Source organism: Ranitomeya imitator, chromosome 3 (genome assembly GCF_032444005.1).
Source record: "Ranitomeya imitator isolate aRanImi1 chromosome 3, aRanImi1.pri, whole genome shotgun sequence".
NCBI classification, from domain to species: Eukaryota; Metazoa; Chordata; class Amphibia; order Anura; family Dendrobatidae; genus Ranitomeya; species Ranitomeya imitator.
In genome coordinates, this window is record NC_091284.1 from 51,219,785 (window position 1) to 51,363,963 (window position 144,179).

General features: G+C 47.2%; 3 protein-coding genes across 4 annotated transcripts; 1 reads left to right on the top strand and 2 right to left on the bottom strand.

Annotated features, from left to right (window-relative positions):
- Nucleotides 1-23,951: 23,951 nt before the first annotated feature.
- Nucleotides 23,952-71,714, bottom strand: GABPA (GA binding protein transcription factor subunit alpha). Its single transcript, XM_069760872.1, has 10 exons — nt 71,577-71,714; nt 68,533-68,639; nt 67,396-67,540; nt 44,356-44,440; nt 42,938-43,180; nt 39,146-39,340; nt 32,074-32,130; nt 30,478-30,621; nt 29,671-29,863; nt 23,952-27,031 (listed from the first exon to the last, which is right to left on the bottom strand). The coding sequence occupies exons 2-10, from the start codon at nt 68,610-68,612 to the stop codon at nt 26,803-26,805; spliced, it is 1,371 nt and encodes a 456-aa protein (XP_069616973.1). The 5' UTR covers nt 68,613-68,639; nt 71,577-71,714; the 3' UTR covers nt 23,952-26,802.
- A 12,621-nt stretch (nt 71,715-84,335) lies between these two features.
- On the bottom strand, nt 84,336-93,655 carry RDH14 (retinol dehydrogenase 14). The gene is made up of 2 exons (XM_069760873.1): nt 93,213-93,655; nt 84,336-86,275 (listed from the first exon to the last, which is right to left on the bottom strand). The coding sequence occupies exons 1-2, from the start codon at nt 93,567-93,569 to the stop codon at nt 85,658-85,660; spliced, it is 975 nt and encodes a 324-aa protein (XP_069616974.1). The 5' UTR covers nt 93,570-93,655; the 3' UTR covers nt 84,336-85,657.
- A 28,704-nt stretch (nt 93,656-122,359) lies between these two features.
- On the top strand, nt 122,360-140,735 carry ATP5PF (ATP synthase peripheral stalk subunit F6). Of its 2 annotated transcripts, none has more exons than XM_069760875.1 (4): nt 122,360-122,481; nt 123,391-123,573; nt 139,950-140,074; nt 140,628-140,735. In XM_069760875.1, exons 2-4 carry the CDS (start codon nt 123,404-123,406, stop codon nt 140,654-140,656), a joined length of 324 nt encoding a protein of 107 aa, XP_069616976.1. In that variant the 5' UTR covers nt 122,360-122,481; nt 123,391-123,403; the 3' UTR covers nt 140,657-140,735. The 2 variants fall into 2 exon arrangements, with proteins under 2 accessions (XP_069616976.1, XP_069616977.1); XM_069760876.1 differs by having other exon boundaries at nt 122,444-122,644.
- Nucleotides 140,736-144,179: the final 3,444 nt, after the last annotated feature.

Below are 144,179 nucleotides of genomic sequence, written 5' to 3' on the forward strand. Positions count from 1 at the left end.
CTGACAGCTCCACAGTGTCCCTCCTTCTTACTGCTGAATCTCTGCCCACTTAGTCTGACTGACAGCTCCTCAGTGTCCCTCCTCCCTGCTGCTGAATCTCTGCCCACTTAGCCTGACTAATAAATATAAAGAAGTCTAGCACCCAACTTAAGCATCAATTAGTTTGATTTATTTGTAGCACTCTCTGCCCATTTAGCCTGACTGACCTAACAGGTCCACAGTGTCCCTTCCCTGCTTCTGCTGTATCCCTGCCCACTTACCCTGACTGACAGCTTCTCAGTGTCCCTCCTCCCTGCTGATCTCTCCCACTGCTTAATATAAGCTGCAGCTGTCAGTCAGGCTGGGTGGATGTAGACTGTTTACACTTGGACTCCTGAGCAGTTTCATTCTATAGCTGAACTCATAAACTGCTTATCTTAAAGGAAACCTGTCATGTAAAAAAAACCTATTTAACTGCAGATATGTGGTTAATCTACAGGTTAATAGTGTTCTGACACCGTGCGATGTCCTCACAGCCCCACTGCCGGGAGAAAATTAACTTTATTCCTCCCGGGAGCATTCAGTGTTCATCCATAGGGGTTGTGTTCTGAATTCTGCTCTTGGGCCCCCTCCGGTGGTTATGAGTGGTAGTGCTGCGGTAGTTGGATCACAGCATTTATCAGGTGTATCTATTTTTTGCAATTTGGGCTGGGCTATATAGCCTTGCTTGATCCTTTAGTCAGTGCCAGTTGTCCATTGTTTATGGAGGATTCACATCCCTTCTGGTCTCTCCTGTTCGCTGTGCTTTTCTTCAAAGATAAGTCCTGGCTTTGTTTTTGCTGTCCACCTGCTGTGGACCTTATAGTTCTGTGCATTTTTCATGTTTTGTCTTGTCCAGCTTTGTTGTAAAGGATTTTTTGCAGCCTAGCTGTGTCTCTGGAGATGCAGATATACCCTCCATGTCTTTAGTTAGATGTGGTGTTTTGTATTTTTCTGTGGTGGCTATTTTCCAGTGTTTTTATACTGACCGCATAGTACTCTGTCCTATCCTTTCTTTTTAGCTAGGATGGCCTCCTATGCTAAATCCTGATTTCATGTCTGCGTATGTTTTTTCCCTCTCCTCTCACAGTCAATATTTGTGGGGGGCTCTCTATCTTTTGGGGATTTTCTCTGAGGCAAGATAGGTTTCCTGTTTCTGTCTTTAGGGGTAGTTAATTCTTAGGCTGTGTCGAGGGGTAGGTACCCCCCACGGCTGCTTCTAGTTGCGCTGCTAGTTCAGGGTTTGCGGTCAGTACAGGTGCCACCTTCTCCAGAGTAAGTCTCATGCTGCTCCTAGGCCACCAGATCATAACAGGGTTGGCACCGTCATGGTTTCAGTCACTGCTCTGTGCATATAGAGCGGCAGCTGTAACCGCTCCCCCGAAACACATGTTGGCTTAATATTGACTTTTAGGATTGTTACATCCAATAGGAGGCACTAGTGTTCAATTCCATTTTCCCTTCAAAGTTGCTATTTGCATATTTAAAGGGGATGTGTCCAAAAAAAACCTGACCTATTATTTAAATCAAGTGTTTGGCGATTATTTTCATTATTATAAAACCAACATAGTATTCTTGTAATTTTCACACTGGCAACAGAGGTAGAGATGGGTGAACCAGAACAGTAAAGTTGGGGGTCCGTACCGAACACCTACTGTTCGGGCACGGACCCCAAACACGGACTTCTTCAGGAAGTCTGTGTTACTGTTCAGATTCGGTACCCGAACACCAGGTTTTTCTCATGCTGTCATCACACTGGCGGCTCTGATTGACGGTAAGATTATTATCACCGGTTAGAGATGACAGTGTGAGCCCGCAGCTGTGATTGGAGGTGAAAAGCTTACCGCCAGTCACAGAGGAGTCGGCTGATGTGAGCACTACTCCAGCCTACGCCTGCTGCCCCTAATAACAGTGAGGAGTTGTGGCTGACGGAATATTCATCAGTCGCTGCCTGCGCTCTAAATAAATGTAAAAAATGGCGTGGGTTCCCCTGTATTTTTTATAACCAGCCAGGCAAAACTCTCATCTGGGGGCTACACCCCTAAGCTGTCAGCTTTAGCAAGGCTGGTTATCAAGAATAGAGTTCTCCACTTTTTTTTTAATTATTTAAATAAATAATGAAAAAAATGCCACGGGGTCCCCATTATTTTTGACAGCCAGCCTTGCTAAAGCAGACAGCTGGGGGCTGGTATTCTCAGGCTGGTAAGGGGCCGTGGATATTGGCCCTCCCAGCCTAAAAATAGTAGCCCACATCCACCCCAGAAAAGTCGCATCTATTAACCAAACTTTTTTTAACTGTTCTTCTGAACCCACCGGACCCGAACATCCAGGGGTTTGCCCAACACTACACAGGGGCTATTTAGACTCACACTCCCTGTCCTTTCAGGTAGAGTTTTCAGCAAGCTCATTATCATCAGAAGCAGGATTACAATGTAACATCTATATACTGATAACACAGGACCCACGGATCACAATAGGTGATGTCACATCTCACCCCTTCCTTCACAATAACACTTGCACCTACTCATTACATGATTTAGTGGAAAAGATAGGTGCAAGGTCTGACCATTGTGGCTAATGTACATGTGCTATTTCCAGAAACAAGAAGTTAGAGTCTAAAAAAAAAAAGCGCCAGTGGCCAAATGCAAAACTTCTATTTTTTCTTTATACTAAAGATTGTAAAAAAGGAATAAAAGAAAAAAAAATGTCAAAATGAAAAAAAATAAATTCAACATAAAAACCTGATCTAAATAAGCAATCTTTTTCTGATGACACATTGCCTTTGCATTCTTGGGATGTTACATCTGACGTCCACACTCCTCAAGGTCCTAACCCCCAATCTCAAAGTATTATATGACATATTTAAAAAAAATTGAGATCCCTCATCTATTCTAGACATAATGTAACTTGGCGAAGCTCTCGGTTATTTTATGCCCGATCTCCACGACTTGCTGACTCACTGTCATTTCAGACCCCTGCCTGGCACAGCAGGGAGCGAGGAAATCGATAACATGCAGCAAAGTCAGAAAATGCAATGACAAGACCTAAAGACCAGATGATAATTGAGCTGCTGTAAAGTTTTATAAGCTCTTAATGTCCATTGATCTCAGTGGCAAGTGTATATTCTGAGCAGGTGCACCGACGAGCAAAAGGGTAACAAAGCTTGAACTCCTTTCAGGCTCCATATAAAATAATGGTAGGCTCACGTTGGAAGCAGTAATGGATGGTGATCCATTACTGCATACAAAGTGCAGGGCTGGTTTTAGACAAAGTGGAGCCTTGGGCAAAAGTTTAAAATGGGGCCCCTAATGCTCACATATTGCACCATGGCACTCAAACATTAAGTGCTGAGTTCAGGCCGTTCAACGAGTGTGATCGGCAATATTGAAGTCGTTAGGCTCTTGTTTCTTGGCCTCTTTACACCGGCTAATGAAGAATGATGGGGACAGGACACTAGTAGATCAATCTGTCCCCATATAGTATCATGATATCAGCAGCAGGGCTGGCCAGTCGGGGTCAGTGTCCATTTTGGTGGAGTCGGTATCAAATGGACAGACTCTGACTCCTTAAATGCAGTATATAATACATTAGGTGCAGGATGTGATGGAATTTTTTCATAGTAATTTGGGAAAGGTATGAAATGTCCTATAAATGTCTGTTCTGTTCCTGATCTCAGGATCTAGTCTATTAGTGGAGATGAATCTGTGCTGCACTTTATGTACATGCTCAGTAGTGACCGGTGCTGTGGGGTCAGGGAAGTTAAGGAGTCGGAGTTGGAGGTTTGGCTTACCGACTCTACCTCTCTGATCAGTAGGATATCTGCAGCTTACACCGGCGATGTGCTGCCGAGAACAACGATTTATGTTCTGCCATAAACAATCCAATCACCCAATGAATGAGAAGCATTTTGCTCGTTCGCTGGACGATTGCCAACATGTTAACGATTGCCAGCCATCTACATATACTAATAACATATATTCAAGTTAGAATAATGCGAAAAATGTGTATATATATATATATATATATATATATCATACACACATATATTGCACACACTTAAACACACACGTACATGGCACACGCTTATACACACACACACTGTGTGTTTATGTATGTATGTATGTATGTATACACACATACATACATGAAGACACAAAAGAGCACAGTGAGGTCAAAAATACTCTGTTGTAATGTTGTAAAAAAATCACAGTAATAAGCAAGTGCTAGTCAAAAGATGGAAAAAAAACAGGGTATTTAGTTGATACGTTTTTTCCAAAAAAATGTATACTAAGCTGCTCCACCAATCGTCAAGGTATACCCATATAGAGCAGTCCTAACTAATGTATACAATCTGATGTATTTAAAAGGAACCTGTCACCCCGTTTTTTCAGTAGGAGATAAAAATACCGTTAAATAGGGCCTGAGCTGTGCTTTACAATAGGGTATTTTTTCTCCCCTGATTCCCTACTTATGCTGCCGAAATACCTTACAAAAGTGGCCTTTTTCGCCTGTCAATCAGGCTGGTCAGGTCGGATGGGCGTGGTCACAGCGCTGTTTCTCCCCCACATCTTGCTTATGTTCCCGTTGGTGGCGTAGTGCTTCTCGCATGCGCAAGTGCCGAATGCACTGCGCAGCTGTAGAAAAAGAGCGCGCTCGCCGCTATTCAGCGGTTTCTCGGTGGGCGCGGCCATCTTCCTGAGGCCGCGCGTGCGCAGATGGAGTCTCCTGCTTCCCGGGGCTTCAGAAAAATGGCCGCCGCGATGTCCATCTGCGCACGCGCGGCATCCCGCGGCCATTTTAATATCCATGTGGACATGCTGGATGGAACAGCTTAAGTGCAAATGACCCACAGAGGAGTGGTGGACTCCCCAGTCTTGTAGAAACAAGAGAACAATTATAGAACCAGAAACACATGGGCTACTTGCACTCTGAACAAGTCTGTAGGAACATGTTCACACACCACCAAGAAACTTGAAGACACAAAAGAGCACAGTGCGGTAAAAAATACTCTGCTGTAAAAAAAAAAATCACAGTAATAAGCAAGTGCTAGTCAAAAGATGGAAAAAAATAAAACAGGGTATTTAGTTGATACTTTTTTTTGCAAAAAAATGTATATTAAGCTATTCCACCAATCGTCAAGGTATACCCATATAGAGCAGTCCTAACTAATGTACAACAGAGTATTTTTGACCTCACTGTGCTCTTTTGTGTCTTCAAGCGCAGGAACTGGGCACCGTGAGCCCGAGGCTGTGTGGAACTGCATGTCTCACAGCAGAACCGGAGGGCAGAAGATTTCAGGTTGTCCACACCCACACCCGAAGATACAGCAACATACAGAGCCGGGAGTCATCTGAGAGACCCCTGTAAAAAGGCTTGCGTTGCCTACCATGCGGGTACTGTCTTAGGACAGGGAAAGAGAGGACCTTGTGTGGAGCCATAGGCAACAAGGGACTCGCCTAAAAGTGCGAGAAGGAAGGCTTACAACCTCACCTGAGAAAGGGATCCATAATCGCATCCAGGTCGACCAGACCTTTCCAACACCTGCTACCGGTACCCTGGACTGTGGCCGTGAATCACCAGTAAACAGGTAAAGAGACTGCAACCCTGTGTCCTCCTGTGGGAAGCCATACCATCCTTGCTGCAGTACCATCACTCCCCAGAGGACCCCTTTAAGCAGCGTCGGTCACCCCTGATGAAATACCACAGGTGGCGTCACGAACATTCTTATTTCTTAATCACCCCTTTAAAGTCCTTTCCCTTTAACTTGGATGCCCAGGGCCATGCACCGGGTCGCTGCCACCGTGACCTCCCCTTTAATGAACACCGGACCCGCTACCGAGTAACCCCTAGTCCCTGGTGGGCGCTCCAACTTGGAGTCACAAACAGGATGGACAGACCTGATAAATCGGGTCCCGTGCACCATGGACTGTATTGAATCGTTTAATGGCCACTATTGCTACACCACGAGGCGGGTGAGGAACGGAGATGTGCTGTCACGGGTGGAGCTCCAGAACGGGAGCGAAAGCTGGACCCGCCCACTGCAGTGACTTTAATGCCAGGAGAAAGTGTCAGTCAGGAGGACGGATCCGTCCCCGGAGATGGCCGGTGGGAAAGTGGAGCAGAGACCACCCATGAAGGAAAGAGAAGGAGGAAGGAGCGGGAAAGCATGCAGCAGACATGGCTGAGCGCTACCCGGAGGCGCAATGGTGGACAGCAGTGGAGAGCTGCCGGAACCTGCTGACAGAGGAATTGGCTTCCCCGGTCGGCCAGAAGAAACCCTCGACCAGATGACAACCTTGGATCCGGAGCTCCTCGGCGCAGAGCTGGAGGAGCTGGCCCGACAACTCCTGTGGACCCAGCTGACAGTGGTGACCGCATGGAAGGAGTCCCTGCTGAAAAAAAGTGATGACCGTAAAGTAGCAGACCTTGCCACCAGTGCTCACAGCCACAGCGGAGCTGTAGAGAGAGGCAATGCTGAAGAGGATCGCGGCGCCTATGAAAGACCTGGATCCCGCGCCCTTGACCCCAGCAGAAGCAGAGATAGAGACGCTGCTGAGGACACCGCAGCAACAGACCCTGCAACCAGCGATCCTGACCCCAGTGGACGCAGAAAGGGACCCCGGCACCAGAGAGACAGGTATGAAAACTGCCCTGGAAGCTGGAGACCCTGGTGGACCCTTAGAACCCCCGCCAACCCTAATGCCTGGCCAGGTAGTTACAACAGTGACCTGGGACCGCATGGCAGACCTGGGGGGCATATTGACAGACCCGCTGGTACCTGAACCTTGTCCCTGGGGGCATGCAGGCAAAAATAAACCATATACTGGAGGCACCCTAAGTCAGACCTGATGGGATTCCCAGAAGAGGTCCAGGCAGGGGCAAATCATGTAGAGATGGTAGAGAAGGAGGATTGCTGCCGGCGACAAATCCTAAAGTTAGAGGCAGAACAGCAAGAGCGCAGGGCTAAGTGGGAGGCCATGGAGGAGTGCAACATGATGGCCAAAGCCTGGACCCGCAAAGTTAGACCTGCTGATCAGGGCTCGTTGAGGCAGGGCATTGTGGTCTCTTTTAATTTGAACAAGAGATGGGGTTTTATCCGTGAACCAGGAGAGCCCTCAGAACTCTTTGTCAACCATAGAGACGTTGAGTCGCCAATGAGCGCTCCTATCACTCTGACGTGGAAGGTTCAGTGGCCGCTGCTCCTTTGCTTCATTGCACGCTCCTTTTTCACTGCCACAAACATCTAGACATTCCGAGAGTATATGGCCTGTGGTGACATCGCGGTCAGATGGCAGGTCACCTGATCGTGATGTCACTACAGGTCCTCAACCAGTCTAGGTATTTTGTGTGTGTAGAGTGTATTTACTGTGTGTATTTATTGGGTGGGGCAGGTATTTACTGTGTGTGGAGGTATTTACTGTGTCTGTGTGGGGGAGGTATTTAGTGTGTGTGTATTTACTGTGTGTGGGGGTGTATTTACTGTGTGTGAGTCGGAGGATATATTTACTGTGTGTGTGGGGGGATGTACTTACTGTGTGTGGGGGATGTATTTATTGTGTGTGTATTTACTGTGTGTGGGGGAGGTGTTTACTGTGTGTGGGGGATGTATTTACTGTGTGTGGGGGGATGTATTTACTGTGTCTGGGGGTGTATTTACTGTGTATGGGGGGATGTATTTACTGTGTGTATTTACTGTGTGCGGGGGGGTGTATTTACTGTGTGGGGGGTGTATTTACTGTGTGTGGGGGATGTTTTTACTGTGTGGGGGGATGTATTTACTGTGTGTGTATTTACTGTGTGTGGAGGGTGTATTTACTGTGTGTGGGGGAGGTGTTTACTGTGTGTGGGGGGGTGTATTTACTGTGTGTGGGGGAGGTGTTTACTGTGTGTTGGGGTGTATTTACTGTGCGTGGGGGATGTATTTACTGTGTGTGGGGGTGTATTTACTGTGTGTGCATTTACTGTGTGTGGGGGTGTATTTACTGTGTGTCTATTTACTGTGTGTGGGGGAGGTGTTTACTGTGTGTGGGGGATGTATTTACTGTGTGTGAGGGATGTATTTACTGTGTGTGGGGGTGTATTTACTGTGTGTGGGGGGATGTATTTACTGTGTGTGTATTTACTGTGTGTGGGGGGTGTATTTACTGTGTGTGTATTTACTGTGTGTGTGGGGGGTGTATTTACTGTGTGTGTATTTACTGTGTGTGGGGGGGGGGTGTTTACTGTGTGTGGAGGGGTGTATTTACTGTGTGTGGGGGAGGTGTTTACTGTGTGGGGGATGTTTTTACTGTGTGGGGGGATGTATTTACTGTGTGTTTATTTACTGTGTGTGGAGGGTGTATTTACTGTGTGTGGGGGAGGTGTTTACTGTGTGTGTGGGGTGTATTTACTGTGTGTGGGGGAGGTGTTTACTGTGTGTGGGGGATGTATTTACTGTGTGTGCGGGGTGTATTTACTGTGTGTGTGGGTGTATTTACTGTGTGTGGGGGAGGTGTTTACTGTGTGTGGGGGATTTATTTACTGTGTGGGGGGATGTATTTACTGTGTGTGTATTTACTGTGTGTGGGGTGAGGTGTTTACTGTGAGGGGGTGTATTTACTGTGTGTGGGGGAGGTGTTTACTTTGTGTTGGGGTGTATTTTCTGTGTGTGGGGGATGTATTTACTGTGTGTGCATTTACTGTGTGTAAGGGTGTATTTACAATGTGTGGGGGAAAGTATTTACTGTGTGTGGGGGTGTATTTACTGTGTGTGGGGGAGGTGTTTACTGTGTGGGGTGTATTTACTGTGTGTGGGATGTATTTACTGTGTGTGTGGGATGTATTTACTGTGTGTGGGGGGATGTATTTACTGTGTGTGGGGGATGTATTTACTGTGTGTGCATTTACTGTGTGTGGGGGTGTATTTACTGTGTGTTGGGGAATGTATTTACTGTGTGTGGGGGATGTATTTACTGTGCGTGGGGGATGTATTTACTATGTGTGTATTTACTGTGTGTGGGGGAGGTGTTTACTGTGTATGGGGGATGTATTTACTGTGTGTGGGGGATGTATTTACTGTGTGTGGGGGTGTATTTACTGTGTGTGGGGGGATGTATTTACTATGTGTGTATTTACTGTGTGTTGGGGGTGTAATTACTGTGTGTGTGGGGTGTATTTACTGTGTGTGGGGGAGGTGTTTACTGTGTGTGGGGGATGTATTTACTGTGTGGGGGGAGGTGTTTACTGTGAGGGGGGTGTATTTACTGTGTGTGTATTTGCTGTGTGTGGGGGGTGTATTTACTGTGTGGGGGGAGGTGTTTACTGTGAGGGGGGTGTATTTACTGTGTGTGGGGGAGGTGTTTACTTTGTGTAAGGGTGTATTTACAGTGTGTGGGGGAATGTATTTACTGTGTGTGGGGGTGTATTTACTGTGTGTGGGGGATGTATTTACTGTGTGTGGGGGAAGTGTTTACTGTGTGTGGGAGGTGTATTTACTGTGTGTGGGGGAGGTGTTTACTGTGTGGGGGTGTATTTACTGTGTGTGGGGGATGTATTTACTGTGTGTGGGGGATGTATTTACTGTGTGTGCATTTACTGTGTGTGTGGGTGTATTTACTGTGTGTGGGGGATGTATTTACTGTGTGTGGGGATGTATTTACTGTATGTGGGGGAGGTATTTAATGTGCGGAGGGGGAGGAGTTTACTGTGTGTGGGTGATGTATTTACTGTGTGTGTGGGGTGTATTTACTGTGTGTGGGGGAAGTATTTACTGTGTGTGCATTTACTGTGTGTGGGGGATGTATTTACTGTGTATGGAGGAGGTGTTTAATGTGTGTGGGGGATGTATTTACTGTGTGTGGGGGATGTATTTACTGTGTGTGGGGGATGTATTTACTGTGTGTGGGGGATGTATTTACTGTGTGTGGGGGAGGTATTTAATGTGTGTGGGGGAGGTGCTTACTGTGTGTGGGGGATGTATTTACTGTGTGTGGGGGATGTATTTACTGTGTGTGGGGGATGTATTTACTGTGTGTGTGGGGATGTATTTACTGTGTGTGGGGGGATGTATTTACTGTGTGTGGGGGAGGTGTTTACTGTGTGTGGGGGATGTGTTTACTGTGTGTGGGGGATGTATTTACTGTGTGTGGGGGGATGTATTTACTGTGTGTGGGGGAGGTGTTTACTGTGTGTGGGGGATGTATTTACTGTGTGTGGGGGGTGTATTTACTGTGTGTGGGGGATGTATTTACTGTGTGTGGGGGAGGTGTTTGGTGTGTGTGTGTGTGCATGCACGTGCATGCGTACATGTGTGAGTATTTACTATGTGGGGAAAGTATTTACTGTGTGTATGTGAGGTATTTAGTGTGTGTGTATTTACTGTGTGTGAGGGGAAGTGTTTACTGTGTGTGTATGGGAGGTATTTAGTGTGTGTGTGCGCGTGTGTGTGTGAGTGTATGTGTGTGTATTTACTATGTGGGGGATGTATTTACTGTGTGTGTATGGGAGGTATTTAGTGTGTGTGTGCGCGTGTGTGTGTGTGAGTGTGTATTTACCATGTGGGGGATGTATTTACTGTGTGTGTAAGGGAGGTATTTAGTGTGTGTGTGCGTGCGTGCGTGTGTGAGTGTATGTTTGAGTGTGTATTTACTATGTGGGGGATGTATTTACTGTGTGTATGGGAGGTATTTAGTGTGTGTGTGCACGTGTGTGTGAGTGTATGTGTGAGTGTGTATTTACTATGTGGGGGATGTATTTACTGTGCAAGGGAGGTATTTAGTGTGTGTGTGCACTTGCGAGTATATGTGTGAGTGTGTATTTACTATGTGGGGGATGTATTTACTGTGTGTATGGGAGGTATTTTGTGTGTGTGTGTGTGTGCGCGTGTGTGTGTGAGTGTATGTGTGAGTGTGTATTTACTATGTGGGGGATGTATTTACTATGTGTGTATGGGAGGTATTTAGTGTGTGCGAGTGTATGTGGGGGATGTATTTACTGTGTGTATGGGAGGTATTTAGTGTGTGTGCGCGTGTGTGTGTGAGTGTATGTGTGAGTATGTATTTACTATGTGGGGGATGTATTTACTGTGTGTGTAAGGGAGGTATTTAGTGTGTGTGTGCACGTATGTGTGTGTATTTACTATGTGGGGGATGTATTTACTGTGTGTGTATGGGAGATATTTAGTGCATGTGTGCACGTATGTGTGTGTATTTACTATGTGGGGGATGTATTTACTGTGTGTGTATGGGAGGTATTTAGTGTGTGTGCGCGTGCGTGTGTGAGTGTATGTGTGTGTATTTACTATGTGGGGGATGTATTTACTGTGTGTATGGGAGATATTTAGTGTGTGTGTGTGTGTGTGAGCGTATGTGTGAGTGTGTTTTTACTATGTGGGGGATGTATTCACTGTGTGTGTAAGAGAGGTATTTAGTGTGTGCGTGTGTGAGTGTATGTGTGAGTGTGTATTTACTATGCGGGGGATGTATTTACTGTGTGTGTATGGGAGGTATTTAGTGTGTGTGTGCGCCTGTATGTGTGAGTGTGTATTTACTATGTGGGGGATGTATTTACTGTGTGTATGGGAGGTATTTAGTGTGTGTGAGCGTGCGCGTGTATGTGTGAGTGTGTATTTACTATGTGGGGGATGTATTTAGTGTGTGTATGGGAGTTATTTAGTGTGTGTGAGCGTGTGTGTGTGTGAGTGTATGTGTGTGTGTGTATTTACTATGTGGGGGATGTATTTACTGTGTGTGTATGGGAGGTATTTAGTGTGTGTGAGTGTATGTGTGTGTATTTACTATGTGGGGGATGTATTTACTGTGTGTGTATGGGAGGTATTTAGTGTGTGTGCGCGTGTGTGTGTGTGAGTGCATGTGTGAGTGTGTATTTACTATGTGGGGGATGTATTTACTGTGTGTGTATGGGAGGTATTTAGTGTGTGTGCGCGTGTGTGTGTGTGAGTGCATGTGTGAGTGTGTATTTACTATGTGGGGGATGTATTTACTGTGTGTGTATGGGAGGTATTTAGTGTGTGTGCGCGTGTGTGTGTGAGTGTATGTGTGAGTGTGTATTTACTATGTGGGGGATGTATTTACTGTGTGTGTATGGGAGGTATTTAGTGTGTGTGAGCGTGTGTGTGTGAGTGTATGTGTGTGTATTTACTATGTGGGGGATGTATTTACTGTGTGTGTATGGGAGGTATTTAGTGTGTGTGTGTGTGCGTGTGTGAGTGTGTATTTACTGTGGGGGATGTATTTACTGTGTGTGTATGGGAGGTATTTAGTGTGTGTGCGCGTGTGTGTGTGTGAGTGTATGTGTGAGTGTGTATTTACTATGTGGGGGATGTATTTACTGTGTGTGTATGGGAGGTATTTAGTGTGTGTGAGCGTGTGTGTGTGTGTGAGTGTATGTGTGTGTATTTACTATGTGGGGGATGTATTTACTGTGTGTGTATGGGAGGTATTTAGTGTGTGTGTGTGTGTATTTACTATGTGGGGGATGTATTTACTGTGTGTGTATGGGAGGTATGTAGTGTGTGTGTGTGTGTGCGCGTGTGCGCGTGTGTGCGTGTATGCTCATCTGACAATGATGACCCATCCCAAGGATGAGCTTGGAAACCCCTTTAATAAAATACTGCAGGTGTACTCAGCCCTCCATTATGCTTTGACCTCCATATATTCACTTAGCTGCGATTCTAGCGATCCTCATTATGTGATATTATACCTAATTAAAGCAAAATAATCAGTGTCAGGCCTCGTGTAGATGTTTTAAATGGCAGTATGTATGATTTACGATTAGCCTCTGATAAGTGGAGAGCCATTTAAGTCTATGGGTCCATGAAAAAATTGGACTGCATTCGGATGACATCTGAGTGCAGTCCGATTTTCGTGGACTGACAGAATGGAGAAACCTCTTTTTATTATTATTATTCTCGATATCCGAGAAAAAACACATCCCATGACTAAGCACAACCGAGAGCACTGATTGGCTGTAGCGCCGTCGACATGACATCACCACTGTAGACAATAACAGAAACCAGTAGCAGCGGTGGACACCCGCGGAGGGTAAGTAAAGCAGTTTCTTTAATACACACTGCGCCAGGAGAAAGGGGGTTTTCTGAAAACCTCTTTTAAGGGTATTCTGACCTGGCGTGCCCCCAAATTGAGTTGGAATACCCCCTTTTGGATGGGGTTGAAAATTGGCCTCGGGATATCCCCGATATAGCGGAGATCACATCTGCAAATGGAGATTATTGGGAGCAATGGCTCTCCTGAGTTCTGAATGGCAGATCTGCCGTATGGGGAGCGTAAATGTGAGACCACCAGCTCGAGCCCCATAGGTGACTGCACGGGGGGCCATCATTAGACCAACCCTTCATATGTACGGACTCTCAGAGCTCTGCGCTGCCATAGATCTGTGGTGACCACATGGACGCCACCAGCAGAGGATATCATTCTGTACCGTCTCGCTGCCCCCCAGCCATACAGTGCGTCCCCCACCTCACTGAATCCTGGCTGCCTGCGAATGCAGATTTTCACTTACTCACTGCATTTCTCATTTACCTATTTTCAGAGATTTTTTCCGTTTTCTCTGCGGACTACAAGATGGCCCCCGTGTGGACAGAACGATAACAGTCACCACTGGGAAGAGCATTAGTGATGAGCGACCATTCTCTGATGAGGTGTTATCTGAGCATGCTCGGGTGATAACCATCTTCGGCGTGCTTGGATAATATGTCCGAGTCCCCGCGGCTGCATGTCTCACTGCTGTTAGACGGCCACAACACATGGAGGGATTGCCTGTTTGTTAGGCGACACATGCAGCACGCTGATATCACACTGATATGCCTAACTCCTTCCTGCAATCACCATTTTTTCCGCTCTTGTAGCAAGAGCAATAAGCGTTTTATTTTTTTGCAATACGATGACTTGTTTTTTTCCATAGGAAAAATTTTATTTTTTTAATGGCACCATTACGTGAAGGATTGGATTTTTTCGCATGACGCAAGTGTTTTAGTTGCATTCATTTTATTTGACTTTTTGATCTTTTATTTGCCATTTTTCGGAAGGCAACCTGACATTTTTCAGTGTATGCTGTGCGAGATGAATAATGCAATATTTCATCCGTTCAGGTTATTACAGACAGGTCGATACTAAATCTGCTTCTTTCTCATTGTTCAGATATTTTTTATGTAAGAAAAGAGAAGTAGGTGAGTAAAATTTTCACTTTTTATGTTATTTCATTATTTTTTAAACATTTTTTTTTTTAATGTTTAGTTTTAGTCCCGCTCTCTAGATTATATACAACCCACGATGCCATTTGGTATGGGAAGGGGCTGCATTATATTCTATGGGGGGGCTGCATTATGCCCTATGAGAGGACTACGTTATATTCTATGGGGGGTCTACATTATACCCTATGAGGGGGCTGCATTATACCCTATGAGGGGCTACATTATATTCAATGAGGGGCTGCATTGTACCCTATGTGGAGGCTACATTATACTATATGAGGGGGCTTCATTATACTTTATGAGTAGGCTGCATTATACCCTATGCAGGGCTACATTATATTCAAAGGGGGGCTGCATTGTACCCTATGTGGGGGCTACATTATACTATATGAGGGAACTGCATTATATCCTATGAGGGGGCTTCATTATACTATATGAGGTGGGCTGCATTATACCCTATGAGGGGGCTACATTATATTCTATGGGGGGTTGCACTATACTCTATGAGGGGAATACATTATATTCTATGGTGGGATGCATTATACCCTATGTGGGGGCTACATTATATTCAATGGGGGGGCTTCATTATACTATATAAGGGGGCTGCATTATACCCTAGGAGGGGACTACATTATATTCTATGGGGGGCTGCATTATACCATATGAGGGGCTACATTATATTCTATAGTGGGCTGCATTATACCCTATGAGGGGGCTACATTATATTCTATGGTGGGCTACATTAGACCCTATGTGGGGGCTACATTATATTCAATGGGGGGCTTTATTATACTATATAAGGGGCCTGTATTATACCTTATGAGAGGGCTACATTATATTCTATGGGGGCTACATTATATTCTATAGGGGGCTGCATTATACCCTATGAGGGGGCTACATTATATTCTATGTGGGGTTACATTATATTCTACAGGGTGCTAAATTATATTCTATGGGAGGCTGCATACCACGTGAGGGGCTACATTATATTTAATGGGAGGTGCATTATACCATATGAGGGGGCTGCATTATATTGTGAGGGAGCTACATTATATTCTATGGATGGCATCATTATACCCCATGAGGGGGCTACATTATATTCTGTGGGGGCTGCATTATACCCTATTAGGGGGCTGCATCATGCCCTATGAAGGGGTTACATTATATTCTATGGAGAGGGACTGCATACTATATGAGGGGGCTGCATTATACTCTGAGGGGGGCTGCACTATACCCTATGAGGGGGCTACATTATATTCTATGGGGGGCTGCATTACACCTTATCAGCAAGCCGGCACTGACAACCATAGAGGTCTCCAGGAGACCTCAGGTTGTCATACCAACACACCGGTGACCAGCGATCACGTGACAGGGGTCACCGATGTGCGTATTTTCGGCCCGATGGCTGGAAGCACGATTTAAATGCCGCTGTCAGTTTGACAGCAGCATTTAACTGGTTAATAGCCGCGGGTGGATCACGATTCCACCCACGGCTATTGCGGGCACATGTCAGCTGTTCAAAACAGCTGACATGTCCCCGGAAAGATGTGGGCTCACCACCGGAGGCCACATCAAAGGGAGGAATACCAACATCGGCGTACTATTACTCCTGATGTCAGAAAGTGGTTAAAATGCAAAAAGCTGCGCCCAATTCAACCAAGACGTGATGTTAATCCACAGCTTCACGCATCCGCGCGGCAGATATTTCCTTAGAATCGCCCGCTGGTTTTTGGAATAGTAGATACGGTCAGGCGGCAAAGTGCTCACCCCGATGACTTGATAACATTCTGCTAATTATGTGAAGACGCTAGGAGCGACACTACCTGCTGCACGTTCCTAATTATTCAGCAATTTAATAGAGCGTCAGACGAGCGATCGGGACATTTATCTGTAATTAGGGACGCTGAGCCATCATAAATGTGACTAATGACTGAACACTTTCATATGACTGAAATATACGACTTTAGCAATTTCAATAATTATCTGTCCATTTCCCCCGGGAAGGGGAACGTAGCGGTAACGTACGGGATAAATTCCTGCCAGCAAGGTGAATTGTGGAGTGGTAACTAGTCAGCGCCGATCTTTATTACCACGTCAGATGATTTATAGCATTAGCCATAGAGTTGAGACTTACTTTCATCATATTAATATAAAAGTATGGCCACTTCTCAAAGTCTAAGGATACATACTGGGGTGGGCAGGAAACTGCAGTGATGTTTCAATGGACGCTGAGCAACTAGCTAATATTGGTGGTGAGAAAATTAGGAAAGCAACAACAGCCGCAAACGCAGGAGAAGAATTCATTTCTTATCGGATGGAGCTCTTCTTTTTGTTTTTAGGCCAAAATTAATTTTTGCACTGGAGTTTCATTAAAAATGTTGTATTGGTTGGCTTCCACAGCCTCTATGTATCAGCGTACATACGTGGAACAAAAGATACAAAGTCCTCCAACACCAATAAACTTAAGTAAAAAAGAATTTTTATTCAAATACAAAAATTTGAGGAAGATATAACATCGAAACGCGCGTCGAGGGGTACGCTGGACCTGCACTCATATAGGGTAATTATAATAACATTGGACACTTTATGGCTGATACTTTCATTCCTATATTTGGGTACCTTAAAGTTATGGTGTGCACATTAGTATTTTTTGGTTACTTAGCCTGATATTGAAGTCATAATGGTATTTACTTAATGTGCATTGATTCAGGCCTTTGGATATATTATAGCCACATGAATTAATTTAACTATCTTTGCACTATGCACTTTATGTTTTGTATTTAGTTTTGTTTATATTGTGATTGATATTGGTCTGTGGTTTCCTATATACGGCATACCATATACATATATATACGTATATATATATATATATATATATATATACACATATCCTTATTTAAGGCATAGTTTTATTACTTAAAGGGACACTGTCACCTGAATTTGGAGGGAACAATCTTCAGCCATGGAGGCGGGGTTTTTGGGTGTTTGATTCACCCTTTCCTTACCCGCTGGCTGCAATATTGGATTGAAGTTCATTCTCTGTCCTCCGTAGTATATGCCTGCACAAGGTGCAATCTTGCCTTGCGCAGGCGTGTACTATGGAGGACAGAGAATGAACTTCAATCCAATATTGCAGCCAGCATGCAGCCAGCGGGTAAGGAAAGGGTGAATCAAACACCCCAAAACCCCACCTCCATGGCTGAAAATTGTTCCCTCCAAATTCAGGTGACAGAGTCCCTTTAATGTCCAGCGTTTGCGTTTTCACCATCACATGTATTGGGTTACTGGCATTTCCTACTTTTATTGTTTTTAAAACATTTTTGTATTTGAATAAATTTTCTTTATACTTAAGTTTATTGGTGTTGTAGGACTTTGATTCTTTCGTTCCACTGATCTACATGCGGTCCTCCGTGTGTACTTTGGGGCTACTCATTCCTGTATCAGCGTACATAGACTGCAGAATGAGAGAACAATGAATCCATCAGCCGGCTAGTGCGGACGGCAGGATCTGTTACCCGTACTTCTCTTCTCCTGAATGCTGTTGCTCAGAGGATCCTCTGGGGCGTGTCTTTAGGCTCCTCTGTTTTACTACCTTGTAAAAAACATAAAAATGTTTGTAAATAAAGCGTGCATGGACTTCCATTAGCCCCCTATATGAGGCGCTGATGGGCCACCTTGGTCTCTGCAATCTTATTACTCCTCTGAACCTCAGCTATAGGCCGGGGTCAGACTTGCAAGTGTGATGCGCGAGTCTATCCCATCCATACCCGGCACTCGGGACCTGAGCGTGCGGCTCCATGTATTTCTATGCAGCTGAACGCTCTGGAGTGCCGGGTATTGATGCAAGGGACTTGTGCGAGTTTCCTCGCATCACACTCGCAAGTGTGACACCGGCCATAATCTGAATTCCGAAGGAGACCGTGATTTATAGCACATACTGCAATACTATACTATAGCATGGCTGTGTATGACACAAGTGATCAGGTGACCGGTTCAAGTCCCCTTCTGAACTAAAAGTTAGACATATTGAAAAAAATAAATAAAAATTATATGTGTGTATATATATATATATATATATATATATATATATATATATATATATATACACATACACACACACAGTCGTGGCCAAAAGTATTGACACCCCTGCAATTCTGTCAGATAATACTCATTTTCTTCCTGAAAATGATTGCAAACACAAACTCTTTGTTATTATCTTCATTTAATTTGTCTTAAATGAAAAAACACAAAAAGAATTGTCCTAAAGCCAAATTGGATATAATTCCACACCAAACACAAAAAAGCGGGTGGACAAAATCATGTTCGAAAATCATGTGATGCTTCTCTAATTTGTGTAATTAACAGCACCTGTAACTTAAGCCCCCGCCTCACAAAGCGAGATCGCTGCTGAGTCACAAGTTTTGTGACGCAACAGCGATCTCAGTAGCGATCTCGCTATGTGTGACACGTAGCAGCGATCAGGCCCCTGCTGTGAGATCGCTGGTCGTGTCGGAATGGCCTGGACCTTTTTTTGATCGTTGAGATCCCGCTGGGTAGCATACATCGCTGTGTTTGACACCTTACCAACGACCTCTTGACAAGACGTCCCTCATTGAGGTCTGTTAATTGTCATGAAATAGCTGCCATGTGACATCGTTGTACAGGTCGCTACAGGTCGCCGCATCGCTGCTGCGTCGTTGGGGAGATCTCACTGTTTGACATCTCACCAGCGACCACATAGCGACGCAGCAACGATCCCTGACAGGTCGTATCATTGTCGGGATCGCTTTAGCATCGCTATGTGTGACGGGGCCTTTACCTGTGGCACCTAACAGGTGTTGGCAATAACTAAATCCCACTTGCAGCCAGTTGACATGGATTAAAGTTGACTCAACCTCTGTCCTGTGTCCTTGTGTGTACCACATTGAGCATGGAGAAAAGAAAGAAGACCAAAGAACTGTCTGAGGACTTGAGAAACCAAATTGTGAGGAAGCATGAGCAATCTCAAGGCTACAAGTCCATCTCCAAAGACCTGAATGTTCCTGTGTCTACCGTGCGCAGTGTCCTCAAGAAGTTTAAAGCCCTTGGCACTGTGGCTAACCTCCCTAAATGTGAAAAGAAAAATTGACAAGAGATTTCAATGCAAGATTGTGCGGATGTTGGATAAAGAACCTCGACTAACATCCAAACAAGTTCAAGCTGCCCTGCAGTCCGAGGGTACAACAGTGTCAACCCGTACTATCCGCCGGCATCTGAATGAAAAGGGACTGTATGGTAGGAGACACAGGAAGACCCCACTTCTTACCCCGAGACATAAAAAAGCCAGGCTGGAGTTTGCCAAAACTTACCTGAAAAAGCCTAGACCGTTTTGGAAGAATGTTCTCTCGTCACATGAGACAAAAGTAGAGCTTTTTAGGCAAAGGCATCAACATAGAGTTTACAGGAGAAAAAGAGGCATTCAAAGAAAAGAACACAGTCCCTACAGTCAAACATGGCGGAGGTTCCCTGATGTTTTGGGGTTGCTTTGCTGCCTCTGGCACTGAACTGCTTGACCGTGTGCATGGCATTATGAAGTCTGAAGACTACCAACAAATTTTGCAGCATAATGTAGGGCCCAGTGTGAGAAAGCTGGGTCTCCCTCAGAGGTCATGGGTCTTCCAGCAGGACAATGACCCAAAACACACTTCAAAAATCACTAGAAAATGGTTTGAGAGAAAGCACTGGAGACTTCTAAGGTGGCCAGCAATGAGTCCAGACCTGAATCCCATAGAACACCTGTGGAGAGATCTAAAAATGGCAGTGTGGAGAAGGCACCCTTCAAATATCAGGGACCTGGAGCAGTTTACCAAAGAAGAATGGTCTAAAATTCCAGCAGAGCATTGGAAGAAACTCATTGATGGTTACCGGAAGCGGTTGGTCGCAGTTATTTTGGCTACAGGTTGTGCAACCAAGTATTAGGCTGAGGGTGCCAATACTTTTGTCTCGCCCATTTTTGGAGTTTTGTGTGAAATGATCAATGTTTTGCTTTTTGCTTCATTCTCTTTTGTATTTTTTCATTTAAGACAAATTAAATGAAGATAATACCAAATAATTTGTGTTAGCAATCATTTTCAGGAAGAAGCTGAGTATTATCTGACAGAATTGCAAGGGTGTCAATACTTTTGGCCACAACTGTATATCCTAAAATAATGCAAAAAAAAAAAGTTCAAAATCATTTAGAAACAGCAATACTAATGTTTTAACTCAGGGAGAGTTCAGAAATCAATATTTTGTGGAATAACCATTTTTAACCCCAGCTTTCATGCGTCTTGCCATGCTTTCACACTGATTTTGGGTGACCTTATGCCACTCCTGGTACAAAAATGTAAGCAGTTCTTCTTTGATGGCTTGTGACTATCCACCATCCTCTTGATTACATTCCAGAGGTTTTCAATGGGGTTCTGGTCTGGAGATTGAGCTGGCCATGACAGGGATTTGATATGGTGGTCCTTGATCCACATCTTGATTGACCTAGCTGTGTGGCATGATGCATTGTCCTGTTGGAAAAACCAGTCCTCGGAGTTGGGGAACATTGCCTGAGCAGAAGGAATCAACTGTTTTTCCAGAATAACCTTATATGCGGCTTGATTCATATGTCCTTCGCAAAGAACAACCTGCCCAATTGCAGCCTTTGCTGAAGCATCCCCAGATCATCACCGATCCTCCACCAACTTTCACAGTGGATGCAAGACACTGTGGCTTGTATGCCTCTCCAAGTCTCTGTCTAACCATCAGACGACCAGGTATTGGGCAAAGCTGAAAATTAGTCTCATCAGAGAAGATTACATTACTCCAGTCCTCTATGGTCCAATCCTTATGGTCTTTGGCAAACTTCAGCCTGGCTCTGCTTTGCTTCTCATTGATGAAAGGCTTTTTTTTCTAGCTTTACACGACTTGAGTTCTGCCTCTAGGAGCCGGTTACAAACTGTTCTTGCCGTGCACTTCACCCCAGCTGCCATTTGCCATTCCTTTTGTAGGTCACTTGATGTCATCCTGCGCTTGCTGAGTGACATTTGGATGACAGTCATACTGGTCAGTGGAGAGTCGTTTTCGCCCTCTGCCGGTCTGTAGCTTTGTTGTCCCCAATGTCTGCTGATTGACTTTGTTGTAATGGATTGCCATCTGAGAAATTTTAAGGATGAGGCAACATGACGCTCACTGTGTCCCTCTGCTAGTAAAGCCAGAATTGAGCCTTTCTTTTCCTCACTCAAGACTTTTCTTTTCAACTCCTTTGGCATGGTTAAGTTATTTTTCCATTCCTATTACTTTTGAGATATTAAAACAAAAACCAACACTAAGGACGTGGTGAATAGTAAATAAATCCCTTCTACAGGACATGCCCATTGCATTCCACCGGGGATACAAAGGGGCAAAGACTCCCCAATAATATAAACCTATAAATTCAAAAGAGCATCATGCCCCAAAACAAATACATATAATGCACGAGATCACCATAAAAAGTCAATAAATTTTATTAAACACAAATCAATAGAACATACATACAAAATATGATAAGGTGTACGATAAAAAAACAGAACACATACAAAGGGATATGCACATACATAGAGGCACAAGGTAAAGTGCCTTCCAAAACAGTATGTGCATATCCCTTTGTATGTGTTCTGTTTTTTTATCGTACACCTTATCCTCATATTTTGTATGTATGTTCTATTGATTTGTGTTTAATAAAATTTATTGACTTTTTATGGTGATCTCGTGCATTATATGTATTTGTTTTGGGGCATGATGCTCTTTTGAATTTATAGGTTTATACTTTTGAGATATTACTAGCACTTGTTTTTCCATCCAGCTTGTCCTATTGCAGGAGGATTGTGAACACCACAGCAGTGTTTTTTTATACTTTCCTTTGTTAAATAAGATTTGGTTCAGGTGATAACCTAATCAGAAGCACACTAAGTAGAATGAGGTGTACTCTGGTTGGAATTCAGCTGACACTGGAATGGAATGGCTGTCAGTCATGTAGAGAAGCTGAGTTTTATAAAACTGTGCAGTGGTCTCTTAATTGGATGGATAAACTTTTTTTTTTGCTATGGAGCTAAGCTGTTACGTGCTAAAAACGCAAATTCCCAGCAGTTAGGTAGCGGAGAGTGGCGGTCAATCAACATAACACTGGCAGTGACGCATCCTTAATAGAGCATAGTGGGGAAAAGAAGGAAAATCGCCAAGAGAGACTTTAACATGTTAAACTGGCCACATCATGGAATGGCAGCTGCAGAGCTGGAAAAACAAACAAAAAAAATGAAAATATTATTAAACTTCTCACTTCCATTTTGGAGATATTAGCTGGTAAAGTTTATGGAATCTAATATACTAATTTCAACTATAGCCAATGGGGCGATAGCAGAAATGAGTCTCTGTTGGTGTTTACTTTGTCTCCTGTACAACGTTGGCCAATCATAAGCAAGAAGAAACATACAGGAACAGAAGAAGCCGTTCCCTGAAGATCAGAGCCAACTTTCTCTGTGTCACCTGATCAATGCTGCACAAACCACAGGCAACATGAATCAGGCAGCACGAAATGGAACCCCTTCTTCCCAGAGTCATTATTTTTCAATTTTTCCAACCACATAGCCATACGGGGCTTGTTGTTTGCGGGACGAGTCGTACTTTTGACTGTCATCATTGATTTTACCACATAGTGTATTGGAAAGTGGGAAAAATTCCAAGTATGGTGAAATTGCAACAACAACAAAAAAAAGTGCAATTCCACAATTGTTTTTTTTTTTATTTACCATGTTCACTTGATGGTAAAACTGACCTGGTAACATGATTTTCCAAGGCCGTAGCAGTGCACGGATAGAAAACGGATATAGGGATTTTTTTAAATTATGTTTGTGAAAAAAAAAAAATTCAGAAATTTGTGTGGAAAAATTTTTCCGCTTAGGCCACCAGTTTCAGAGCCCTGTAGCGTTTCCATTTTTCGGGATCTGGGGCTGGTTGAGGGCTTATTTTTTGCGCCCTGAGCCATCGTTTTTACTGATACCATATTGGGGGTAAGTAGGATGCGTTTATCGCCTCTTATTGCAATGTTGCAACGGCAAAAAAAAAAGTAGTTCTGGCACTTCGATTCTGTTTCCACGTTACACGGTTTCATGATTGGATTAATATATTTTGATAGATCGAACATTGCTGAATGCCACGATACCAAATGTGCATTTTTTTTATTGGGCATAAAATTGATGATTCAGTTCCACCTGCAGCTGTTAAAGGCAAATGACGACTGATTAAATCAGCTGTCACCTGCCAGAAAAACTGCAAAGTCCACCTGTGAACCCACATCAAAATCAGGGTCATGACCTTTGACAGTGTGGCTCCCGGCTGGTTCTTCCCAGCACCGTTGCAGGATACTGACAGGCGAGTCGCTGCGGGAGAGACCTGTCAATCATCTACAGCAGCACTGGAGCTAGCCTAATCCCTGGGCATGAGCCCCAAACTGTGGAGCGGACCGAGCTCTGATTTATGTTGTCTGCAGCCGACTCGTATCAGAGATCAGCTCAACTTTGATGTGCTCATAAATCCGCTAAGACGAGCTCTGAACATGGCATAACTCCCGCTCAGAACAAACTCACTGATGGATCCTCCGTTAACTCATTTCGGAGCCAGCACTATAAAGTAACACGGCCCATAGAAAACAAACAGTTCAGAAATATTCAATGAAACTCAATTGCATTAACTATTTTTTTAGCCCAAAATACAGTAAAAAAAATAAATATATACTCATTTTCCCACAAGCTGTCCGTATCTATTGAGTTCTATACATTTACATTTCAGACATATCCGACAAGGACAGCTCCATTACACGCTGGTTTTCACTTCACATTATTTGGTCTTCGCACCTATGTGGCACAGGCTGTATACTGGGGGAAGTTGACAGCGACTGTTCCAATGTTCTCTGCAGCACCTCCGCAGGTGAGATAAAGTATTACACAGTTTTCATTAAAATTAACAGGCCCTCTGTGTAGTGTACAGCCATGTCCTGCACGGTGAGGAATGGGCAGTAGAGCTGCTCTCCTCTGACTAAACGTGGGGGGGTCTAGTACAGGACACCCAACTCTAATAAAACAGATAACACTTTAATTGGATCCTACTAGAAAATAATCTAAACTGTTTAAAGCAAGTTTTTGTATGAAATCATTGTTTGTTATCCCATATCACAATCTTTATTAAAAGTTAAAAAAAAAAAAAAAAAATCTTGCAGTTTTCAAACTGGCTACTGGAGATTTATTTTTTAGATCAACTCCCTGTATCAGGAAACAACATATGTACATAGCAGTAAGATACAGAGGTCATTGTAAAAGGAGGCGGTGAACTGGGTCTTTGCCTATAGCGAATCCTGTGTCATCAGCCGTTTATAGAGGCGTTACATGTCATTGCAATCCTGCCTCTGATAATATGGAGCCTGCTGAAATCTCTTCCATAAAGGACATGAATTTGGAGTCCAAAAAAAGCTCCATTGGCCAATGTGAAAACTGCAACATTACTAATTTTTTTTTTTAGATCGTGATCCGAGAAGAAAACCACTGCGCTATCCCCGTCATATTCCAAAAGCCCTAAAAGGGAACCTGTCAGGTTGCAAATTGTATCTGATCTGCAGGTAAGATGTTATGGTATACAGCATGAGCTAGTCAGGTGGATTTCAGACATTTTTTGGGGGAAAATTTCAGTAAGGGTCGTTTCACCTGTCTGTGCAATTCAGTCTGCTGTTGGACCGCAATGCACGGACTGGCTGCCGGTCTCCTAACCTGAGCGTAACAGCTTCATAGAAATCTATGCAGCCGTCATGCTCCAATCTGGAGAGCCGCGGCCAGTCCGTGCATAGCGGTCTGACATCAGAGCGAACTGCATGGACAGGTCAGACAGCCCTCAAAGCTTTACCGATTGAAATCTCCCTGGTGTTTGTATGTATACGAGGCCAGTGGGTGGTCCCACTCAGCAAGTACCAGTTTCCCCTGCATGCAGAGATAGTTGTCAATCACTAGGGGGATCACCCACAGTAAAAAGTAATAAAGCTTCTAAATATTTGTGTTTTGCATTTTTACATCACCCCTTTACTAATACAAAAATAAAGACATTAAAAAAAAAGAATGAGATGAACATATTTGGTGTCACCATGTCTGCAAAAGTGTGTCCTACCCATCTCCCTGGTGTATGTCCCAGGGATCAGTTGCCCTTGGGCGGCCAGAACTGGTCAATTGCAGATCTTCTCCGTCTTCTGAAAGTGCCCAGCCATGGCCTTTATCAGAAGACCGAGCAGCTCCGCAAATGAAGACTCCCAGCTGTCAATGAGAAAGTGGTGGACAACCTCTCTAATATTTCACCAATCTTATGGGTTTCTTCACAAATGGTGAAACTGCCGATTGAAAATCCAGACATTGTCTACAGGAGAAGCAAAGATCTGAACAAACTAAATCCTCATAGAAGTCAAGCTGTGCGTCAAAGCCTCTCCCAGGTGGTGCAGGGTTTTCCTTGTAGTCAATCTGCACTAATTTTGCATTATTTTAGCAGTGGATCCAAGGGGAAAAAGCTGCAAATCTCAAAAGGCAATTCTTATAAAAAAATAAATAAAAAAAGCACCACACTTGTCTCCTTTTAGCCAGTTTCCTACTCCCATAGTGATCTTTTTACATCCGGTCTACTGCTGCGATGACTTCCGGTCACAAGTGACCGTTGCAGTCAATCACAGATTGTAGTGGTCACATGTGACAAGACATCGCTAGGGGCCCAAATACAGAGACTGGCATGGGATGAGCCAGAAGGTGATTGCTTTATTGCAATGATGGATCCTTGGCCTCTTCGGAGTTGCAGCCCCCCTGCAATGTCATGTGGGCATTGTGCTGCCATATAATGATGCCCCCCAGGGATAGCAGCAGGTAGGAGGAGGTTCTCAGGGTTCTGGTCCAGCAGCCAGATACATGGCCATTGGCATGGGGCGCTGCGCACCTTTTTAGCTGTACTCTGACATATACATTTTAGATTCTGTGTGTTGCCTCCTCTAGAAAACATTCTGATTTCCCCCCAGAATATCAGTGAATTCATATATTTTGAGCATAAAAGCTTTGAACACATTGAGAAATCTATACTGTATAGTGTTATTAAAGCAGAAAACAAAATGCATCTTGGGATCCTCGACATAAAGAAGATCAACAGATTAATTTATATAAAAAAAATAGAAACAAAAGAATAAAAATAATAAAGATTTGGAAAAGTTTAGGGCATTTCTAACTGAAATGATGGATGAATAATATATCCTCCATGAGGAAACCTTACTAAAAATTGTAAATTATCGCTTCATATTCAAAATATATAAAATATTTCATGCTCCCTTTGTGTAAAGGGCTCTGGCAAAGAAACTTGTAATATGAAAAAGATAACAAGTTCCAGATTCATTAAAGTCCTCTGTAGAAAATCATGCCGAACACTGTACAGTCTGAAAATACAAGCGCCTTGGGCTCCGAGATGAGAACCTTGTACGGTGGTAGAAGGCGGCCGTGGATGCAGCCGGGTTTCTCAAGTGCTTAGTGGTCTTTGTCCGAATGCAATGATGCCGTGGCCAGTGCCACGGCTGTGACCGGCTGTCCTAAACCATGTAACTGCAGCTTGGCCATCTTCTTCTGCTCGCACTCGGACACCAGGCGGCTCAGCTCGGCTGCACTGTACCCGATTAAAGTCTTCAGGTCACAAACAAACTTGTAGACAAACCTTTTGCCTTGAACTTTACAGATCATGTCCCCATCATAGTAATATCTAGAGGACCAGAGAAAAAAAACTTGTCAATATACAGCATGAGGCTTTATGGTTAAAATGTACAGAAAAGATCACAAAGCAAGAAAAAGTGATTAAAATAAACTCTTCACAAGAGCGCGCCACCACCGGCGCTACTGAGGATGGACAGTTCAGTCCACCGCCGCCACCGGCGCTACTGAGGATGGACAGTTCAGTCCACCGCCGCCACCGGCGCTACTGAGGATGGACAGTTCAGTCCAGCGGCACGGTTGCACTACTGAAGATGGGACAGTTCAGTCCACCGCCGCCACCGGCGCTACTGAGGATGGACAGTTCAGTCCAGCGCCACCACTGGCGCTACTGAGGATGGACAGTTCAGTCCACCGCCGCCACTGAGGATGGACAGTTCAGTCCAGCGCCACCACTGGCGCTACTGAGGATGGACAGTTCAGTCCAGCGGCACGGTTGCACTACTGAAGATGGGACAGTTCAGTCCAGTGGCACGGTTGCACAACTGAAGATGGGACAGTTCAGTCCAGTGGCACGGTTGCACTACTGAAGATGGGACAGTTCAGTCCAGTGGCACGGTTGCACTACTGAAGATGGGACAGTTCAGTCCAGTGGCACGGTTGCACTACTGAAGATGGGACAGTTCAGTCCAGTGGCACGGTTGCACAACTGAAGATGGGACAGTTCAGTCCAGTGGCACGGTTGCACTACTGAAGATGGGACAGTTCAGTCCAGTGGCACGGTTGCACTACTGAAGATGGGACAGTTCAGTCCAGCGGCACGGCTGCGCTACTGAGGATGGGACAGTTCAGTCCAGCGGCACGGTTGAGCTCCTGGTATAAACAGTGCGCCCTCAGCAGGGGTGCTGAAGCTGGACAGATCCTGGCAGCTTCAGAGCAGCCTGTGCAAGCTGTGTATCAAACTGCTTGTTTCTCACGCTCTTGCGTAAGAAACCAGCCACCTCTGCAGTATATCAGAAATGGCCGGTTTCCTACGCAAGAGCGTGCGCTTACAACCTAAGCAATGGCCAGTGAAATATAAAACTAAAAATCCCTCTATTGCTGAGGTTTTTTTTTTTTGTTTACAAAGGGGGTAAATGCTGAAGTTTCTCTTTTTACAAGCACTTGGGAATTTCACTTAATAAATCAGATGAGAAAACTCATTTACAGAATACCTGACAGTTTAAGGGACACTTCAGATTAAGCAGTCCAATATGTACATGCAGGGTAACACTGTTTCTGGAAATTATATGACCTGTATCCCGCATTTTTCACCTTTGCAGACTAATTTTCAGTTGTCTCTCAGCTAGTGGGGTGGAGACCAGCTGCTATGATATCCCCCATACACGGACATGAGGGATTCCTGCTCTGCTCTCTATATGTAGCTGTGAATCTTGTTAAGTGATATAGAGCAGGGGTCCCCAACTCCAGTCCTCAAGGCCCACCAACATGTCATGTTTTCAGGATTTCCTTAGTCTTGCCCAGGTAATAATTGCATCACCTGTGCAATGCAAAGGAAATCCTGAAAACATGACCTGTTGGTGGGCCTTGAGGACTGGAGTTGGGGACCCCTGATATAGAGCACTATAAGAAAGCAGCGCTGCCTGCGTCTCCTCCTCTCCCTCGCCTCCATCCCACCATACTCCCCTTTCCATAGGCAGCTGATGTCTCACTGAGCTGGCTGACTTGTTTTGACTACATTGGATCTTATCAGGTTTTTTCCCCACAGTGAATGAAACGTTCAGGAGACCGGAAAAGAAACGGCTCATAAGGGGAGAAAGAAGCAGATTTCGCTAATATGATTCGTTACAAAGTTTCCCATTTTTGATTGTACTATTGATTGCTGTAACATTTGTTGTAAAGACAAGGACCATATAGGATCTGTTCACGTTTGGGAGCTCAGTTTGTGTGAACAGTACTCTGAAAATAAATCTGTTTGCCATCTCATACAAACAGAAGCAGAGGGACCCCATTGATAATTATGGGGTCTAAGTTTCTTCATGTCAGGATTTTTTTTTGTTTTAGAATAAAAAAAAAAAGTTCCACTTGTTGCGCTTTTTCTTCTTTTCTTAAAACAGTTAATGTCTATAAACCAAAACATTTTAGGGAACAATAACTAACATAGAACCCTAAAGACAACTTTTAATAGATATACATTAAAAGAAGGGACACAAAAAAATGCCTCTGCTGGTAAGCAGGTATAAGATTGGGAAAGGTCAGGAGTGAGTAAAGGTCATAATTTAATAGTTTTCCATGTGTCTCTTTACCCTATCCCCGATTTATCTGGATTGCTTGTACAATCTGTTTTGTAGGTAGTCCCTACCTGCCATTATTGGGATTGTCCTTATTAGTAGGAGTATTACTATGGTTTTTTTTTCAGCTATGGTATTTTTTGTGTCCCTTCTTTTACTGTATATCTATTCTAAAAACAGACCCCCAACGTAAAGCAGATAATCCGCCTAATAGCAGGGTCGCGTCTGGCATCTGTTTTTATCAGCTAACAGATCCATTTTGGTCATGAATCAGAACCAACAGGACGTGAATGCGGCTTAATAAGGTGCAAAACGTACATTTACAGCCTCTCGCATTGCACCTTTGCAAAAGCAGAATTCTGATGAACATCTAAGGACTCGGACTGTGCGCCCCTCTTACCGAAGTGCACGACTGAGCTTCTCGTAGTTCATGGTGGGCTTATTTTTACGTTGTCCCCATTTTTGAGCAACGAGCTCCGGCTGGTTTAACTTAAATTCTCCTTCATCTCCCACCCAGGATATACAGTCTCTGGCATCTTTGTCTGTGAGCAGCTCTAAGAGGAACTGCCAGAGCTGAATCTGTCCATTATTGCCTGCAGGAAAAACAGGCACAATTAGTAATATTAATAAAGGGTGCGCGTATGTTCATCCATCAGGTGGGAACGGATTTATAGATCATTCCCAGGTGTTGTGCCATGGAGCCAAGACAAGTACATCCATTCCTTATGTAAAAACCATTATATTACCAATTGGAATTTTAATGTAAAGATTCAGATATACCAATTATTACTGCGACCTGGCACATGCACATATAACTACAGATAGTGACACAATGGCAGAGGAACATGCACAATGTGTTCTGGCAGCACGGGAAGAAATAGATATGCAAGGCACTGTCTCATTATCGGGACTCCCAATGATATAAAGGCCGCCACCTGTCTTTAAGGCTGGCCATACGCTACAGAGAAAGGTTAGCTAACCTGTCCATATCGACAGTATTGCCTGAAGATGTCGTGTATGGCCAGACGACTCTGGTGAGATTACACACCACATACAAGCATATACTGAAGTCCAATTTGGATTTTACTAATAAGAATTAAAATGTGTGTCTTATCAAAGTGTTGGGCGATTTCTAGTTGTAACCGGTGGAATGGTGAGTACAGCTCTGGATGTAGAGGATCCAGGCCGCTGGAGTGGCGACATTTACCCGTTCTATTTCCAGGAGAACTTCGGTCTTCTCCAGATATACGAGGCGCCCGCTGGACTTTTGCTACTTTGGTTTGAGTGTTTATAACCTTTATGGTTGTTGTTGGAGTCGTATTTGCCAATGTCCCGGGGATGATCTGAACAGCTGCAAGGAAACAAGAACATTTTATTTAGGTTTGTAGATTTCTCCTGAGATTTTTCCTGAAGACCAGGCATAAAGACTGTAAGGCCAAGGTCAGAAATCAGCCTGAAGACTTTACGTCTGCCCTGCCGGGCATCAGTGACATCTGGTACAGGCTGCAGATCAAAAAAAATACATAAAGCATAACCGAAATATTGGAAACAATTCTGGTGCAGAATCTGCCTATGTGGCTTAACACACCAACAATATGTGACCTAGATCTGCTTGTGCATAAAATTACAAAAGAAAAAAAATATACAAAAAAATAAAAAATAAAATAGCAACCCATCATTAATCGGATATTACCATCTTAGAAATTCATGATATAACTATAGGATATACCAGGGTTTAATTATCCAATATACTATGTCTACTGTGTTAAACAAGTACAGAACACAACAAAATGAATGAATGCAGAGAGAGGAACGGCAGCGAACGGCACAGGCGGCACCGCAGACAGCGAACGGCACAGGCGGCACCGCAGACAGCGAACGGCACAGGCGGCACCGCAGACAGCGAACGGCACAGGCGGCACCGCAGACAGCGAACGGCACAGGCGGCACCGCAGACAGCGAACGGCACAGGCGGCACCGCAGACAGCGAACGGCACAGGCGGCACCGCAGACAGCGAACGGCACAGGCGGCACCGCAGACAGCGAACGGCACAGGCGGCACCGCAGACAGCGAACGGCACAGGCGGCACCGCAGACAGCGAACGGCACAGGCGGCACCGCAGACAGCGAACGGCACAGGCGGCACCGCAGACAGCGAACGGCACAGGCGGCACCGCAGACAGCGAACGGCACAGGCGGCACCGCAGACAGCGAACGGCACAGGCGGCACCGCAGACAGCGAACGGCACAGGCGGCACCGCAGACAGCGAACGGCACAGGCGGCACCGCAGACAGCGAACGGCACAGGCGGCACCGCAGACAGCGAACGGCACAGGCGGCACCGCAGACGCGGCACCACATGCATGTGGGCTCTCTACATTCATTTCTATTGTTGTCATGAAATCAGCGGAAGCAAACAGCAGCAAGCGAATGGAGAAAGTGACCACATCCCCGATACACTGGCTCTCCACATAAGGTCCCATATGCAGACATTTATGGCATGGTCGGCATAGCTGCCATACACGTCTGGGATAGCATGTCACACATCCTGCGCTGTATGATGCTGCACACCAGCAGAGCCGGGGTCTGTATCTGACATCTTTCTCACGGTGGCTGTTATAGAAAAACTGACAACAGAAGTGCTGCCACGCTGATTGTCACCCACGATTTAGTTTTTCAGAAAGATGTGAATAAACTTTTGCCATCAGAATGTAAATATCCCAACTTCAGGCTTACTGATGTAAAGCTACTTTAAGCTTTAGGTGGGTGCATTTCTATTACACAGGACTTCAGTAGAACTTACGCTGATCGATGGTGACCGTAGCAATCTCTCCTCCATGTTCTTGGCTTGCCAGTACATCTGGTGGGAAAAACCACACGATAAATTAAGTGATGTCATAATAACAGTCTTAAAGGGAATCAGTCAGCAGGTTTTTGCTGTGAAATCTGATGTAAGAGCTGAGACCCTGATTCCAGCAATGTGTCACTTAGGTTACTGGGTGCAGCAGTGGTGATACAATCAGTTCTCTCTGCTGCAGATCTAACAGAGCTCTGAATGCTGAGCCCTTTATAACCCCGCCCACAGCACTGATTGGCAGAAAGCTGCTCCAGCGGAGTTGGACCAGGAGGCACGAGACACCTAGTCTTCTAGTGATAATGTTCTGCTGATAAAACACTGATTTTATTAACAAAAACAGGATTTTTGGTTGCTTACCGTAAAATCTGTTTCTTGAAGCCTCCATTGGGGGACACAGGAACCATGAACCATGGGTGTATGCTGCTGCCACTAGGAGGCTGACACTATGCAAATAAAAAAAGTTAGCTCCTCCTCTGCAGTGTACACCCCACCGACTGGCATTAAACTCTTCAGTTAGTGAGAAAGCAGTAGGAGAAAGAACAAGGTTGAAAAACCAAAACCACAAACTTGAGAACTGTAAACGTGAGAACAGTCACAGAACATATAACAAAAACATTGGGAGGGAGCTGTGTCCCCCAATGGAGGCTTCAAGAAACAGATTTTACGGTAAGCAACCAAAAATCCTGTTTTCTTTATCGCCTCTCATTGGGGGACACAGGAACCATGGGACGTCCCAAAGCAGTCCCAAGGGCGGGAAAAACAGACTTCCATCAGGTCAGAGGACTCACCACTGCCGCCTGCAGGATCCTTCTGCCTAGGCTGGCGTCCGCCGATGCGTAGGTATGGACCTTGTAAAATTTGGCGAACGTGTGGATGGAAGACCAAGTTGCCGCTTTGCACAGCTGTAGGGCGGAAGCCCTGTGGTGCACCGCCCAGGAGGCGCCGACTGCCCGGGTAGAGTGAGCCTTAATCCCAGGAGGGGGCACTCTGTTCTTGACCCGGTAAGCCTCCAAGATTGCCATTCTGATCCATCGAGCAATAGTCGCTTTAGAAGCCGGCTGGCCTCTGCGCGTGCCATCAGGAATGACGAAAAAGGAATCAGTCTTCCGGAAAGTGGACGTTCTGTCCAGATAGATCCTCACAGCCCTGACAAGGTCCAGCTTGTTCAATGATCGCTCCAGAGGATGAGTCGGAGCTGGACAAAAGGAAGGTAGAACGATGTCCTCGTTGAGGTGGAAGGTGGAAACCACCTTAGGAAGAAAAGAAGGTGGGGGCCGGAAGACCACCTTGTCCTGGTGAATGACCAAAAACGGAGGACGGCAAGACAGGGCGCCAGCTCGGAAACGCGGTGAATGGACGTGATGGCCACAAGAAAGGCTACCTTCCATGATAAAACTGATAGAGGAATCTCCCTAAGAGGTTCAAAGGGAGAAACCTTCAGAACGTCCAGTACCAGGTTTAGGTCCCATGCCTCCACAGGGGCCCTGTACGGCGGGACGGCGTGGGCTACCCCCTGAAAGAAGGTCTTAACCTGTGGCCGAGAGGCCAAGGTCTTCTGAAAGAGGATGGAAAGCGCAGAGACCTGACCCTTCAGAGAACTAAGAGCCAGGCCCGAATCCAGTCCTGCCTGAAGGAAGGCCAAAAGAGAAGGCAGGGAAAAAACCATAGGCGGAACGCGGTTGGACTCGCACCACCGGAAGTAGGCCTTCCAGGTGCGGTAGTAGATCCTGGAAGACGAAGGCTTCCGAGCCTGAATCATGGTGTGAATCACCCGGTCCGAAAGGCCAGACGCTCTCAGAACCGCGGTCTCAACAGCCACGCCGTTAAACTGAGCGACCGAGAATTCGGGTGGCAGATCGGACCCTGGGACAGCAGATCGGGCCTGTCTGGAAGGCGCCAGGGAGCGTCCGCGAGAAGGTTGACGAGCTCCGCGAACCAAGCTCTCCTGGGCCAATCCAGGGCGATCAGGATGACCGGCACCCCTTCCGCTTTGATCTTCTTCAACAGTTTGGGAAGTAATGGAAGGGGTGGGAACAGGTAGGGCAGCTCGAACTGTGACCAAGGAATGGCCAGAGCATCGATGCCCACTGCGAGGGGATCGCGGGACCTGGAGACAAACTGCGGAACCTTCCTGTTGACTCGGGACGCCGTGAGATCCACATCCGGAGTTCCCCATCGAAGACAAATCTGATGGAAGACCTCCGGATGCAAGGACCATTCCCCTGCCGCGAGGCCCTCGCGGCTGAGGAAGTCGGCGGCCCAGTTTTCCACGCCGGGGATATGCACCGCGGATATCACCGGAACCGTTGCCTCTGCCCAAAGGAGGATCTTGGATACCTCGGCAAGGGCCAAGGAGCTCCGAGTCCCCCCGATGGTTGACATATGCCACAGCCGTGGCGTTGTCCGTCTGGATCCGGACTGGAAGGCCCCTGAGGATCCTTTCCCAGTGGCGGAGGGACAGGAAGATGGCCCGAATTTCGAGGACGTTGATCGGCAGAGATGACTCCTGCAGCGACCCTGGACCGTCAGGTGGCGAAAAACCGCACTCCAGCCGAGCAGGCTGGCGTCCGTTGTCACCACCTGCCAGTGAACTGGAAGGAAGGACCTGCCCTGGGAGATGAGAGGTGACGTCAGCCACCAGTTGAGAGACCGCCTGACCCGAAAGGAGAGTTTGATCGGTCGATCCAGGGAGAAGACCGACCTGTCCCACTGAGACAGAATGGCTTGCTGAAGGGGTCGCGAATGGAATTGGGCGAAGCGAATCGCTTCCAATGTAGCTACCATCCTCCCCAGAACCTTCATGGCCGAACGGAGGGAGGGAGGTCGAGGACCTTGGAGCAAGCGTATGTCCCGACAGAGTGGATCTCTTGTCTGTGGGAAGGAAGACTCTGCTCTGACGAGTATCGAAAAGCATGCCCAGAAAGATGATGCGCTGAGAAGGAATAAGGCAGGACTTCTTCCGGTTTACCAGCCACCCGAAACGGGCTAAGGTGTCGAGAACAATGGACAGGCTTTCGTGGGCCTGAGCGAAGGACGGAGCCTTGATGAGGATGTCGTCGAGATCTGGAAATAGGACCAAGCCTCTGACTCTCAAGATGGCCATCAGCGCCGCCATGATCTTTGTGAACACTCTTGGCGCGGTTGCGAGACCGAACGGCAGAGCGACGAACTGAAAATGATCTCGTTGCACTGCGAAGCGCAGGAAACGGTGATGTCCGGGAAATATCGGGACATGGAGGTAGGCGTCCTGGATATCTATTGAGCATAGAAACTCCTGAGCCTCCATGGAAGCAATTACTGAACGAAGGGATTCCATCCTGAAGTGTCTCAGGCGAACTCTCCTGTTCAGCAATTTGAGGTCCAGAATGGGGCGAACTTTGCCGTCTTTTTTCGGTACCACAAAAAGATTCGAGTAGAAACCCGTGAAGCGTTCTTTTTCTGGGACGGGAACGATTACCCCGGATTTGAGCAGAGAAGCGATGGCTGAGAAGAAGCCCGGAACTAGAGCGGGGTCTCTTGGAGGACGGGATTGGAAGAAACGATCCCGAGGCCGGGAAGCGAATTCTATTTTGTATCCCGAGGATACAACTTCCCTGACCCATGCATCCTCTACTGCGGAAAACCAGACGTCCCTGAAAAGGAGAAGACGGCCGCCCAATCTGGGAGTTGGGCTGGAGTCTTGCCGAGAGTCATGCCGAGGTGGATCTTCCAGTCCTGCGCCTGGAGGATCTACCCTGGGAGAAACGAGGACGCCAGGACGGAGTGGGCCTAAAGGACACCGCCTTCTTCTCTTGACGTGCCTGTGGCCTCTGTTGCTGCTGGGAAAAGGAGTTTGACGCAGCGAAGCGACGAAAAGGCCGAAAAGAACGAAACTGTCGTCTAGGAGGAGAGCGACGAGGCTTAGCCTGGGGGAGAAGAGAACTTGTACCCCCGGTGGCGTCCTTAATTATTTGGTCCAGCTGGGAACCAAAGAGGCGAGAGCCCTGGAAGGGCAGACTAGTGAGGGACTTTTTGGACGACAAGTCCGCCTGCCAGGCCTTGAGCCAAACGGTCCGGCGGATGGCAACGGCATTGCTGGAAGCTTGAGCCGCACAAGACGCGACATCCAGGGAGGCGGAAACCAGGTATTCACCAGCGTGGGAAATCTGGTTGGCAAGTTCCGCTAATTGCGCGGGAGGCGCCCCATCCAGGATACCTCGCCGAAGATCCTTGGCCCATTTTGAGATGGATTTTGAAGCCCAAGTGGACGCAAAAGCTGAACATAGAGCCGCTGAAGCCGCTTCAAAAGCAGATTTCGCGAAGGATTCTATAACTCTATCGTTAGAATCCTTCAGAGATGCTCCGCCGGACAGAGGAAGCACCGTGTTGGTGGACAGCCTGGAAACAGGGGGGTCCACCGAGGGAGAGGCCGTCCAATTTGCGGTAAGTTCTGGAGGAAAAGGATATAACACACCCAGGCGTTTTCCCCTCTGAAAACGCCTAGTGGGGTTCTCTCTCTCTCTCTGGACACGATTTCCTCGAATTCAGGATGAGGAGCGAAAAATTTTGAAGGTGGTTTGGCCCGTCTAAACGAAACCGCCTGATCTGCGGGTTCCGTAGAGGGATCCTTGATGCCACATGTTTGGTTTATTGCCCCAATGAGGTTCTGGACTGTCTCACTCATGATGGCGATTTGGTTAGGATCCAGCTCCGAAGTATCCTCCGAAGGCGCATCAGATAATGCCTCGCCTGACTCAGGGGAGGAGGATCGGTGGGACACCAACCGCGGGGGAGGGCCGAGCGGCGAGATGGAGCGCGAAGAGGACTCAGACCGACGTTCCTGTCTGGACCTTTTGTGGCTTATCAAGGAGAGCTCTGGCGGCGGTTCCTGTGACCCGCTGGCTACGGCCGGGGTCTGCAGGGGTAACCGATCCAGCGCGGACACCAGGGTTTGAGATACCCGTGTTAAATCGGCCACCGATTGTGACAGAGAGGCGGCCCATCCTGGGATGGGGGGGGGGATCACTCTCGGGCGGAACAGCCGGGGGATCCTGGGCGGTGGGAACAATCGGGTTGCTGCAGGACTGACACAGCGGGGAGGACTGACCTGAGGGAAGTTTGCTGTTACAGGACGAACAAGCAAAGTACGTGACTAAGGCAGAAGAAGTAGGGGGGCGAGAGCGGCCCCCTTTAGAGGTAGACATTTTGAGAGGTCCTCTGAAGATGCCAGTGGGTTAGGGGACAGTGGGGCAGAGGGGGGTGTCAGTCTGCAGTGCAGCTACTCACGGACCCGTCCTGGAAGATGTCCCACTTGCCGGAGGAGAACTCCTGCCCTGAGGTGCTGGATTCTGTGCAGATTTTGTGCCCACGGAGGATGCAGTGGCGAAGGTGTGGGGCGCGCTGCGTGAGCTCCTGCAGCTAGGAAGCGGTGAGCACACACAGACGCTGTCCCTGGAGGAAGGGGGCGGAGCCAGACAGGGGGGCGCCGATGAGCAGGCACAGTATGTCGGGCGGGAAAAAAGCCCGCCCGATGAAGAAGGAAGTGGGCGGAGCGCGGAACCGGAAGTAGGCCCCGGGAAAAGCCCGGGCCTAAATTAGAAGCCGGTGCCCGCTGAGAAGAACCCCCGCGGCGCAGACACTGCCCGGCAGAGCGGCGCTGAAGCCGCCACATGAAAGAGAGAGAGCGCTGCCGCCGGAAAAGAGTCGCCGGAGTAGGCCCCGGAAAAGCCGGGGCCTAAATTAGGAGCCGGTGACCGGAGAGAAGATCCCCGCGGCGCAGACGCTGCCCGGCAGAGCGATGCCGCCGGTAAAGAATCGCGGGAGGGAGTAGGCCCCAGCTGGCTGTGGAGGTGAGCGCCGCCGGAGAGGCCGCCGCATAGAACGCTGAGGGGGGAACGCTGAGGGCAGCTGGTATGCCGCAAGTAGGCCCCGGAAAAGGCCGGGGCCTAAATTAGGAGCCAGCGACCGCTGAAGGAAAAACTGCAGGCAGGAGTGTGCCGCAAGCAGGCCCCGGGAGGCCGGGGCCTGAAGGAAGAACGGCGACCGCTGGAGGAACGCGGTGGGGCATGGAAAGGTAGCCACCGCGCAGGGAACGGGGAAAGTGCTGCAAATGCAGCGATGACCCGCGCTGAGTCCTGGGAACCCCTTTAGAAATACTCACCTAGTAAAATCCCCCGTCGTCTGCTACTAACCTTGAGAAGGTATCAGACGTCCATAGGAGCTGCTGATGGACGTCCTCGTCTCCTCCGACCGACAGGCTCTGGTGGGCGAGTGGGTGGGGGACGGGCCAGGACCGGACTTCTGAGCACGCTTGTGTGCCAGGCTCTTGGTCCTGCTGAGGGATCTATGAGGATACGGGGTGGCAGTACACGCCGTACTCATAGTCCGCTTGAGGGACTACAGGTGTGACAGCTCACCCTGTATCCCATCCGGAAAAAACCTGAAAAGAAACGACGCACATTGAGGTAGATAAGGGTCTAAAGAAAGACCCGTGTCCACCTCCTACTGACACTAAGCTAAACTGAAGAGTTTAATGCCAGTCGGTGGGGTGTACACTGCAGAGGAGGAGCTAACTTTTTTATTTGCATAGTGTCAGCCTCCTAGTGGCAGCAGCATACACCATGGTTCCTGTGTCCCCCAATGAGAGGCGATAAAGAAAAACAAAACATAACCCTGTAAATAACGCTGGGATTGGGTTCTCTGACTCCAACTAAATAGTAAAACGGCAGCAATCAGAGCTGGAACAGGCAGATGCTGGCTGTTAAACACAGCCGACATCTGCTGTGTGTGGAGAGGGCTCAGCTCCTACACCCCCTACACACATGTGGACTTACAGGCACGTCCATTTCCTCTAAGGGGTTTAACATTTTTAAAATAAAAGGTGTTTTGTTAGCAGGAAACCCATTTATATACTGGGGTCCATATGTGCTAAGAGGATATGTGCCGGTCACAGATGCAAATCCAACACTGAAAAAAAAAAAGAAAAGAAAAAAAAAAAAAAAAGTGATTTCCTCTACACATGTGCTGAACGTTTTCATACATTTCCTTAGCAGCTCCAGATGACTCCATAATATCTCGCCTCTGGGAACTCTCTGAAAGAAATCTTCTTGCCCGATCTGGCAGAGGTCTCTTCCGGGAATACTGAGGGCGTTCACATTGATATCAGTCATCCCGAACTCCTTCATCACCCATAGCACCCAGTGTAGCACTTGGTCTGTGGACCACTGGAGTGGATCTGGAAACAAACAGAAGCAGATTTCATCAGATATAGATGGCACAAGACATTTACTATAAAGCCAGGATCACACGGCGGCAGTCTGACATTGCTCTCAGAAATACAGACACTGCGGATGTTAGTTCAGTCAAGCCACGTTGTCTTTATCCAATCTGGTGAAGGGGCCAAAACCCTGATTCCAGCGATATATCACTTACTGGGATGCCTGCTGCAGTTTTGATCAAATAAGTCACGTGCTGCAGATCTAGCAGTTCTCTAAATGCCAATCCCTGTCTCACCCCGGAACCCGATCTATGCTGCCTGCAGATTAGGCAGAAAGATTCAACGATTCAGGCGACCGGTTCCCTTTATGTAAAACCATACAACTCAGAGAGGGCGTACTTAGCTTCCCTCATGGCCGTCAGCAATATTAGAAATTGTTTAGAGTAAATCCTATTATAGGCCTCCTTCACACATGGTTCTTCATATGCAACTTATCAATGTTACACCATGTGAAAGAACAAGGCGAGGTTGGCAATTTCACTATGTACTGCAATCACTGAGGCATTGCAAACATTTTACCCCTCACTAGGTTGGAAAAGTGAAAGCTGGTTCTGCCATTTTCATTCTAAATTTCAGTCACAACGTTCACAGTATGGGAGAAAATATTTCATTAGTGCAAATATGCACACAGTGACACGTAATAATTTATTATTTCACTAATTACAATCTGGGAAAAGAGGGTGATTTATATTTTATGTGAAAAAAATATATATAGTGTGTGCGTGTATACATACACACAGTACAGACCAAAAGTTTGGACACACCTTCTCATTTAAAGATTGTTCTGTATTTTCATGACTATGAAAATTGTACATTCTCACTGAAGGCATCAAAACTATGAATTAACACATGTGGAATTATATACCGTATATACTCAAGTATAAGCCGAGATTTTCAGCCCAAATTTTTGGGCTGAAAGTGCCCCTCTCGGCTTATACTCGAGTCAAGGTGGGTGGCAGGGTCGGTGGGTGAGGGGGTGAGGGCGCTGAGGTATACTTACCTAGTCCCAGCGATCCTGGCGCTGTCCCTGCCGTCCCACGGTCTTCGGTGCTGCAGTTCTTCCCCTCTTCAGCGGTCACGTGGGACCGCTCATTAGAAAAATGAATAAGCGGCTCCACCTCCCATAGGGGTGGAGCCGCGTATTCATTTCTCTAATCAGCGGTGCCGGTGACCGCTGATAGAGAAAGAGGCTGCGGCACCGAAGACCAGCTGTGACAGGCAGAGTGAGCGTCAGGATCGCTGGGACCAGGTAAGTATGTAATATTCACCTGTCCGCGTTCCAGCCGCCGCTCCATCTTCCCGGCGTCTGCGCTCTGACTGTTTAGGTCAGAGGGCGCGATGACGCATATAGTGTGCGCGGCGCCCTCTGCCTGATAAGTCAGAGCAGAGAGAGAGACGCCGGGAAGATTGAGGCGCCGGGACCGGACGCTGGGAGCTGCAAGCAAGAGAGGTGAGTATGTGGAGCATCTATGGGACAAAACGAACGGTGCAGAGCAGAGCACTGTATGGGGCACAGATATGGGACAATATGAACGGTGCAGAGCATATATGGGGCACAGATATGGGGCACAGATATGGGGCACAGATATGGGGCAATAATGAACGGTGCAGAGCATATATGGGGCACAGATATGGGGCACAGATATGGGGCACAGATATGGGGCAATAATGAACGGTGCAGAGCATATATGGGGCAATAATGAACAGTGCAGAGCACAGTATGGGGCACAGCTATGGGGAAATATGAACGGTGCAGAGCACTATATGGCACAGCTATGGGGAAATAATGATCTATTTTTATTTTTGAAATTCACCGGTAAATGCTGCATTTCCACCCTAGGCTTATACTCGAGTCAATAAGTTTTCCCAGTTTTTTGTGGCAAAATTAGGGGGGTCGGCTTATACGCGAGTATATACGGTACTTAACAAAAAAGTGTGAGATAACTGAAATTATGTATTATATTCTAGGTTCTTCAAAGTAGCCACCTTTTGCTTTGATGACTACTTTGCACACTCTTGGCATTCTCTTGATGAGTTTCAAGGGGAAGACACGGGAATGGTTTTCACTTCACAGGTGTGCCCTGTCAGGATTAATAAGTGGGATTTCTTGCCTTATAAATGGGGTTTGGACAATCATTTGTGTTGTGCAGAAGTCTGGTGGATGCACAGCTGATAGTCCTACTGAATAGACTGTTAGAATTTGTATTATGGCAAGAAAAAGCAGCTAAGTAAAGAAAAATGAGTGGCCATCATTACTTTAAGAAATGAAGGTCAGTCAGTCCAAAAAAATTGGGAAAACTTTGAAAGTGTCCCCAAGTGCAGTGGCAAAAACCATCAAGTGCTACAAAGAAACTGGCTCACATGAGGACCGCCCCAGGAAAGGAAGACCAAGAGTCACCTCTGCTTCTGAGGATAAGTTTATCCGAGTCACCAGCCTCAGAAATCGCAGGTTAACAGCAGCTCAGATTAGAGACCAGGTCAATGCCACACAGAGTTCTACCAGCAGACACATGTCTACAACAACTGTTAAGAGGAGACTTTGTGCAGCAGGCCTTCATGGTAAAATAGCTGCTAGGAAACCACTGCTAAGGACAGGCAACAAGCAGAAGAGACTTGTTTGGGCTAAAGAACACAAGGAATGGACATTAGACCAGTGGAAATCTGTGCTTTGGTCTGATGAGTCCAAATTTGAGATCTTTGGTTCCAACCACCGTGTCTTTGTACGACGCAGAAAAGGTGAACGGATGGACTCTACATGCCTGGTTCCCACCGTGAAGAATAAAGGAGGAGGTGTGATGGTGTGGGGGGTGCTTTGCTGGTGACACTGTTGGGGATTTATTGAAAATTGAAGGCATACTGAACCAGCATGGCTACCACAGCATCTTGCAGCAGCATGCTATTCCATCCGGTTTGTGTTTAGTTGGACCATCATTTATTTTTCAACAGGACAATGACCCCAAACACACCGCCAGGCTGTGTAAGGGCTATTTGACCAAGAAGGAGAGTGATGGGGTGCTACGCCAGATGACCTGGCCTCCACAGTCACCAGACCTGAACTCACTCGAGATGGTTTAGGGTGAGCTGGACCGCAGAGTGAAGGCAAAAGGGCCAACAAGTGCTAAGCGTCTCTGGGAACTCCTTCAAGATTGTTGGAAGACCATTCCCGGTGACTACCTCTTGAAGCTCATCAAGAGAATGCCAAGAGTGTGCAAAGCAGTCATCAAAGCAAAAGGTGGCTACTTTGAAGAACCTAGAATATAAGACAATTTCAATTTCACACTTTTTTGTTAAGTATATAATTCCACATGTGTTAATTCATAGTTTTGATGCATTCAGTGAGAATGTACAATTTTCATAGTCATGAAAATACTGAAAAATCTTTAAATGAGAAGGTGTGTCCAAACTTTTGGTCTGTACTGTATGTATGCATGCATGCGTATGTATATATATATATATATATTAATTTTTTTTAATGTGAATATATGACACTTAATAATCCCCCAATGTAACAGACTTCCCATATTCTCCACCAAGCAGACATGTGCCGTCACTCACCGTACGGTATGCCCAAGCGCTCTTGCTCCTTCCTGTAACCCTCCAATGCCGCTGCCCACCGGGTCACTTGTTCTGAGGTTTCGTCTGAGATGGTGACGTGCTTTGTGTCGTCCAGAGTGATCACCTGGGCCTCTTCTACAAGCTGAGCTTCCACCGTTCCATGATGGGCATCCGGATCGATCACCACTTCTACAGTCTCTACAGGTTTGACTATCTCAAGAATGTTCAGCTTTGGCTCAAGGCCTATGCACAAATGACAAAACATTGCACAACATGAAGCACGCGCGAGCCTTGCACCAAACGCAGAAGTTAAATTATTTTCATGATGTAGAAATGGATTCAAATTATTGTGATCATGTGTTCATATCATTGGAATTCTAACAATATATAACATAATAAACCGTAATGAAAAGGCCACAAGCAAGCACAGTCTCCATCAGCCATTAGTGGCCGGAGCTGCAGCACCCGTCCCCCACAGCGAGGCAGCGCTGCCACCTCACCGTCACCTCTGATGAGAGCGTGAGCCTGTGTGACAGCGAATGTGTCCCATTGTATTATACACTGACATTTAGGTTAAGGTCTTAAATCTGCATTGCAATGTGTGAGTTCAGTGACAAATCCCCAACAAATGTATGATGCTGCGGATATAACAATATGTTGTGCACTTCTGCCTTTGAAAGGATTTTTTTCAGATAAAAAGTGGATGGCAGATGTGAAATGGAATTTCTGAACTTTCATTTTACTTCACTTCTTCCACGAGTCATAACATATCTTTCTCTGTCAACCCATCCATATGAGGCCTCCTCTATTGCAGGGAGAGTTTACATTTACCAAAAAATGTACCGAAAAACAGGGAAAAAAAATTCTGCATGATGAAATGGCAGGAAAAAACCTATTCCAACACTGGTTTCACAATGTTAAGATTGGCAGAGCAAAACGGTGCTGGAAGTCACTATGATACCAACTTAGGCTATGTGTACACGTTGCGGATTAGGCTTAGGATTTTCTGGTGCGGATTCTGCCTCTCCTGGCAGGAAACGCACCTGCGGATTTGTCGCGTTTTTTGTGCGGTTTCGTTTTTACCCATGCGATTTTCTATAATGGAATGGGTACAAAAACGCTGCAGATTCACAAAAAAGTAGTGACATGCTACTTCTGTGTTTCCGCAGCGGATTTTCCGCAAAGTGTGCACAGCATTTTTTTTCTCATTGATTTACATTGTACTGTAAATCAATTGCGGATCTGCAGCGTTTCTGCACTGCAAAAAACGCTGTGGATCCGCAGAGAATCCGCTACCTGTGCACATACCCTAAAGGTTTTGTTTGTTTTTTTTAAAGAAGGAGAAAAAGTGATGTGATCGATTTGTATGTAGATAGCCCAGGTCAGACTGCTATGGTACGTATGGTCAAACTACTAACCTTGTTGAGAAATAACTTGCACACTCAGTTGTACGGATCCATCGGTTTTAACTCCCTGGTCAAATAAACTTCTGTCTGGATCGAGCTGTTGTAGAAATAGACAAATTAAAAAATAAATAAAAATATTTTACTCACTTATGTAGTGCCATTAATTCCACAGAGCTTTACAGACATCATCATCACTGACCCCATTGGGGATCACAAAAAAATTCCCTATCATTATGTCTCGAGTGTGTGAGGAAATTGGAGAACCCGGAGGAAACCCAAGCAAACATCGAGAGAACATACAAACTCCATACAGACATTGCTCTTAGCTGAAGAACCCAACTGCGTGGCTGAAGTACTAACCACTGAGCCACCGTACTGCCCTCATATCATCATGCAAATGGCTATTAAGGAATATGCACATGATATTTACATGAGGCCGACCAGCCGTTCAAGCTTTTTCCCCCCTAAGGCCACACTCACACGTTCAGTATGTGTAAGCTAAAACCTATCAGTAGAAAAGTATAATAGAAACCCGTCACCATTTCTGCATGTTGTTTCACCCACTCCTAGTTTTGGCTTACAAATACTGAAAGTCCCCTAAGTGTCTTTTTTGCGGGGTGGGTTGTGGTCTTCGTTTTTCGCAAACTTTTTTTTTTTTTTTTTAGCCACCCCGTTTTCTTGTGTTGAAAAAGTACAATGTGTCTGTAAACCAAAAACACCTGAAGAAGGGAGTTATTTTACTACAGAAATGCATATATTCAGACTTTTGAACATTTTCTGGGTCTTTTTCAGGCAGGATTTGGAGCAGTCACGCCTGAAGGAGTTACTATATGTATGTACCCTTATGTTGTATTCACACATCCATGTTTCTTGGTCCAAGTTCAGATGTGTGAACACAACCTTATGCTGCTTAACCACCTATCAAAATAAGTGGGCGATGGGGATCCCGACAGGGATTTCCAGCACTTACACCTGTGTATACACCCAGTCAGTAAATCAAGAGAATGTAGATGATCTTTTTAGCAAGTAAACTGCTGCCATATACTAATAAATTATATATACCGTATATACTCGAGTATAAGCCAAGATTTTCAGCCCATTTTTTGGCTGAAAGTCCCCCTCTCGGCTTATACTCGAGTCATACCCAGGGGTCGGCAGGAGAGGGGGAGCTGTGTAATAATACTCACCTTCTCCTGTCGTGGTCCCTGCAGGTCCCTGGCTCCCCGACGCACCAGCTTCTTCCTGTACTGAGCGGTCACATGGTACCGCTCATTACAGTAATGAATATGCTGCTCCACCTCTCATAGGGGTGGAGCCGCATATTCATTACTGTAATGAGCGGTAACGGTGACCGCTCAGTACAGCAAGAAGCTGCAGTGCTGAGAAGCCAGGGAGCAGGTAAGTATAACGGGGAGGGGAGCACTGCGCGATATTCACCTGCTCCTCATTCCGGGAACCGCTCCGTCTTCTGCAGTGACGCTCAGGTTAGAGGGCGCGGTGACGTGGTTAGTGCACACCCTCTGCCTGAACATCAGTGCTGAAGATGGAGCGGCGCCGGAACGAGGAGCACGTGAATATTGGAAGTGCCGGGGGCCTGAGCGACGGAGAGGTGAGTATGTGATTTTTTTTTTTTTTTATCGCAGCAACAGCAAATGGGGGAGACAGAATCAGCTGTGGAGGATATCCACTAATAAAACATAACTTTTAATATTTAATGCTAAAAACTGCACATCCAACAGGACACAAACGAAAAAAACATACAAAGTGCTCAGGTGAACCAGTGCTCAATAAAAAAGAATGGTTGGATCTCACCCAAGCTGCCGGACACTGTATACTTCCGTACGACACAGTAGAGATCCAATTAGATGAGGAGGGGCAGGGCTGAAGTAGTATGTCTACCCTGTAACTCCTGTCCTGACAAGGACAGGCCCCAAATGGACCTTGCTCTAAGGGACCAGCCCACCCAATATGTGTAAAGGCAGAGTCCCAAAACCTCTTGAAACGTAGAATCTTCCTCCCTACGCGTTTCAACTCCGGTCATGGAGAATCATCAGGGGAGTCATATGGAAAAAAGTGCCAACGGGCACAGAGATGTAAGTCCGTCTAAATTGTGGGGCCTGCAGTGGCTAGGTAACCCACGCTGGAGATGACCGTCTGTGTCCACAGTCTCTGGTAGAGTACAACCCACCTCTGAAGCCTCTCTATATACCCAAAGCCCCTCCCCCTAGTACCTGATATACTGGGATATGGGAAAACCCGGAACGGATCAAACTGCCTAATAAACCATGTGCACTGTATGCCCCAAAAAGCTATAGATCCAGTTGGGGCATTCCAAGGGGGCATAAATAATGCCCGTGAGCCCCCATACTCATGAATGAAAAATTATCATAGCCGCACAAAACCAGCACTAGTCATATGCGGCTGCATGGTTACCAGTTTATAAATAATGATATACGAAGAAAAAAAAAAAAAAAAAGCCATATGCGGCTGCATGGTTACCAGTTTATAAATAATGATATACGAAAAAAAAAAAAAGCCATATGCGGCTGCATGGTTACCAGTTTATAAATAATGATATACGGAAAAAAAAAAAAAAAAAAAGCCATATGCGGCTGCATGGTTACCAGTTTATAAATAATGATATACGGAAAAAAAAAAAAAAAAAAGCCATATGCGGCTGCATGGTTACCAGTTTATAAATAATGATATACGGAAAAAAAAAAAAAAAAAAAAGCCATATGCGGCTGCATGGTTACCAGTTTATAAATAATGATATACGGAAAAAAAAAAAAAAAGGGGGCACCGGAGTTACGGCGCCATCTCATGTGCGCTGATGTGTTTAGCCAGGCGTACATAGTCGGGGGCATAATTGATGTCAGTAAACCTCCACTATCATAAGCGGCCATATGGCACAAGCACTCACCATGTCCACATGGTTACTGGATTATACATAATATCACATAGTGAGCGCATGCACCGGAAGTTGTGGCGCCATCCTGTGCGCATCACATCCTATCAAGCGCCCAACAGCATGTAACGCTGGGTGCGCTCCAACAGTGGAACGCAAGCCGACTCACTCGGCGTGGTAAGTGCAGGAACCGGAAGTTGCGGCGCCATCTTGTACGCGTCACATCCTGTACGGCGCCCACAACATGTAACGCTGGGTGCGCTCCAGCAGTGGAACGCAAGCCGACTCACTCGGCGTGGTAAGTGCAGGTACCAGAAGTTGCGGCGCCATCTTGTACGCGTCCCATCCTGTACGGCGCCCACATGTTGCCATGGTGAATGCGTTTCAAGGGTGAAACGCAAGCCGTCTCCGTCCACGACCACAGTGAAGCACCGGCCCTTGTAAGTTGCACAGAAGGGAGGGGGGGAAGCGTCACAATAACCGAATCAACTCATGATATCAACAAATAAGATTCTATGCGGTACCCACATCCATGCATAATCACAAGCAAACTGGCAGAAATGGATTATAAACCCAAACAAGGGGGAGGGGGTTAGAGGCTAACATAAATGGGCGAAGATCAATTAACCCTTATCCGGCTGAATAGGTACAATTGTAACTAATCCGTTTTAAAATTGCAATAACTTTTTTTTGAAAAGACGTAGAGGGCTGAAATTTCGTGACATCTCTACATTTTTGGTCCAGAATATATTGGCCAAATTTCAATAAAATATCTCCACCCGCTTCTGAGATAAGGGGTCGAGATCTTTTTGCATCCATAACAAGCTGCATAGGTACAAATGTACCTCATATATTTTGAATGAAGATAATGCAAGGGAAAAAGCATAAATTTTTTTTTAATGATAATGCTATTTAACTATTATAAACAAGTAAAAAACAGTTCATTTACATTATAAAAGAAAATGTAAGAAACTTTTTTTTATTGATTTTCTTTGCAAGTAATGCATGTTGGCTTTGCTACAGAGTGTTCATCGCAAATGGGTTTCACACAAACCACACAAGACTTTCTAGTCTCAGGTCTCTGCAGACATAGCAACTACCAACAACAGGGGAGGGTCCACGACTACCATGAGGTATTTTGGGGCCAGCTGCTGGCTGCGATGCTACCACAATGCATCGTCCAAGCACCATTTCTACTGCACCTCGAAGAAAATGGTTTCTCATTATCATTTTGTTTGTACTACGATCTTCAATTGCAATCATACACAGCTGATTTGCGAGATCTTTCAGGAACTTTCTTCGTTGATCCTTTGCCCTGAAGCTTGGATTGTGTTCTCTGTAGATGATGTAGGATGCTAACCCACTGACATCAATCATATTGTAGAAAAATGCCAAAGTCCAACGTGATGTTCGTCGTTTCACAGTGTACTCTCCCAACATTTTATCCATAACATCAACGCCACCTTTTGTTATGTTGTAGTATTTTATTATCTCTGGCTTGGCTGCTAGTGTCTCTTCAACTTCTCCCGTCATGTGCATAGATGATAGAAGCACGACTGATTTGTTCTTCTTTGGTACATATGAACAGACTGTTGCATCATGATTGTAGGCAAAATTTGTCGAGTATACAGGCCTTTCTTTGGCAGGCTGCATGTTGTTAGGTAGGAACCTTTTGTTTTTTCTCACTGTACCAACTAGTGTCATGTTCCAGGAGTTCAATACCTTAGCTAGTTCCATGGTTGTAAAGAAGTTATCGGTGGTGACATTTCTTCCAGAGCCTTTATACGAGCTCACTAGGTCCAATACTGTTCGTTCTCCAATGTTTACTTGTCGAGGACCATCAGTTGGTTTCCCAGTGTAGAGCTGACCTTGTAAAGGGTAGGCATTTGATGAGTCACAAGCCCAGAAAATCTTTATGCCATATTTAGCTGGTTTTGAAGGTATATACTGGGTAAATTTAGTATGACCTCTAAATGGAAATAATTGCTCGTCGACGGTGATACAATGATATGGCTTGTAGGCTCTCTCCAGATTACTGTTCAGCATTGTCCAGATGTCCCGTATTGGTGCAGCTTTATCTGTTTGCACACGTTCTGCACGTGTATTTTCGTTGTCAAACCTGATAAATCTGAGTATCATCTTGAAGCGGTCACGAGACATGGCTGCACGTATAAGAGGCAGAGCAGCAACATTCCACATTTCCTCCAGATTCTCTTTGTTGGCTCTGTGCACACCAGCAGCAATCAGTATGCCCAAAAATGCATGAAGTTCAGTTTCAGTAAATTGCTTGAATGTTTTTTGTGGTGGCCGTTTGGAAGAATCAGGAAAACGTTGTACCAGTTCGTTGTTGTAAGCATCACAAACTCTCTTGGCCTTTCGATTCGTTTCCCGTAATATGATGTCACACATCTCGGGAGTCATGATGGACTTGAATAGCTCTTTTGCTGTATATAGGTTGCTGATTGCTGCAGGGCCACCTCTTTGTCGTAGGACATTACGAGATTTTGTTTGTGCATTTGGCAGTGGATTACTGCACCATTGAGTTTCATCCTTAGCAGTCCAAATGTCGCCTGCACTTTGACGCACAGAATCATCCTCAACACTTTCGTCTGATTCGTATTCATTTTCATGCTCTATGACCATTTCTTGTTCAATGTCTGAATCTTCTTCAGTAACATCCACTTGTGGTACATAGTTTTCATCATCAGATGGAACATATGGTTCATCCTCATGCTCAGAATCAGATTCTTCTAGCATTCGCATTATTTCGTCAGACGTAAATCTGTAAATATGAAAAAATGTAAAATAAATAATTTTCCGAAATACTACATTATTGGCTTTTCACAAAATTATACTAACCTGCAAACACGTTTTCTTGGATTATGGCGGAAACTAGATCCAGCATTACTATCACTCATGATGACTTGCTAGATGAATTTTGGCTTCGTATTTTGTGCTGAATATAAATAAAACATCGTAAAACAATATGTAGATACTAATTATTATCCATTTTTCGTATAAAAATTATACCTATAGTGATAAGTTTCATACAAAATATATGTAAGCCAAGTCCAGGCTGAAAGACAATTTGACTGTTCTGTCCCCACATAATGAGAATAAAGGTATAACTGGCTGTTAGATGCTGTGAGACTTTCCTACCTTCGTTTCCAAGAAATTGAAGACTTCACAAGCCTAGAAATGTGTGCTCACAGCAATGAGATGAACAGCAAAATGGCTAATGAGAGGAGGGAGGCAGGAAGACAAGTAGAAGCCACTCCCAGTTTGAATTAACTTAATTGACAGCAACATAAGTGACCAGTAACAACACTGAACAATAGATATCAGCATAACATTTGTAGCTGAATGAACTTTAGTTTCTGAAACCAAGTAAAGTCTTCCCACAGTGGAGGTATATGTGAAGGTACAATTGTACCTATGCAGCCTGTTAAGGTTGTAAAATTATGCAGCCTGACAAGGGTTAAACAAAATTCCATAAAACAATTAGCGTGAAACGTGGATAAAAATGGATGCACAGAAGCAAAAAACAGAAGCTCATACTAGACATAGAGGTGTCAGTAATTGAAGTCATAGTGACACCCATTATAACCTAGATGGCTATATAGAAAATAGCAGTGGCTAGTTTCCAAACAGATCCCGATGGATCATAATATATCTTGCTTTCTTTGGCATGGTAACTGGAGAAGACCCGTCAAACAGACAAATAACAAATTACATAAAATAATAAGATGGGAAAGGGGAAGGGGAGAGAGGGAGGGAACGGACAGAGAGTAATGGAGAGAAAGACTAGGCAAGGAGAACACCACTAATAAGGTAAATAAAGCCTAAAGGAAACAGCTATAATTAAGTTGTTCGTTCAAACCATGGGGTTGGCATGTATCCAGAAGAAAGATCCATCTCGCTTCTCTCTGAAGAAGCATTTTATCCAGGTCACCCCCCCTGGACGGAGGATGCACCTTATCAATCCCCATAAAACGCAAGACCTTGGGGTCACCCCCATGTATATCATGCACATGTTTTGCTATCGGGGTATCCCTTCTGTTTCGTATATCCCCCAAGTGTTCCCCCACTCGTCGTCTGAATTCTCTGATCGTTTTTCCAATGTAGGTGATTCCACAGATACAACTCACCCTGTATACAATCCCTGTTGTTCTACAATTGATAAAGTCCCTGATGGTATAGGACTGCTGTGTATGCTCATTATGGAATACCTTCCCAGTAAGGACAAAATCACACGCCACACAGGCTCCACATTTAAAACATCCTGCTGGTCTTTGAGGAAGCCATGTCTCCTTTCTAGGCGTAGTGAAATGGCTATGCATGAGTCTATCACCTAAACTCCTACCTCTCCGATAGGTGATCCTTGGTTCCTTGCCAATGATATCTTTCACGTCCTCGTCCATCCCCAAAATTCCCCAATGTTTTTTCAAGATGTCCCTCACGGGTCCTGCCCCATTGTCAAAGGTGCAAATCACCCTAGTCTCCTTAGGGGTCTCTTCTTCTCTATTTCGGGGTATAAGCAAGGTCCCCCTCTCACATGCATTCGCATGGCGAAATGCTTCCCTAAGAATCCAATCCGGGTAGCCCCTGGTCCGGAACCTCTGCCGAAGATCATCCGCCTTTATTTTAAAATCCCTTTGATTGGAACAGTTGCGACGCAACCTAAGGTATTGGCCTTTAGGGATACCCTTTTTTAGAGAGAAGGGATGATGGCTGTCCCACCTTAAAAGGGAATTGGTTGCGGTCGGCTTCCTGTACACAGTAGTTTCAAGACACTCCCCATCCCTAGATTTAGAGATGAGGACATCCAGAAATGGTAGTCTCTCTTCCTGTATTTCAAAAGTAAAGCTGAGGCCAATCTCATTATCGTTAAGGGATGCCACAAACTCAGCAAAACCCTCCCTGGTGCCCCTCCACAATATGAAAATATCATCTATATATCTGACCCAAAGGTCCACAAGGGCCAGATAATTCTCATAAGTCTCTGAGAAGGCAATACTGTCCTCCCACCAGCCCAGGAACAAGTTTGCGTAAGTGGGCGCACATGGGCTGCCCATGGCAGTGCCCCTGAGCTGGTGGAGGATCCTGCCATCAAAGCAAAAAAAATTGTTATGCAGTACAAATTCAAGAAGAGATATGATAAGTTCATTGTGGGCCCTGAACTGACACCCCCTTGTGTTCAAAAAGTATTGCACCCCCTGAACTCCACACTGATGTGGGATTGAGGAGTACAGAGACTCAACGTCAATGCTGGCCAGGAGGGTGCCAGGTTCTAGGGAAATACCCTCTAGTCTGCGAAGCAGATCCATGGTGTCCCTAACATAGGATGGAAGTGCGGTAACAAATGGTCTTAGGACATTATCGATGTAAATACCCACATTTTGTCCAACACCTCCTATCCCAGAGACAATGGGTCTACCCTTTAGCGGATCCAGGCCCTTGTGGACCTTTGGGAGGGCATAGAATGTGGGCATAACCGGGTGGAGGGGCAACAGGAAGGAGAACTCATCCTCATCAATCAGTTTCTCAGCCTTGGCTTTAAGTAAAATGGCCCTAAGTTCTGACACACATTTAGTAGTTGGATTCGTTGTTACATGGGCATAAGTGGAACGGTCATTAAGTAACGACAAACACATATTCCTATACCCGTCGATCCCCATAACCACAATATTGCCACCTTTGTCAGATGGCTTGAAAATAAGGGATTTGTCATTTTCTAAACCCCGGAGAGCCTCCATCTGTACTCTACTGAGATTGTGACGAGACTGGCAGTGCGCTAAATTCTTGATGTCTTGGGTACTCAAATTCAAGAAGACATCAATTGCGGAGAGATCTCCACCTACTGGCACTGCCAGTCTCGTCACAATCTCAGTAGAGTACAGATGGAGGCTCTCCGGGGTTTAGAAAATGACAAATCCCTTATTTTCAAGCCATCTGACAAAGGTGGCAATATTGTGGTTATGGGGATCGACGGGTATAGGAATATGTGTTTGTCGTTACTTAATGACCGTTCCACTTATGCCCATGTAACAACGAATCCAACTACTAAATGTGTGTCAGAACTTAGGGCCATTTTACTTAAAGCCAAGGCTGAGAAACTGATTGATGAGGATGAGTTCTCCTTCCTGTTGCCCCTCCACCCGGTTATGCCCACATTCTATGCCCTCCCAAAGGTCCACAAGGGCCTGGATCCGCTAAAGGGTAGACCCATTGTCTCTGGGATAGGAGGTGTTGGACAAAATGTGGGTATTTACATCGATAATGTCCTAAGACCATTTGTTACCGCACTTCCATCCTATGTTAGGGACACCATGGATCTGCTTCGCAGACTAGAGGGTATTTCCCTAGAACCTGGCACCCTCCTGGCCAGCATTGACGTTGAGTCTCTGTACTCCTCAATCCCACATCAGTGTGGAGTTCAGGGGGTGCAATACTTTTTGAACACAAGGGGGTGTCAGTTCAGGGCCCACAATGAACTTATCATATCTCTTCTTGAATTTGTACTGCATAACAATTTTTTTTGCTTTGATGGCAGGATCCTCCACCAGCTCAGGGGCACTGCCATGGGCAGCCCATGTGCGCCCACTTACGCAAACTTGTTCCTGGGCTGGTGGGAGGACAGTATTGCCTTCTCAGAGACTTATGAGAATTATCTGGCCCTTGTGGACCTTTGGGTCAGATATATAGATGATATTTTCATATTGTGGAGGGGCACCAGGGAGGGTTTTGCTGAGTTTGTGGCATCCCTTAACGATAATGAGATTGGCCTCAGCTTTACTTTTGAAATACAGGAAGAGAGACTACCATTTCTGGATGTCCTCATCTCTAAATCTAGGGATGGGGAGTGTCTTGAAACTACTGTGTACAGGAAGCCGACCGCAACCAATTCCCTTTTAAGGTGGGACAGCCATCATCCCTTCTCTCTAAAAAAGGGTATCCCTAAAGGCCAATACCTTAGGTTGCGTCGCAACTGTTCCAATCAAAGGGATTTTAAAATAAAGGCGGATGATCTTCGGCAGAGGTTCCGGACCAGGGGCTACCCGGATTGGATTCTTAGGGAAGCATTTCGCCATGCGAATGCATGTGAGAGGGGGACCTTGCTTATACCCCGAAATAGAGAAGAAGAGACCCCTAAGGAGACTAGGGTGATTTGCACCTTTGACAATGGGGCAGGACCCGTGAGGGACATCTTGAAAAAACATTGGGGAATTTTGGGGATGGACGAGGACGTGAAAGATATCATTGGCAAGGAACCAAGGATCACCTATCGGAGAGGTAGGAGTTTAGGTGATAGACTCATGCATAGCCATTTCACTACGCCTAGAAAGGAGACATGGCTTCCTCAAAGACCAGCAGGATGTTTTAAATGTGGAGCCTGTGTGGCGTGTGATTTTGTCCTTACTGGGAAGGTATTCCATAATGAGCATACACAGCAGTCCTATACCATCAGGGACTTTATCAATTGTAGAACAACAGGGATTGTATACAGGGTGAGTTGTATCTGTGGAATCACCTACATTGGAAAAACGATCAGAGAATTCAGACGACGAGTGGGGGAACACTTGGGGGATATACGAAACAGAAGGGATACCCCGATAGCAAAACATGTGCATGATATACATGGGGGTGACCCCAAGGTCTTGCGTTTTATGGGGATTGATAAGGTGCATCCTCCGTCCAGGGGGGGTGACCTGGATAAAATGCTTCTTCAGAGAGAAGCGAGATGGATCTTTCTTCTGGATACATGCCAACCCCATGGTTTGAACGAACAACTTAATTATAGCTGTTTCCTTTAGGCTTTATTTACCTTATTAGTGGTGTTCTCCTTGCCTAGTCTTTCTCTCCATTACTCTCTGTCCGTTCCCTCCCTCTCTCCCCTTCCCCTTTCCCATCTTATTATTTTATGTAATTTGTTATTTGTCTGTTTGACGGGTCTTCTCCAGTTACCATGCCAAAGAAAGCAAGATATATTATGATCCATCGGGATCTGTTTGGAAACTAGCCACTGCTACTTTCTATATAGCCATCTAGGTTATAATGGGTGTCACTATGACTTCAATTACTGACACCTCTATGTCTAGTATGAGCTTCTGTTTTTTGCTTCTGTGCATCCATTTTTATCCACGTTTCACGCTAATTGTTTTATGGAATTTTGTTTAATTGATCTTCGCCCATTTATGTTAGCCTCTAACCCCCTCCCCCTTGTTTGGGTTTATAATCCATTTCTGCCAGTTTGCTTGTGATTATGCATGGATGTGGGTACCGCATAGAATCTTATTTGTTGATATCATGAGTTGATTCGGTTATTGTGACGCTTCCCCCCCTCCCTTCTGTGCAACTTACAAGGGCCGGTGCTTCACTGTGGTCGTGGACGGAGACGGCTTGCGTTTCACCCTTGAAACGCATTCACCATGGCAACATGTGGGCGCCGTACAGGATGGGACGCGTACAAGATGGCGCCGCAACTTCTGGTACCTGCACTTACCACGCCGAGTGAGTCGGCTTGCGTTCCACTGCTGGAGCGCACCCAGCGTTACATGTTGTGGGCGCCGTACAGGATGTGACGCGTACAAGATGGCGCCGCAACTTCCGGTTCCTGCACTTACCACGCCGAGTGAGTCGGCTTGCGTTCCACTGTTGGAGCGCACCCAGCGTTACATGCTGTTGGGCGCTTGATAGGATGTGATGCGCACAGGATGGCGCCACAACTTCCGGTGCATGCGCTCACTATGTGATATTATGTATAATCCAGTAACCATGTGGACATGGTGAGTGCTTGTGCCATATGGCCGCTTATGATAGTGGAGGTTTACTGACATCAATTATGCCCCCGACTATGTACGCCTGGCTAAACACATCAGCGCACATGAGATGGCGCCGTAACTCCGGTGCCCCCTTTTTTTTTTTTTTTTTCCGTATATCATTATTTATAAACTGGTAACCATGCAGCCGCATATGGCTTTTTTTTTTTTTTTTTCCCGTATATCATTATTTATAAACTGGTAACCATGCAGCCGCATATGGCTTTTTTTTTTTTTCGTATATCATTATTTATAAACTGGTAACCATGCAGCCGCATATGACTAGTGCTGGTTTTGTGCGGCTATGATAATTTTTCATTCATGAGTATGGGGGCTCACGGGCATTATTTATGCCCCCTTGGAATGCCCCAACTGGATCTATAGCTTTTTGGGGCATACAGTGCACATGGTTTATTAGGCAGTTTGATCCGTTCCGGGTTTTCCCATATCCCAGTATATCAGGTACTAGGGGGAGGGGCTTTGGGTATATAGAGAGGCTTCAGAGGTGGGTTGTACTCTACCAGAGACTGTGGACACAGACGGTCATCTCCAGCGTGGGTTACCTAGCCACTGCAGGCCCCACAATTTAGACGGACTTACATCTCTGTGCCCGTTGGCACTTTTTTCCATGACTCCCCTGATGATTCTCCATGACCGGAGTTGAAACGCGTAGGGAGGAAGATTCTACGTTTCAAGAGGTTTTGGGACTCTGCCTTTACACATATTGGGTGGGCTGGTCCCTTAGAGCAAGGTCCATTTGGGGCCTGTCCTTGTCAGGACAGGAGTTACAGAGGGGTTACAGGGTAGACATACTACTTCAGCCCTGCCCCTCCTCATCTAATTGGATCTCTACTGTGTCGTACGGAAGTATACAGTGTCCGGCAGCTTGGGTGAGATCCAACCATTCTTTTTTATTGAGCACTGGTTCACCTGAGCACTTTGTATGTTTTTTTCGTTTGTGTCCTGTTGGATGTGCAGTTTTTAGCATTTAATATTAAAAGTTATGTTTTATTAGTGGATATCCTCCACAGCTGATTCTGTCTTGAGCCAGGGGGTATATATATGGTGTGTTTTTTGCACACTATTGCTTTTTCAACAGCAAATGGGGCAAGTGTCTGTATGGAGCATCTATGTGGCCATAATCAACGTTTGTGCAGCACTATATGGGGCAAATATCTTTATGGAGCATCTTATGGGGCCATTATTAACCTTTATGCAGGATTATATGGGGCACATTTTAATATGGAGCATCTTATGGGGCCATCATAAACTTTATGGAGCATTATATTCACACCTGATTGCCCTTAACTGGGGATATATTCACATGCAGGAGTCTGCTACAGACTCAGTCTGCTGCATTTCCTCTTTTAACTTCCATCTTTTAAATTACATCTTTTTAATTATGATTTTGAATTAGACTGAATTCTAGAATGCATTTGGCTACTTATCACTACTACAATATTATCATCATCTGCACCATCTAATCGAGCTGTTCTCCTCTTCCCACAGGTATGCAGTAACTTTTCCCCAGCTCTCCCTGGCTTCTGAATGTCTCTGTATATTGCACTGGCTTTTCTATGCTTCCCCTGGATCTGAGTGTCTTGGTGCAGCACATATAATCCTTTTAGTATGCTTTCTTACCTATCAGCTTGTTTCCATGACCTGTTTTCATGTCTCTCATTGTGTGATCCTGGCATCTCTTTGAGTGGTCAGTCTTACCCCTCCCTCACTTTATGACCTTTGCTTAACTCTCTACATCTGGTCTCCCATACCCAGCCACCCCCTCATTCACACCTGATTGCCCTTAACTGGGGATATATTCACATGCAGGAGTCTGCTATAGACTCAGTCTGCTGCATTTCATCTTTTAAATTACATCTTTTTAATTATGATTTTGAATTAGACTGAATTGGACTGGAATTGACTGGAAGGTAACACAATACCAACCACTACAATGTTTCGATCTCTTTTCTCTTTCACCCCCATACTACTTTCCTTCTTACAATCTCCTGCAATCCCTCCACCTAGTAAGGAACTAGTCATTTCTCCCTCCATCCTTGCCAGCCATCTCACCTGCTCCTCAGAACTGTTCCTCCACATACAATCCTTTGTATCCAGACACACACGGCCGCATCATGTCCTATCCTGCTCCCACCTTCCAATATTCTGTCTGCTACTCCTCATCGCTGGTGACATATCCCCAAATCCCGGCCCTCCCCAATTCATCCCCACACTCGTTTCTAACCCCCTGCCACGATCCTCCCCACGTTTTCCCAACCACGACAACCTCATACCCATTCATCCAGCCCCCACTCCCCCTACTTGGAGCACTATGGAACACACGCTCCATCTGCAATAAACTGACATTTATCCACGACCTCTTCATCACCAACAAACTCTCCTTCCTCGGCCTCACTGAAACCTGGCTCACCTCCTCTGACTCGGCCTCTCCAGCTGCACTCTCCTATGGCGGATTCCACCTCTCTCACACCCCTCGCCCCAGCAACAAACGTGGTGGAGGAGTTGGCTTGCTCCTGTCTGATACCTGCTCCTTTACTCCAATCCCGCTACCACCCTCCGCTAATCTTCCTTCGTTTGAGGTGCACTCTGTCCGCATCTACTCCCCCTCCAACTTCCAGCTGGCTGTCATCTACTGCCCCCCAGAACTAGCCATCTCCACCTTTCTCGACCACTTCACCACCTGGCTACTTCATTTCCTCTCTGTCGACATCCCCACTATCATCATGGGTGATTTCAATATCCCCATTGACACTTCCACCTCAGCTGCCTCTAAACTTCTATCACTGACTGCCTCCTTTGGCCTCACTCAATGGTCCTCTGAGGCCACACACAAAGATGGCCACACGCTGGACCTCATTTTCACCCGCCTCTGCTCCCTTACTAATCTCATTAACACACCCCTCCCCCTGTCTGACCACAACCTACTGACATTCTCTTCCCTCTCCTCTCCTAATGTGCACTCCCCTCTCCACAAACTCCCTCCCAGAAATCTCAAACATCTCAACTTACAATCACTCTCGGAGTCCCTTCTCCCTCTCACAGACATAGCCTCTCTTCATGACACAGATGCTGCTGCCACTTTTTATAACACCACAATAACAGCAACACTCGATTCGGCCGCCCCGCTCATGCATAGTAAAACTCGTACAATTAACAGGCAGCCCTGGCTGACCAGCCTGACCAAAGAATTAAGACGGGCTTCCAGGATTGCTGAGCGGAGATGGAAGCAATCCCGCTCTGCCGACCACTTCACTACATACAAGCAGTCCCTCGCCAGCTTCAAGTCTGCACTCACTGCCGCAAAACAAACTTACTTCTCATCTCTCATATCCTCCCTGTCTCACAACCCTAAACAGCTTTTCAACACTTTCAATTCTCTACTCCGTCCCCCAGCACCTCCTCCCTCCCCCCTCATTTCTGCTGATGACTTCGCCTCTTTCTTTAAACAGAAGATCGATACGATCAGAGAAAGCTTTGGCCCACAGCGCCCACTGCCCCTCTTAGCTGCTCAACCCTGCTCCTCCAAAACCAGCTTCTCCACCATGACAGAAGATCAGCTCTCCACCCTCCTGTCAAGATCACACCTCGGGGGGCGTGGCCTGAACGTCCATGTGAGCGGACGTGTGACAGAGCGCTCCCGCTGCTAACGCTCAATTTATCCTTATAAGCCGCAGCTGAGCGGCGATTCAAGGCGCTTACCGGCTGCAGGAAAGTCCCGGGAGTGCGGCGGTGAATAGAGGCGGCCTCGAGGTCAACAAATATGACCAGGAGGAGGCAAAGAGATGCAGGAGCCGGCGAGGCTGGGATCAGCCAAGATGGCGCCGACGCCAGAGAGAAGGCGGAGAAGGACAACGCGGCATGTCAGAAGAGAATGGCGGCGGCGGCAAAGCTCCAGCAGTTTGCTAGAGTGGAGGCCGCAGGGAACACAGGAAAAGCAGAGGAGGATGCCGGAGCAGACACAGACACAGAAGGAGAGGAGGAAAGCCCAGCAGAGGAGCAGGAGGTACAACAGGGGAGCAGGGATGGTGACATGGCAGTGGTAGTAGGGGGATCTGAAGATAAGGAGTCAGGAGCAGAGCCCACCCTTAGAGATGTTTTTGCACTGGTATCAGCATGCAAACAATCCCTCACCCAGCAGCTACAGGAGGTCAAGGGGGATACAGCCCAGATAAATGCAGCCCTGCAGAAGATTGACAAACGTGTGGGGGCTGTGGAGGAAAGAGTGAGCACGGCAGAAGACCATATAGTGCAGCTGCAGAAAGCGGAGAGGAAGTTTACTCAGGCAATATCGGAGCTGGCTGCAAAAAATGAGGATCTGGAGAATAGGTCCAGAAGAAATAACATTCGTATAGTGGGTGTCCCTGAAAAAATTGAGGGGAGGAATCCCACGGAGTATATTGAAAGCTGGCTCCTTGAGACCTTTGGTGATGCAGCACTGACAAAAGTATTTGCGGTAGAAAGAGCCCACAGGGTCCCACCGAAACCACCTGTCCCTGGAGCAAATCCCCGTACCATGCTTGCCAAAATCCTAAACTACAGAGACAGAGACATTATCCTGAGGAAAGCTAGAGACATGACGGATCTGACAATTGGAGGTCAAAGAGTTGCTATTTACCCTGACTATTCCGCCCTGGTACAGAAACAATGGATGATGTTCACGGGTATCAAGAGACGGCTGAGAGAACTGGGAGTGCAATACTCCATGATGTTTCCGGCACGACTGAGAGTGGTAGCGCTGGATAAGATTCATTTTTTCCAGACGCCGGAGGACGCTACCCAGTGGATAGATCTTAACGCTAAAAAGCTTAAAGGGAAAGGAGATTGAAAATGTGGGGTGGGTTAGTCGGGAGGTATTTTAATTCTTTCAAAAAGGGGAAAAAGAGATGGACTGACAGTACATTGGTAATTGAAATGTGAAGCTTGGAGGGTGGAGCTGGGTATTATTCAGGGAATGTACTGGGTGTGCTGATGCGGCGGAGAAGTACGAGGGAGGAAGGGTGTGCAGCGTACTAAAAGTTTATTTAGTTTCTTGCAGTTGTAATTTAATACAGGTTGAATTATATTGTTCTTCTAAGAATTGCGCCGAATTCTGTTATAAACGGTAGCGGGAGGCGGAAGGAGAAGGTTACGTTAACAAGAGTGTTCGCAATGGGTGATGGTGCCCCACTCTTGATAAGAGGCAGAATGTATAATATTGGGGGGTGTGGGGGAGGGGGGGTAGGGGTAAGGGTGGGGAGGGAAGTTAGACAGCTCAGAACGGGGAGTAAAGACATAACTAAAGATGATGAGTCACATAATAGGGGACCGCTTTAAGATTTTGAGTTGGAATGTGAGAGGTCTGGCGGATAAATCTAGGAGAGCTGCGAGCTTGCAGTATGCGAAGGATCAGCGGGCTTCTATGATATGCTTGCTAGAGACGCACTTGATACAGGAGAAAGTGGACGTACTGAATAGACGTTGGATACAGAAAGGGTATCATTCTACCTTTTCGACGTACTCAAGAGGTGTGTCAGTGTTGGTGCCGGTGGGAGTGCAGTATGAAGAGGTGAAAGTATGCGTGGATGCTGAGGGTCAGTATGTGGTGATACAATGTATATTGTATGGAGTGAGATTGTGTGTGGCGGCAATGTATATTCCACCTCCATATTCAAGTAAGAAGATCAGGGAGGTGTTGGAGAGGGTGCAACGATGGGAACCACTACCACTCTTAATTATTGGGGATTTGAACAATATCTGTGATGACTTTTGGGATAAAAATAAGAACACCCAGAATAGGTCGGAGGGGCACACTACAACATTTGGTACCTATGTGCGTGAAATAGGCATGATTGATCTATGGAGAGTTAGACATGTTGGGGAGAGAGGGTACTCGTGCTACTCGCCGGCTCATGCTACGCTATCCAGAATTGATATGGCGTTGGGTAACCGCCTGTTGGACACAATGGTGGGTGAGGTGCGTTATCTACCGAGGGCCCTTTCGGATCACAGTCCAATTGAGGTGGAGGTTAGGTTGTTGGGGACACGGATCGCAAGTGGGAGAGAATGGAAGATCCATCCTAACTGGTTACAGAGTATTGATTTGGACGGTATAGGGAAGGAGGTGACGGAATTCTTTGCTTTAAATGATGGGAGTACAGATGCCCTAATTGTTTGGGATGCAATGAAAGCGTACCTGAGAGGGCTACTATTTAGAGACATTAGTAGGTGTAAGAGGAGGACAAGGGAGGCGGAGAGAGTGGCGATGGAGGAGCTGAAAGCCGCAGAGGACGAGATGGTAGTGCTGGGGACTTCTGAGGCAGAGAAAAGGTTGAGAACAGCGCAAAATTGTATGGAAAAGATTCTGCTGGGAAAAGCTGAAAGGAAGCGGGAGTTTCAGAGGGTGGCTTATTTTCAGGAGGGAGAAACAGTGGGACACATGCTATCGGTGGTGGCCGAGGCTCAGCGTGGTACCTCGTATGTACATTCGTTGGTTTCAGATGGGGGGAGCAGGGTATCTGAAACACCTGAAATTATAAAGGTCTTTGCGGACTTTTACGCGGACTTATATTCCTCCAGGGTCAATGAGTCAGCCGGAGATACGGAGACTTTCCTTGAGAGTCTGGGTCTTCCGAAATTGAGTGAGGAGGATAGGGTGAGCCTCGATGCCCCTATCACCGAGGAGGAACTGAGTCGGGCGCTGAAGTCTATGGCTAATGGGAAGGCACCTGGGGTTGATGGGTTACCAGCCGAAATCTATAAAAGTTTGGAGGAAGTGCTGATTCCCAGATTAAAGTTAATACTGGAGGAGGCTGGATGCCAAGGGTATCTCCCAGCATCTATGAGGGAGGCTATTATAGTGGTCATTCCGAAGGAGGATAAGGATCTGGGGAAGCCTGAGTCATATCGACCAATCTCTCTGTTAACCATCGATGTCAAGCTCTTGGCCAAGGTGTTAGCTACCCGTTTGTCCAGCGTCATTGCTAACCTTGTACATCCGGATCAATCTGGTTTTATGCCTGACAGATCTACAGCGGTTAATCTGCGGAGGCTGCATATGAACCTACAGCTGAAGTCTGACAACTGTGGCCGAAGGGTTATTGCATCCTTGGATGCCCATAAGGCGTTTGACAGTGTGGAGTGGGGATATCTCTGGCGGGTGTTGAAGTGTATGGGTATTGGTCCGCAATTTGTGGCATGGACTCAACTGTTATATTCACTACCAACAGCTAGAATTAGAGTGAATGGGGAACTTTCTCAGCCTATAAAGTTGGCCAGAGGTACGAGGCAGGGTTGCCCACTGTCGCCCCTTCTGTTTGCCTTAGCTGTGGAGCCACTGGCCGCTAAGATCCGACAATCGGATGAGGTTCCTGGGTTCAGATATGGGAGTGTTGAGGAGAAGATCGCGTTATATGCAGATGACATCTTACTGTTCCTGGCGGACCCGGATGAAGCCTTGAATGGGGCTATCGAGATCATTGGGAAATTTGGAGCCTTGTCGGGATTGAGGATAAATTGGGATAAATCGGTCCTCTTCGAGGTGGATGGGGTGGAGGAGAGCAGAAGTGAGCCATTGGGAGAGGGGCGGCTTAAGGTGGCATCCCTTTTCAAATACCTGGGAATATGGATCTCGATCCCAGTTACAGAGTTTTTGTATAGGAATTTGACTCCTCTCATGGGCGCCCTTAAAGCAAAAGTGGATGCGTGGAATAAATTACACCTATCGGTGGTGGGTAGGGTTAATCTCATTAAAATGGTTCTGATGCCCAAATTACTTTACGTCCTACATAATGCGCCAGTTTGGATTCCACGTGGGAAATTCCGGCAGATTAATGCTCTTTTTAGAAGCCTGATATGGGGGAGGCGGTACCCACGTATTCGCCTGGAGACGCTTCAGCGACCCAAGGAAGATGGAGGATTGGCTTTACCCAATCCTGAGTTATATTTTCTTGCAGCCCAGAGCCAGCATTTGAAGGGCTGGGCCCGGGGAGCGTCTACCAGTGCGGTACAACACTTGATGGAGAGGGTGACAAACCGAAGACCGGTGGCGCAGTGTCTGGAGGATGGCTCCTTGGGAGTATTGGGGAAATTATACCCAACTATGTTTTTGATACATAAATTATGGACCAGACTGCGACATATTCGGGGGGTTACGGGGCTGACTAAATTTACACCGATATGGCTTAATAATAATTTGGTTGAGTTTGCGGCTCTTGGAGTGCTGGCGGAGTGGCAGGCCAAAGGAATCCACTTGGTGGCTCAGATAATTCAACAACAAGGATTAAAGTCCTTTTCGCAGCTGCAGGGGGAGTTTGGATTGAGACCGACTGGGGAGTACCAATATGCTCAGATGAAACATGCCTTTAAAGCGCAAAACAAGGGCGGTGGTATTGAGATCCAGGAGGACGTAGTTCTGGAATACGTATGTGGGGAAGGGTCCACAAGGGGAGTCATTACCACCCTTTATAAGGACCTTCTACATGCATATTTACTAGACTTCCCTCTAAAAGCGAGAGCGAAATGGGAAAGAGATTTAGGCCCAATGGAGGATGAAACCTGGGAGTCGGTGTTGGAATGGGTTCCACGAGTGTCACTGAGCGAGCCGTATAGACTATCGCAGCTGTACATCTTGCACAGAGTCTATAAATCACCGGAAGTGTTGCACAGAGCGGGGTTGCGTGCTGACTCCGAATGCCCGAGATGTAAGACTGAGAATGCAGGAATATACCACATGATGTGGACATGTCCAAGACTGGTTGCTTTCTGGTTGGTGGTAATGAGCCGTGTGGAAGGGGCGTATAAATGCAGAGTGCCGAGAGATCCGATAGTGTGTATACTGGGACATGTAGAGGAAATTAGAGTGGATAACACCTGGAAGATAGCAATAGCTAGGCTATTATATATGGCAAGGAAGGTAATAGCAAGGAACTGGATCAAGGATGAGCCGCCTACAAGGGGTGAATTCCTGAAATATGTTAAACATGGTCTCAATTTGGAAAAGGGGGTATACAAAAGACGTGGGAAAATAGAAACGTTTGATAAAATGTGGTCTCCGTGGCTCGAGCTGGGATAGTAGGTATGGGAAATGGGAGGATGAGGGCCTCTGAAAGGAAGAGAGTGCTAAAGAACAAGCGGACATAAGTGATTCAAATGGCTCAAAGAGCCATCAATACTGGTAACAAAGTATAAATGGGTATGAGCTGTCAGGGGAGGGGGAGGTTTGGGTTTTGTTGGGATTGTTGGGGGTTTGGAAAATGTAAAAATTTTGTAATATACTGGAAAATGCATAAATTGTATTGTTCATATTCGCTTTCAATAAAAATCTATTTAAAAAAAAAAAAAGATCACACCACCACCTGCACGCTTGACCCGCTCCCATCCCACCTCATCCCTAACCTTTCCATGGTCTTCATCCCAACCCTAACGCACCTCTTCAACCTCTCGCTCACAACAGGTGTCTTCCCCTCATCCTTCAAGCATGCCAAGATCACACCCATCCTCAAAAAGCCCTCCCTCGACCCATCCTCTGTGTCTAGCTATCGCCCGATATCTCTTCTCCCTTATGCCTCCAAATTGCTGAAGCAACACGTCCATCTTGAACTGTCCTCCCACCTCTCCTCCTGCTCCCTCTTTGATCGGTTACAATCAGGCTTCCGTTCCCATCACTCAACTGAAACTGCCCTAACTAAAGTCACCAATGACCTACTAACTGCCAGGAGCAAGCGACACTACTCTGTCCTCCTTCTCCTGGACCTGTCTTCTGCCTTTGACACTGTGGACCACTCCCTTCTGCTACAGATCCTCTCATCTCTTGGCATCACAGACTTGGCCCTTTCCTGGATCTCGTCATATCTGACAGACCGAACATTCAGTGTCTCCCTCCCCCACACCACCTCCTCACTTCGCCCCTTGTCAGTCAGTGTTCCTCAAGGCTCTGTTCTAGGACCCCTACTCTTCTCCATCTACACTTTCGGCTTGGGACAGCTCATAGAATCCCACGGTATGCAGTACCATCTCTACGCTGATGACACGCAGATCTACCTATCCGGACCTGACCTCACGTCCTTACTTACCAAAATCCCGCACTGTCTGTCTGCTATTTCAGCCTTCTTTTCTGCTCGTTTTCTAAAACTGAACATGGACAAAACAGAATTCATCATCTTTCCCCCATCTCACTTTCCCCAGTCCCACACACCCGGTGCCTCGGGGTGATCCTCGACTCTGCCCTCTCTTTCAAGCCACATATCCAAGCCCTCGCCTCCTCCTGCCGTCTCAAACTCAAAAATATTTCCCGGATCCGTGCTTTCCTTGACCGCGACACCGCAAAAACGCTAGTGCATGCCCTTATCTCCCGCCTCGACTACTGCAACCTCCTACTCTCTGAACTCCCCTCTAGCACTCTGGCACCGCTCCAATCCATCCTACACTCTGCTGCCCGACTAATCTACCTGTCTCCCCGCTATTCCCCAGCCTCTCCCCTATGTCAAGCCCTTCACTGGCTTCCTATCGCCCAGAGACTCCAGTTCAAAACCCTCACACTGACATACAAAGCCTTCCACAACCTTTCTCCTCCATACATCTGTGACATGGTCTCCCGGTACCTACCTACACGCAACCTCCGATCCTCTCAAGACCTCCTTCTCTACTCCCCTCTCATCTCTTCTTCCCACAACCGCATCCAAGACTTCTCCCGTGCTTCCCCCATACTCTGGAACTCTCTACCCCAACACATCAGACTCTCGCCTACCATAGAAACCTTCAAAAAGAACCTGAAGACCCACCTCTTCCGACAAGCCTACAGCCTGCAGTGATCCTGAAGTTACTGAACCGCCGCGCAACCTGCCCTACCCTCTCCTAGTGTTTCATCACCCATCCCCTGCAGACTGTGAGCCCTCGCGGGCAGGGTCCTCCCTCCTTATGTACCAGTGTGCCTGTTATCTGCTCATGTTTAATGTATTTGTCTATATTTGCCTCGTATTCACATGTAAAGAGCCATGGAATAAATGGCGCTATATAAATGTATAATAATAATAATAATAATAATTATATGGGGCTCCTGATTCAATATGGATATTCAAAAACACTTAACCTACTGATGTCTCAATTAATTTTACTTTTATTGGTATCTATTTTTACTTTTGATATTTACCAGTAGCTGCTGCATTTCCCACCCTAGGCTTATACTCGAGTCATTAAGTTTTCCCAGTTTTTTGTGGCAAAATTGGGGGGGGGGGGGGGGGTTGGCTTATACTAGAGTATATACGATATAGATATATATATATATATATATATATATATACACACACACACGGAGACAAGTGCACGTACCTGGATGTCTTGCAAACAAATCTCATGGGCGTCCAGCGAGCACTGAAGTCTGGGCTCTAACAGCTTCTTCAGATTTCCAATTGGTTCATTTATGTCTATAGACTGGCTGACAAACTCTGCTGTGGTATAGGTCTGCTCTATGATGCTGAAATATATCAAAGATATGGCAAAACATTAAAAAAAAAGAAAAAAAAAAAAAAAAAAAGAAGAACTTTTACTTGTAAGCTTTCAGAAGGGTTAACACCGGCATCATCAGCAGCGTACATGGTTACCTGCAACAACACTTCAATTGTTTCCTGGAGCGGGAGACGCAAATAACCCAGTAATTACTGCAAAATTCTAATGGGGATTTCTGGGCAAATCACACATTTCTGCAGTCTGGCTGTAGATTGAGGAATCCTGCAATCTGCACACGATTTACAGTCACCAGCAGACTGGCTTCCCTGAATAGAGCATTAAGAGAAGCAGGAAGGATGACTAGTCAGCACATGAATGCCAATACAGATTACATAAGCTGTTACTAACGACCGCTGGAGAAGGTAACAGAGGGAACGCCCTGATCGGGTGCACATTGCTCACTGTCAGGAATCAGCAATCTACAGTCAGACTGGAGAAGTTTGTGTTTAGCCTGAAAAACCCTTAAATTTGCATGAATTACTCCAGCTCATGGGTAACACAGTCTACGTTCACACTTTTTTGCCGCATTTTTTTTTTTTTTGCAAGTAAGAAACTTTCTTCAAAAAAGCAGGTTTTACTTAGCTTTTGTTGCATTTTTGCTGCCTTTTCTATCAGGGTACATATGTCTCTTGTGCATGCTGAGAGTGTTTAGTGCATAAAAAAAAAATCTGATTCTACTCCATCAGGTTTTAGCACACAAATCGCAGCAAAAACTGATACCTGCGTTTTCTCAGCATTTTTGCGACACCCATGAAAGAAGCGATATGCTGCATTTGGCAAAAAGCAAGGTATGGCATAACATTCTGAAGACCAAAAAAAAACAAGCTGTGTGCATGAGATTTCTGAAATCCACTATGACCGGAACTGTAAAAAACAGCTGAAAATTTGCATAAAAAATCTCAACTTGTGAACACAGACATAGGGTACTGTTAATCTGTTACCACTTGGGGGTTTCCATACCTTTCTTCTGTACATTCTTCTGCCTTTTCTGTTCCATCGATTTCTATCTCTATCAGCTCCTCGGCCTCCCTCTTCGTCATGGCTGATTTTTTTTTCCCGATATAAACCTATGTGATTACAGAAAACAGATAAAGATTACTGCCAACATAAAAAGCAATGCATAACATACAGTCATATATACAGCAGCAAAAACACCTGAACGGATCTATAAGGTCGCATGTAGCTGCCATGATGTCACAACACAAGAATTAGACAGTGGATCAGAGGTCGTCCTCCATCCATGATATCACTGCTATAATAACAGGACCATATGCTGCAGGGGGGACAGGAGGAGTACCACCCGGCTGTGCAACAGGTGCCAGCAACAGATCGGAAGATGCCCAATGAGGGGCTGTACACACAGCATCTTTGTGAAGATTATGCAGACTGATGTTGGCTGTGAGGCTATATAAAAATATTAAACACAGCAATCAGTGCATTTATGTGGCTGCTTCTACGCACTTCCTGGTGATTTTTCTTTTTTATCATGTGCCTTCCCATAGACTGTTCTGGAGATGTTAAAAAAACAAAACTCAAAGTGCACAAAATGCAGAAAGAAAAAAAAACAACTCCTAGCAATGCAGTTATTGATGCAGTTTAATTAGCTGAGTCAAAAGGGTGGATTCAAAAGTAATGGGGGAAAAGAAGAATATGAAGGAAGGGTTATACTTCCCTTTCCTGCTGGATCCATGTAGGGCTTTGGCACCAATAACTATGTGGGTGATTGAAGCTTAAAGGAATAGTCTACACTGAGCAATCACTTGTATAGGAGACGTTACCCTGACTGCTGCTAAAAGGTGTCCTTGAAATTAACGGCGCGGGTCATCCAGAACAGGATCAGCCCTCTATCTCCTAAGCCCTTACAAAGCAGATGGATCAGGGGCACGCTATGAATTGGCGTTAATTAAAAAACAGGTTCTGATGAAAGCACAATAAAAAATGTAGCTTGGCATTAGTACACGATTCTGGATGAAGCCAGTACAGGAAGAGCAGACGGGGGTCAGGAAACGGATGAAGAGGAAAGACATTAATAAGAAACTCAGTCTCACACTACAGAACTTGTTAGGAGGTACTGCACATTAGCCAAAAGCTGCAAATTTGGTGCAAAATTAATCCTGTTTTTTATAGAAAGCTGGAATCTTAGATTTTATGAAGATTTTCAATATGCATTAAAAAAAGAAAAAGAAAAAAAAGAGGACAAACCAATATTTTTAAGAGATTATTTCTGGTTTTATTCTGACGGATTCAGTCTGCTTCATCTGTCTCCCCCATTCCAGTCCTTCAGCTCAGCAACATCAGTTTGGCTTCACTGCATCTCCCACGCCGCGGGGTTCTGCCCTGCTGCACTCGTGTCACCGTTCTGTGCTGATTAGAGGGTTTTTCCAAGACCATTTTATTTATTAACTAACATGCAGCTAATTGCTAATAGAGGCAACTACCTGTCTGTTCTACTCCGCACCGGCTCTGACAAGTCAGCTGATCCATGTCAACAGAGCAGCTCCTCTTCTTCCAGGCTGCTGTGATGACGTGACTGCTGAGATATCATGCTGATTGACAGGCGGCTCCCCGCACTCAGGCAGCAGAGAGCCGGATGTCAATCAGCATGACGTCGCCAGTCACTCCTCATCAACAGAGAAGTGTGGAGAAGAAAAAGTTGCAGAATCTATGGCAGCAGCGATCTGTGACTGTTCTGTGCCATCAGAGATCAACACCGGGCACAACAGACAGGTAGTTAGTAAGTAGTGAAAAAATATCAGTCCTGGATAACCGCTTTTCCATCTGCTCACATGGACCTGAGGCTTAAAGAATCCACCTCATCGGGTGAGACAATTCTTAAGGGAAGCAATGCAAAAAAAAAAAATTATATACCCACACCTTTTTCTCTGTCTTCACGATTGCCTGTGGCATTTAAGAAAGCTTATGTCAGCAGCATAGCTGGGTATTACAGACCCACTCCTGAACTCACAGCACCTGCAGGATCACTGTGACAAAAACGCAGATCAATGGGGGCGGCGACAAAACCTGCCAAGGGGGGACGATCACAACACACAATTATTTATTGTTGTACACCTCGCCTATCCACCTACGGTTGCCACAAAATCACTGTAAGGTAAAAGTGCGGCCACTCTTCTCATATACCAAGAATCACTATGTGCGAGGGGTGTCTCATCAGAGAATGCCGCCCCAGAGGCAATCACATGAGCTTTCACAATCCTACTCTTTTTTTCCCCTCTAACAGGTAAAACTGTGACCATCCCTGTAATACAAGGGTGTCAGAAGTAAGGGGCTTCTCATACAGAGACGCTCCCCACACACAGGGATTTACTCTCCATAACGTCCATAGGCTCTAACAGGACAGAAGTCACTAGTGACTTGTGGATCCCCAGCGATCCTGTGACCGGGGCTGGTAGGTCCTATCTTGGACGGATGGAAGATGTGCACCCTGCTCCATTCATTGTCTATGGGACTGCTGGAAACAGCTGGGGATTCCTGGCACCCATAGACGATGAGTGGAGGGTGAGCATGCGCTCCTCTGCTCTGAGAGTCGCCGGGGAAGGGGTCCCGTTCTCACAATACCTGGGGGTTCCCAGTGGTCGGACCCCCAGCAATCAGCAGGTTTCCCTAGAGTTGATCGCTTGCTATTTTGGGAACAACCCTCTGAGAGCGCGGACCCCAGGGTGACACATACGGTAGTAGCCATGCTTGCTGTCACATGATGGAAACCGCACCCGACAGACACATATATTCTGCCTTGGGCCACAATGTAAACCACAGCCAGCTGCCTGGGGCCCCAATATGGAAGGGTCAGTTGCCATAGTGATTCACCATTAATACTGAGCACAGCAGGATGGGGCGAGGCGAGCGACTGCTGAGGCTTGTAGTCCCACACAGCGCCCCCATGTGACTGCAGCCAGGCACTACCCCACAGCACCGTTAGCCCTCTGGCAGTAATAGGGTTAATAGCAGGCCTCCTCCCGGCACGGACACCTCCATTCCGGACTTACCGCCTCTTTCTTTCGCCCGTTCTTCTTTTCCCGGGTTTCCGACCTCCACTCACGGAAATGAACCGTGGCGTCAACACGCAGCGCGGCCAACGGAAACAAAACACAGCTCGGGCGGAAACGGCGAGACTGTGGCTGTACACTACCGGAAGTAGAGTGACGCACTTCCGCTCGACCTCAAGCAGCGGGAAAGACGCCAGTAGGCGGGGCCTGGGATAGTGCGACGCGCTAAAGGGTCCGGGCTGTCACGTGACAGGAGCACTCTGTGTCTGGCCGGCGGACATGGCGGTGGTGCTGGCGCCTCTTTCCCGCCTTCTTGGACCTCTGGTTTTATTTAGGTGGAAATAGGAACATGGGAGACGTCGGTTACTTGCAGCCTTCTGGGGGACAGACACTGTGCTAGGAGAACACTTTTAAAAAAAAAAACATAGTTTTTTTTTTCTTTTTTTGGAAGAAGGGGGCAGTTGATTAATGGGGAAAAAAACTAAAATTGGGCATTTAAAAAAAAAAAAATGTTGCTAGTTATACACAATATAATCACGTCACCACAAGCCAGGCCTTTATTGGAGATTTATTTATGTGTATGTTATTATTTTATTTTAACATTTTTTTTTAAAGTGAATATAAAGATTTTTTTTATCTATAGTTTAGCCTAAACCACGTGATCACTTGTACAATACATGACAAAACCATCATATAGGCGTACTCTCCTATACTACCTGCCCCAGAGACCGAGCTTCGTGGGTGTACGAACGTGGCCGCCAAAAAGGCTTCATGGGTGTACAAACATGGCTGCCAGGAGGCTTCATGGGTGTACAAACATGGCCGCCAAGAAGGCTTCATGGGTGTACAAACATGGCCACCAAGGAGGCTTCATGGGTGTACAAACATGGCCGCCAAGGAGGCCTGCAGCGGACCCCCATACTGCCCTGACAGCGGCACCCCCTTGCAGGTTTATTCTTTCTCCGCGGGTCCATACGATTACGCCAACACCAGATCTATCGTTTTTTGCATCAACAAATTCTGCGTATTTCTGTGGTTACAGCCGAGAGCTTCTGTCTGGCTTGGAAAACTAGTTTTTGGGTATTTTTTTTGTAGGAGGGATGAACATAAACACAACAGATCTGGAACTGTACATTAATGTTTTTGCTCTATTCTCCAGGTCAATACGAGTGGATCCAATTTTTTTTTTACTACTTTTAAAACAAAAACTTTTCACTGGCAGTTTTTTTTTCCCTGACAACACTTTTAAATGTTTTTTTTCCATCAAGATTGCTGTGCGAGGGCTTATTTTTCCATAATGAGCTTTTCAATCACATTTTATATATTTTTAAGGCTGGATGAAAAAAAAAACAACACATTTGATAATCTATTTTATTTTACTTTTTAATAATTTTATTTTTTTTATATACTTCACAAAGCTGATATTGAAAACATTTATCATCCCCATGTTTTATTTTCCTCACGTAGGGCTCCTTCACATCTTCTGCTATTTCCAGTCCCGGAGCGATCAGTGTCCGTGTGCAGCATCAGTATCACACGTACCGGCGCCTTGGAAGCATTGATGAAGATGATGAAGTGCCCACCATTGCCGATGACGAACCAGCGCACCCCATATGGACCTCGCCACCCAAAAATTATGAGCCACTGATTCCTGATTTTGTGGCAGAATCAGGAATCAAGTTTGACACCACCGGCCTCACAGAACTAGACTTTTTCAAAATCTTTTTCTCTGAGGCTGGAGTCACACTCAGCGTAAGACAATACGGTCCGTATATTAAGGCCGTAATACGCTGAAAAGTCCGCAAAATAGTGGTCCGTAGCTCCTCCGTAGGCAGGGTGTTTCAGCGTTTTTTGCGCATGGAATCCTCCGTATGTAATCCGTATGGCATCCGTACTGCGTGTTTTTCTCGCAGGCTTGCAAAACCGACATACGGCTGTACAAGGGATCCATGTGTAAAAAAAAAAATTATATATATATATATATGTCATTAGACACATATATGTATATATATTATTACTTCACACAGCGCGAGATAGCTTTAAAGCCGGTAATTCAATTACCGGCTTTTGCTTTCTCCTTCCTAAACCCGACATGATATGAGACCTGGTTTACATACAGTAAACCATCTCATATCACCTTTTTTTTTTGCATATTCCACACTACTAATGTTAGTAGTGTGTATATGCAAAATTTGGCCGTTCTAGCTATTAAATTAAAGGGTTAAATGGCGGAAAAAATTGGTGTGGGCTCCCGCGCAATTTTCTCCGCCAGAGTAGTAAAGCCAGTGACTGAGGGCAGATATTAATAGCCTGGAGAGGGTCCACGGTTATTGGCCCCCCCTGGCTAAAAACATCTGCCCCCAGCCACCCCAGAAAAGGCACATCTGGAAGATGCGACTATTCTGGCACTTGGCCACTCTCTTCCCATTCCTGTGTAGCGGTGGGATATGGGGTAATGAAGGGTTAATGCCACCTTGCTATTGTAAGGTGACATTAAGCCAAATTAATAATGGAGAGGCGTCAATTATGACACCTATCCATTATTAATTCAATAGTAGTAAAGGGTTAAAAAAAAACACATTATTAAAAATTATTTTAATGAAAAAATCACAAAGGTTGTTGTAATAATTTATTCTACGCTCAATCCACTCACTGAAGACCCTCGATCTGTAACAAAGTCAAAATAATAAACCAACAATATCCTTACCTTCCGAAGATCTGTAATGTCCAACGATGTAAATCCATCTGAAGGGGTTAAAATATTTTGCAGCCACGAGCTTTGCTAATGCAACGTTGTTCGTGGCTGCAAAACCCCGGGGAATGAAGGTAAAGTAGGTCAATTACCTATATTTACCTGCATTTGCGGTTAGGCGCCCTCTGCTGGTTGTCCCTAGATCGTGGGAACTTTCCTAGAAAGCTCCCAGGCTCGAGTTCATATGAGGACAACCAGCAGAGGGCGCCACTACATTAGTAGTGTGGAATCTGCAAAAAAAATGGAGAGAAGACATGGTTTACTGTATGTAAACCATGTCTCAAATCATGTCGGGTTTTAGGAAGGAGAAAGCAAAAGCCGGCAATTGAATTACCGGCTTTAAAGCTATCTAACGCTGTATGAAGTAATAATATATATACATATATGTGTCTCACTGACATATATATATATATATATATATATATATACCTATTCTATGTGTCCACATTTATTCTACCTATTCTACTGTAAGCTGTCAGTGTGATTTTACTGTACACCGCGCTGAATTGCCGGCTTTTCTCTCTAACAGCGCTGCGTATTTCTCGCAAGTCACACTGCTGGTCCGTGTGTAATCCGTATTTTTGGGGCTTCCATAGACTTTCATTGGCGTTTTTTTTGCGCAATACGGTGACAAACGCAGCATGCTGCGATTTTCTACGGCCGTAGAAAGCCGTATAATAAGGATCAGTAAAATACGGCAGATAGGAGCAGGGGCATAGAAAATAATTGTGCCGTTTGGCGAGTTATACGGACGTATTTTCTGCGCTCTTACGTCCGTAAAACTCGCTAGATTGACGCCGGCCTGAGGCTTTCGTTAACCTCATGGTGGAGCAAACTAACTTGTATGCTCGGCAATTTTTGGACCAAAACTCGGGTTCATCATATACTAACTGGTCTCCTGTAGACGCAGTTGAAATGATACACCAATCTTCCATATTAAATCATATTAAATGGAAACATGAAGAGATCCCACGAATAATGCGGATAAAATATAACTTTTATTACACCATATTTAAAACAATAATAAAAAAGCAACAATACCGTTTAGTGGAAGCCCCCGGAAGAAGCAGGTGGCGAAACGTACGTCGGGGTAAGTGGACGCCGAACGGGTGTACATGTGAGATGCGGTAAGCACTATTAACAAAAACTCTTTAGGCTGGCATATATGATTATTAGTATTTGGTGACCATCTTTACTGGTGTGTATTAGGCTTAGGGATCATCCTTGTTGCCCCCTCCACGGCTGAGTTAATTTGTGTTTACATTTGTTACGCATTAAAGATATGGGCGGTATAGAATGATATCCCGATATACCATCATGGTATGATTATTTATACTCTTTCCCAGATTTGATCTCATGATTTATGACTGCTGCTAGTTTATATTACCTGTTCACATTTATTCACGGGTTTTTTCCTGTTCAGCTTCCACTAAACGGTATTGTTGCTTTTTATTATTGTTTTAAATATGGTGTAATAAAAGTTATATTTTATCCTCATCATTCGTGGGATCTCTTTATGTTTCCATTTAATATGATTTAATATGGAAGATTGGTGTATACTGTGATTAGATGTGCCCTAAGTTTATATGGGACGTCTTTTGGTGTAGTAGCAGTCGAAATGATGCAGTTTTGGGGCCTGGTCCTCCACATGGGGATCCTGAAGAAGCCTGAACTTCGGCAATATTGGAGTGTTGACATTTTATATAACACTCCAGTGCTCCGAATGGTCATGACCCGGACGCGTTTTGAGGCCATCCATAAGTTCCTGCATTACAACGATAATGCACGGTGTCCCGCACGAAATGACCCAAACTTTGACCGTCTGTTCAAAGTTCGGCCGGTCATCGAACACTTCAACAAAAAGTTTGCTGAAGTGTATGTGCCTCAAAGGGACATCTGTGTGGATGAGTCCTTAAAGGGACACTGTCACCTGAATTTGGAGGGAACAATCTTCAGCCATGGAGGCGGGGTTTTTGATTCACCCTTTCCTTACCCGCTGGCTGCATGCTGGCTGCAATATTGGATTGGAGTTCATTCTCTGTCCTCCATAGGCCACGCCTGCGCTGTGCAAGATTGCCTTGTGCAGGCATGTACTACGGAGGACAGAGAATGAACTTCAATCCAATATTGCAGCCAGCATGCAGCCAGCGGGTAAGAAAAGGGTGAATCAAACACCCAAAAACCCCGCCTCCATGGCTGAAGATTGTTCCCTCCAAATTCAGGTGACAGTGTCCCTTTAATTCATTTTAAGGGGCGGCTTAGCTTCCGTCAATACCTGCCCAGCAAAAGGGCCAGGTACGGAATCAAACTCTACAAGCTGTGTGAGAGTACCTCAGGGTACACCCACAGCTTTAGAGTCGAGGGGAAGGACAGCAGGTTTGAGTGTCCTTCTATCCTGGGAGTGAGTGGGAAAATTGTGTGGGATTTGGTGCACCCACTGCTGGATAAAGGTTATCACCTCTACACCAATAACTTTTACACCAGCATCCCACTCTACAAATCTCTCTCTGTGCGAGGTACCGCAGCCTGCGGTACTGTCCGCAAAAATCAAAGAGGCCTCCCGAAGACGCTACTTGGGCAGACTCAGAAAAGATGAGAGCAAAGCCCAATGTATCCGAGTGATGTGCGTTATAAGCGGACCCCAGCAATGGGGGAGATGGAGAAATTCATTTCTCCACCTCCTCCGCAGCTGTGCTCCGATCCTCCCTGTGCGAATCGGAGCATAGACACATGACACTCGGCTCCTGCCCTGCTGCGAGCAGGGGCCAAGTGTCATTAGCATATCGCATCCGATGATCTCGCATCGGATGCAATACGCCAGTGTGACACCGGCCTAATAGTTGAAATTGAACCCCAAAAGTTGTCCAATTTGTCCTGAGTATGCTGATACTCCATAAGTGGGGGGGGGGGGGGAACCACTGGGCGCACAGGAGGGCTCGGAAGGGAAGGAGCGCCATTTGGAATGCAGACTTAGATGGAATGGTCTGCAGGCGTCACTTTGCATTTGCAGAGCGCCTCATGTAACTAAGCAGTAGAAACCCCCCACAAGTGACCCCATATTGGAAATTAGACCCCCCCAAGGAACTTATCTAGATGTGTTGTGAGAACTTTGAACCCCCAAGTGTTTCACTACAGTTTATAACGCAGAGCCGTGAAAATAAAAAATCCTTTTTTTTCCCACAAAAATTATTTTTTAGCCCCCAGTTTTGTATTTTCCCAAGAGTAACAGGAGAAATTGGACCCCAAAAGTTGTCCAATTTGTCCTGAGTACGCTGATACCCCATATGTTGGGGTAAACCCCTGTTTGGGCACACGGGAGAGCTCGGAAGGGAAGGAGCACTGTTTTACTTTTTCAACTCAGAATTAGCTGGAATTGAGATCGGACGCCATGTCGCATTTGGAGAGCCCCTGATGTGCCTAAACAGTGGAAACCCCCCAATTATAACTGAAACCCTAATCCAAACACACCCCTAACCCTAATCCCAACAGTAACCCTAACCACACCTCTAACCCTGACACACCCCTAACCCTAATCCCAACCCTATTTCCAACTGTAAATGTAATCCAAACCCTAACCCTAACTTTAGCCCCAACCTTAACCCTAGTCCTAACCCTAACGGGAAAATGGAAATAAATAAATTTTTTTAATTTTTCCCTAACTAAGGGGGTGATGAAGGGGGGTTTGATTTACTTTTATAGCGGGTTTTTTAGCGGATTTTTATGATTGGCAGCCGTCAAACACTAAAAGACGCTTTTTATTGCAAAAAAATGCGTTTCCACATTTTGAGAGCTATAATTTTTCCATATTTTGGTCCACAGAGTCATGTGAGATCTTGTTTTTGTGAGACGAGCTGCCGTTTTTATTGGTAACATTTTCAGACACGTGACATTTTTACATTTTTTGATCGCTTTTTATTCCAATTTTTGTGAGGCAGAATGACCAAAAACCAGCTATTCATGAATTTCTTTTGGGGGGGGGCGTTTATACGGTTCCGCGTTTGGTAAAATGGATAAAGCAGTTTTATTCGTCGGGTCAGTACGATTACAGCGATACCTCATTTATATCATTTTTTTATGTTTTGGTGCTTTTATACGATAAAAACTATTTTATACAAAAAATAATTATTTTTGCATCGCTTTATTCTGAGGACTATAACTTTTTTATTTTTTTGCTGATGATGCTGTATGGTGGCTCGTTTTCAGCGGTACCATGGTTATTTATATCTGTCTTTTTGATCGCGTGTTCCACTTTTTGTTCGGCGGTATGATAATAAAGCGTTTTTTGCCTTGTTTTTTTCTTTCAGTGTTCACTGAAGGGGTTAACTAGTGGGACAGTTTTATAGGTGGGGTCGTTACGGACGCGGCGATACTAAATATGTGTACTTTTATTTATTTTTTTTATTTATTTAGATAAAGGAATGTATTTATTGGAACAATTTTTTTTTTTATTATTATTTATTTAGGATTTTTTTTTTTTACACATGTAATTATTTATTTATTTTTTTACTTTGCCCCAGGGGGGGACATCACAGTAAAGTGACTGATCGCTGATCTGACACTTTGCTGTGCACTGTGTCAGATCAGTGATCACACAGGCACAGCAGGGAGGCTTCCGGCGCCTGCTCTGAGCAGGCGCTGGTAAGCCACCTCCCTGCAGGCCCCGCGGCCATTTTGGATCCCGGCTTGCAGGGAGGAGGCAAGAGAGCCTCGGAGCAACGCGATCACATCACATTGCTCCGAGGGTCTCAGGGAAGCACGCAGGGAGCCCCATCCCTGCGCGATGCTTCCCTATACCGCCGGAACACTGCGATCATGTTTGATCGCAGTGTGCCGGGGGGGTCCGTTACCGCTCCTGGCACATAGTGCCGGATGTCAGCTGCGATAGTCAGCTGACACCCGGCCGTGATCGGCCGCGGTCCCCCCGTGAGCACGTCTGATCACTCTGGACATACTATTCCCTCCTCGGGAAGTAGGGCCCACCCCACATGGACGGAATAGTACGTCCAATGGCAGAAAGGGGTTAAAAGGCAAAAACGAAGCTAATAGAAACATTTCACAACGTATATTTCATCTTGTTCTCTTGTCTGCAGCCTCGCTTCCCTCTCCACAGAAAGTTCATTGGCTCTGGCGGAAGCAGCTGCTGTTCTCATGTGTGTCAGCCTTGTTTCTCGGTCTTCACATTTTTCATGGGCTCGTAATGCAGCTTTTCTTTTCGCATCAGCTGACATTCGTGCCATGGAATTCCTTTTCTTATGGGGCATTATTGTAGTAAAAATAGTCTATAACTGGCAGTTTCTATATCCTCTCACATAGAGGTAATGTGATTGACATCAGGCTTTCCACCAACACACACGAACGACACGCTATTACCTCACACAAGCTTTGTTATACTGAGAATGTCCTTTGTTGCCTATATTAACCAATCAGAGCTCAGATTAATTAACTGTAGCAAAATAGAAGCTAAGCTGTGATTGGTTGCTATTGGCAGCCTGATAAATCCCCAGCCAACAGGAAGCCCTCCCCCTGGCAGTATATATTAGCTCACACATACACATAATAGACAGGTCATGTGACTGACAGCTGCCGTATTTCCTATATGGTACATTTGTTGCTCTTGTAGTTTGTCTGCTTATTAATCAGATTTTTATTTTTGAAGGATAATACCAGACTTGGGTGTGTTTTAGGGCGAGTTTCATGTGTCAAGTTGTGTGTGTTGAGTTGCGTGTGGCGACATGCATGTAGCGACTTTTGTGAGATGAGTTTTGTGTGGCGACATGCGTGTAGCAACTTTTTGTGTGTCGAGTTGCATGTGACAGATTAGTGTAGCAAGTTGTGTGCAGTAAGTTTTGCGCATGGCGAGTTTTGCACGTGGTGAGTTTTATGTGTGGTGCGTTTTGAGTAGGTGCAAGTTTTGTGTGAGGCAACTCTGGCATGTGTTGCAAATTTTGAGCATGTGGCAATTTTTCCACGTGTGCAAGTTTTGCGTGTGGCGAGTTTTCCATGAGGTGAGTTTTGCACGTGTGGCGAGTTTTGCGTGAGCCTAGTTTTGTATGTGGCGAATTTTGAGCGGTGACTTTTGTGTTTCGACTTTTATGTGGCGAGGTTGGTGTATGTGTGGTGAAATGTGCGCTGAGGGTAATATGTGTTCAAGCACGTGGTAGAGTGTGGCGCATTTTGTGTGTGTTCATATCCCCGTGTGTGGTGAGTATCCCATGTCGAGGCCCCACCTTAGCAACTGTACGGTATATACTGTTTGGTGCCGTCGCTCTCATCCTTTGAGTCCCCCTTGTTCACATCTGGCAGCTCTCAATTTGCGTCCAACACTTTTCCTTTTTCCCCATTATGTAGATAGGGGCAAAATTGGTGAATTGGAACGCGCAGGGTTAAAATTTCGCCTCACAACATAGCCTATGACGCTCTCGGGGTCCAGACGTGTGACTGTGCAAAATTTTGTGGCTGTAGCTGCGACGGTGCAGATCCCAATCCTGGACATACACACATACATACACACACCTGTATACTGTATATTAGATAAAAGACTTTATTTTGGCCGTGTCTTTACTTACCATATAACTACAGGATTAGTAATGGATGGGTGTCTTATAAACATTTCTCCATTACTAACTCATGGGCTTGATGTCACCTGACAATACAAAAGTGACATTAACCCCACAAATATTAACCCCACTTGCCACCGCTACAGGGCAACTGGGAAGAGCCGGGCAAAGTACCAGAATTGGAACATCTAGTAGATGCGCCTTTTCTGGGCAGTTGCAGGCTGCTATTTTTAGGCTGGGGGGGGGGAGGGCAATACCCATTACCTCTTACCAGCCTAAGATTACCAGCCCCCAGCTGTCTGCCTTAGCTTGTCAAAAATTATCTAGACAAATAAGTAAAAAAAACTGTTGGGAGTCCCTCTCCTATTCTTGATAATGCTGACAGCTAAGGGTTGCAGCTACCAGCGGTCAGTTTTGCCTGGCTGGTTACCAAAAAATACAGGGGAATCCGCGCTGTTTTTTTATAGCACAGGCTGCGGCTGAGGAATGCTGAGGAGTGTTGATCGCAGTGTGAGCAGGGGAGAATGATGCGAGCCGTCTTCTTCAGCACCCGGCGCTGGGGAACAGCGTTGACAGTACCACTGATTCCCAGGCGCCGATACATGTCACACAGAGGTCATCAGTGTGCAGAACGTTTTGCAGCCTGTACTGCTGTTAAAATGACCTGACAGTGTGTTATGCCTGCGGACTAACGGCCTATAGAAACAAACTGACGTGCACAGACCCATTCACTTGAATGTGTCTCCATGACGTGTGAAAACGGTCACCGCACGTACCAGAGACACGGATGTGTGAAAGAACCCTTATATAGCGCCATACAGACATCATCACTGTCCCCATCGGGGCTCACAATCAGTATGTCTTTAGAAAGTGAGAAGAAACAAGAACCCAGAGTAAACCCACGCAAACATGGGGAGAACATACAAACTCCTTGCAGATGTTGTCCTTGGTGGGATTCCAACCCAGGACCCCAGGGCTGCAAGGGTGCAGTGCTATCTACTGAGCCACTGTGCTGTCTTTATATCCGATTAGTTTTGACATATGTACTGCATGACCCATTATATAGTTCAGAAATAAATTCTTTTGGTTTAACAGGTTATTTACTTTCCTGTTATTGACAATTTTCATCCAGAAAACCAAATCCGATGTGCACGTTAGGAAAATGCAGAGTCGTACCCAAGAGAACTTATCTTCACATCGTTCCTCTGTATGGGGTCATTCACTATAATAGGGTCTAAATGAGATGGGAAAATTGTTGATGTGAATAAGGCTCATCACTGACCGGCAGCGGAGTAGACCCATCTGGCGAGAATAGGCTGCGGTACATAGCAAACACTGAGCTATTGATTGTGGCATCGGAAGGGATAAACTGCTGGGATTGGCAGTGCCAACGTTCACCTCATCCCTGGGACGGGCATGGATGGCCCAGTTATGTTACATCCCATCATCTTACAGCACTCTGGGGGTAGACGGGGGGCTACATACTGAAGAGTTATAAGTAGGCATTTCAGAGAGATAAATGGAGTGGCGTAGCAGGCAGCCCACAACGCCGCTCGTTGAATGTTCCCAGGCCCATAGTCGCAGCTCTTCTAAGGACTTACTCCAGGTTGACGGTGCAGGGGCTATTCATGAGGGGCCATTCACACAGACACATTCACTGCAGGATTTCTGAACAGATCTTACCAAATCTCACCTAGATACTGCATAGAAGAGTATGAGACCCTGCAGTGTGGACATCAAAGCACCACTCCAGAGGGCGGGTTTGTTATTGCAGCACTATAATCCATGGTGCTAATAATCTAAGTTCAATGCCCCCAGTCGTTTACTTAGCAGCTATCTTCATCCTTTCTCAGCGCCGCTCTGAGCTGCGGTGGTCGCTCCAGTGTTTGCTGGGTGGACCCCCAACTCAATGTTAATCCAGTGGAGCCAGAGCGAGGGTCTCATAAACTTCTATGATATGACTTACCTGTGACTTCCGGTCAGTCAGAAGTAGCAGTCACAAGATGGCGCAGGACTGGAGCTTTGCTGGTAGGTATTATACTAACGGCAGAGAACTTATGTCTCGCTGCCCCACTCCAGCGACGAGATAAAAAAAAAAAAAAAAAAAAATGTACTGGAGTGGTGCTTTAAAATTTGCAGCTCGTTAATTTATGCTGCAAATCTGCAATATTTTTTGTCCACTGCAGTTTGTGTCCTGTGGGAACACTCCCTTGAAGGGGTTATCTTGGACTTTTGTCTTCTATGGTGCTAAGCACTTGTCAGCAGGTCCTTGCTAACTCCCTGCCTGTTCTGCCCTGCGGTGATCTCTCCCGACACAGAGGTTCCTTCTCTTCTCTATACAGGGGGTCTGTGCCGCCATGACGGTGACTGGGGACCAGCGCCCTGCTGCCTAACTCGGCGCAGATACAGGGCAAAGCCCCAGGCTTGTATTGGCCATAGTCATTTGTGCTGCCAGAGGAAAAAAAAAAATGGACGCATCTCCCTGTGGTTTGCTGTGTAAAAACACCGACATGTGAATAGCTAATGGGAACGTGTTGTGTCTGAACAAAAAAAAAAAAAAAAAAACGTACTGGAAACACGGATGTGTGAAGAAGGCCTAATTCAGTGGGCACAATAAAAAAAGCCCCTTTAAGGGTGAGTGCACATGATGCCGACAATCCATAACATAACACAGTACTAGTGGAACGTACCCCAATAAATCATCTCATCCAATGCGGATTTCACCCTTTGCAATGAATGGGATTATCTCTCCGGGAAATCTCCATGTAAAGTGCGGTACTAGCCAAGAGTCGGACAGCCGACCATCGTAAAGTAATGGGCTCTTCCAAAAAAAAAGCCAATCTAGGTTCAATTCCTGGAAAGGAAGTCTGTCATCCCCAAGAGTGACATGTAACCATTTAGCCCTTCATGTTAGGGAACTCAGTCCTTATAAAACATCCTGGTACTGTAAATTTACTTTTTTCCTATATGGCGATTTGGAGCGCTGTCTGATGTAACTCTGCCGCCCTGCACTGACACTACAGGGCCTGAGCGTGCCCGCGCAGGCGCGCTGTCCGCGCTACGCACAGGATGCCAGCATTGTACACTGCTATACACAGGGGAGGGATGAGAGGTTCTCCTGCACACCGACACTGTATACAGGCGCTCCAATGTCCGTATGTAAAGGGCTGGGGAGTTGGATCAAACAGCCCGTGGCTGCACCAAGGGTGGACCAAAACCCCATCATTCACTTATGTAATAAGCTTCACTAAAATCTACAGTAACAGGATGATTTTTATAGGATGGATATCCCCAATATGAAGGTCTAAATAATTACATTTTTTTTAGGTGACAGACTCCCACTAAATACATGCCAGTCCGTGGGGAAGGGTCCGTGTGGGCATCAGCGCTTTCCCATTTCACTGGAAATCTCAGCAGTCGGTTGTGAACAGATTGGACTCGTACTAAATGTTTGGTTTTTCAATGACCCGTTTAATAGAAGTTGTACAGCGCTGTCCACACGTGGCGTCCACAGGATGACACTTCATGGCTTCCCTGCAGATCTACATTGCCGGCCTCATGGAAGCCCGAGACATTTATACACATCACAAGTGACATCTCCGTGCACAATCCCCCTATATACTCACCCCGAGAAGGCAATCAGACCCCAAGAGCCGTTCTATGAAATGCCCCATTGGCCAAGTACAGCACTCCAGTGTGTCTGTGCCCATCCCCCGGACATGGAGCCCGTGCGAGACCACCGCTCCACTCTAGTCATTCCCCCAGACTCAGAATCAGTGCAATTCCCACCAGCCGGACCCCCATCAGCAAACTACCTTTCATTAAGATAGGTTATAATCTGGGAATTAACTGCCCTTTCCTGTCCATCGGATGGACTCTGCATTGTAGACGCAATGACTTTTTTCCTTCTGCCATGACAGTATCCGGCACAAATTGTATTTTTTGACACAGTTTTGGGATACACACAAGATACTGTGTAATGTATACAAAAAAAAAATGTTATTTCAAAGCAACTATAGAATGTAATGTTTGAGCGACACCATAGGGCAACATTGCGCAGCACCAATCTCGACAGAGGCGCACGCCATTTAATGAATTTGGGCCTTCTAGTAAGTGGCGTGCGCTCCTGCGTGCTGTGCCAGGAACAAAACTGTAGGCAGAGACCGGAGGAGCTTTTCTGGGGTGGGAAATTCTGGCGGTTTTCATGAATTTGGAGAGTGGTGTCGCCATAGCACGCCCCAGCTCCTATTTCGGGAGAGCTGATCCAAAGTGGCACAGAGGGGAACCCCACTAGGCTGCTCCTTTATGACCCAGAGAAGGGGCACTCTATGCTTAGAGCCCCTGTAGTAAAAAAAACCCTTAGGATGGGGTAAAATAGACTAACAACAAAATACCTCCCCAGCTCCAGTTTCAATGCAGACTGGTTCTATGGCTGCAGAGGTAACATCAATCACTGGCTGCAGGTCGCCACAGCGCCCAGCAGTTGGCAGGGGCAATCATATTTTTTTGTGTCACAGCGTCATCACTGTGGCAGGGATTAGACACCGGTGGGGAACCGGACAGCGTAGGAGGGGCAGGATAGGATCAGTGATGAGTATTGTGGGGGCGACTTTCCATGTAACTGCCCATTTCATTTAACAGATATGACTAACATGGACGACGGAGGGTGACACAAGGACTCACATTTACAAATGACTGATTTAGGAGGAGACGTCTTCTTATTTCCGTCTTTCTCCTCGGTTCATTACATAGAAGTCGACGTCTGATTAGTTTTATTTAATGAGTCCGACCATAACTTCACTAATGTCCCAGAGTTTTCTGGCAACCAAGTCGTCCATAGCTTTTGGTATAAGGTCTTCCTCTTTACAGTCCCCAAAATATTTTCCGGACACCCCCTCTACTGCAGGAGAGGAGGCCAAGAAGATGGATGTCTGAGCTCCTTCAGCCGGGGATTTGAAGAAAGCCCAGGACACCACATTGAAGAGAGGTTTTACCAGGACGGGAATATTGACATGTCTGCCCAGGTTGGTTCGGACTATCCCGGGGTGAAGCACGTTGACCGTTACTCCGGTCCCATCCAGGCGCCGGGCTAGCTCTCTAGTGAATAAGATATTGGCCAGTTTGCTGCGGCTGTAGGCGAAGCTTCGGCTGTAGTCCTTTTCACTGTTTAAGTCGTCGAAATTGATCTCGCCGTATTTATAAAGTTTGGAGGAGACGACCACGATCCTGCTGGGGGCAGAACTTTTCAGGAGGCCGATCAGCAGGTGAGTGAGCAAGAAATGGCCGAGGTGGTTCACCCCAAACTGCAGCTCAAAGCCATCTTCAGTCTTCGTATAGGGGCACTGGAAGACCCCAGCGTTGTTTATGAGGACGTCAAGCTTGGGTTCTTCCTAGAAAGCAAAAAAAAATAAATAAAATCAATTGTTTACTGGTTTCATTAATTGTTAAGAATCTCGCTGGGATACAGACTTGTGCAAATACTTTAGGCAAGTGTAGAAAAAAAAATTAAGAATGCTTTAATAGAAGAGTTAATTGTTAATTGATTAAAAATAGACTAAATGCAAAGTGAATGAACAAAAGAGAAATAAAAAAAAAAATAAATAAAAAAAATCAATATTTGGCGATACGGTCATTTGCCTTAAAGGGAACCTGTCACCCCCAAAATCGAAGATGAGCTAAGCCCACCGGCATCAGGGGCTTATCTATAGCATTCTGTAATGCTGTAGATAAGCCCCCGATGTATCCTGAAAGATGAGAAATAAGGATTTTTGTGTTACCGTAAAATCCTTTCTCCGAGACGCTGATTGGGGGACACAGGACTGTGGGTGTATGCTACAGCCGCCAGGAGGCTGACACTAAGTAAACAAAAAAAGTTTAGCTCCTCCGTCGTATACAACCTGACACTGGCCGAAGGCGAACCCAGTTTGGTGTAAAAAGCAGTAGGAGAACAAAAAAAAGGTCAGCTTTAATACAGAAACAACATGTCTAGAAACAACCCCACCGACTGATAATGTCAAATAAACAAAAATAAATCAAAAAGAAGCCATCTGGCTAGCAGGGAGGGAGCTGTGTCCCCCAATGAGCGTCTCGGAGAAAAGGATTTTACGGTGAGTAAGGCTTCTTTCACACATCCGTCTTCCAAATCTGCACAGGATCCGTCAAGACATTGAAATGACGGATCCTGTGCAGTTTGTCGAAAACATGTGCACTGGGCCTGTCTTTCTGACGGACCCGTCGAGGCTACGTGCACCTGTTGTGTATGCGTCTTCGCAGCAGTTTTCCGCTGCGAAAACGCATACACAACACAAACTAGGTTAAGGGGAAAAAAATATATAAATAATACGGTAATTAAAAAAAAAATAAAAAAAATTGCAGTATTCTCATCTACCGGCGTCCCGCGCAGCGATGCTGCTCCAGGCTGTTAAACACAGGGCCCTAAGTTCTGGTGGTAAATCGGGCCCTGAGAAAGAAGATCCGGGCACTCTGGAAGCCGCCAAGGAGTTTCGGCAAGCAGCTGTACTAGGTCTGCGTACCATGACCGACGAGGCCAATCTGGGGTGACCATCATTGCTGGGACTCCCTCTGTCTTCACCTTCCTGACTACCTTCGGGAGCAGTGCCAGAGGGGGAAACAGATATGGGAGAAGAAACTGGTTCCAGGGTAGAACTAACGCGTCCACGGAGATTGCCTGTGGATCTCGATACCGAGCGACGAACCTGGGTACTTTGGCATTCATCCCGAAGGCAATCAGGTCCACGTCCGGGGTTCCCCAGCGCTGACATATTTGCCGAAAAATGTCGGGGTGGAGAGACCACTCCCCGGACGCAAGGCCCTGACGACTGAGAAAATCCACCGCCCAGTTTTCCTTGCCCGGGATGTGGACTACCGAGATCACTGAGTGGTTTTTCTCAGCTCAGTAGAGGACCTGTTTTACCTCGTGCATGGCCGCCCTGCTGCGGGTACCCCCTTGATGATTTATGTTTGCCACAACTGTGGCATTGTCCGATTGAATCCAGACAGGGCGGCCTGCCAGAAGATGATGAAAATGCTGCAGAGCCAGCCGAACCGCCCGAATCTCCAAAAGATTGTTTGGGAGAGTTGACTCCCGCGAAGGCCAGCATCCCTGGGCTGTGTGGTGGCAAAACACTGCTCCCCAACCAAGGAGACTGGCATCTGTCGTGACTACCAGCCAATGGGCTGGGGGAAAAGGCTTCCCCTGCTGCAGAGAAGGACTCATTGTCCACCATGCGAGAGCCTTTCTGACCTGGGGAGACAGACTGCACTTGAGGTTGAGAGAGAATGGATTCTTGTCCCAAAAGTTCATGTTGAAGAGGACGAAGATGGAGTTGCGCAAATGTCACTGCCTCTATTGCCGCCACCATCCTTCCTAAGACCCTCATGCAAAACCGGACTGTATGAGAGACCGGCTGGCGAAGTACCCTCACTTCTTGCAGGAGGGTCAGGACCTTGTCCCGGGGAAGGACTGTCAAACCTCAGGAGGTGTCTAAGATCATCCCTAGAAAAGAGATTTTCCGGGATGGTACAAGGGACGACTTTTTTTAGATTCACCAGCCACCCTAGGCGAGAAAGAGTATCCAGAGTAATGCTGACATTTTCCTCGCAGGCCCAAAAAGATGGCCCCTTGACAAGGAGGTCGTCTAGATATGGCAAGACGACTATGCCCCGGGAATGCAGGATGGACACGACTGCTGCCATGACCTTTGTGAACACCCTGGGAGCGGTGGCCAGCCCGAAAGGTAAGGCTGTGAACTGGAAATGTAGGTTGCCTACGGCAAAATGTAGAACTCTTTGATGTGCAGGAAATATGGGTGTGTGAAGATAGGCATTTTGAATATCTATTGAAACTAAGAATTCTCCCTTTTCCATAGCCGCAATGACCGAGCGGAGAGATTCCATTAGAAAGTGACGAATGTTGACAAACCTGTTCAAACATTTCAGGTCCATAATGGGCCTTACAGTTCCGTCCTTTTTGGGAAGTATGAACAGGTTGGAATAGAACCCCTGTAATAATTTCCTTTGGAACGGGAGTGATGACCCCGTTGAGCCAAAGGGATTCGACAGTTTTTAACAAGGTTTGTACACGGGATTCTGAACTGGGAAGACGGGAGGGAAAGAAACGGCTCAGGGGATGGCTGATAAACTATCTTGTACCCTGAGGACACCAGTTCTCTTACCCATCTGTCGAGAAAGACAGTGAGCCAGGACTGATGGAATGAGATCAGACGGCCGCCTACTCTGTTGGTAATGACCGGAGACCGCCTCCAGTCATTTGTCCGAAAACCTATGGGACCCAGATCCCCTTGATCTTGGCAGTTGGGACTGCATTCTTCCCAACGGGATGGCTCTGTAGGAGATCTGATGATCTCTGTCCTGATTAGGTCGACCTGGGCAAATGGGGTTTGACGCTGGCGTTACGAATGGGCTTAAACTGAGCCTGAAACTGACGATGAAAAGGCTGTTTAATCTTTTGCTGTGGGAGAAAATTTCTTCTCCCCCCTGTGGTATCAGAAATGAGCTGATCTAGTTTTTCGCCAAATCATCAGCTGCTTTGATAGGGGAGAGTTGTAAGAGATTTTTTTTAAGTAGAATCTGCCCGCCAACCATAGAGCTCTTCTAATGGAAATTGCGTTTGTGCAGCATTGGCGGACGCAGTTTGCAGCATCCAAGGATGCATTAATCAGGTAGCTTCCAGCTAGAGCCATCTGATTTGACATCTCCGCATCTCTGCTGGTAAGTCGCTATCCTGTAGAGCCTTAGTCAAAGATTCTGACCAGGATATCATGGCGTTAGCTACAGAAGTCGCCGCAAAAGAGGGCGAGAAGGCTGAACCTGAGGCCTCAAAAACTGAACAAGCCAAGCTTTCTATGAGCCGATCAGTTGGATCCCTAATAGAGGAGCCGTTGGGAAGGGATATCAATCAAGTCAAGAAAAGGACGTCATCGTAAGAAGATGGGAGGCCCCGGACCAGACCACGACGCCCATCGGACAAGAACCGGATCGGACCGCCCCTGGGTGAGTATAATCTAACCTCTTTTTCTCATCTTTCAGGTTACATCGGGGGCTTATCTACAGTATTCCAGAATGCTGTAGATAAGCCCCTGATGCTGGTGGGCTTAGCTCACCTTCGATTTTGGGGGTGACAGTTTCCCTTTAAGAACAGCATCAAAGCTTTAATTCTTCTAGGTACAACTATTGGAAGAATCGGGGAAGAAGAACAAGGAGTCCTGGAAGTGATGATGCGGCCCCTCAGAGCCCCGATCTCAGCATCCAGTCTGTGGAATTACATGGGGAGACAGAAGGATTTGCACAAGTGACAACCACAGAAGATCTGAGGTCAGTCCTCTAAGGTGTTTGGAACAACCTCCTGCCGAAATCCTTCAAAACTGTGTGCAACTACAAGTACCCAGGAAAATTGATGAGGGCAAAGAGCGGTCACACCATATATTGATGGGATTTAGAATTCTCTTTTGTTCAATCACTTTGCGTTTTGTTTATTGATAAAAATAAACTCAAATATAGAAGTGTTATTAAAGTATTCTAAGGTTTCATTCACACATCAGTATTTGGTCAGTATTTTGCATCAGGGTTTGTCTGTCAAAGCCAGAAGTGAAACTTACAGAAAAATTCTATTGAAAGATGGACTCCTGTTCTGTGTTTTGGAAACACTCCTGGTTTTGGCATACAAATACTCATGAAATACTAATGCAAGAAAACTGACATGTGAATAAGGCCTTATTCTGCTGCAGTTTTTCCAAACATCACTAGCAGGCTCCACTCCCATCCAGTGTGTGTGTGTGGTGATCCAGTGATCCCAACGTGTAGATCAAGTGCTGGATTGTGACTTGTCCCAACAAATGGTCGTTAATGAAATCTGGAAAGTAGCGGACTGTGCAACTGTGCATCAGAGAGCGAGAGGAACAACGAGAAAGACCACCTCTGAAATGGCCGACAGAGAAAGAGGAACGGCCTCCACGACAACCGGCCGACAGAGAAAGAGGAACGGCCTCCACGACAACCGGCCGACTGTGAAAGAGGAACCGCCTCCGCGACTGCCCTGCAGTAATTTGGACGCAGCAATTGCAAAATGTACGGTAAATGCATTTTTTTTAATGGGAATCTGTCAGTAAGATTAGCCCTCCTGAGCCGTCTATATGGGCATGTAGGAAGCTGAATAATGAGATAACCGCAATTATTCCTGGGAAATCCACGTTTTTCTCATATGTAACTGAGCTGTTAACTTGGACTTTTTTGCACATGGAATCTGCTTTTATTGATTTCTTTATCTTTGGATATAGGAGGATTTTAGTCTGGATGTAACAGAATTCATCATCTTTCCCCATCTCACTCTACCCCTCCACCAGACCTATCGATACATCAATGTCAATGGCTGCTCACTTTCCCCAGTCCCGCATGCTCGGTGCCTCGGGGTGACCTTGACTCTGTCCTCTCTTTCAAGCCACATATCCAAGCCCTTGCCTCCTCCTGCCAACTCAAAAACATTTCCTGGATCCGCACATTCCTTGACCAAGAAACCACAAAAACACTAGTGCACGCCATTATCTCCCGCCTTGACTACTGCAACCTCCTACTCTCTGGCCTCCCCTCTAGCACCACTCCAATCCATTCTACACTCTGCTGCCCGACTAATCTACCTGTCTCCCCACTATTCTCCAGCATCTCCCCTATGCCAAGCCCTTCACTGGCTCCTCGTTGCCCAGTGACTCCAGTTCAAAATCCTTAGGCCTCTTTCACACTTCCATCTTTCATCTCCCGTCATAATGCGTCCTTTTGTGAAAAAACGGATCCTGCGATTTTTTTTACCGCAGGATGCATTTTTTCTCATAGACTTGTATTAGCGACGGATTGTGACAGATGGCCTTCCATTTCATCCGTCGTGCACTGGATCCGTCGGAAAATTAATGTCTGTTGGGCGGAGAAAATGCACAGAGGAACGTTTTTTCTGCATGTCGGGAAATTGCGAAATGATCCGATGAGATCTTTGTAACGCAAGGCATTACTGGGAATGCCATCTGCTGGGAGCATCGATAACGCTGCGCGGGACGCCGGAAGGTGAGAATATTGCGATTTGTTTTGTTTGTTTTTTAACACGGGTTGTGTTGCGTACGCGTTTTTGCAGCGGAAAACCGCTGCGGAGACGCATACACAACGGGTGCACATAGCCTCGACGGGTCCGTCAGAAAAATGGGCACAGTGCAACCGTTTTTTACAATCTGCATTACGTCATTTCAACATTTTGACGGATCCTGTGCAGATTGTAAAAACGGAAGTGTGAAAGAGGCCTTACAGTGACATACAAAGTCATCCACAACCTTTCTCCTCCATACATCTGTGACATGGTCTCCCGGTACCTACCTACACACAACCTCCGATCCTCTCAAGACCTCCTTCTCTACTCCTCTCTTATCTCCTCTTCCCACAACCGCATCCAAGACTTCTCCCGTGCTTCCCCCATACTCTGGAACGCTCTACCCCAACACATCAGACTCTCGCCTACCATAGAAACCTTCAAAAAGAACCTGAAGACACCTCTTCCGACAAGCCTACAGCCTGCAGTGATCCTGAACCTACTGAAATGCCGCACAACCAGCTCTACCGTCTCCTAGTGTATCCTCACCCACCCCCTGCAGACTGTGAGCCCTCGCGGGCAGGGTCTTCCCTCCTTATGTACCTGTTAGTGCCTTGTTTTTTGCTCATATGTATTGTATTTGTCTATATTTGCCCCGTATTCACATGTAAAGCGCCATGGAATAAATGGCGGTATATAAATGTATATCATCATTATAATAACTGTACTGCAGATTCAGTTTACACGAACACACAATGCATAGACAATATAGTGTGTACACATTACACACATCATTCACTTGTATGCTATATTACTGTATATGTCAATAGGTAATGTTTATGCATCTATACTGCGTGCATGTAATGTATGTGTGTGTGTAAATAGTAATGTGCATGTCCGTGTGTAACTATATTAGAGTCATATGGACACACACAATATATACATACACGCACACTATGTATATATACACTACATATACACACACACTATATACACACAATATATACATACACGCACACTATGTATATATACACTACATATACACACACACTATATACACACACTATATACATACACGCACACTATGTATATATATATATATACACAAACATACATATATATATATATACATATACACACACTAATATATATACACACACACCATATATACACAGTACATATATACACAGTACATATACACACACTGCGCCTGCGCTCACCCTGACGACCTCCTGGCAGAACCTCCGCACTGACGCCATGGAGCTGAGGTCCAGCCGCTTCACCAGCACCTCCCCTCTGTCGCCGGTCTCCTCCCGCAGTTCCCTCGCCGCCTCCTCCGCCTTCTCCGGGTCCCGGCACGCCAGGATGACCCGGGCCTGCAGTCTGAGCAGCTCGGCAGCAGTGGCCCGGCCTATCCCGCAGTTCGCCCCGGTGATAATGACAGTCTTCCCCTGCATAAGGGCGGAGGCCGCGCTCCGGGCGCTGCCGCTACTCATGAGTCGCCGAGCTACTAAGATGAGCCCGCCGCCTAAAGCTACGGCCGCCGCCACCATCAGCGCCGAGGAGCCGCCGGCCATGCTGGATGTGGGCGGAAGCCTGGCAGAATGTCACCTGTACCGGAGAGCTTGGGGAGGACACCATAGAGAGGAGGGGCGCAGCCAGCCAATCACAGCGCAGCTCTCATTACCAGTACAGCTTAGAGAATGACAGCAGACGTGTGATTGGGTGCTATGGGCAATCCATAGGTTCACTCTTTAGTCATGTACCTGTATGAAGGACATTAACCCCTTTCACCCTGTGTTTAGTTACACATTCGGTTGTCCCGTCGGTGTCTGAACCCCCACACAACGGGATTCGGGCGTACGTGCCGACGAGGCCACAGGCTATAATGGCGCCGGCAGAGCGGATGTGCCCGGCCATGTAGGTGGCACCGCAGTCTATGGCCCGTCTGCGCAACGAGGCTGAAGTTGGTTTCTTATTCGTCAGTTTCTTATTTCTTTTCTGTTTTTATAGGGTTAACAAGAAAAAATGATCATCACAATAATAAAAGACAATGCAGCGAGGAGCCCTGATGTGAATACACTTTAAAAAACGGCAACGAAAACAATAAAACTGGCACAAAAATGGGCATCAAAGTGGGCACCAAAGAGTGCTGAAGAAAGGGTTAAATGCCTTTGGGCCACTGATCTAACACTGCAGACATATAGAACAGGGCGCCCCACATCAAAACCAGTTATTTCCAGCCTGGCCCAAATGGGTTCTGGGCACCAGAACTGGCATCAAAGTGGGCAAACAGCCCATTTTCTTAGATTTAAATAAGTAACTAATGTTTTAAGGGGTTAAATGCCTTTGGGCCACTGAACTGATGCACAAAATACACAGACAGTGATGACCTGCATCAAATCCACGTCCCTCCAGCCTGGCCCAAATGGGTTCTGGGCACCAGAACTGGCATCAAAGTGGGCAAACAGCCCATTTTCTTAGATTTAAATAAGTAACTAATGTTTTAAGGGGTTAAATGCCTTTGGGCCACTGAACTGATGCACAAAATACACAGACAGTGATGACCTGCATCAAATCCACGTCCCTCCAGCCTGGCCCAAATGGGTTCTGGGCACCAGTACTGGCATCAAAGTGGGCAAACATCCCATTTTCTTAGATTTGAATAAGTAACTGATGTTTTTAAGGGGTTAAATGCCTTTGGGCCACTGATCTGACACTTAAAATATACAGATAGTGATGCCCTGCATCAAATCCACGTCCCGCTAGCCTGGCCCAAATGGGTTCTGGGCACCAGAACTAGCATTAAAGTGGGCAAACAGCCCATTTTCTCAGATTTGAATAAGTAACTGATGTTTTTAAGGGGTTAAATGCCTTTGGGCCACTGATCTGACACTTAAAATACACAGAGAGCGATGCCCTGCAAGCAACCCACGTCCCTCCAGCCTGGCCCAAATGGATTCTGGGCACCAGAACTGGCATCAAAGTGGGCAAACATCCCATTTTCTTAGATTTGAATAAGTAACTGATGTTTTTAAGGGGTTAAATGTCTTTGGGTCCCCTCATGTAGTACTGAAATTTTTTTTTTTACTCCGTTTTTACAAAATTTTTACAGCATGCTTTTTAATATTTTTGAAAGTGTGCAAAAAAGGACCCATGCTAGGCAAATGCAAAACCGCGAAAAATGCTGTGCACTGCAAGAGTTGGGCCTCAGGATGCATTGGTTGTCGTGATTACATAACTCTATGTACGCAACCTCATCTTCATCCTCCTCCTCTGCTGAGCTAGTTAGCTGCATGCCTCGGGGTTTACAACATGTGTGAGCTACTACATCATCGTCATCCTCTCTGTTCTCCCATTCATCACCCTGAGAGGCACCCTCCTCCTCTTACTGCCTTGACAGCACAGTACAGTCTGTGGACGCCTCAAATATCTGAGTCTTGTCACAAATGGATCACCTTCACCCAATGGATTTAACGTCTGTTCAAGAGGGTTTGGTTTATGCTCTGAATAAAATGTGTCAGGCCATAGATCTAAGTGTGAAAAGATGTGCCCATTGGTTCAGATTATTTAATAAACTTGACTCTGTGAATGTTTAGAGCAGCCATATGATACCTATGGAATATAGTGTGTGAACAGCTCTGCAGAATCGTCCATCTGTGGTTCCCCACAGTCAGTTGGGAGCTTGGAGAGTTGTGATGTTGGGGAAAAAAAGTTTAGTTGGAGTGTCACCACTGAGGACTATACTGTGTGTGATGTTAAAGTGGAGGAAGAAGAGCAGAGGCCACTTGGTGCAGCGGTTGCCATATACTGGAGCACATGTTCTTTCTGGCCCTCATCTACAAAGCGTACCATTGTACGGCTGGCAAAGAAGGTGAGAGGAGTTACCCATCCAGTAACAGAAGTAGTAAAAATTCTGTTGAAATTATGAATGAAGCAAAACCAACCGCCTTCTCAGCCCTCATATCATACCTGTCTCACAACCCTAAACAGCTATTCAGTCATTTCAATTCTTTTCTGCGTTCAGCAGTTCCCCCACACTTTCCTCTCATCTGAATACTTTGCCTCACCACCTGTGAACGTGACACAATAACATCCCACCTCATTCCAAACTTTACCACAGTCTTCATCACAAGCCTAACCCACCTCTTCAACCTGTCACTAATAACTAGTGTCTTCTCTCCTGATTGACACATATCTCAATCACACCCATCCTCAAAAAGCACGCCCTTGACCCATCCTCTGTGATCACCTATTGCCCCATATTTCTCCCCTAGGCCACGAAACTACTGGAGCATGTTCATTTTAAACTAATCCCACCTCTCCACTTCCTCCCTCTTTGACCAAGTACAATCTGGCTTCAGACCGCACCATTCCACTGCAACTGCCCTGACTAAAGTCATCAACAACCTACTAAGGCTACGTTCACATTTGCGTTGTTGTGTGCTGCGTCGGCGACGCAACACACAACGCACGCAAAAAACGCATGCAAAACGCAACAAAACGCTGCGTTTTGTGACGCATGCGTTCATTTTTTTAGCGCAAAAAAAATACAACAAGCTGCGTCCTCTGCGCCCTGATGCTTGCGCCCAAAAAACGCATGTGTCACAAAACGCAACAAAACGCATGTCCATGCCCCCCCCATGTTAAATATAGGGGCGCATGGCGCATGCGTCGCCGCGGTTGCGCCAGACGCACCGCAAATGTGAACTTAGCCTTACTGCCAAATAAAAGCAACGCGAGTTTGTCCTCCTCCTGTATCTGCCATCTGTCTTTGATACAGTGGACCATTCCCTCTTACTACAGACGTTCTGATCTGTTGACGTTACAGATTTGGCCTTTAGTTGGATCTCCTCATACCTAACAGACAGGACATTCAGTAACTCCCACTCACACACCACCTCCTCATCTCGCCCCCTATGTGTCAGTTTCCACCAAGGTTTAGTTGTTTGACTGTGAACTTTGCTTAGAGGTCACCCTCGCACTCTCCTTATTAATGTGACCACACACCTCAACCTAAGGTATTCCCTACCTACAGCTGGGTGACACCTTCTATTTAAAGGGCTTCTCCTTGAATATGGAGGTGCCAGAGCTACAGTGTTAGTTTTCCTTGCATGCTTGCTAGTTGTCAGGTTCCCCAGGTCAGTCTGTCTGCTTGTCTACCCTGTACCCATCTGCTATTACCTGCCTGTGCCCATCTGCTCATACCTGTATGCGCTCTTCTGTCCATCAGCCGGGCCAGATCGCACCTGCCAGCACCCATCTGTCCTAACTCCCGGTCCAGAGCGCACCTGCCAGTACTTTTCTGTTCCTCAGCCAGTCACATCTGCACCCGTGGTTCCAGAGTCCCTACAGTGCCTGACTGCATTTTTCATCAATTCATTGGGCCTTGTCAACTTAACCGCTCTAGGGGGTCAGCTGCCACCTTCTGTAGGTCAGCTATGGAGTAGCACCTGGTGCCACCTCTTTGTACCTCCTTGGGTCACAGTTTTCCCCTGCTGCCACTTGTCCGAGTAGGGATTTGGTAGGCCACCTAGTTACACCCCTTCCAGGCTTTCAGAGGGATACGGAACAGTGATTCCACCACCTTGCCCATTACAGTCTCAATCTGCTGTGTTGGCTGTAGTGTAAGAGGTGTCGGTCCCCGCTATACTAATTATACTTTACTGCAATTGATGCCACTTTGTTGGTGTCTGCCACTAATTGTTGTAAATGTGTATGCTCCTGGTTGGGTCTACTTTCAAAAGAATATAGAAGAGACATGTCATAAAGTAGGGACCAACAAATCTATAGATAATATCTTAAAAAGTCAATTTTATTTGGGTGTACAAGAACAAACAAACAAAAAAAACAAATTAAAAACATCTAAAAACAATGTTTGCAGTATAAGAAACAGAAATCATGTTGGCTGGGTCTCCTTCTAAGGGTACCGTCTCACAGTGACACTTTTGTCGCTACGACTGTACGATTCGTGACGTTCCAGCGATATCCATACGATATCGCTGTGTCTGACACGCAGCAGCGATCAGGGATCCTGCTGAGAATCGTACGTCGTAGCAGATCGTTTGGAACTTTCTTTTGTCGCTGGATCTCCCGCTGTCATCGCTGGATCGGTGTGTGACACCGATCCAGCGATGCGTTCGCTTGTAACCAGGGTAAACATCGGGTAACTAAGTGCAGGGCCGCGCTTAGTAACCCGATGTTTATCCTGGTTACCATCGTAAATGTAAAAAAAAAAACACTACATACTTACATTCCGGTGTCCGTCAGGTCCCTTGCCGTTTGCTTCCCGCACTGACTGACTGCCGGCCGTAAAGCCGCTGTGCTGTGCTTTCACTTTACGGCCGGCAGTCAGTCAGTGCGGGAAGCAGACGGCAAGGGACAGACACTGGAATGTAAGTATGTAGTGTTTGTTTTTTTTTACGCTGGTAACCAGGGTAAACATCGGGTTACTAAGCGCGGCCCTGCGCTTAGTAACCGGATGTTTACCCTGGTTACCCGGGGACCTCGGCATCGTTGGTCGCTGCAGAGCTGTCTATGTGACAGCTCTCCAGCAACCACACAACGACTTACCAACGATCACGGCCAGTTCGTATCGCTGGTCGTGATCGTTGGTAAGTCGTTTAGTGTAACGGTACGTTTAGAGTTAATGGCTGGGACTAACCAAACAAGGAAGGTGCAAAGTTGATGACACAGGTACAGTTTCTTGCAAGGATGCCAGATAAGGCCCAACTAGAAGCAGAAATAGACCTTTGGTCTGAATAGAGAGCAGAGTCACATATCAAGAGTTTCCCTGACATGAGTGGAGACCAAGACAGTAGCTTGATAAGAAGTAGAGACAAGGAACAGCAGTGAAGGGCTGATAGTTGAGAACAGAGACAGGTCCAGTGGCAGGTTCACATTGCGTAAGTGCAGTCCATTCAAGGCATACGCTAACAGACTGCACTAACGCAAGTGCCAAAGAAAGATCACGTTTATGCGATCGCGCTAGCGCAAATGCTCTATCTGCGCTAGCGGTGACGGACCCAAAAACGCTGCAAACTGTGTCCGAGGGTCCGTCACATCATAACGGCACATCACTAACGCATGCCGATTATGACATGCGTTAGTGATGTGCTACATAATGCCAGTCAATGGGTGCGCTAACGGATCCGTTACATAGCGTTAGTGCCGCTATGTAACGGATGCTGTCAGCGGACTGCCAATAACGCAATGTGAACCCAACCCTGGGTCTAACTAAAATCCAGGAATGTAATGGGCCAGGATGGAACAGGGATCCTTAGATAAAGCAGAGAAGTTAAGTAAAGACCACAGTGGCGTTAACAGGTCCCTTAAGGGGATAAGGATGCGGGATCACGGTTTGATTTGAGACCCTCACTTATTTTATTAAATTATTTATCTTTTTTTAAAAGGTACCACCCTGTAGCAGTTACCTACAACACAGGAGATCATTTTGTGTGTTTTCACTGCATAGATGAAAATCGAGATTGGAAGTTTTATGATGGGATGGCTGAACACTTAAGCCCAGGTGACGGTGTAAAAAATGTGACTCCAGAATTCTTGATAAGTTTTTTAAAATCTGGAGTTAAACCCGGACATATTATTTTTGTGAGACAAAATGATGATACAATGGATAATTAAGAAGAAATAGTAATTTGTTACAATAAAAGTTTTCAGCACGTGTGGTTGTTGGTTTATTTACAAAATTTACAAAACTGTGTATATCAATCTTAGCATGAAGAAGTCACACAGTAAAGATTCATGTCACAGGGTACTTGTCATGTGACTTTTTGTCTCTTGTTGGTATAAAGGGTACACACATTAAAGGAAAAGGTACACGTCTTTTTATCTTCTGAAATGTCCTCAGTGTGTTGTTGGTGATGCGCAGATTAAGTGCGGGATTTACCGTAAGTGAAGATTTTGGTGAAGTCGGCGCAGCTAAGTACATGAATATAAGTATGTTAGCATTGACAAAATGTCAACAACATGACTCAATACAACAGAAGACCACCCATATGACGAAAATAACTGGTAGAATATAACTAAATATAATTAATGCTTTAAAATAAAGACTGCTCTGTTTTATTGAAAGCACCCTGTTTGTGATGCTAATTTCATAATTAAGAATGCACTGGGGCCAGTTTAGATGATTAAAAGGTCATCCAGGGCTCTTTTCCATTTGCGAGAAACACGTCCGTGTCTCCTATGTAAACACCAAGCTCTGGCGCCGGCACTTGGGAGCGGAGCAACTCCATGTGTTGCTATGCGGCCGCACGCTCCGCTCTGGAGTGCCGGCGCCAGAGCTTGGTGTTTACATGGGAGACACGGACGTGTTTCTCGCAAATGGAAAGGAGCCCTTAAGGTTCTCTTTAAGTAGTTGGTGGGCAAATTTCTGCCCCATGGCTACATCTCTATACAGGAAAAATGCTGCTTTAAATAAGTGCAATTTTTTACATTTTTTAGGGGGGCAGAATTTTCCATACTCACTAGTATGGGTAAAATCAGCAGCAAAAAGGCTAAAATAATTGACCTATTGTAGATTTTAATCTGCACAAAATCTGCAAGTCAAAAATAAGCAATGAGTGCATGAGACTTCAGGATTCTCATTCACTTTACTGCATCCAAAAACCCTTCAGTTTTGTTGACAAATCTGTGCAGAAGTAAAAGTGACAAATCTGCATCCAATGTGCAACGGCAAAAAAATATTCACAATAAGAATAACGGTACAGACCCTGTATTACCACTGTCAGATGTGACTGGAATATGGTAAATAAAATTGGACATTAATGTAAACAGGATCACTAACACTTGAAATCTTAAGACCATAATGGGACCTCCATCAACCAAATGTGAGACCCCAAAAGAGAATGAAGTAAGATGCTGGAGTAAGATTTACTATTTTTTTATTCTGCTCATTTTCATTAAGAAAATTACACAATAACATTTTTAAATAAAGAAACCAGTAGAACAAATGGCTTTTCAATTCTATAATGTATCATTTTATTGTTACCCATCAAGTACAATAATGGTTTTCTTCCAATTCTTTTTTTTTACTTTAAGGCAAACTAATACAAATTATTTAGTTTTCATGTGGAATGACCATAGTGCAATGATGAAAATATGTATTTGGATGCACTGCTGATTTTCCAAATTTTGCAACCTACAAACAATGTGGTGGACTGTAGTAATTTTCATAGTAGTTTCACTTCAACAATGAGAAATAGATTTAATAAAAAAAATCCAGAAAATGCCATAGTATGATTTGTAAATAATTAATTAGCATTTTATTGCATGAAATAAGCATTTGATACAATAGAAAAATAGAAAATAATATTTGGTAGAAACCTTTTTTTTGCAATTACAGATGTCAGAGGTTTCCTGTACTTCTTGACAAAGTTTTCTCCCAAGGCAGCAGTGAATTTGGACCAATTTGCCATACAGATCTCCAGATCTTTGAGAGTTCGTGGCTGTGTTACGGGGTATACGACAGAGCAGGTAGAGACACTCGGCCGATAAACAATCTAATGAGATTTCTTTGAACAGGGAACTGGGCATCACAAATGAAGGTAATTCTCCAGTGTCCAGAGTCCACAATGCGCCCACAATGAGTCAACAATGCGCCCACAATGACTCCACACAAAGGGAGCATATCCGGTGGCGCCACCTGGCAATCTGACACCAGGAAAATACAAATAGTGCTTGGATGAATTCAATGGATCCAGCAGATGAGGGACACCACAGTCCTACATGGCAGCTTCGAACAATACGCAGTCACTAGGATCTCGCCTCAGCATAAGATCACAGTCCTTTGCAAGTAACCACAAAACTTAAGCTAACGTCACATTTGGCGACGCTGCAGCGATCTAGACAACGATGTCAATCGCTACAGCGTTGGTGTTCTGGTCGCTGGAGAGCTGTCACACAGACAGCTCTCCAGCGACCAACTATGCGAAGTCCCCGGGTACCCAGGGTAAACATCGGGTTACTAAGTGCAGGGCCGCGCTTAGCAACCCGATGTTTACCCTGGTTACCAGGGGACTTCGCATAGTTGGTCGCTGGAGAGCTGTCTGTGTGACAGCTCTCCAGCGACCACACAGCGATGAAACAGCGACGCTGCAGCGATCAGCATCGTTGCCTATATCGCTGCAGCGTCGCTTAATGTTACGGTACCTTTAGGTATGAGGAGATCCAACTAAAGGCCAAATCTGTAATGTCAAAAGATCAGAACGTCTGTAGTAAGAGGGAATGGTCCACTGTATCAAAGACAGATGGCAGATACAGGAGGAGGACAAACTCGCGTTGCTTTTATTTGGCAGTAGGTTGTTGATGACTTTAGTCAGGGCAGTTGCAGTGGAATGGTGCGGTCTGAAGCCAGATTGTACTTGGTCAAAGAGGGAGGAAGTGGAGAGGTGGGATTAGTTTAAAATGAACATGCTCCAGTAGTTTTGTGGCCTAGGGGAGAAATATGGGGCAATAGGTGATCACAGAGGATGGGTCAAGGGCGTGCTTTTTGAGGATGGGTGTGATTGAGATATGTGTCAATCAGGAGAGAAGACACAAGTTATTAGTGACAGGTTGAAGAGGTGGGTTAGGCTTGTGATGAAGACTGTGGTAAAGTTTGGAATGAGGTGGGATGTTATTGTGTCACGTTCACAGGTGGTGAGGCAAAGTATTCAGATGAGAGGAAAGTGTGGGGGAACTGCTGAACGCAGAAAAGAATTGAAATGACTGAATAGCTGTTTAGGGTTGTGAGACAGGTATGATATGAGGGCTGAGAAGGCGGTTGGTTTTGCTTCATTCATAATTTCAACAGAATTTTTACTACTTCTGTTACTGGATGGGTAACTCCTCTCACCTTCTTTGCCAGCCGTACAATGGTACGCTTTGTAGATGAGGGCCAGAAAGAACATGTGCTCCAGTATATGGCAACCGCTGCACCAAGTGGCCTCTGCTCTTCTTCCTCCACTTTAACATCACACACAGTATAGTCCTCAGTGGTGACACTCCAACTAAACTTTTTTTCCCCAACATCACAACTCTCCAAGCTCCCAACTGACTGTGGGGAACCACAGATGGACGATTCTGCAGAGCTGTTCACACACTATATTCCATAGGTATCATATGGCTGCTCTAAACATTCACAGAGTCAAGTTTATTAAATAATCTGAACCAATGGGCACATATTTTCACACTTAGATCTATGGCCTGACAAATTTTATTCAGAGCATAAACCAAACCCTCTTGAACAGACGTTAAATCCATTGGGTGAAGGTGATCCATTTGTGACAAGACTCAGATATTTGAGGCGTCCACAGACTGTACTGTGCTGTCAAGGCAGTAAGAGGAGGAGGGTGCCTCTCAGGGTGAGGAATGGGAGAACAGAGAGGATGACGATGAGGTAGTAGCTCACACATGTTGTAAACCCCGAGGCATGCAGCTAACTAGCTCAGCAGAGGAGGAGGATGAAGATGAGGTTGCGTACACAGAGTTATGCAATCACGACAACCAATGCATCCTGAGGCCCAACTCTTGCAGTGCACAGCATTTTCCGCGGTTTTGCATTTGCCTAGCATGGGTCCTTTTTTGCACACTTTCAAAAATATTAAAAAGCATGCTGTAAAAATTTTGTAAAAACAGAGTAAAAAAAAATAAATTACAGTACTACATGAGGGGCCCAAAGGCATTTAACCCCTTAAAAACATCAGTTACTTATTCAAATCTAAGAAAATGGGCTGTTTGCCCACTTTGATGCCAGTTCTGGTGCCCAGAACCCATTTGGGCCAGGCTGGAGGGACGTGGATTTGATGCAGGGCATCGCTCTGTGTGAATTTTGTGCATCAGATCAGTGGCCCAAAGGCATTTAACCCCTTAAAAACATCAGTTACTTATTCAAATCTAAGAAAATGGGCTGTTTGCCCACTTTGATGCCAGTTCTGGTGCCCAGAACCCATTTGGGCCAGGCTGGAGGGATGGGGATTTGATGCAGGGCATCACTATCTGTGTATTTTAAGTGTCAGATCAGTGGCCCAAAGGCATTTAACCCCTTAAAAACATCAGTTACTTATTCAAATCTGTGAAAAATGGGCTGTTTGCCCTTTTTAATGCCAGTTCTGGTGCCCAGAACCCATTTGGGCCAGGCTGGAGGGACCTTGGTTTGATGCATGGCATCACTATCTGTGTATTTTAAGTGTCAGATCAGTGGCCCAAAGGCATTTAACCCCTTAAAAACATCAGTTACTTATTCAAATCTAAGAAAATGGGATGTTTGCCAACTTTGATGCCAGCTCTGGTGCCCAGAACCCATTTGGGCCAGGCTGGAGGGACGTGGATTTGATGCCCTGGGGCATCACTGTCTGTGTATTTTGTGCATCAGATCAGTGGCCCAAAGGCATTTAACCCCTTAAAAACATCAGTTACTTATTCAAATCTAAGAAAATGGGATGTTTGCCAACTTTGATGCCAGCTCTGGTGCCCAGAACCCATTTGGGCCAGGCTGGAGGGACGTGGATTTGATGCCCTGGGGCATCACTGTCTGTGTATTTTATGCATCAGATCAGTGGCCCAAAGGCATTTAACCCCTTAAAAACATCAGTTACTTATTCAAATCTAAGAAAATGGGCTGTTTGCCCACTTTGATGCCAGTTCTGGTGCCCAGAACCCATTTGGGCCAGGCTGGAGGGACCTGAATTTGATGCAGGGCATCCCTATCTGTGTATTTTAAGTGTCAGATCAGTGGCCCACAGGCATTTAACCCCTTAAAAACATCAGTTACTTATTCAAATCTGTGAAAAATGGGCTGTGTGCCCTCTTTAATGCCAGTTCTGGTGCCCAGAACCCATTTGGGCCAGGCTGGAGGGACCTTGGTTTGATGCATGGCATCACTATCTGTGTATTTTAAGTGTCAGATCAGTGGCCCAAAGGCATTTAACCCTTTAAAAACATCAGTTACTTATTGAAATCTAAGAAAATGGGCTGTTTGCCCACTTTGATGCCAGTTCTGGTGCCCAGAACCCATTTGGGCCAGGCTGGAAGGACGTGGATTTGATGCAGGGCATCGCTTTCTGTGTATTTTGTGCATCAGATCAGTGGCCCAAAGGCATTTAACCCCTTAAAAACATCAGTTACTTATTCAAATGGCAAAAATTGACTGTCTGCCCACTTTGATGCCAGTTCTGATGCCCAGAACCCATTTGGGCCAGGCTGGAAATAACTGGTTTTGATGTGGGGCGCCCTGTTCTATATGTCTGCAGTGTTAGATCAGTGGCCCAAAGGCATTTAACCCTTTCTTCAGCACTCTTTGGTGCCCACTTTGATGCCCATTTTTGTGCCAGTTTTATTGTTTTTGTTGCCGTTTTTAAGTGTATTCACATCAGGGCTCCTCGCTGCATTGTCTTTTATTATTGTCATGATCATTTTTTGTTGTTAACCCTATAAAAAAACAGAAAAGAAAAAAATAAGAAACTGACGAATAAGAAACCAACTTCAGCTCCGAATAAGAAACTGAACGAATAAGAAACCAACTTCAGCCTCGTGTCTGCGCATACATCCGATTCCCGTCTTGTGAGGGGTCCGGGCACAAGTCCCAACGGGGAATGTGGAACTAGACGCCGTGTGAGAGCAGCCGGTCCTTATCCGCCAAAATGTTATCCGCCCACGGGGTTTTGTAGTTTTTTGTTTCCTCGTGTGATTTAGAAGTCTATTTTTTTGCAGCCTTCTGATTGGACAGTGTCTGGTTTGGAGTGGATTCAATCAGGACTGACTGTAACAACTGGCACATTGCTGAACGTTTCATCAAAAACACTGATGAAGTTTGGACCATTTTCTCAGACATAAAATCACTGATGTGTGACTGAGCCGTAAAGAGCAGGACAAGCTGTAAATCTGCAAACAAAAAATCCACCTTGTCATATTCATGAAACAATAAAAAAGACAACTCCGAGGTGACACACAAACAGGACACAGGCAGGACACACAGACGGGGACACACACAGGACGCAGACGGAGACACAGACAGGACACAGACAGGGACACACACAGGACGCAGACGGAGACACAGACAGGACACAGACAGGGACACACACAGGACACAGACAGGGACACACACAGGACGCAGACGGAGACACAGACAGGACACAGACAGGACACAGACAGGGACACACACAGGACACAGACAGGGACACACACAGGACACAGACAGGGACACACACAGGACGCAGACGGAGACACAGACAGGGACACACACAGGACGCAGACGGAGACACAGACAGGACACACACAGTACGCAGACGGAGACACAGACAGGACACAGACAGGGACACACACAGGACGCAGACGGAGACACAGACAGGGACACACACAGGACGCAGACGGAGACACAGACAGGACACAGACAGGACACAGACAGGGACACACACAGGGCGCAGACAGGACACAGACAGGACACAGACAGGGACACACACAGGACGCAGACGGAGACACAGACAGGACACAGACAGGGACACACACAGGACGCAGACGGAGACACAGACAGGACACAGACAGGGACACACACAGGACGCAGACGGAGACACAGACAGGACACAGACAGGGACACACACAGGACGCAGACGGAGACAGGGACACACACAGGACGCAGACGGAGACACAGACAGGACACAGACAGGGACACACACAGGACGCAGACGGAGACACAGACAGGACACAGACAGGGACACACACAGGACGCAGACGGAGACACAGACAGGACACAGACGGGGACACACACAGGACGCAGATGGAGACACAGACAGGACACAGACGGGGACACACACAGGACGCAGACGGAGACACAGACAGGACACAGACAGGGACACACACAGGACGCAGACGGAGACACAGACAGGACACAGACAGGGACACACACAGGACGCAGACGGAGACACAGACAGGACACAGACAGGGACACACACAGGACGCAGACGGAGACACAGACAGGACACAGACAGGGACACACACAGGACGCAGACGGAGACACAGACAGGACACAGACAGGGACACACACAGGACGCAGACGGAGACACAGACAGGACACAGACAGGGACACACACAGGACGCAGACGGAGACAGGGACACACACAGGACGCAGACGGAGACACAGACAGGACACAGACAGGGACACACACAGGACGCAGACGGAGACACAGACAGGACACAGACAGGGACACACACAGGACGCAGACGGAGACACAGACAGGACACAGACGGGGACACACACAGGACGCAGATGGAGACACAGACAGGACACAGACGGGGACACACACAGGACGCAGACGGAGACACAGACAGGACACAGACAGGGACACACACAGGATGCAGACGGAGACAGGGACACACACAGGACGCAGACGGAGACACAGACAGGGACACACACAGGACGCAGACGGAGACACAGACAGGACACAGACAGGGACACACACGGGACGCAGACGGAGACACAGACAGGGACACACACAGGACGCAGACGGAGACACAGACAGGACACAGACAGGGACACACACAGGACGCAGACGGAGACACAGACAGGACACACAGACGGGGACACACACAGGACGCAGACGGAGACACAGACAGGACACAGACAGGGACACACACGGGACGCAGACGGAGAAACAGACAGGGACACACACAGGATGCAGACGGAGACACAGACAGGACACAGACAGGGACACACACAGGACGCAGACGGAGACACAGACAGGACACACAGACGGGGACACACACAGGACGCAGACGGAGACACAGACAGGACACAGACAGGGACACACACAGGACGCAGACGGAGACACAGACAGGACACAGACAGGGACACACACAGGACGCAGACGGAGACAGGGACACACACAGGACGCAGACGGAGACACAGACAGGACACAGACAGGGACACACACAGGACGCAGACGGAGACACAGACAGGACACACAGACGGGGACACACACAGGACGCAGACGGAGACACAGACAGGACACAGACAGGGACACACACAGGACGCAGACGGAGACACAGACAGGGACACACACAGGACGCAGACGGAGACACAGACAGGACACAGACAGGGACACACACAGGACGGAGACACAGACAGGACACACAGACGGGGACACACACAGGACGCAGACGGAGACACAGACAGGACACAGACGGGGACACACACAGGACGCAGACGGAGACACACAGACGGGGACACAGACAGGACACACAGACAAGGACACACAGACAAGGACACACAGACGGGGACGCAGACAGGACACACAGACAAGGACACACAGACAAGGACACACAGACAGGGACACACAGACGGGGATACAGACAAGGACACACAGGCGATGACAGACAGGACACACAGACAAGGACAGAGACAGGACACAGATGAGGACACAACACACAGATGGGACACAGACGGGGACACACAGACAGGACACACAGACGGGGACACACAGACAGGACACACTGACAGGACACAGACGGGGACAAGGACAGGCAGACAGGACACACAGACTAGCATACCCAGACAGGGACACACAGACAAGGACACACAGATGAGGACACAGACAGGACACACAGACAAGGATACACAGACAAGGACACAGACATGACACGACACACAGACGGGGACACAGGATACACAGACGGGGACACCCAGACAGGACACAGACAAGGACACACTGACAGGACACACAAACGGGGACACACAGACGGGGACAGACAGGACACACAGACGGGGACACAGACAAGGACACAGATGGGGACACACAGACAAGGACACACAGACAGGACACACAGACAAGGACACAGACAAGGACACACAGGCAATGACAGACAGAACACACAGACAAGGACACAGACAGGGCACACAGACAGGACACAGGTGAGGACACAGACGGGACACACAGACAGGACACCGACAGGGACACACAGACAGGACACACAGATGAGGACACACAGACAGGACACACAGACGGGGACACAGACAACAGGCAGACAGGACACACAGATGAGAATACCCAGACAGGGACACACAAACAAGGACACACAGACAGGACACACAGACAGGGACACACAGACAAGGACACACAGACGATGACAGACAGGACCCACAGACAAGGACACAGATGAGGACACAGACAGGACACACAGGATACACAGACAAGGACACACTGACGGGACACACAAACGGGGACACACAGACGGGGACAGACAGGACACACAGACGGGGACACACAGACGGGGACACACAGACAAGGACACACAGACAGGACACACAGACAGGGACACACAGACAAGGACACACAGGCGATGACAGACAGGACACACAGACAAGGACACAGACAGGGCACACAGACAGGACACAGGTGAGGACACAGACGGGACACACAGACAGGAGACACAGATGAGGACACACAGACAGGACACAGACGGGGACACAGACAACAGGCAGACAGGACACAGACGAGTACACACAGATGAGGACACAGACAGGACACACAGACAAGGACACACGGGGACACACAGACGATGACAGACAGGACCCACAGACAAGGACACATACAGGACACAGATGAGGACACAGACAGGACACACAGACGGGGACACACAGACAGGTCACAGAGACAAGGACACACAGACAGCGCACACAGACGGGGACACACAGACAGGATACACAGACGGGGACACACAGACTGGACACAAAGACAAGGACACACTGACAGGGCACACAAACGGGGACACAGACAGGACACACAGACGGGGACACACAGACAATGACAGACAGGACACAGACAAGGACATCTTGTACACTTGTGCTGCACAGGTCATGGAGCTAGGGGCGGATTATAATAGAGTCAATCTGGGCGGTAGCCCAGGGCCCAGTGGTGTGGGGGGGCCCTGGGCTACTGCTCAGATTGCCCGCCGCCATCAGGGCATTACTGCCCTGACTAGCGTATATGCCCGATGGACAGAGGGGGCCCGCATTGGGCCCCGTCTCATTTGCTCACCGGGCCCCTACCGGCGCTGCGGCAGTTAAATGCTATTGATGTGCGGGCGCGCCCGCATGTCAATAGTTAACAGCCGCCAGCCAATCGGAGGCTGGCAGCTGAAGTCAGTTGCAGCGCGCACGTCGCCGGCATCTGATGTCATTGTCAGTCGCCGGTGAGTGAGCGCTGCTGGAGAGAGCTTCGCCGCTGGAGCACAGACAGGTGAGGAGAGCTTATTTTTTATTTTTTTATTGCGAACGGCAATCCGGAGGGCCCGGGCCAGTATGCTGGAGACACTGGGGGCAATATGCTGGACTCACTCGGGGCAATATGCTGGACACACTGGGGGCAATATGCTGGACACACTGGGGCAGGATGCTGGACACACTGGGGGCAATATGCTGGACACACTGGGGCAGGATGCTGGACACACTGGGGCAGGATGCTGGACACACTGGGGGCAATATGCTGGACACACTGGGGGCAATATGCTTGAGACACGGGGGGCAATATGCTGGACACACTGGGTCAGGATGCTGGATACACTGGGGGCAATATGCTGGACACACTGGGGCAGGATGCTGGACACACTGGGGGCAATATGCTGGACACACTGGGGGCAATATGCTGGACACACTGGGGCAGGATGCTGGACACACTGGGGGCAATATGCTGGACACACTGGGGGCAATATGCTGGACACACTGGGGGCAATATGCTTGAGACACGGGGGGCAATATGCTGGACACACTGGGGCAGGATGCTGGATACACTGGGGGCAATATGCTGGAGACACTCTTTAATGCCAGTTCTGGTGCCCAGAACCCATTTGGGCCAGGCTGGAGGGACCTTGGTTTGAGGCATGGCATCACTATCTGTGTATTTTAAGTGTCAGATCAGTGGCCCAAAGGCATTTAACCCCTTAAAAACATCAGTTACTTATTCAAATCTAAGAAAATGGGATGTTTGCCAACTTTGATGCCAGCTCTGGTGCCCAGAACCCATTTGGGCCAGGCTGGAGGGACGTGGATTTGATGCAGGGCATCACTGTCTGTGTATTTTGTGCATCAGATCAGTGGCCCAAAAGCATTTAACCCCTTAAAAACATCAGTTACTTATTCAAATCTAAGAAAATGGGCTGTTTGCCCACTTTGATGCCAGTTATGGTGCCCAGAACCCATTTGGGACAGGCTGGAGGGACCTGAATTGGATGCAGGGCATCCCTATCTGTGTATTTTAAGTGTCAGATCAGTGGCCCAAAGGCATTTAACCCCTTAAAAACATCAGTTACTTATTCAAATCTGTGAAAAATAGGCTGTGTGCCCTCTTTAATGCCAGTTCTGGTGCCCAGAACCCATTTGGGCCAGGCTGGAGGGACCTTGGTTTGATGCATGGCATCACTATCTGTGTATTTTAAGTGTCAGATCAGTGGCCCAAAGGCATTTAACCCTTTAAAAACATCAGTTACGTATTGAAATCTAAGAAAATGGGCTGTTTGCCCACTTTGATGGCAGTTCTGGTGCCCAGAACCCATTTGGGCCAGGCTGGAAGGACGTGGATTTGATGCAGGGCATCGCTTTCTGTGTATTTTGTGCATCAGATCAGTGGCCCAAAGGCATTTAACCCCTTAAAAACATCAGTTACTTATTCAAATGGCAAAAATTGACTGTCTGCCCACTTTGATGCCAGTTCTGATGCCCAGAACCCATTTGGGCCAGGCTGGAAATAACTGGTTTTGATGTGGGGCGCCCTGTTCTATATGTCTGCAGTGTTAGATCAGTGGCCCAAAGGCATTCAACCCTTTCTTCAGCACTCTTTGGTGCCCACTTTGATGCCCATTTTTGTGCCAGTTTTATTGTTTTTGTTGCCGTTTTTAAGTGTATTCACATCAGGGCTCCTTGCTGCATTGTCTTTTATTATTGTGATGATCATTTTTTGTTGTTAAACCTATAAAAAACAGAAAAGAAAAAAATGCCGAATAAGAAACTGACGAATAAGAAACCAACTTCAGCTCCGAATAAGAAACTGAACGAATAAGAAACCAACTTCAGCCTCGTGTCTGCGCATACATCCGATTCCCGTCTTGTGAGGGGTCCGGGCACAAGTCCCAACGGGGAATGTGGAACTAGACGCCGTGTGAGAGCAGCCGGTCCTTATCCGCCAAAATGTTATCCGCCCACGGGGTTTTGTAGTTTTTTGTTTCCTCGTGTGATTTAGAAGTCTTTTTTTTTGCAGCCTTCTGAATGGACAGTGTCTGGTTTGGAGTGGATTCAATCAGGACTGACTGTAACAACTGGCACATTGCTGAACGTTTCATCAAAAACACTGATGAAGTTTGGACCATTTTCTCAGACATAAAATCACTGATGTGTGACTGAGCCGTAAAGAGCAGGACAAGCTGTAAATCTGCAAACAAAAAATCCACCTTGTCATATTAACATAGTAACATAGTAACATAGTAAGGCCGAAAAAAGACATTTGTCCATCCAGTTCAGCCTATATTCCATCATAATAAATACCCAGATCTACGTCCTTCTACAGAACCTAATAATTGTATGATACAATATTGTTCTGCTCCAGGAAGACATCCAGGCCTCTCTTGAACCCCTCGACTGAGTTCGCCATCACCACCTCCTCAGGCAAGCAATTCCAGATTCTCACTGCCCTAACAGTAAAGAATCCTCTTCTATGTTGGTGGAAAAACCTTCTCTCCTCCAGACGCAAAGAATGCCCCCTTGTGCCCGTCACCTTCCTTGGTATAAACAGATCCTCAGCGAGATATTTGTATTGTCCCCTTATATACTTATACATGGTTATTAGATCGCCCCTCAGTCGTCTTTTTTCTAGACTAAATAATCCTAATTTCGCTAATCTATCTGGGTATTGTAGTTCTCCCATCCCCTTTATTAATTTTGTTGCCCTCCTTTGTACTCTCTCTAGTTCCATTATATCCTTCCTGAGCACCGGTGCCCAAAACTGGACACAGTACTCCATGTGCGCAGACGGAGACACAGACATGTGCGGTCTTTTTTATTGTTTCAATATTCATGAAACAATAAAAAAGACAACTCCGAGGTGACACACAAACAGGACACAGGCAGGAAACACAGATGGGGACACACACAGGACGCAGACGGAGACACAGACAGGACACAGACAGGGACACACACAGGGCGCAGACGGAGACACAGACAGGACACAGACAGGGACACACACGGGACGCAGACGGAGACACAGACAGGACACAGACAGGGACACACACAGGACGCAGACGGAGACACAGACAGGACACACACAGTACGCAGACGGAGACACAGACAGGACACAGACAGGGACACACACAGGACGCAGACGGAGACACAGACAGGACACAGACGGGGACACACACAGGGCGCAGACGGAGACACAGACAGGACGCAGACGGAGACACAGACAGGACACACACAGTACGCAGACGGAGACACAGACAGGACACAGACAGGGACACACACAGGACGCAGACGGAGACACAGACAGGACACAGACAGGGACACACACAGGGCACAGACGGAGACACAGACAGGACACAGACAGGACGCAGACGGAGACACAGACAGGACACAGACAGGACGCAGACGGAGACACAGACAGGACACAGACAGGGACACACACAGGACGCAGACGGAGACACAGACAGGACACAGACAGGACACACACAGGACGCAGACGGAGACACAGACAGGACACAGACAGGGACACACACAGGACACAGACGGAGACACAGACAGGACACAGACGGGGACACACACAGGACACAGACGGAGACACAGACAGGACACAGACGGAGACACAGACAGGACACAGACGGAGACACAGACAGGACACAGACAGGGACACACACAGGACGCAGACGGAGACACAGACAGGACACAGACGGGGACACACACAGGACGCAGACGGAGACACAGACAGGACACAGACGGGGACACACACAGGATGCAGACGGAGACAGGGACACACACAGGACGCAGACGGAGACACAGACAGGACACACACAGTACGCAGACGGAGACACAGACAGGACACAGACAGGGACACACACAGGACGCAGACGGAGACACAGACAGGACACAGACGGGGACACACACAGGGCGCAGACGGAGACACAGACAGGACGCAGACGGAGACACAGACAGGACACACACAGTACGCAGACGGAGACACAGACAGGACACAGACAGGGACACACACAGGACGCAGACGGAGACACAGACAGGACACAGACAGGGACACACACAGGGCACAGACGGAGACACAGACAGGACACAGACAGGACGCAGACGGAGACACAGACAGGACACAGACAGGACGCAGACGGAGACACAGACAGGACACAGACAGGGACACACACAGGACGCAGACGGAGACACAGACAGGACACAGACAGGACACACACAGGACGCAGACGGAGACACAGACAGGACACAGACAGGGACACACACAGGACACAGACGGAGACACAGACAGGACACAGACAGGGACACACACAGGACGCAGACGGAGACACAGACAGGACACAGACGGGGACACACACAGGACGCAGACGGAGACACAGACAGGACACAGACGGGGACACACACAGGACGCAGACGGAGACACAGACAGGACACAGACAGGGACACACACAGGACGCAGACGGAGACACAGACAGGACACAGACAGGGACACACACAGGATGCAGACGGAGACAGGGACACACACAGGACGCAGACGGAGACACAGACAGGGACACACACAGGACGCAGACGGAGACACAGACAGGACACAGACAGGGACACACACAGGACGCAGACGGAGACACAGACAGGACACAGACAGGGACACACACAGGACGCAGACGGAGACACAGACAGGACACAGACAGGGACACACACAGGACGCAGACGGAGACAGGGACACACACAGGACGCAGATGGAGACACAGACAGGACACAGACGGGGACACACACAGGACTCAGACGGAGACACAGACAGGGACACACACAGGATGCAGACGGAGACAGGGACACACACAGGACGCAGACGGAGACACAGACAGGGACACACACAGGACGCAGACGGAGACACAGACAGGACACACAGACGGGGACACACACAGGACGCAGACGGAGACACAGACAGGACACAGACAGGGACACACACAGGACGCAGACGGAGACACAGACAGGACACAGACAGGATACACACAGGACGCAGACGGAGACACAGACAGGACACACAGACGGGGACACAAACAGGACACAGACGGAGACACAGACAGGACACAGACAGGGACACACACAGGACGCAGACGGAGACACAGACAGGACACAGACAGGGACACACACAGGACGCAGACGGAGACACAGACAGGACACAGACAGGGACACACACAGGACGCAGACGGAGACACAGACAGGACACAGACGGGGACACACACAGGACGCAGACGGAGACACAGACAGGACACAGACAGGGACACACACAGGACGCAGACGGAGACAGGGACACACACAGGACGCAGACGGAGACACAGACAGGACACACAGACGGGGACACACACAGGACGCAGACGAAGACGGAGACACAGACAGGACACAGACAGGGACACACACAGGACGCAGACGGAGACACAGACAGGGACACACACAGGACGCAGACGGAGACACAGACAGGACACAGACAGGGACACACACAGGACGGAGACACAGACAGGACACACAGACGGGGACACACACAGGACGCAGACGGAGACACAGACAGGACACAGACAGGGACACACACAGGACGCAGACGGAGACACAGACAGGACACAGACAGGGACACACACAGGACGCAGACGGAGACACAGACAGGACACAGACAGGGACACACACAGGGCGCAGACGGAGACAGACAGGACACAGACAGGGACACACACAGGACACAGACGGAGACACAGACAGGACACACAGACGGAGACACAGACAGGACACAGACAGGGACACACACAGGACGCAGACAGGGACACACACAGGACGCAGACGGAGACACAGACAGGGACACACACAGGACGCAGACGGGGACACACACAGGACGCAGACAGAGACACAGACAGGACACAGACAGGGACACACACAGGACGCAGACGGAGACACAGACAGGACACACAGACGGGGACACACACAGGACGCAGACGGAGACACACAGACGGGGACACAGACAGGACACACAGACAAGGACACACAGACAAGGACACACAGACAGGGACACACAGATGGGCACACACACAGGACGCAGACGGGGACACACACAGGACGCAGACGGAGACACACAGACGGGGACACAGACAGGACACACAGACAAGGACACACAGACAAGGACACAGACAGGGACACACAGACGGGGACACACACAGGACGGAGACACAGACAGGACACACAGATGGGGACACACACAGGACGCAGACGGAGACACACAGACGGGGACACAGGACACACAGACAGGGACACACAGACGGGGACACACACAGGACGCAGACAGGACACAGGGACACACACAGGACGGAGACACAGACAGGACACACAGACGGGGACACACACAAGACGCAGACGGAGACACACAGACGGGGACACAGACAGGACACACAGACAAGGACACACAGACAAGGACACACAGACGGGGACACAGACAGGACACACAGACAAGGACACACAGACAAGGACACACAGACAGGGACACACAGACGGGGATACAGACAAGGACACACAGGCGATGACAGACAGGACACACAGACAAGGACAGAGACAGGACACAGATGAGGACACAACACACAGATGGGACACAGACGGGGACACACAGACAGGACACACAGACGGGGACACACAGACAGGACACACTGACAGGACACAGACGGGGACAAGGACAGGCAGACAGGACACACAGACTAGCATACCCAGACAGGGACACACAGACAAGGACACACAGATGAGGACACAGACAGGACACACAGACAAGGATACACAGACAAGGACACAGACATGACACGACACACAGACGGGGACACAGGATACACAGACGGGGACACCCAGACAGGACACAGACAAGGACACACTGACAGGACACACAAACGGGGACACACAGACGGGGACAGACAGGACACACAGACGGGGACACAGACAAGGACACAGACGGGGACACACAGACAAGGACACACAGACAGGACACACAGACAAGGACACAGACAAGGACACACAGGCAATGACAGACAGAACACACAGACAAGGACACAGACAGGGCACACAGACAGGACACAGGTGAGGACACAGACGGGACACACAGACAGGACACCGACAGGGACACACAGACAGGACACACAGATGAGGACACACAGACAGGACACACAGACGGGGACACAGACAACAGGCAGACAGGACACACAGATGAGAATACCCAGACAGGGACACACAGACAAGGACACACAGACAGGACACACAGACAGGGACACACAGACAAGGACACACAGACGATGACAGACAGGACCCACAGACAAGGACACAGATGAGGACACAGACAGGACACACAGGATACACAGACAAGGACACACTGACGGGACACACAAACGGGGACACACAGACGGGGACAGACAGGACACACAGACGGGGACACACAGACGGGGACACACAGACAAGGACACACAGACAGGACACACAGACAGGGACACACAGACAAGGACACACAGGCGATGACAGACAGGACACACAGACAAGGACACAGACAGGGCACACAGACAGGACACAGGTGAGGACACAGACGGGACACACAGACAGGACACACAGATGAGGACACACAGACAGGACACAGACGGGGACACAGACAACAGGCAGACAGGACACAGACGAGTACACACAGATGAGGACACAGACAGGACACACAGACAAGGACACACGGGGACACACAGACGATGACAGACAGGACCCACAGACAAGGACACAGACAGGACACAGATGAGGACACAGACAGGACACACAGACGGGGACACACAGACAGGTCACAGAGACAAGGACACACAGACAGCGCACACAGACGGGGACACACAGACAGGATACACAGACGGGGACACACAGACTGGACACACAGACAAGGACACACTGACAGGGCACACAAACGGGGACACAGACAGGACACACAGACGGGGACACACAGACAATGACAGACAGGACACAGACAAGGACATCTTGTACACTTGTGCTGCACAGGTCATGGAGCTAGGGGCGGATTATAATAGAGTCAATCTGGGCGGTAGCCCAGGGCCCAGTGGTGTGGGGGGGCCCTGGGCTACTGCTCAGATTGCCCGCCGCCATCAGGGCATTACTGCCCTGACTAGCATATATGCCCGATGGACAGAGGGGGCCCGCATTGGGCCCCGTCTCATTTGCTCACCGGGCCCCTACCGGCGCTGCGGCAGTTAAATGCTATTGATGTGCGGGCGCGCCCGCATGTCAATAGTTAACAGCCGCCAGCCAATTGGAGGCTGGCAGCTGAAGTCAGTTGCAGCGCGCACGTCGCCGGCATCTGATGTCATTGTCAGTCGCCGGTGAGTGAGCGCTGCTGGAGAGAGCTTCGCCGCTGGAGCACAGACAGGTGAGGAGAGCTTATTTTTTTATTGCGAACGGCAATCCGGAGGGCCCGGGCCAGTATGCTGGAGACACTGGGGGCAATATGCTGGACACACTCGGGGCAATATGCTGGACACACTGGGGGCAATATGCTGGACACACTGGGGCAGGATGCTGGACACACTGGGGGCAATATGCTGGACACACTGGGGCAGGATGCTGGACACACTGGGGCAGGATGCTGGACACACTGGGGGCAATATGCTGGACACACTGGGGGCAATATGCTTGAGACACGGGGGGCAATATGCTGGACACACTGGGGCAGGATGCTGGATACACTGGGGGCAATATGCTGGACACACTGGGGCAGGATGCTGGACACACTGGGGGCAATATGCTGGACACACTGGGGGCAATATGCTTGAGACACGGGGGGCAATATGCTGGACACACTGGGGCAGGATGCTGGATACACTGGGGGCAATATGCTGGAGACACTGGGGCAGATTTCTGGACACACTGGGGGCAATATGCTGGCGACACGGGCAGAATGCTGGACAAACGGGGCTGAATGCTGGACACACTGGGGGCAATATGCTGGAGACACTGGGGAAGATTGCTGGACACGCTGGGAAAATATGCTGGACACTGGGGGCAATATGCTGGACACACTGGGGGCAATATGCTGGACACACTGGGGGCAGGATGCTGGACACGCTGGGGGCAATATGCTGGACACACTGGAGGCAATATGCTGGACAAACTGGGGGCAATATGCTGGACACACTGGGGGCCATATGCTGGACACACTGGGGGCCATATGCTGGACACGCTGGGGGCAATATGCTGCACACACTGGGGGCAGAATGCTGGACACACTGGGGGCAATATGCTGGGGGCAGGATGCTGGACACACTGGAGGCAATATGCTGGACACACTGGGGGCAGGATGCTGGACACAGGGGGGGGCAGAGATGCTGGACACTGGAGGCAGAGATGCTGGAGACACTAAGGGCAGGATGCTGGACACATTGGGGGCAGAGATGCTGGACACACTGGGGGAAGGATGCTGGACACTGGGGGCAGAGATGCTGGACACTGGGGGCAGAGATGCTGGACACTGGGGGCAGAGATGCTGGACACACTGGGGGCAGAGATGCTGGACACTGGGGGCAGAGATGCTGGACACTGGGGGCAGAGATGCTGGACACTGGGGGCAGAGATGCTGGACACTGGGGGCAGGGATGCTGGACATTGGGGGCAGAGATGCTGGACACTGGGGGAAGGATGGTGGACACTGGGGGCAGAGATGCTGGACACTGGGGGCAGAGATGCTGGACACTGGGGGCAGAGATGCTGGACACTGGGGGCAGGGTTGCTGGACACTGGGGTAAGAGATGCTAGACACACTGGGGGCAGGACTGGAGACAGATGGGGCAGGATTGGAGACATGGGCAGAATGTAGATACGGGGCAGAATGAAAGACATGGGGCAGGATGGATACGATGGAGACTGATGGGGCAGGATGGGGAGATCATATGGGGCAGAATGGATACTCATGAGGGCAGGATGGGAGAACATATGGCTGGAGCCAGGAATGAGATACACGGAGCCAGGGTGGGGAATATTATTACCATAGGGGCTAATTAAGGGATACTATTACTGCAGTGATGTATTTATTTTATTTTTTGAGGACACTATTTTAAATGGGGGGGGGGGCGGTCCTGTTACTGTGCAGAGTGACACTATGTTGCCTCTTTTTCTTTATGTGGTGTAATGTAGAAGTTGGGAAAAATTAAGTAATGTGTTCTACAAGCGGAGCTCGAGATAACTGTGTTATTTCCTGCAGAGAGGAGTCCTGGCTGGATGAAGTGATGGCGGTCTGTGCTGGATGAAAGATGAAGAACTTCACCTAGAGACATCACTGGTGAGTAAGTGTGCTACCTATACACTGACACTATACACTGTATACTATATACAGAGCTCCTGTGTATAATACCACGAGTGATCACTGTATTACCTGTACACAGACACTGCATACTAAGTACAGATCTCCTGTGAATGCTGGCACTTATGGTGATAGTATTGTGTTTTGCTTTTCTTCCTAACTGAAGGGTAAATTGACTAGATCAATGGATGTTTGACAGGTTATAGTTTCCCACAGCAACTATTTTTCTGGAATAATCTGGTTCAGGTATATGATGACCCCGTCACATGACCGGGGGGCCCACAGTGTGTGAACAGCCTGGGCCCTGGCTTCCCTTAAGGTACCTTCACACATAACGATTTCGTTAACGATATCGTTGCAACGTCACGCTTTTGTGACGTAGCAATGATCCCGCTAACGATCTCGTTATGTGTGACAGCGACCAACGATCAGGCCCCTGCTGGGAGATCGTTGGTCGTTGGGGAATGATCAGGACCTTTTTTTGGTCGCTGATCACCCGCTGTCATCGCTGAATCGGCGCGAGTGACGCCGATCCAGCGATGTGTTCACTTGTAACCAGGGTAAATATCGGGTTACTAAGCGCAGGGCCCATCACTTAGTAACCCGATGTTTACCCCGGTTACCCGGGCAGTTCGGCATCGTTGAAGACAGTTTCAACGATGCCGAAGTCGTTCCCCTGATCGTTGGTCGCTGGGGAGAGCTGTCTGTGTGACAGCTCCCCAGCGACCACACAACGACTGAGGCTACTTTCACACTAGCGTTAACTGCAATCCGTCACAATGCGTCGTTTTGCAGAAAAAACGCATCCTGCAAAAGTGTTTGCAGGATGCGTTTTTCTCCATTGACTAACATTACGCGACGCATTGCGACAGATTGCCACACGTCGCAACCGTCGCGCGACGGTTGCACCGTTTTTCGGCCGACCGTCGGCCGCAAAAAACGTTCCATGTAACATTTTTTGCAGCCGACGGACCGTCTTTTCCGGCCGCGCATGCGCGGCCGGAACTCCTCCCCCACCTCCCCGTACCTCACAATGGGGCAGCGGATGCGCTGAAAAGCAGCATCCGCTGCACCCGTTGTGCGGCGGAGGCAATGCTAGCGTCGGTAACCTCAGCCCGACGCACTGCGACGGGCCGGGCCCGACGCTAGTGTGAAAGAAGCCTTACCAACGATCACGGCCAGGTCATATCGCTGGTCGTGATCGTTGGTAAGTCATTTAGTGTAACGGTACCTTTAATCCACCCCTGCATGGAGCCATGGATTGTTTGGATGAGTTTAATTAATCAGAAAATCTGTTAAAAGTGAGGAGAAATCCGGACACGGACACAATCCGGCCGTGACTCGGCTCCAGCACAGCGGAGTTAGGCAACCTGCGGCTCTGTCACTGTTACACAACTACAACTCCCAGCATGCCGTGAAGGGAGTCAGGTGTCAGGGCCTGCTGGGACGGGAGTTGTAGTTGTGTAACGCTGGATCCACCGCTTGGCGTCCGTCAGGTCTGTGGGGATCTGTGGAGCAGGAATTCATTTGCTTCATTATTTTTGCAAAATATTTTTCTGCTATTTATAGAAATTCAGCACTTGTAGAAAAAAAAACTTGTTATTCTGCACATAATGGTAATGGCGGACACGGTACCACCCAGCTGTCCCCACACACACAGATTGCTGGAAATAGACAACAAACGGTATTTATAGACTTCTGGGACTTGTGGTGCACATAAACGGCGGCGACTAGTACGAGCACGCGACTGGGCGAGCAAGTGCGCACGCGCAGAAGAACACCAACACACGCGCGTTCAGCGCGTCACCGCGAGGGGCGGAGCTTTCGCCCAGCGTGACTTGCGTCGACGTCATCAGGGTGCGCGCACGGTGATAGGCGGAAAGCAAGGTGACCGCTCCGCTGTGCTCCGGGAGAGGTGAGCCGGGGTCCGCGCGGGTTATCGCACGGGTGTCCGGAGAGTGGACACTGCTGGTCCGTGTCAGGGCTGCGGCTTCTGCCGGACATCCTCCGGGCCCAGCGGATACACCATAGTCAGCCGCACATAGGGCGAGGACGCTGGCATTTCTAGTTATCAGTGGGTGAGGGACACAGGACGTAAATAAGCGTCTATTTTCTGCCAGGCTGATGTGTGTTCTCACAGTGCGTCTTCCATCCCTGCCCCTCCATATTGGGATGTTACTGTGCTATATAGTGGTGCCATGCAGTGTGTCGGCTGCACGTTGGGGGGCGCTGCTGTGCCTCGGAGCGGCGGGGGTCCCGGCCATCCGATCTCAGCCATATCATCACCGTATAGGGTGGGCGCTGCCAGTGCTCAGGGTCCTATGGAGACAGCCTTAGGCCGTGTGCACACATTGCGTTTTTGCTGCACACATTTCTAAAAACCTGAAGCATTGCCTGATGACAGTAAAGTGAGAATCCTGACGTCTCAGTCACACGTTGCTTACTTTTTTCTTGCAGATTTATTTCTCCAGAATGTCAATTCTTTCAGCGTTTTTCTGCAGATTTCACCCATAGTAATAAGTCGGGGGAGAATGCATGAAAATAAAGTGGCAAAAACCTTCCTATTTGACCCTGCGTTTTTCCTGCCAAGAGATGCAGAGATTTGTGCGGCCAATACTTGTGTGCCCATAGCTTCCTCGCAGCGTGGAATACGGTAGAGTTCAGCTCTGCAGCATTGTGCACGAGGGAGCGGGCAATCACACGGCCGTCAGCGTCTGTCCTGGACCCTGTGCCCGGCACACTGCTGTGGACCGTCCAGGACATCCGGGTTGTAGGATGAATCCAGATGTCGGCCATTATTTCTATTCTGATGTCTTCCCTCCAGGTAACGTGACATCATGGTTCTCCAGCAGCTTTTCCGCTTCTCCTCTCTCTTCCGCTCCTCCGTTTCTCTCCATCTGAGAAGGAATATCGGTCTGACGGCCGTTGCCTGTAACAAGACCAAGGAGTTGGATCCCATCCAGAAACTGTTCGTCGATAAAATCCGGGAATACAGAACAAAGAGCCAGTAAGTAATGGAAGGTCGCGGGGCGCCGAACCCTGTAATCGGGATCAAAAGTGTATGTGTCTATATCAGTCAGAGGTTTACACATCTATCTCCTCTTTTGAGCTATAAAATGTACTTTTTAGCTAAAAAAAACCAATCCTGATAAAAGGAGAGTGGCTTCTAGTTCCTGTGATGGAGGAGATTGCTGACCCAGCGTCCTCGGCCATCACGGAGGGAGCTGCTCGCCTCCTGCCTGACACTGATTTATGTGATCGGTGCAGGGCGGGAGAAGAAGCGACAAGGACCTGCAGATCTCTTAACATTGCACTGTTACCTGAAGGATCCTCCGGTTCATGTCCGTATATTTCCCATCTCCTTACTCTACCTTAGTGAATTAACCCCTTCACAACAGGGCCAATTTCAATTTTCTCTATCGCCTTTCATTGGGGGACACAGAAACCATGGGTGTATGCTGCTGCCACTAGGAGGCTGACACTATGCAAATAAAAAAGTTAGCTCCTCCTCTGCAGTGTACACCCCACCGACAGGAAGTAGGATATTCAGTTTAGCTTAGTGTCAGTAGGAGGTGGACACGGGTCTTTCATTAGACCCTTATCTACCTCAATGTGCGTCGTTTCTTTTCAGATTTTTCCAGAGGGATACAGGGTGAACAGTCACACCTGTAGTCCCACTATGCGGACTATGAGTACGGCATGTACTGCCACCCCGTATCCTCATAGATCCCTCTCCAGGACCAAGATCCTAGCACACCAGCGTGCTCAGAAGTCCGGTCCTGGCTCCGTCCCCCACCCACTCGCCCACCAGAGCCTGTCGGTTGGAGGAGATGAGGACGTCCATCACAGCTCCGTGGACGTCTGATACCTTCAGGTTAGTAACTGCGTGGGATGTTTAGGTGAGTATTTCCCCTAAATTTCCAGATCTTCCCCTTACTCTCTCACGGTGTGGGGGAGTAGTTGGCCCTAAATACGCTGCACTATCTTCTATGGCGGCGCTGATTTTATTTTAAAAGGGATCCTAGGGGCACCAAGACGAGCAGTGGCTCTGCACTACGGGCTATCCCCTTCATCGGGGCCGCAGTGCCCTCCCTGCGGCCACACTGCGCAGCGGCCGCAATGTCACTTTTCTGGCGACGCCGGCACCGCTCCCCCCTGCGGCCGCCCTGTGGGCTTCGGCGCCGCGATCCCCTTTCCGGCGGCGCCGGCCTCTAATTTAGGTCCCAGCTTCTGCCGGGGCCTACTTCGGCGCCGCATCCCGTCCTCCCTGCGGCTCTGGCAGGCTGCCGCGCTGCTCTGCGGTGCACTGTTCCGGGGCCGCGGTTTCTTTTCCAGCGGCGCCGGCCTCTCCTTTAGGTCCCGGCTTCAGCTGGGGCCTACTTCGGCGTCCCGTCCCTGCGGTCCTGGCAGGCTGCCGCGCTGCTCTGCGGTGCACTGTTCCGGGGCCGCGGTCTCTTTTCCAGCGGCACCGGCCTCTAATTTAGGTCCCGGCTCCCGCCGGGGCCTACTTCCGGTACCGCGCTCCTTCACTTCCGCTTTCTTCGGGCGGGCTTTCTCCCGCCCGACAAACTGTGCCCTGCAATCTCCGCCTACCGGCGCCATGTGGGCTGTCTCCGCCCCTTCCCCCACGTCGCTGCTGAGCCAGGGCAGGAGATTCCAACGTGCTCGCATTTTCTCCTGGGGGCACAGCACATCATCTGCGCGGATCACACCAGAGGCTGCAGGGCAGCAGCTCCATCTTTCTGTTCCACTGCTGTTCTTCAGGCCTGCAGTAAGTTCCGGACAAGAGTGCCCCAGATGTGTCTACCTGCTCTCCTAGGGGCTATTCTTCCTGAGGAGCATCTTCCAAGCCGTGCAGCCTTCCATCTGGACACCGCAGCGCCTGCCGTGAGTACCTCTGCACCGCAGTTTGACTCAAACCCCTAATCTTCTGACATTTCCCTTATGGGCCCGTTCGGTCTAATTTTAAGGGAGGTCGCTCCCGGCCTCCTACCTTTTCCTGTGTCTTAGTGAAACACTTTCAGGGTTCGCCTTGTAACCACAAGCTCCCTTCAGGCAGGCCTGCAGCAACCCACATTTTGTTCCCGCTGCTCTGCCTCAGAGCGAAGTCCCCACCCCATGTTGGGCCTCCCCTCTGTCTCTATCAGTAGCGGATCTCACACGGGTGTCCCAGACCCTTGTGTCCGTGCTCGATCGGTTGCCCCTGCAGCCTTCCGTAGTAGCCAGCGGGTCGCAGGAAGCTCTGTCCGAGTTTTCCAATACAGGCCGCGAAAGATTCAGTCGGGAACGCCAGTCTGAGTTATCTTCTCGGTCCATCTCGCCCCACGGTCTTTCTCTGCGGTCGAGTTTCCCCTTATCCCTCCCCCCCCCCGGAGTCAGGCGAGGCTTTCTCTGATGTGCCTTCGGAGGATAATTTGGGGCCGGAGTCGAACCATATCTTATCATGAGGGATATGGTTCAAAGCCTCATTGGAGCGTCCAATCTGACTTGTGGCTACAAAGATTCCTCTACGAAACCTGCAGATCAGGCGGTTTCGTTTAGACGGTCTAAACTACCTCCCAAGGGATTCGCTCCTCATCCTGAATCGAGGAGCTTCTGGCCAGAGAAAGAGCGAATTCGACCAGACGTTCTCAAAGAGGAAAGCGTCTTGGAGTCTCATATCTCTTTCCTCCGGATCTCATCGCCAACTGGAATGAGAGGTGATGGAGAACGACCTCTCCCCCTGTGGATCCGCCGGCCGCTAGACTTGCCACCAACACAGTCCTCACGCTGTCCGGTGGGGCGACTCTGACAGGTTCCATCGATAGGATCATGGAATCCTTTGTGAATTCGGCTCTCGAACCTGCCGCATCATCCCTATGCCCGCTTGCACTTGGGTTTCGAAGTCGGTATCCGAAGGGGCTAAAACAACTCCATTGGGGCATTCTAGCCGGAGCTCCACCAGACTGGCTGGCGGAAGTTACCACCCAGATTACTCATGCCGGGGAATAATGTGTTCTCTGGACGTCGCGTCTTCTGCCGCTCAGACACCCGGTAATGTTGTTGCCAGCCGTCGTTCTGTTTGGCTCAAGAGTCATCAAAGAAGTCCTTTACGAGCCTGGCTTTTTCAAGGATCACGTCCTTTCGGTTCCAAGCTGGACCAAGTTATTAAGGACGCCACTGGCGGCACCAGTTCTCTTAGGCGGCAACTTCGGTCCTTTTCGGCCTTTTTTGCGTCGTTTCGCGGCATCAGATTCCTTTTCGCAACAGAGGCCACAGGCACGTTAAGAAAAGAAGGTATTCTTCGACTCACTCCTTCCTGGCGTCCCCGCTACTCCTAAGGTGGATTCTCCAGGTCCAGGACTGGAAGTTCCACCTAGGCATGACCCACGACTAGACTCTAGCCCGTTTCTCCTGTTCCTCAGGGACGTCTGGGTCTCCTCAGTAGAGGACGCATGGGCCAGGGCACTTGTATCCTCTAGATACAAAATCTTCATTTCACGGCCCTGGGATCGTTTTCTTCGAATCCCAACCTCCAAGAGACCCCGCTCTAGTCCCGGGTTTCTTTACAGCCATTGTTTCCCTCCTTAGATCCGGGGTAATCGTTCCCGTCCCAGAACAGGAACGGTTCAACGGTTCACAGGCTTCTCTTCGAATCCGAGGACGACAAGGTTCGTCCCAGTCCGGATCTCAATTTGCTGAACAGGAGGTTTCGTCGGAGACACTTAAGGACGATATTCCCTCGTTCAGTAATCGCTTCCATGGAGGCTCAGGAATTTCGGTTTCAGGCTCCCGAAAGTCTATCCATCTTCCCGACACTCTAGCCGTTGCGGGTGGCTCGTCAACAGGAAGAAGTTCCATCTTGTTCAGCGCCTCGTATCTCCGGGCATGTTCTTCGACACTTGTCGGACCAGAGTCTTCCTTCCCGAGCACAGGATACCCCTCCTTTGTCAGGAAGTTTGCTTGCTCCAGGGTTTTCGGCTCCCCTCCTTTCCGATGGGCCTTAAAGGTCCTAAGGAGGTTGGTTGCAACATCGGGAGCAATTTTCCCTTCGCCCGTTTCATTCAAGACTTCTTCAGCAGGCTATTCTATCACAGGGGGACAGGTATGTCTTCTCCCTGCATCATCCGATCCGGCTTTCCCCCCGGGTCAAACGGTTCCTCGACTGGTGGCCGAGGTCACTTCTCTTATCCCAGAGTAGATCCTTCACAGCATATCTTTCCTTTCAGTTCCCTGGCAGGTGGTGACGACGGACGTCAGCCCGCTCGGTGGAGGCGCGGGGCTTTGTCACCTGTTCTTTTCAGGGTTGTTGGTCGGTGCAGGAGTCCTCCTTGCCGATCAATGTCCTCGAGTTCCGGATCATCTTTCTGTCTTTCCTTCACTGGGTAAGGATTCTCAGCAGCCTAGACAGACAATGACACAGCAGTGGCATATATCTACCACCAGGGGTGGACTCGGCGGTCTCTGGCCTCGGCCAAGTTTCCAGGATCCTCCTTTGGATAAAGGTAACGGTCCTGGTGAGCTCCGCAGTGCATGTCCCCAGCGTGGACATTTAGGCCGCCGACTTCCTCGGCCGCGAGGGCCTTGTGGCAGGGGACTGGTACTTCAGGAGGTTTCCTATCGGATTGCTCTTCGATTGGGGGACTCCAGATGTGCACCTCATGGCGTCCCGATTGAATAGGAAGGTCCCTTGGGTCGGTCCAAGGTCCCGCGATCCTCTCACAGTGGTGTTAACACTCTGGCCATTCCTTGGTTGCAGTTCGCGCTCCCCTATCGGTTCCCACCCCTTTCCCTTGCTTTCCAAGCTGTCGAAAAGATCAAGGCGGGATGGGTGTCGGTCATTCTGATCGTCCCGGATTGGCCCAGGAGGTCTTGGTTTGCGGACATCATCAATCTTCTCCCGGTCACCCCTGGTGCCTTCCAAACAGACCCGATCTGCTGTCTCAGGGTCCGATCTGCCACCCGAATTATCAGTCGCTCAGTTTAACGGCGTGGCTGTGGACTCCACAGTTCTAAGAGCGTCCGGTCTTTCGGCCCGGATGGGTCACGCTATAATCCAGGCTAGGAAGCCTTCGTCTTCTTTCAGGATCTACTATCGTACCTGAAAGGCTTACTTTCGTTGATGCGAGTCCAACCGCTTTTCACCTATGTCCTTTCCCTGCCTTCCATTTGGTTTTCCTTCAGGCAGGACTGGATTTGGGCTTCGCTCTCAGTTCCATAAAGGGCCAGGTTCCTGCGCTCTTCTTCCCTTTAAGAAGACGTTATCTTCTCAGCCACAGGTTAAGACCTTCCTTCAAGGAGTAGCCCACTCTGTCCCTCTGTACAGGGCCTCTGTGGATTCATGGGATTTAAAGGTTGTGCTGGTTATTCTCAGGGGTTCCCCCCTTTTGAGCCTCTCGGGGAGTTTTCCCTGTCAGTTCTATCTCGGAAGGTGGCTTTTCTCAAGTCCATCTCTTCGATCCGCCGCGTGTTTGAGTTGGCGGCCATTTCTTGCCGACCTCCTTTATGGTTTTTCCATTTGGTTTTCCTTTATGGTTTTTCCACCAGGACAAGGTGGTCCCAGGCCTCCGCCTTCCTTCTTTTCACGAGGTGGTTTTCATCTTTCCACCTCAGCGAGGACATCGTTTTGCCTTCCTTTTGTCCAGCTCCGACTCATCCTCTGGAGCGATCGTTGTACAGGCTGGACCCCGTCAGGGCAGTGAGGATCTCCCTGGCTAGCACGGCCGCTTTCCGAAAGATGGATTCTCTTTTCGTCATCCTTGATGGCGTGCGTAGAGACCTGCTGGCTTCCAAGGCGACTATTGTTTGCTCGATCAGAACGGCAATTTTGGAAGCTTACCGGGTCAAGAACAGAGTGCCCCTCCTGAGATAAAGGCTCACTCTACCCGGGCAGTCGGCGCTTCCAGTGTGGTACGTCACAGGGGCTTTCGCCGACGGCTTTGCAAAGCGGCAACCTGGTCTTCCATCCACACGTTTCGCCGGACTACGGCGGACTCAAGCCTGGGCAGAAGGATCCTGCAGGCGGCAGTGGTGAGTCCTCGTACTTGATGGAAGTCTGTTTTTCCCACCCCAGGGACTGCTTTGGGACGTCCCATGGTTTCTGTGTCCCCCCAATGAAAGGCGATAGAGAAAACAGGATTTTTGGTTGCTTACCGTAAAATCTGTTTCTCGGAGCCTTCATTGGGGGACACAGCTCCCTCCCAAGTTGAACAGCTCTGTTTACTGTATACGTTTGAGTTCTTTGAATACTCTTTGAGTGCTTGAAACTGTTAATCTATAGAGCGCCGTGGAATTTGTTGGCGCTATGTGGATAAAGTTTATTATGTTATTATTATTCTTTCTCTTTTACACGTTGCTTCTCCTACTGCTTTCTCACTAACTGAATATCCTACTTCCTGTCGGTAGGGTGTACACTGCAGAGGAGGAGCTAACTTTTTTATTTGCATAGTGTCAGCCTCCTAGTGGCAGCAGCATACACCCATGGTTTCTGTGTCCCCCAATGAAGGCTCCGAGAAACAGATTTTACGGTAAGCAACCAAAAATCCTGTTTTTTGTGCGTTTTCTTTTAATATATTTGCATTTTTTTCCTCTCTTTTTTTTCCCCAGAACCATAACTCATTTTTGTGTCTATATAGATGAATGAGGGCTTGATTTTTGCAGGCCAAGTTGTACTTTTGAATGACACCATTGATTTTACCAGATAGTGTATTGGAAGATGGAGAAAAAAAAAAAACAAGCGCTGTGAAAATGGGGAGGAAATACTGGCATTGTTTTTACCCTTTACATACATTTTGCAGTAAAAATGACCTCATAATATTATTATACTCATCAATATGATTATGGCGATATCAAACATGGCCAGTATTACCGGGGCAAAAAAATGACCCCTAACCTTTTTTTTTTTGGCTGATGGAGCTGTGTGATGGCTCATTTTTTGCTTATTATATCATTTTGGAACAAATGTGACTTTTTGATCGAGTGTTGCAGCATTTTTTTTGTATAATTGCGGTGACCGAAAAAATCATACAAAGGAATTTTGTGGATATCATCTGCGCTGCTGAACAAATAGAAGTCCGGACGTATTAAAGAAAAGGAATGGTGGCTTTATTTGTGACGTCCGGACTTCTGTTTGTTCAGAAGCGCGGATGATATCCACAAAATTCCTTTGTATGATTCCTGATATGGTCAATGCCTGACCCGTGGATCTGCGGCAGCTGACGTTTATATGCCATGTCAAAGGGGCACCAGGCGAGCAGATTTCTGAATAACAGATTCTGAAATCTATCGGATAAGACCCTATTTGCTCTTCTTTTCTCCTACAGTTCCCTTATTTGTCAACCAAAAATGTAATTTTGGCGTTCTTTAATTCTTTCGTTTTACATTGTTTACCGATCCGCAAAATTTTAATTAAATCCAGTTCCAAAAAATGACTTTTAGCCAAAATTACATACTTTTAACCCCTTCATGACCCAGCCTATTTTGACCTTTACCCCCAAGGGTGGTTTGCACGTTAATGACCAGGCCAATTTTTACAATTCTGACCACTGTCCCTTTATGAGGTTATAACTCCGAAACGCTTCAACGGATCCTGGTGATTCTGACATTGTTTTCTCGTGACATATTGTACTTCATGATAGTGGTAAAATTTCTTTGATAGTACCTGCGTTTATTTGTGAAAAAAACGGAAATTTGGCGAAAATTTTGAAAATTTCGCAATTTTCAAACTTTGAATTTTTATGCAATTAAATCACAGAGATATGTCACACAAAATACTTAATAAGTAACATTTCCCACATGTCTCCTTTACATCAGCATAATTTTGGAACCAATTTTTTTTTTTGTTAGGGAGTTATAAGGGTTAAAAGTTGACCAGCAATTTCTCATTTTTACAACACCATTTTTTTTTAGGGACCACGTCTCATTTGAAGTCATTTTGAGGGGTCTATATGATAGAAAATGCCCAAGTGTGACACCATTCTAAAAACTGCACCCCTCAAGGTGCTCAAAACCACATTCAAGAAGTTTATTAACCCTTCAGGTGTTTAATAGGAATTTTTGGAATGTTTAAATAAAAATGAACATTTAACTTTTTTACACAAAAAATTTACTTCAGCTCCAATTTGTTTTATTTTACCAAGGGTAACAGGAGAAATTGGACCCAAAAAGTTGTTGTCCAATTTGTCCTGAGTACGCTGATACCCCATATGTGGCAGTAAACCACTGTTTGGGCGCATGGGAGAGCTCGGAAGGGAAGGAGCGCTATTTGACTTTTCAATGCAAAATTGACAGGAATTGAGATGGGACGCCATGTTGCGTTTGGAGAGCCACTGATGTGCCTAAACATTGAAACCCCCCACAAGTGACACCATTTTGGAAAGTAGACCCCCTAAGGAACTTATCTGGATGTGTGGTGAGCACTTTGACCCACCAAGTGCTTCACAGAAGTTTATAATGCAGAGCCGTAAAAATAAAAAATCATATTTTTTCACAAAAATTATATTTTTGCCCCCAATTTTTTATTTTTCCAAGGGTAAGAGAAGAAATTGGACCTCAAAAGTTGTTGTCCAATTTGTCCCGAGTACGCTGATACCCCATATGTGGCAGTAAACCACTGTTTGGGCGCATGGGAGAGCTCGGAAGGGAAGGAGCGCCGTTTGACTTTTCAATGCAAAATTGACAGGAATTGAGATGGGACGCCATGTTGCGTTTGGAGAGCCACTGATGTGCCTAAACATTGAAACCCCCCACAAGTGACACCATTTTGGAAAGTAGACCCCCTAAGGAACTTATCTGGATGTGTGGTGAGCACTTTGACCCACCAAGGGCTTCACAGAAGTTTATAATGCAGAGCCATAAAAATAAAACAAAATTTTTTTCCCACAAAATTATTTTTTAGCCCCCAGTTTTGTATTTTCCCTAGTGTAACAGGAGAAATTGGACCCCAAAAGTTGTTGTCCAATTTGTCCTGAGTACGCTGATACCCCATATGTGGGGGGGAACCACCGTTTGGGCGCATGGGAGGGTTCGGAAGGGAAGGAGCGCCATTTGGAATGCAGACTTAGATGGAATGGTCTGCAGGCGTCACATTGCGTTTGCAGAGCCCCTAATGTACCTAAACAGTAGAAACCCCCCACAAGTGACACCATTTTGGAAAGTAGACCCCCTAAGGAACTCATCTTGATGTGTTGTAAGAGCTTTGAACCCCCAAGTATTTCACTACAGTTTATAACGCAGAGCCATGCAAATAAAAAATATATTTTTTTCCACAAAAATTATATTTTAGCCCCCAGTTTTGTATTTTTCCAAGGTTAGCAGGAGAAATTGGACCCTAAATGTTGTTGTCCAATTTGTCCTGAGTACGCTGATACCCGATATGTGGGGGGGAACCACCGTTTGGGCGCATGGGAGGGCTCGGAAGGGAAGGAGCATCATTTGGAATGCAGACTTAGATGGATTGGTCTGCAGGCGTCACATTGCGTTTGCAGAGCCCCTAATGTACCTAAACAGTAGAAACCCCCCACAAGTGACCCCATATTGGAAACTAGACCCCTCAATGAACTTATCTAGATGTGTTGTGAGAACTTTGAACTCCCAAGTGTTTCACTACAGTTTATAACGCAGAGCCGTGAAAATAAAAAATCTTTTTGTTTTCCCACAAAAATTATTTTTTAGCCCCCAGTTTTGTATTTTCCCAAGGGTAACAGGAGAAATTGGTCCACAAAAGTTGTTGTCCAATTTGTCCTGAGTACGCTGATACCCCATATGTTGGGGTAAACCCCTGTTTGGGCACACAGGAGAGCTCGGAAGGGAAGGAGCACTGTTTTACTTTTTCAACGCAGAATTGGCTGGAATTGAGATCGGACGCCATGTCGTGTTTGGAGAGCCCCTGATGTGCCGAAACAGTGGAAACCCCCCAATTATAACTGAAACCCTAATCTAAACACACCCCTAACCCTAATTCCAACGGTAACCCTAACCACACCTCTAACCCTGACACACCCCTAACCCTAATCCCAACCCTATTCCCAACTGTAAATGTAATCTAAACCCTAACCCTAACTTTAGCCCCAACCCTAACTGTAGCCCCAACCCTAACCCTAGCCCTAACCCTAGCCCTAATCCTAGCCCTAACCCTAGCCCTAACCCTAACCCTAGCCCTAACCCTAGCCCTAACCCTAGCCCTAGCCCTAGCCCTAACCCTAGCCCTAACCCTAGCCCTAACCCTAGCCCTAACCCTAGCCCTAACCCTAGCCCTAATGGGAAAATGGAAATAAATACATTTTTTTTTTATTTTTCCCTAACTAAGGGGGTGATGAAGGGGGGTTTGATTTACTTTTATAGCGAGTTTTTTAGCGGATTTTTATGATTGGCAGCCGTCACACACTGAAAGACCCTTTTTATTGCAAAAAATATTTTTTGCAATACCACATTTTGAGAGCTATAATTTTTCCATATTTTGGTCCACAGAGTCATGTGAGGTCTTGTTTTTTGCGGGACGAGTTGACGTTTTTATTGAAAACATTTTTGGGCACGTGACATTTTTTTATCGCTTTTTATTCCGATTTTTGTGAGGAAGAATGACCAAAAGCCAGCTATTCATGAATTTCTATTGGGGGAGGCGTTTATACCGTTCCGCGTTTGGTAAAATTGATAAATCAGTTTTATTCTTCGGGTCAGTACGATTACAGCGATACCTCATTTATATCATTTTTTTATGGTTTGGTGCTTTTATACGATAAAAACTATTTTACAGAAAAAATAATTATTTTTGCATCGCTTTATTCTCAGGACTATAACTTTTTTATTTTTTTGCTGATGATGCTGTATGGCGGCTCTTTTTTTGCGGGACAATATGACGCTTTCAGCGGTACCATGGTTATTTATATCTGTCCTTTTGATCGCGTGTTATTCCACTTTTTGTTCGGCGGTATGATAATAAAGCGTTGTTTTTTGCCTCGTTTTTTTTTTTTTTTTTCTTACGGTGTTTACTGAAGGGGTTAACTAGTGGGACAGTTTTATAGGTCGGGTCGTTACGGACGCGGCGATACTAAATATGTGTACTTTTATTGGTTTTTTTTTTTTATTTAGATGAAGAAATGTATTTATGGGAATAATATTTTTTTTTTTTTTTCATTATTTTGGAATATTTTTTTTTTATTTTTTTTACACATTTGGAAAATTTTTTTTTTACTTTTTTACTTTGTCCCAGGGGGGGACATCACAGATCAGTGATCTGACAGTTTGCACAGCACTCTGTCAGATCACTGATCTGACATGCAGCGCTGCAGGCTTCACAGTGCCTGCTCTAAGCAGGCTCTGTGAAGCCACCTCCCTCCCTGCAGGACCCGGATCCGCGGCCATCTTGGATCCGGGGCTCGAGCAGGGAGGGAGGTGAGGAGACCCTCGCAGCAACGCGATCACATCGCGTTGCTGCGGGGGGCTCAGGGAAGCCCGCAGGGAGCCCCCTCCCTGCGCGGTGCTTCCCTGCACCGCCGGCACATCGCGATCATCTTTGATCGCGGTGTGCCAGGGGTTAATGTGCCGGGGGCGGTCCGTGACCGCTCCTGGCACATAGTGCCGGATGTCAGCTGCGATAAGCAGCTGACACCCGGCCGCGATCGGCCGCGCTCCCCCCGTGAGCGCGGCCGATCGGCTATGACGTACTATCCCGTCCAGGGTCAGATAAGCCCAGGGCACCTCGACGGGATAGTACGTCTAAGGTCACAGAGGGGTTAAAGACCTTGCCGTTTTTTGCAATTCTGACCAGTGTCCCTTTATGAGGTAATAACTCAGGAACGCTTCAACGGATCCTAGCGGTTCTGAGATTGTTTTTTCGTGACATATTGGGCTTCATGTTAGTGGTAAATTTAGGTCAATAAATTCTGCGTTTATTTGTGATAAAAACGGAAATTTGGCGAAAATGTTGAAAATTTCGCAATTTTCACATTTTGAATTTTTATTCTGTTAAACCAGAGAGATATGTGACACAAAATAGTTAATAAATAACATTTCCCACATGTTTACTTTACATCAGCACAATTTTGGAAACAAAATTTTTTTTTGTTAGGAAGTTATAAGGGTTAAAATTTGACCAGCGATTTCTCATTTTTACAACGAAATTTACAAAACCATTTTTTTTAGGGACCACCTCACATTTGAAGTCAGTTTGAGGGGTCTATATGGCTGAAAATACCCAAAAGTGACACCATTCTAAAAACTGCACCCCTCAAGGTACTCAAAACCACATTCAAGAAGTTTATTAACCCTTCAGGTGCTTCACAGCAGCAGAAGCAACATGGAAGGAAAAAATGAACATTTAACTTTTTAGTCACAAAAATTATCTTTTAGCAACAATTTTTTTATTTTCCCAATGGTAAAAGGAGAAACTGAACCACGAAAGTTGTTGTCCAATTTGTCCTGAGTACGCTGATACCTCATATGTGGGGGTAAACCACTGTTTGGGTGCACGGCAGGGCTTGGAAGGGAAGGAGCGCCATTTGACTTTTTGAATCAAAAATTGGCTCCACTCTTTAGCGGACACCATGTCACGTTTGGAGAGCCCCCGTGTGCCTAAAAATTGGAGCTCCCCCACAAGTGACCCCATTTTGGAAACTAGACGCCCCAAGGAACTTATGTAGATGCATAGTGAGCACTTTCAACCCCCAGGTGCTTCACAGATTGATCCGTAAAAATGAAAAAGTACTTTTTTTTCACAAAAAAATTCTTTTAGCCTCAATTTTTTCATTTTCACATGGGCAACAGGATAAAATGGATCCTAAAATGTGTTGGGCAATTTCTCCTGAGTACACCAATACCTCACATGTGGGGGTAAACCACTGTTTGGGCACATGGTAAGGCTCGGAAGGGAAGGAGCGCCATTTGACTTTTTGAATGAAAAATTATTTCCATCGTTAGCGGACACCATGTCGCGTTTGGATAGCTCCTGTGTGCCTAAACATTGGCGCTCCCCCACAAGTGACCCCATTTTGGAAACTAGACCCCCCAAGGAACTTATCTAGATGCATATTGAGCACTTTAAACCCCCAGGTGCTTCACAGAAGTTTATAACGCAGAGCCATGAAAATAAAAAATAATTTTTCTTTCCTCAAAAATTATTTTTTAGCCTGGAATTTCCTATTTTGCCAAGGATAATAGGAGAAATTGGACCCCAAATCTTGTTGTCCAGTTTGTCCTGAGTACGCTGATACCCCATATGTGGGGGTAAACCACTGTTTGGGCGCACGGCAGGGCTCGGAAGGGATGGCACGCCATTTGGCTTTTTAAATGGAAAATTAGCTCCAATCATTAGCGGACACCATGTCACGTTTGGAGAGCCCCTGTGTGCCTAAACATTGGAGATCCCCCAGAAATGACACCATTTTGGAAACTAGACCCCCAAAGGAACTAATCTAGATGTGTGGTGAGGACTTTGAACCCCCAAGTGCTTCACAGAAGTTTATAACGCAGAGCCATGAAAATAAAAAAAAAAAATTATTTTCTCAAAAATGATCTTTTAGCCTGCAATTTTTTATTTTCCCAAGGGTTACAGAAGAAATTGGACCCCAAAAGTTGTTGTCCAGTTTCTCCTGAGTACGCTGATACCCCATATGTGGGGGTAAACTACTGTTTGGGCACATGCCGGGGCTTGGAATTGAAGTAGTGACGTTTTGAAATGCAGACTTTGATGGAATGCTCTGTGGGCGTCACGTTGCGTTTGCAGAGCCCCTGATGTGCCTAAACAGTAGAAACCCGCCACAAGTGACCCCATTTTGGAAACTAGACCCCGAAAGGAACTTATCTAGATGTGTGGTGAGCACTTTGAACCCCCAAGTGCTTCATAGAACTTTATAATGCAGAGCCGTGAAAATAATAAATACGTTTTCTTTCCTCAAAAATTATGTTTTAGCAAGCATTTTTTTAGATTCACAAGGGTAACAGGAGAAATTGGACCCCAGTAATTGTTGCGCAGTTTGTCCTGAGTATGCTGGTACCCCATATGTGGGGGTAAACCACTGTTTGGGTGCACGTCGGGGCTCGGAATTGAGGGAGCACCATTTGACTTTTTGAATACGAGATTGGCTGGAATCAATGGTGGCGCCATGTTGCGTTTGGAGACCCCTGATGTGCCTAAACAGTGGTAACCCCTCAATTCTAACTCCAACACTAACCCCAACACACCCCTAACCCTAATCCCAACTGTAGCCATAACCCTAATCACAACCCTAACCACAACCCTAATTCCAACCCTAACCCTAATCTCAACTGTAGCCATAACCCTAACCACAACCCTAATTCCAACCCTAACCCTATGTGCCCACGTTGCGGATTCGTGTGAGATTTTTCAGCACCATTTTTGAAAAATCCGTGGGTAAAAGGCACTGCGTTTTACCTGCGGATTTTCTGCGGATTTCCAGTGTTTTTTGTGCGGATTTCACCTGCGGATTCCTATTGAGGAGCAGGTGTAAAACGCTGCGGAATCCGCACAAAGAATTGACATGCTGCGGAAAATACAACACAGCGTTTCCGCGCGGTATTTTCCGCACCATGGGCACAGCGGATTTGGTTTTTCATATGTTTACATGGTACTGTAAACCTGATGGAATGCTGCTGCGAATCCGCAGCGGCCAATCCGCAGCCAAATCCGCACAGTGTGCACATAGCCTAATTCTAAAGGTATGTGCACACGCTGCGGAAAACGCTGCGGATCCGCAACAGTTTCCCATGAGTTTACAGTTCAATGTAAACCTACGGGAAACAAAAATCGCTGTACACATGCTGCAGAAAAACTGCACGGAAACGCAGGGGTTTACATTCCGCAGCATGTCACTTCTTTGTGCGGATTCCGCAGCGGTTTTACAACTGCTCCAATAGAAAATCGCAGTTGTAAAACCGCAGTGAAATGCGCAGAAAAAAACGCGGTAAATCCGCCATAAATCCGCAGCGGTTTAGCACTGCGGATTTATCAAATCCGCAGCGGAAAAATCCGCAGAGGACCAGAATACGTGTGCACATACCGAAGCCCTAACCCTAGCCCTAACCCTAGCCCTAACCCTAGCCCTAACCCTAGCCCTAACCCTAACCCTAGCCCTAACCCTAGCCCTAACCCTAGCCCTAACCCTAGCCCTAACCCTATTCTAACATTAGTGGAAAAAAAAAATTTCTTTATTTTTTTATTGTCCCTACCTATGGGGGTGACATTTATTATTTTTATTATTTGGTCACTGAGATAGATTATATCTCAGTGATCAAAATGCACTTTGGAACGAATCTGCCGGCCGGCAGATTCGGCGGGCGCACTGCGCATGCGCCCGCCATTTTGGAAGATGGCGGCGCCCAGGGAGAAGACGGACGGGACCCCGGCTGGATCGGTAAGTATGATGGGGTGGGGGGGGACCACGGGAGGGGTGGAACGGAGCACGGGGGGCGTGGAACGGAGCACCGTGGGGGGTGGAACGGAGCACCGTGGGGGGTGGATCGGAGTGCAGGGGGGGTGATTGGAGCACGGGGGGGTGATTGGAGCACGGGGGGAGCGGACAAGAGCACGGGGGGGAGCGGAGCACAGGACGGAGGGGAGCCGGAGCAGTGTACCGGCCAGATCGGGGAGCTGGAGGGGCGATCGGTGGGGTGGGGGCACATTAGTATTTCCAGCCATGGCCGATGATATTTCAGCATCGGCCATGGCAGGATTGTAATATTTCACCAGTTATAATAGGTGAAATATTACAAATCGCTCTGATTGGCAGTTTCACTTTCAACAGCCAATCAGAGCGATCGTAGCCATGGGGGGGTGAAACCCTCCCCCCCCCCCCCCCCCCTGGGCTAAACTACCACTCCCCCTGTCCCTGCAGATCGGGTGAAATGGGAGTTAACCCTTTCACCCGATCTGCAGGGACGCGATCTTTCCATGACGCCACATAGGCGTCATGGGTCGGATTGGCACCGACTTTCATGACGCCTACGTGGCGTCATGGGTCGGGAAGGGGTTAAGTAAGGAAAAAGAATGGTAAACCTTTTAAAGAAATGCAGAGCGAAAGCTGTGGTCAGTTATGTAATTTTGCTGCAGGAGACGCCACCTTTTGTATGACCCCAGCCTAAGAGCGAGGTGGCTCTGCCACATTTGATTGCAGCATTAGTCGGCCCTGATCTGTGCGCTGGTTCCCATGATGTATACAGCAGTTGTGTGATGTCAGCGAGCCCTTCGTCACCTTGTGACCTCGGCCCTCAGCACATGTCTGGCTCGGTGCTATGAGATTAGTCCACAAGCCATGATGCTACTTAATAAACCTGTAAAGCTTTGCGTTCGTGCCGATACCCACATAGATTCTATTGTTTAGAAATGAAATATTTAATTTTCTTCTTGAGACCTGATTCCAGCTGAACTGTATATCCTTTATTCTCTCGTAGACAATCCGGCGGTGCCGTCGATGCTGGAGCCGAATACCAGAAAGACCTCAATGAAGACGTCAGCAAACTGCAGAGGTTATATGGCGGTGGGAACTTGGAAAAGTTTCCAGACTTGAAGTTTGAAGGTTAGTATTATTTTTTTTTCTACCATATGAGGCTGTATAATGTTCTAAGCTGCTGGTCACAGTACTCTGTAGTGTGAATATACACCGGGCTGACCTGTGGCTTCTGATCAGCAGAGGAATCGCAGCATAAAGGGGGTGACAATGAACCCGACTATGGATTAGAAGAATATTGCTGCCATTTAGTGAGCCTGATATCCATGCCCTTGATGCCCAGATGCCTACACATAAGACTATTATAAAATTCTCAAATTATATCACCGTGGCTTACACTCCTGGCACATCTCTGCACAACCTAGTAGATGTGTGCACCAAATATTGGTTGGTTTAACATGATCACAAATTTTGAGCCACATTTTAGTGCAATTTCAGTGCACGGTGTTATAGTTAATTTCACTCTTTCTTTCATTGCCTGTTCATCATACACCACGCTGTGTCCGACACCCTGTAAGTTGGTCTCCTTGCCTCCGGATATTAAGCCTCCACATTCTGAAGAACGTTCCCATATCATACACATATTGCGATAGTTATTTTTTTTTTTTTCTTTGTATTTTAGAACCAAAACTGGAAGATGTACAGAAGTGATGTGAACCTCGGACCAGAGTATCATCGGAGGCCGTCCCGTCTGTGTTTCTAGTAAATTAATAAACCGCTTTGGTGATGACTTTGTGTTTTTGATTTTTTTTTCTAAAGCTCAAATAATTTATTTATTGTCAAGCAGGATAAAAGGCAGACGCCTCTATGTGATATCCACCTTCATTGCGTTCTCCCCAAAAAATAAATGAAGAAAAAATGTGTTTGGTTTGTTGACATTTTCTGAGGCCCGTCACTTTATTTTTCTATTGCTGGTGCTGTGTGAGCTCTTGTTTTTTTTGGCCTGACAATGTGAAGTTTTTATAGGTGTTATTTTTGGCTACATACTGTGTTTCATAGCATATTTTTTTCCCCCCACATCTTGGTCATTCCTCGAGTTTGTGTGACTTCTACCCACATTTCCTCCATCACCTTGGTTTGGGATACCACAAGAATTCTCCTTTACCCTTTCTGACATCTGACGTACTATCCCGTCGAGGTGGTATGGGCCCGTATGACCACCCGACGGGATAGTACGTCTAACGCGATCAGCCACGCTCACGGGGGGAGCGCGGCCGATTGCGGCTGGGTGTCAGCTGACTAGCACTATGTGCCAGGAGAGGTCATGGACCGCTCCCGGCACATTAACCCCCGGAACACTGCAATCAAATATGATGGCAGCGTTCTGGCGGCACAGGGAAGCATCGCACAGGGAGGGGGCTCCCTGCGTGCTTCCCTGAGACCCTCAGAGCAACGCGATGTGATCGCGTTGTTCAGAGGGTCTCCTACCTCCTTCTGCCTGCAGGCCCAGGATCCAAGATGGCTGCGGGGCTCCGTCTGGGTCCTGCAGGGAGATGGCTTGCAAGCGCCTGCTCAGAGCAGGCACCAGCAAGCCTCCCTGCAGTGCCTGTCAGATCGCTGGTCTGACACAGTGAATTGCAAAGTGTCAGATCAGTGATCTGACACTATAACATGATGTCCCCCCTGGGACAAAGTAAAAAATAAAAATACTAAATTAAAAATAAAAAAATTACATTTTCTTGTGTAAATACAAAAAAAAAATAAATAAAAGTACACATATTTTGTATCTCCGCGTCCATATCAACCCGACCTATAAACTGTCCCACTAGTTAACCCCTTCAGTGAACACCGTAAAAAAAACCAAAAAAGTCAAAAAACAATGCTTTATCATTATACCGTCGAACAAAAAGTGGAATAACACGAGATCAAAAAGATGGATATAAATAACCATGGTACTGCCGAAAGCGTCATCTTGACAGCAAAAAACAAGCCTCCATACAGCATCATCGGTGAAAAAATAAAGTTATAGCCCTCAGAAAAAAGCGATGCAAAAATAATTATTTTTTTCTATAAAAGTTTTTATTGTATAAAAGCGCCAAAACATAAAAACATGATATAAATGAGGTATCGCTGTAATCGTACTGACCTGAAGAATAAAACTGCTTTATCAATTTTACAAAATGTGGAACGGTATAAACGCCCCCCCCCCCAAAAGAAATTCACGAATTGCTGGCTTTTGTTCATCTGTCCGAAAATGATACCAATAAAAATGTCAACTCGTCCCGCAAAAAACAAGACCTCACATGACTCTGGACCAAAATATGGAAAACTTATAGCTTTCGGAATGTGGTAGCGCACAAAATATTTTTTGCAATAAAAAGCGTCTTTTAGTGTGTGATAGCTGCCAATCATAAAAACCCGCTGTACAGAGCCACCATAAATGGTAAATCAAAACCCACATTATCACCGCCTTAGTTAGGGAAAAATAATAAAATTAAAAAAATGTATTTATTTCCATTTTCCCGTTAGGGTTGGGGCTAGAGTTTGGATTACATTTACAGTTGGGTTAGGGGTGTGTCACAGAGTTAGGGGTATGGTTAAGGTTGGGATTAGGGGTGTGGTTGGGTTTAGGCTTAGTGGTGTGTCGGGGTTAGGATTGAAGTTAGAATTGGGGGTTTCCACTGTTTAGGCACATCAGAGGCTCTGCAAACGCAACATGATGTCCGATCTCAATCCATACAACTCTGCGTTGGAAAAGTAAAATGGTGCTCTTCCCTTCCGAGCTCTGCCGTGCGCCCAAACAGTAGTTTTCTCCCACATATGGGGCATCAGCATACTCAGGACAAATTGGACAATAACTTTTGGGGTCCATTTTCTCCTGTTACCCTTGGGAAAATACAAAACTGGGGACTAAAAAAATCACTTTTGTGTGAAAAAAATAGATTTTTTTATTTTCACGGCTCTGCTTTATAAACTTTAGTGAAACACTTGGGGGTTCAAAGTGATCACCACAATCTAGATAAGTTCCTTGGGGGGGTCTAGTTTCCAATATGGGGTCAATTGTGGGGGTTTCTACTGTTTAGGTACATGAGGGGCTCTGCAAACGCAACGTGACACCCACAGCCCATTCCATCAAAGTCTGCATTCCAAAACGCCACTTCTTCCCTTCCGAGCTCTGCCATGCGCTCAAACAGTAGTTTTCTCCCACATATGCGGTATCAGCGGACTCAGGACAAATTGGACAACTTTTGGGGTCCAATTTCTCCTGTTACCCTTGGGAAAATACAAAATTGGGGGCTAAAAGATCATTTTTGTGAAAAAAAAAAAAGGATTTTTTAATTTTCACGGCTCTACATTATAAACTTCTGTGAAGCACTTTGGGGTTCAAAGTGCTCACCACACATCTAGATATGTTCCTTAGGGGGTCTACTTTCCAAAATTGTGTCACTTGTGGGGGGTTTCAATGTTTAGGCACATCAGTGGCCCTCCAAACGCAACATGGCGTCCTGTCTCAATTCCAGTCAATTTTGCATTGAAAAGTCAAATGGCGCTCATTCTCTTTTGAGCTCTTCCATGCACCCAAACAGTGGTTTACCCCCACATATGGAGTATCAGCGTTCTCAGGACAAATTGCACAGCAACATGCACTGGCGAGTCTCGTCTGATGTATGCAGCAATACGCGGCATACTGCAATCTTTTTTCCTCAGTGTGATTATAGCTGAGGAAAAACTCACAGATCTGCACTGACTCATTGAACAACATTGGTCAGAGTGCAATACGATGATTCCTCACATCGCACTCATCCATTTTATTTGCCAGTGTGAGCGAGCCCTTATAAGTGTTCTCTGGGGGAAAAGAAGTCCTCATGTGGTTCTCATTACCTATCTTGGTATTGCAGTCCACTTATTGTCTTATCTGCACCTGCTCAAGTTCAGCTATGTCCTTATAGACTGGAGCCCAAAATTGTACCCAGTATTCTAAGTGTGGTCGCATTGGTGACTTATAAAGGCAAAACTATTTTTCTCCTTCGCCTCAGTGGGGGACCCAGACCGTGGGTGTATGCTGCTGCCACTAGGAGGCTGACACTAAGTGATACAAAGAGTTCTCTCCTCCCCTGCAGTATACCCCCTCCTGCTGGCTCTCAGCTAACCAGTTCTTGCTTAGTGGCCGTAGGAGGCACACGGACGGGTCTGCTGTTTAGACCCAAAACTCTTTATTTTATTTTTACCTTTT

What these genes read in the sequence shown, in the direction of transcription:
- GABPA (XM_069760872.1), bottom strand. Translation starts at nt 68,612, where the DNA reads ATGACGAAGAGGGAGGCCGAGGAGCTGATAGAGATAGAAATCGATGGA. An exon ending in TTTGTTTGCAAGACATCCAG is followed by an intron (nt 44,441 to 67,395) that starts GTACGTGCACTT and finishes TTTCTACAACAG; the next exon opens with CTCGATCCAGACAGAAGTTT. An exon ending in TACGGTCACCATCGATCAGC is followed by an intron (nt 30,622 to 32,073) that starts GTAAGTTCTACT and finishes GTTTCCTTGCAG; the next exon opens with CTGTTCAGATCATCCCCGGG.
- ATP5PF (XM_069760875.1), top strand. Translation starts at nt 123,404, where the DNA reads ATGGTTCTCCAGCAGCTTTTCCGCTTCTCCTCTCTCTTCCGCTCCTCC. An exon ending in GAATACAGAACAAAGAGCCA is followed by an intron (nt 123,574 to 139,949) that starts GTAAGTAATGGA and finishes ATTCTCTCGTAG; the next exon opens with ACAATCCGGCGGTGCCGTCG. An exon ending in TCCAGACTTGAAGTTTGAAG is followed by an intron (nt 140,075 to 140,627) that starts GTTAGTATTATT and finishes TTTGTATTTTAG; the next exon opens with AACCAAAACTGGAAGATGTA.
- RDH14 (XM_069760873.1), bottom strand. Translation starts at nt 93,569, where the DNA reads ATGGCCGGCGGCTCCTCGGCGCTGATGGTGGCGGCGGCCGTAGCTTTA. An exon ending in TCTGCCAGGAGGTCGTCAGG is followed by an intron (nt 86,276 to 93,212) that starts GTGAGCGCAGGC and finishes TTTGCTTTCTAG; the next exon opens with GAAGAACCCAAGCTTGACGT.